The sequence below is a fragment of the Helicoverpa zea genome, chromosome 31 (assembly GCF_022581195.2).
Source record: "Helicoverpa zea isolate HzStark_Cry1AcR chromosome 31, ilHelZeax1.1, whole genome shotgun sequence".
NCBI classification, from domain to species: domain Eukaryota; kingdom Metazoa; phylum Arthropoda; class Insecta; order Lepidoptera; family Noctuidae; genus Helicoverpa; species Helicoverpa zea.
Window position 1 is genome coordinate 13365704 of NC_061482.1, and position 109762 is coordinate 13475465.

At 35.2% G+C, this 109762-nt stretch overlaps 1 protein-coding gene across 1 annotated transcript; it reads left to right on the top strand.

Annotated features, from left to right (window-relative positions):
- Positions 1 to 393: 393 nt before the first annotated feature.
- LOC124645089 (protein apterous) lies at positions 394 to 42310 on the top strand. The gene is made up of 5 exons (XM_047184831.1): positions 394 to 488; positions 10114 to 10287; positions 10400 to 10656; positions 26771 to 26973; positions 41407 to 42310. Exons 1-5 carry the CDS (start codon positions 442 to 444, stop codon positions 41611 to 41613), a joined length of 888 nt encoding a protein of 295 aa, XP_047040787.1. The 5' UTR covers positions 394 to 441; the 3' UTR covers positions 41614 to 42310.
- Positions 42311 to 109762: the final 67452 nt, after the last annotated feature.

Below are 109762 nucleotides of genomic sequence, written 5' to 3' on the forward strand. Positions count from 1 at the left end.
TGATAAAACTAGAGCTCCGTTTCATTTAATTTCATGTTGCACATTAAATAAGATCCCGGATGACAAAGCTCACCATTGTCCACATGTCTATAACGCTGAAATATTTTTACAATATCCAATCCAGGAATAAATAAAATTGATTCATAAATACAATATTTATTATTCGCATATACTAGAACTACCTGTGGAAGTTTGGCTATGAGTGATAGACACCAGTCTTGTCCCGACGCTCCTGCAGCGCGGTCCTCTGCACGGAGCGCTCTCTGCATATATTCGCATCATGTTTCATAAATAACTTTAACTTGTGAATGGTCACAACTTGTCAAAATGACTGACTTTTGTGAAATTGAGGTATCCGATATTTTCAAACCGGACTCTTCGAAGAGTCCCAACTTTTCAGGAACTGTTTCCGAGCCGCTCAAACTTTCGGAACTAAGTTTGATGGATTTGGAAAATTGGAATCCCAATGGAGACCAAGAACCAGAGGAGTAAGTAAATGCTAAACCGAATGTAAGCTGAAAAAAAAATTGCTGCTCGCGTTAACTGCCTCGCTTTGGAGCCATTTTTCGCATTTCTTTTTCTATTGATTTTATCGTCGAGCGAATTGCCGTGTCATATTCGTTTGGCGTAGCATATTATTCACAAATAAAGCTTGCCGCGGTCCATTGTTGTTGACGGCGTGAAGAATCGGCTCGTTTCTAGCCTGCCGAGCACCGGCCGAGTGCCGATAAAGGGTTTCGGATACCAAATATTTAATGTGATGCTTGTTAGGCTAACTCGGCGACCGAAACGGGAGGTATTGTATTGTGGTCTCATATACTTTTTGTACAAGTATTTTGTGAGTTCTAAAGGTGGCGGACAAGTAATTCTGGATCGTAAGCTTTTGTTTCACCGTAAACATACACAATACAAATGAAAATTGTTACGCGATAAGCGATAAAAAAGTGCTTTTTGTAAGGGGTTACATGAGAACTACAGATTTTGGTTTTACGATACTACACTTGTATTTTGTTTTATTAATAATATTGCTATTTTTACTCGCCTTAATCGTTGTTAATCCTTCTTAGGAATTTCCTATGAAATGTGTAGTTGGAAAAATGTCTAGAAAAAACTCTGAAAGCTGCTTTATAAAATTAATGAGGTTATAAATACACTAAGATTCTGCGACTTTTTCAGCAAAATTAAAAATACGCGAATGGAACCAATCAATCATAATGTATTGGTTCTTGTCGGTCGCGGGAAGTAGGCGTCGAGTGGGCTTTTGAGAGCTTTTCAATAGGTACATAGACGTTGGATGACATCAAATAATATATTTTTTTTGGGAACTAAATATGATTGGGATAAAATTAGGATATTTGAATGGCTTCTTAGTTGCGCTATTTTAAAGCATCGTTTAATAATAATTACTATTTATGGGTTTTTCTTTTTTGCTTTCACATTACGACGCGACGTAGAGAAGTTTAATGAGCATATTACTTTTTTTTTCATTCTTTATCGAATTGTTACTATAGTATCAGGGATAAAGATATTGAATTTCAGAATTAGGTCAAAGATTAAACATTGAATATTTTTGCTGACCATTGAACGATGATGTTTTTTTTCATGGCTATGTTCATTGTCCACTGTGCATTCTAAACGTTGTTATCATTTATTTTTACATGGTACAGTATTGTTGAGCTTGTTTTGTTAGAGAGGATTATGTTTGCTTATTAGAGATACAGTAATTATAGATAGAAAGCAAATATTAATAATAGATTACAAAACCTTACAACTTGCGACATCTTCTTTTTTATGGTGTTAATACTAATTTAAAGGATTGCTCACACTTATACCTAGATAATTACTATAAAATCTATAAGTGGAATAGTATTATCGATGGATATTAATATTTTATTTTAAAGTATATGATATTTTATTTTTATTTTATTTTATTTATTAAATATTTACTAATAAAAGGAATAAATCGGAATTCATAAGATTGATTCCCAGAAATAATTTGAAAATATATCCAATGAGCCTCTGGGTGTAAATTAACAATAATTGAGTATAATTATATTTTATGTCTCCATATTTTTATTTACAATTCATATAATTATTTTAATTACTACAATAAATAATAATTATAGTTTATTTTAATTTCGCACTTGACATTTTTTTATTCATATTACTTAGCAACAACTGGACCATTTTGAAGCTTCTTTTACACCCACGAAATAAATAATCAAATATTTTTCCATTAATGTGGGCTACATAGTTAGCAAACAAAAAAAATCAAACAAATATATACTTTAAATCATTCACATACGGTTACAAAATTGCATGACGGCGTTTCCCGGATTGAAATTGGTCCTAGAGGCTTCTGCTGAAATGAATGACCAGTATTTATTTTTTAGTGATTTTAATTAAAAGTAGGTTTGTGAAATAAAAACGAGTATTATTTTTGCACCGCTATAATCCCACTCTATACAATTTAAACCCTAATACTTTCATATAATTTCAAAATAAACTAACATTCAGTATTAGTTGTAAAAATAAAATTTAAAAAATATCAATTTCAAACAGATACAAATGTTTTACATGACATGTGTGCTGTTGTTTATTTATATAGTTTAAACCATCGAAATTGAAGCTAACTGTCATTAGCACAAAAAACCGAGATTCAAATTCATGACGTCACTACGTACAAGAAGTGCGAAGTTGTATGTAGTCTAAAAGCGTGTTCACACTAGCGGATTTTTGTAGCGCGTAGTAAAACATACCTAGTGCGGAAAAATCTGTCATGTGGTTTTGTATCGGTAGTCAATTGTTTATTATATTGTCGTAGATACCAAAGATACCAAATGGAAAGATACACATGATACCAAATGCATTAAAAATATCGAAAAATAGCGAATCTTTTTATTGCGATATTTTTCAAGAACTTTGCATCTAGGGATTTTGTTCATTACCGCATACCGAAGTTATGAATTTTACGAATATTTAATTTGAATTTGCGTTCTCACTTCAAATATACGCGGGTTTTAATTGAGCACCTCATATCGAAAAGGTTTCATATTGAAAATGATGATTTATTTATATTTAAATTCGACGTACGTAAGCTTACATAAATGCTATTGTAAGTGCGTAAACCATCGATACTCGACTGTGTCTTTATTGCTATTGATATGATTTTCAATGAGCTATTATCCTTATTATGGTAGTATTTGTCTCTTCAATCGACATACATTTCTCCAAAAGAATAGTATAAATATCTTGCCCAATTAACTATAATTAGTTCATCAGAAATGATAACTGTTTCTGATACGTACAACGAAAACAATTCCTTTTAAAAATTGCACCGTCACATCGCAAGTGATACATGTAAAATACAATTTGTCTCTTAATTAGAGCACCGGACACTCAATTACCCATATCCAACGCAAAAAGGTAGGTCATTGTATTTTCTGCATTGGTATGCCATGGAGACATCAGTTCACCAGCTCTATAGTTCATTATTGTTCCATTGAAATCAAAGTTACAAAGGTACACAAAAATTCAGCTCGATCGGATGCCAGTACGTCCAAAATGAATAGCCAATTTATGAAGCCGGTAGACACGAGCCAAGCAAATTAAATAAAACCTCGGAAAGGGGTGAGAGTGAAGTGACGTGTCTGCGGTTTGGGTTTACCGAATAGATGAGCTGATTCTAGCGATCTTGCTTTGTTTAGCGAGGCGAATACACTGTAAGCAAATACAGACACTAAGTAATTTGCTTAAGTTAGCTAATTTACAAGCTAACAAGGCTACAATTTACGGAACTGGGCGATGGTACGATAACCGTTACGGTGACGGCGCCGCACCGTGTTACTATGAATTACTTGCATTTAGTCAATTTGACCGGTAATCTTGCACTTGGGTATATCTAAGTACGAGATTTAGTTTTGCAAAGAATAACATTTTTTTTTGATGAAATAGGAAAATTGCCCGACTACCCCAGCGTGCTGAGTGATTTGATTGCCGGAGGGAACAAATTTCCTGCAGTAGGGAAATGTTACGCTTTTATTAGCTTTCTATAACAGGGGACATAGTTTGTTTTTAACAGTAAGTGAAACGGAATTAATGTGTTCTATCAAATTCTGCACAATGTACATTAACCTAATCAAAGACTAACAAAATGTTAGTCAAGGATTTAATTAGCAATTAGGCTGTTGACATAAAGACAATTGGCATTGATATGCTGAAGCCATGCTAATTAATTATTCTAGCAAACAATAACCGTAATATGTACTTATTAGCGAACAATTGACCCAACGTCTTTTATTGCGGGTCTCTTCCATGGCGAATAATATTATGAACTAGCTTCTGCCAGTTGTTTCACCCGCATCCCGTGGGAACCTCTGCACGAACCCGGATAAAAAGTAGCCTATAGCCTTCCTCGATAAATGGGCTATCTAACACTGAAAGAATTGTTCAAATCGGACCAGTAGTTCCTGAGATTAGCGCGTTCAAACAAACAAACTCTTTAGCTTTATAATATTAGTATAGATTAATAAGAATCCAATAAAGATGCATGCATCCTTATTTTTGCGGAAGAAAAGCTCGGAGTTTTCTTTTATTTTTACTTAGTTTTCTCTTTGTTTGATTTTCTATGGCGTAGCCGTGTTTTGTCCATTGCCATAGAATTTTATAGATTCACATAATTTAATGGACTTTAGAAGATAATCTTGGACTTAAAATTAAAATAAATAATGCGGTGTACCTATTATTTCATATTGAAGTTGGGTTTTTACACTTTTTCACCGCTTTTGAAGCCAGTGGCTTTTATGGGTTTTCGGTAAGATTTATTACTGAGCCCTTTTATATCAAATGGTACGTTTTGGCGAGAGCAAACATTGCCCAGTGGACAAATACTGCGTGGCTTTAGGGTACAGTCATCGGTTTTTACTTTTGTATTTTTATTTTTTTCGTGTATGGAAGCGGTTATTGCGTTTAGTGTAAACAGTAGACGGTTTCGCACGGTAATCAATCGTTTTTTGTGTCATATTCCGTAGAGTGTGGTTTGCAAGCTTCCTAGCAATATTTACAAATGCAAAGAGACAGGCTTGATCATTCACAAGCGCTTCAAATTTATTTCCATAACGCACGCACTCGGCACATCAATCTTTTTCGCATGTTGTGCGAGAAGTAGTATCGAGACAAAGGTATCGATACCTGGAATGGTCTCACCGAAATATCGATTTAGGTGTCGTGAGAACTTCGAAAAAATATTTTAACATCTTCTGTATTTTGGGTACATATTATGTATTTGTTATCGTAATATTTACCTATGGATTTTTGTTAATAATTGCGATTTGAGTAAATAGCGACCCACATTTATTGGCATATGATGTATGCATTGCATTTGTAGACGTGTATCAAATAAGGGTTGCCTGAGTTAGATTGCAGAGGAAATATCGACATGTTTTTCGCATCCCTAGTACTAGCTGCCTGTATTACTTACGTTTTTCCTCTACTAGTATTGCGGCTGCATCGCTCGATGATTCTGAAACTTATGATCCAGTATAACTCACTATGAAAAGACTGCTATTTATGAGTGGCAACTGTTTTTTTTAAATCACTTGTGAACAAGCATGTACAGTTGTAAATTACTTTTATTCTTGAAGTGTTGAAGTACCGCTGTCTTTTAGTAATATTTAGTGAGGCTTACTCATCAGAAATAATCGTTACCCGGTCCTAAATGATTTGAATCCGATAGATACGATGAAATAAAATATCTTGAGCTGTATTGTTGATATTTTTATTTTAGTTTCAGAATTTTTAACAATTGTGAGCACTGTGCAGTGTCAATACCGGGTTATAACTGAAGCTTTAAAAATTGGTGGACAATGTCACATTTCGATTTTCATTTTAATATTTTCTTGTTTATAATAATTCGTTCTTTTATTTTGGTTTAAAGATTTTTGTTTTTAATACAGGTCTATAGTGCAGGTCTTTAAACAATGGTTTCGCATCTCGGGACGCAAGGGCCGAGGTTCGTAGGACCTGTGTGGTCAAGATACGATCGTTCGTGACTAACACCCACGAACCTTCGATAACTTCATTTCAATGCTGAGCAGGGTATGGTCCTAGTTGGGGCGAACATCTTAACACCTAGAATCTATATGACATTGACATGTCACCTTTTGAAAACGAGACGATGGGAAAAAATTGAATGTTGAATGTCGTTTAGCAATACTGGTTGGTGGTTTTACTTTTTTGAAGAAGGTATGTCAAACGGAATTGATTTAAAAAAAAATCTAAGTGTATCATAAATTAAATACGGCTAACCTTTTTGATTGAAAACACATCAGTGAAGATTGCAGAAAAGGGCAATTTATTACAAGCATATTACAAGTAGGTGCAGCTTTTCGTTCGATGTCTGGCTTAATTTTCCCACATCCATTAAAAAAACACATTAACTACATTTCGCTTGCTAATAAATTAACGTTTAAGTAACCATGATAGTCCAGTCAAAGTCCTTTGTTCTCCAGTTTTTACACTGATAAACTAAAAAGGAATGCTTCGCCATAATTATAATTCAACAACAGTTAGATTCCTGTCCGCTATCATAGCATACCTACATTCTGCTTAGACGTGGTTTCAAGGTATTTGCACAAAAGAATGTTGTGAACTAAGAATTAAAATTATCGGGCTTCATGCTTTTAGTTTGCGGGAAATTCCGTGCGTATATACCTACCGTATTTTTAATTATTATAGGTATAGCAAAACTGCCTTCGTTCCAATAATTGAATCTGTCCATTTGACAAAAGTCTCATTTCTAACACAAATATAATAAAACAAAACGCCTGTAAGAGTATTTAAACAATGCACGGAAATACGCAAAAAATATTTTTGAACAGAAATTCTAGTACAAACCAATAACATTTCATTCGTGAAATTGAACGGGCGCTAAAATAGTTCTAAAATCTAAATTGTTTAAATAAAAATAAATAAAAAACGCCCATAGAGAACTTTGTTCATTCAACTAAACTGCGATTCAATAAATTCGAACATTTATTTTATTTGATTTTCAATTTTTTTTTACAATAAATTGGTTGAATGCTTTTTATTCAGTTCTCATATCTTGATACAATCGACTCATCGTACTTTTTTAAATTATTTTCGTAATGTAAAAAAACAGTTTGCAAATGAAAATAATATACCATAACCACTGGGCTATTATTTACTTTCAAATAAAATGAAGATTTATAACTGGAACGTATAATATTAACTTACCACGTTTTTCAAGTGAAATATGAATGTAATATGATAGATAGTGTGTAATAGCATTTGTATTGAAAATCATTAAAGCCTTTGAACCCTTAACATGATTTCAATACAGTAAGTAAGTACTATTGTAAAACATCCTACTAAGCAGGTACTTAACTGAAACAGCATGATTCGCACACACGTATCTATTTATGAGAAAATAATATTTTTCACGATGCGGTACTTCTTCTGCGATACTTTAGATATAAGTCATACTTCAATTAGTGAAAACATTATCAGCCTTACTTATAAAAATCAACTAATCATCTTCTAAGCATTGTTTTAGCTAATTACTACTTAAAGCCTTAAGTAGAGATTAAATTTTTTATACCTATAAACTTTGCTAAAGCATGTCTTAAGTAATGAACAGATGATGACATAAAAAACATACTAATTTCTCAGCACTACCTGAATGTTGGTAGCTTAAAAAATATTTGTCATCAAAACGTTGTGTAATGGTAACAATGGCATCCGTAAAATATAAAATTAAAAAGTTGAGCTGCCCATAAACCGGAAATGAAAAATCTGCTGGTAAAGATCCAGCCATTTTGCTAATTAGCGGGTTAAACAAGGGTGTGAGGCTACTTAATTTGACAGCTCATCTAAGACAATGCTATGCAGGTGATTTAGTTAAGCCACGTTTATAAGTAAGATTTTTTTTAAACACCCCTTAAGTATAACTTATTATTTAATTCACTTTTATAAGTAAGACTGTAAGTTTTCAAAGAAATAGCAATAATACGAGTGCTCTTGACTGCAGTAAAATATATTAAATAAGTGCTTTTGTTGGAGCTATTGTTTCAAGACGAATGCATTGAAACTGAAATAATGAGCTGTAAGAAATATGAAAAATCTTTTATTGAAATATCTAATTGGATACATGAACTGTAGGAAGGGATTGATTCAAGTGCAGTTGAAGGAGTATGTGTTGGTAGGTGCTATTGATTCCAAAGGCATGTACAGAACTAGCCATTAAAAAGGTCATTAACAGAGATTTCTGGCGATAGTCAGTTAAGTATCTAAAAAATTCTAACGTTCTCGCGGCATTTCCTTAACGTCTTATTTAAAGCAGCTAAGAGTACGATCTAGATAGGGAAGGGACCACACGGGGATGTCTCACTCGGGAGGAGAACTCGCTATCTCGGATCTTGAGACCGGCGGATGCATTTAATTATCATTTTAAAACCAAAGGCCTCGCCCGGTCAGCACAGAATGACATTTATTTTTGGACACTGAACTGAGATAAAATGTTTTTTACGTTTGGACGAATATCGGTTAGTTTTGAAATGACCCGCTTCTACAATATTGAAACATATTCCATTTAAAGCAAATAAACCAGTCTTTACCAAAACCAATATACCAGAACCAAACAGGGCGAATTGTATAATATTACATACACAATAATTTCGGCATCATAGAATTAACTTCGGTAACGGTAAACTTTTCTGGTTTGTGGTTTACCAAATACAGGTGTAGCTTCACCAAATTTTCCCGATTCTTAACGAAAAATGTATTAATTGGGGTTTGGATACCTTTTAATTTATGGGTTTAACGGTAGCGAGTTTAGAGAGCTTGGCATGTAGTTGTTAAGCTAGTTAGAGTTTATCGAATTATTGGCGGATTATCCTGTTTTTGTTGAATGAGCGTGGGCAAACGTAGAGCCTCATCCAGTCAGGAAAACGCTGAACATAGAAGAAGTTAGACTCATCGAGCTGCATTCATCAAGGGTGTGAATGTTGGAAGTTTGGTGCAACATACAACTCAGTAAGCTGATGGTAATGATGGACAAATGCAGACAGGCGAACGCAGCGTAGGTCAGCACTAACGAGGTGGTCAGACGATCCGGCAAAGGTCGTGGGTAGCTTGGGCGCTCGTGAAACATTGAAGTTCAAACTTAGTTCGACCGCTAACCAATACTTAGTAGTTTAGTAATAATTCCTTAATTTAATAAATGATTAATTTTTCTCAGTTTATTACGCAAACACATGCATATTGATGTCATTTGACGCAATAACCAATTGCTTGATTAATACGTTTTCCCTCTAATTTTGCACGTACTTGCAAATAATTGTGTGGTTAGGTAAAAGGTATTATATTATTATATTAGGTTTTAACCTGACTTTGAATGCTGGAAAAATATAAATATTAAATGTTTGGGGTAATACCCGACTTTATCAATACTACCTTTCAGCAGTAGAATTGCAAATGGTTTTATAAAAATAATTTGATCATTAGGTTTCGGTAAATCCAATTCATCTCGATGTTATTATTCCTTTGTTGAATTTATATATTGCATTAATATTCACTCGTAATTATTCTTATTTTAGAGTATAGTCATATTTTATTTATTTCTCTAAGTAGAAAAAACTATTTTTCTTTACTTCATAAAGTTTTTTTAAACATGACTAGTGACTTTATCCTAACCGCCGCTCATACAAACGACCCTGGACAGACAATGAGCGTTCGTGGTAAAAAGCTATAAAAATTTAATATTTAATTAGCACTCTGATAACAACAATTAATTGCTGGCTTGTGATTTGACACGAGTTTGTATTACTTTATAATTATAATACCTTTAAGTTTTATTTTATCAAAAAATAGTTTCTTCATCGTCGGTGGTGTATTCAGAGTCTCATATAAAGCTTTGATTCAGGTGTATTCATATCGAGCTTTAGTGAAGTCTACTCAATAGACTAATTCAATATCATGTAACCGCAAAACTGTTAACTATTTGAAGCGAAATTCCACCATATTAACAAAAGCTCAGCGACAACTAAAATTGAGCTTTATAGAGCCTAGCCTAAAGTTGATTTTCTCTTGTTGCAGGTTATATGGATCGAAACGCTGCGCTCGCTGCAATACGCCAATCTCGGCTTCCGAGCTGGTGATGCGAGCTCGGGACCTGGTGTTCCATGTGCACTGCTTCTCATGTGCTCTGTGTAGCACGCCCCTGAATAAGGGGGATACTTTCGGCATCAGAGACTCGGCAGTATACTGCAGGTTGGTATGAAACTTCACCTCATAGTCAGTTTTCGTATTGAGAGAATTTCAGTAAGAATTACTGCTGCAATAATTTCAATAGACAGATACTAAAAGCTATTTCTCTTCACAGGCTGCATTATGAAACTATGCCGGAGTACGGTCCGCACATGGCTGTGCCGGGACCCCCGCAAATGTGCCCTGTGCCGTACGCGGGCCCTGCTCCCGGGCCACACTATCCCCCATACCCCTCCCCGGAGTTCGCTCGGGTAGACAATGATGTTCCTAAAGGGCCGTTCTTCAACGGCTCCGCAGCGCCCCCACCTCGACAGAAAGGACGCCCGCGAAAAAAGAAGCCAAAAGACCAAGAGATCATGGCTGCCAACCTTGGTGAGTTCCAAAACAATGCGCCAAGCGAATTCAAACAGCGAACTTATAAACATTGAATAATTTTGAATCGTCATCGCATGTTGCCATCGTGTCGGCTTTACACCGAACATCGGCCCTCGTTTCGCCGACAAAACGCTAACAATTTTATTAACACATTAAAGTCAAAACCGCACTTACCATCGCCAGATTATTGGAGCGACTTCCCGTGTGTTTGTTTTTTTTTAATTTATTTTTCTCGTGATACAAGAACCTGTCTTTATCTGGCCAGTTCGGTCGAGCGACGGGAACTGTTACTTAAATTTGAAATTAGTACGATGCGTGCACGCCGAGAGAGCGCATAAAGAAACATTAACTTTACGGTAATACTTCATAATACAGGGAATAATCGTTACGGTTATTATGTTTACGTGCAGAAGATAGGGAAACGGATGCTTTTTTATTTGCACTGATAACGTTGCTTAGTTTGAGATGCATATTTAAAATTCCATAATATCTTGTTTCATCAATAATATCCGGGTAAATTACTACACTTGATACCGCCTTTAATCCAAAATATTTTCGGTAAATACGATCAAAAACTTCTTAGTCTAATGACCTACAAAATATTCAGATTCTCTTCACACTACGGCTCTTCAATAGAGTAGTTGGAACCGATTATAATTATGAAGTACTTCAAACAGTAACCGTAAGACTTTTTGCTTTCATTACGAACGTACTTGCAGTTATTAATTATAGGCCATAAAAATTACCTATTTATACGCCTGACTGGCTTCTATGTGGTAATATCATCGTTACGAACTATTTGATATGCGGCGTACGCAAGCCTGCGGTAGTCTTTGATTAAAGAAATCAAGACAACTTAATAAGTCATTGTATTGGATATTATTATGTTGTTTGTAATAAGAAATACTGCTTTTCATGAGTTGATTAAGTTAGTAAATAAATCTTTTTCCGTTGTGAGAGAACATACAATTATTATTGTTAATAGAAATATTTATAGATAGCTTTTTATCCATTATATTACTTGCTAAACATTTTAATTATGAAACTTGTTAGTATTAGAGTAATTGAATAAGACTTTAACAGAAGTGCTAATTTAGTAAACTTAATCGTCTGTTAAGATTAATTACACTTAACTATCATTATTATTAAAAGTTTATTAAATGCGCTAAGAAATTAACTACAAACACGCTCTGATAATTTTTATTCAATAAAGTATTCAATGTCATAGTTAATTATAAAATATATTAAAAGTAGTTTTTTAATAAATTAAATTATCTATCTAAAGTGATCATACTTTGTCATGATATAAAAAATATTACACAGGCTATCAAAAAGGTGCAATACGTAAAACAAATGAAGTCCGTCACTAAAAATAAAAAACAAATAAAAAACTTTTTACAAAAAAATAAAACCGACTCCCAAAAACACTGAAAAGCAAAAAAAAACTATTCTTAGGTGCATCGGCCTAGAAGTCGGAGTCTAATGGATGTAACTAAGTTTATAACGCCATCGACTTCTAGGCCGATGCACCTAAGAATAGTTTTTTTTTGCTTTTCAGTGTTTTTGGGAGTCGGTTTTATTTTTTTGTAAAAAGTTTTTTATTTTTAGCTTTTCAGTGACAAGCATAGTTGTCACTATCCGCATGTCATATCCGCAGTGGAAAGTTCTCATCAATACGAACAATATAAGCCCAAGCACGAGGTAGTTTACATATTCAATTGTCGAGTTCCCTCGACCTTCGCTGGTCTCCATCATCAGGTCAGCTTCAAACCTTCACTGTTGCAAAGGTCTCGTCAATACGAACAAAATAAGCCCAAACACGAGGTAGTTTTTTACACATTCATTGTTCAAGTTCCCTCGACCTTCTCTGGTCTTCATCATCAGGTCAGCTCCAAGCCTTCACCATTGCATAGTGTTATCAGACATGCGCCTTAGTGTCAAGTTTTTACCCTACGTATGCCTACGATTTTCGAAAGTTGCCCTCGATTTCTCAGGGTTTCCATCATCAGATCCTGACCTGGTGACTATGGGACCACCTGGGAGGTAAACCCTATCAAACAAAAAAAAAATTTTGCAAATCGGTCGAAGCGTCTCTGAGTAATCGGTGAACATACATAAAAAATAAAAAAAAAAAAAAAAAAAAAAAAAAGATCCCGACGAATTGAGAACCTCCTCCTTTTTGGGAAGTCGGTTAAAAACAAGCGAAACCGTACTCGTGGAAATGTATGCCAATTTCGTTTGTTGGTGTTCTAAAATCTCGCCTAATGGTCTAAAATAGCTTCGGGACCCGTTTCTCACGTGCGTTAGCGCAGTTTGCGTGTTCACTCTTCATCATACTCTCGCCATTTCAATGAACTCGGCCCTCAGGATCCGCGAGTACCGTCTTCCAGAAATTCAAGGAGTTTTAAGTATAAGGAGTTTGCTAAGTCGGGAATCGTGGTTTGGGATTAGATCTGTGGTAGTGCTTAGTGAGATGTCTTGATGGGAATTAGTAAATTGATTTCGGTCCTAAGATGCACGGGAGTTACGAACTTTAGTTTAATCTATTAAACAGATACAAAATTATAGGTTGTTTTTACGGTAATTTTAATTATTTTGATGGATTATCTTCTACTGAATAGTGAGCTTAAATAAATAAGACGCGTAAACAAAACAAAAGACCGCATCTTATAGAAAGGTTTAACAACCCACATAATTTACGATCACAGTACATTCAACTTTCAGAATCCTTGCGTCATTCACACATTTTGACGTAATACGCATCAACCTGATGATTTACATATACAACCTTTATGATGCTTTTTGCGAACATCTTGCAAAAAGTAGACTAGATATAGTACGAAGGTTTTTTTCTCACAGTTTGTCGGAAAAAGAGGTGGGTTAGCGTGATTTTACGGTGTTAACCTCGAACGGGTAACTTGATTTTATAACCTGGTCACAAGCATTGTCATGTAGAAGAAAGCAGAAGTTTTTCGGTGTATTGTTACCTTTGAGTGATGTGGGAAATTCGGTGCGCTTACATTATTATTTATAATTTAATTTCCTCTTATTAAAGTGGTGGGTGTAAGTTATAGTTATTTGTGTTATGATTTAATGTTGATGGCTATGTTACTGGTTATTTATAGCTAGGTTTTAACAATTACCGATTACAAGGTTGTCTGTTTCTTATTAAAAGAATGTCTTTGATGCATGACAGAAAAAAGTAAGCAACATTTTTATTAAAAATTCACTTGTTAAGTTATTAAAACTCATCCAAAAATTACCTTAAAAATATAAAATACATATGGCACCGATAATTGGCAATCTTGGAGATAAAATTCAAGATCACTTTTCAACTTCTCGTCTGCCTTCAATGAGTCTACTGTTGAAAAATTAAACTTGGTAACTCGGCAGGGCAATTATATTTTTTACTGAAATATATCTGTCATAGAGGGGTGCCACCCTACGTAACGGTACACCGAAATTCGAGGTTCGATTCCCGGTTTATGTACACACATTAATCTTGGTGTCGGATGGGGGTGGGCACGTAATTTTTTGTTATGAATTTGTCGCTTATTATTATGTTAATATAGTGGTGGCGTATTGTTACAATTATGTAGAGGGGCTTTCATATAAAAGATTTATTTCATGGTATTTGAACTTTGATAGTTTCATTGTTTGTTCATGTGTAAAAGATTAGCTACTGTAGAACATACACATTTATCATAAAAATTTTGCTATTTATTTAGAGCTTCTGTTAATAATTATGATTTGTCTATTAGTTTAACTGCCATAAAGACGTTATAATGTTCGTGAATTAAACTGATTAACGTAGGTGAAGCATAAGAAGTGAAATATAATGTCAAATGAGTATCGCGGCAATTTGTTCAAAAGACCTTATTATTCTGTCATTATACTTGATGCCATTTAATTAGCAATGAAAACAAGCGAGTGTACGTCGGCGTACGCACACTGACTACTCTTATTATCCCCTTCAGGCTACACAAAAGACACATCAAATGAAGCTAACATCATTAATAACATAATCCAATGTAATATTTATAAGACAAACCCATCTAAAGTATAACAGTAACAATGGATTACTAGACTTGAAACTGTAAACATTCCCGTTTTAAAAACAAGCTCTACTATAAACAATTCTGTAGCTGGGTCGTAATTGGCTCATGACCTACATATAAGAAAATAATTGGCAGCTACTATAATTCATTGCCTTTTAAAATATCATTGAACATGTGCAAAATACCGATGTAGCATCGTACCCGAACCGCATCGCTCGAAAAAAGTCGCCTCAAAAAAGGCCGCACGATCCCGACTTTTAATATACGTTTTTTAGTTTTCTCTTCACGTATATGGTTCACAATTTGCCTAATAGGAGCTGGCCGGCACCTGTCCGTTCTAGATTAAGCGATTACCGCTTACAATGCTGCCGTACGGAGACACCAATAAATTATATGACACTGTATTGGATATTTTAAATACTCATAGTCCAACTTTAGTAAAGCCTCTTTTTGCTGCGTCCGGCCATTTTCCACAGTCGGTGGAGTTTTTGCGACCAGTTTTGAAGTAGTCGGGCGGCCGTATCAATTATATGGGAACGTGGGTTTGCGTAAGATGGTGAAAGGCGGAGTCGGCGAGCGGTGCTGCTACTCCTCACATGGGCGGATTACTCAAAATTACTGGCAGGAATGTTTCGACATGGTTCGCCTTTGAGGCCAGATAAGGAACAATGAAAATTGTGGCGTATTGCAACGTGACATCAATAATCTTTTTACGGCATACATACCTACCTACCTACATATAGGTACTCCCCTCTTGGGATTTATCCTATATTTTCTGCACAATACTTTGATGTTTATTCAATATAATATTCTTGCATAATATGTATAATAATTACGGTATAAAATGAGTATGTTTCAAATAAACGGAGAGCTTTTTTCAGATAAAGCCAGCCTGCAGTGTGTTATCTTCCGTTCGAAAAAGTATCAGTTACTTACAATTTTATTTCATTTTAATATTTTGTTTCATGAAAATTGTGTTTCTTACAATTCGATTGCCGTAAAAAATACTGGGTGCGGTAAAACAGAAAACACTTTAAAATATACCAAAGAATATTTTTTAAATATTTTCTCTCATTTATTGCTATAGAGTATTTATGTGTTTTTCATGTGTATTTTTCCTTAGATATGAAAATCGATATCTAGCGAAACTTAATTGCAAAGGTACAAATCCAGAAGCTCGCCAAAGACAGTTAGTACCACCAAATAAGGTGACAAAAACAAATGACGGTCCATACCCCACCATTCATAGTTCTAAATTCAACAATAAACCAATTAAAAGTTCCATCGTTATTCCGAAAACTTAAGACGTTTTCTATAAACAATTCTTACACATTATCGTTTGATCGCCGTAGCTTCTCGGCGGAGGCGAGTGTTATCGGATCGTGGTGAAGGCGCCCAGAGTGAACGAGAATAGGGACGTAGACTCGCTTCGTACGCAGTGATGGCTTAGAATGTTGGAACTTGGAATGTTGGTGTATTGGGTATAATATTGGTAACAGTCCTGTGGTATATTGGTCATATAATATTTTATGTTTGGATTGAGAACTCTGGGTTTTGTACCATTGACCACTTTTTCTTGGCCGTTAAGGCATTAATTAAACTCGATGAGCTACAAGACTTCGAATAGATGATTACTGACGTTGCAATCTTTAATTTATTCCTACTAAAAAGTACTGATGTCACAACCATATCGTAGGTTTGTTTACCATCTAAAATGCTCGACAATTTTATGAAATGTTTAAATAATAAAGTGATAGATCAGCATAAGAGCGAAGGAGGCGACTAAACGCGACACACCCACGCGAACATATGCTATCAATGATCTATGTGCCGAACACCCGCAAGAAACTAACATGAATAACTTTGTAGCATTCGTTTCTTAAGCTACGTACTCACTAGGTGCACCAATGTACGTAGTGGCAAATTTTTAAGGCGCCAGCGAAGCCAATACCGCGGATTGGAGTCAGTAAGCATGTGGACTGTAGCTACTGATCTATCGCTCGCTGCTCCCAATATTGTGTTGTTTTGCTTAATAGAGATAGGAATTTAATATTATTTGTATGGAGCTAATGTAAAACTTATATCTCTAGTACGAGGAACAATGGATAGATAGCATATTGGAAACGGCTTTTAGTGACAATGCTTTGTTTGTAGATACGCAATTTGAACAATTGAGTTCTTGTAGACACTTACTTAGTTACGTTTCTACAGTGGGTAGCTTTGACCTATCTGGTAACAAATTTTACGGAAAAATGACACAAAAATGCAGTAGAAAATATTCTCTGAAAACAGGAATCTTTGTACTCACATAAGAAAATGATAGAGGAATATTGTAGAGGAAAATTCTAGAAAAGCAATCAGTTTTTCGGTTACAGTACAATTTTCAGTTCTTTGAATACGGTCTTTGAATAACTTAATCTCAAAAATAACTGGAAGAATTGGGCATAAAGGTCAAACCTGTATACTAGGTATATGTAGGTGTACTTCTATTGAAGATGTCTTTCAAAGTCAAAGTCAAAGGCTCTTATGAAACGTCACACTATTTACACGGTTCCAAAAACACAGCATACAAAGGAATAATTCTTATCATTTTAAATCAGCCTCGTCATTGGCTACTATATATCCTATTTACTATATAATATATCGGTAAATATATCTAATTCAAAGATGAATCTTTAAAAAACAAAATAAAGCATGGAACCGCTGGCTCTCATTCCCTGAGAAACTTCCACTTAGCAGTCGGGACTGCTATTGTATTGAAATGATTCACCCTTTTAGCCTTTCAATTCGTAACATGAACTGGTTTAATATATACCAAACCAGTTTAAGTATCATATGCTTTATGTATTTCTATAGATATGCTAGTTATATAGAAATAATGTTAGTAGCAAATATAGATGATATATAATACATTTTCTGTGAAATTGATAGAACTGCATTACTACATATTTATTACACACAATAATTTTGCTGAGAGTGTGTGAAACTGTAAACAGTGCTGTAATAATTCTACCGATTTGTACTGTTAGAAAACATGCGTGTAAAGTCTTTCTGCGCAACCTGTACTGCGCAGTCCAATGTATTTAGGAATTTCCTTTTGAAATAATGTACGTGCAGTTTTCCCAGCTAACTGACTCACGTACTGTTTTTAACAGTACGTACCAAATCTAAATTATTTTGTAATAAGCTCTCTTTTTAACAATGTATCAAAAACAAGGCCCCTGCACCGATAGTATCCAAAAATTCAGGTCTTTCAGCAACCAAAAGACGGCTTCCCAAAAACAGATAAATATAAAGCAATTTATTTAACAGCCCACCAAAAACGGACTTCGTAGATAAATATGTCATATAATTACGGTTACCTTCCCTAAATATCTTCGAGAGTAGTGATAATAAATAAAGCGTTAACTGCGACTGTTAAAAAAAGACGTTTCCTACTTCAGTAACGGGAGCGAAGTAATAGGGACCCATCTGCTTGGTTTCCTGCGGTGTTACCTTTTAGAGATCCTTTGGAGTTTGGTAACGTTGAAAAGAACGGGTAACGTTAGTAACAGGTTTCGATATGTTGGTTGTTGAGGTTTGACAGTTGTTGTGGAGAAAGATTGATTTCATTTTTTAATTTCATGCTCAACTATAATTCAGTGAGTCCATTTCATACAGGAAGAAAATTCGCATTTCTAAATATAGCGCTTCGTCTTTTGTTTAGCAAGAAGTCTTATTCTTTTTTTAACTACGGAACCTCTACATTCGAATCGAACTCGTATGTGTTTCTCACCCAACCGCGGCTCAGCCCAAAAGGTGGGTAATGTTTTTTAGTCTTTTGTCTTAACTTTTCTACCGAGTGCACCGTGTTATACCGCCATAAATTTTGTATAGCGTCCCTTCCGTGATTTATTTCCCGCCAAAATATGTGACATTTCTTATTTTTTTCTTTTAAGTATCGGACATTTCGAGTAGCGTCCACGATCAGTGATAGGGTGGGCGCGTTCCTGTACCGCCGGTAGTTGCTTCGGGAAACTTTTTACATTTTTTATTATTCGAAACAAAACGGATTTTGGTGGTGTCTCTTTTTTTTTAATCGTGACCGAAGACAGCCTCGTATCGTCTGTTTGGTCGATTTCCATTTTAGAAAAGGAAAAGTTGATCGCTGATTGTTATGGCTCCTGTAGATATTGGCTGTGTTTATGTACCTATCTGTATACAATGCCGGATTTGTTGTTTTGTGTCGGTTGGAGAAAAGATTTGTTTTACCGTTTTGTGCATTGTCTTTTGCAATCATTGGGTAGTAGTCACCTCTAATTATTGTTTCAAAATTATTACTTTAAAATCACAAACAAAGATTTGAAAAGGTTTTATAGTTTAGTTGAACGTAACTCTGTAAAATAGTATTATTTTATAATAACAAATAGAAAATTGAACACTGCAAGGTATGAGTTGTAATGTAAAAAATATAAAATTCATAAAAAAATATATGTTGTGGCTGTTCTTGAAAGGATACAATAAAACATATTTTTATCGCACATTTGAACAAATTATAATAGGGCTTTTTTTTTTTTTTAACGACGTAAAAAATCATCAAATGACCCCTCCCGCTGTGGGTTAGCAGCGGTGAGGGAGTGTCAGACTCTTACTGACTAAAAGCCGTCGTGTTCCGTCGTAGGCCTTCTTATGTGCTAGGGCCGCGGTACCTCTTTCGAACAACCCGCAGCCCCGGCAGGCCTTGGCCCTGCTGGGCCCCCAGCGGGTGGGGTTGCTGACATCTCTTTGAGGAGCGCGTGGAACAAAAACGCCGCCTAAAGCCTCGACGAGGACCCGGCGGTGCCCTTCCCACGCAGGGCACTCCTGGACTGTGTGGTCCACCGTGTCCTCGGGGCTATCCGCACAGTGGTGACACCCGGGCGCCTCCTCACGACCGATTCGATGCAGATACCTCCCGAAACAACCGTGTCCGGTGAGGACCTGCGTCATGCGGTACGTGAGGGCGCCGTGACTCCTCCCGAGCCACTCCTCAAAGAGGGGACTTACCGCCACTATGGTGGCGTGCCCATAGGGCTGGTGTATGTTTTGTATCCTGAGACCTAGGTGCAATATTGTGCTTAGTTGGAGGAATTGTGAGGTAGTAACAATCCAAATATCCAATTAAGATTACCTATTGTAGTTCTGAAAACTACAAGTTCGAGTTAGTTGCGTTTCAGATTTTCGGTATAAAGTGAGAGCTTTTTATTATATTATTGTAATAAAACGTTGGAACGGCTATTGTATTTTAACAATTCGCAGTTGTGCGGCACGGGAATGGATATATTATAATAAATATCATGTTTCAACGCCAACCTGACATGTTGCTAGCCTTCTGTCCTACGAAATTCCCATTAAACTATGTTTTTCTTTCAACTCCAGATCAGCATGAATCCAATTTTATTGTTCAAAAGCGGATTTATATCGTTGAAACATTATAATGTTTTATAACAATTTATATTTACATTCGGAACGTACGAAGTTTTATTTTAAACTTCACGCTAATATTGTGTTTAAGCCGTTCACCTATTTCAATTTCTTGGATGGATGCAACGGCCATGTTAAATGTGCAAACTGCAAAATATTATAATTCGGTTTTAACCGATTATAATCGGTTAGAACGATTTATTTATATTTGTTTACGATAATCGATCGAGGTAAATATAAATAAATTTGTTATTTGATTTAACGCGTATTGTGGGTAAAGTTTATGAATATTCAACTTTTGTTTATCTTAATGGGTGTATGGCTTCGGTACATAGCTGTTCATGTCAAACATACTTCGCTGTTCATTGATTGTTTTACTGGAAATGGCAATTGCGGGAATGGAAGTCTTAGAGCAGTGGACATTGCAGCAAAAATATTCACGGTTTAGAATCCTCTCTACAATTAACTATTACATACTAGGTACAGTATTTATTGTTGTTGTAGTTGTCATAAATACAGTAACCAGTAAAAACTACTATCAAAACCAAATAAAAAATTGAAATTGTAAGAATGAATTGAATGCTCGGAGCCTCGCCGCTACCTCAGCCGACGTAAGTGAAGAGAGGCTAAAACCTTTCATCTTGGAGTATACGTCACTGGCCTAATGTGATATCCGTGTACATTTTGTACCACCGCTATCTCTCTCGGGACATCTGTATTGGTGGCAAGACCAACATTATTGAATCAGTAATTTATTGCCGGGACAAGGGGACGAATTAAGAAATTTTCGGTATAAAACTAAGATGTTAGGACTCTTTTTGTTTGCTTTACAGATTAATGGGAGTTATTAAGGTTTTTTGGACATTTCTATTATGGGAAAATTTTATATGTCTTCGTTGCTAAAACCGCAAACTTTATGGGTGGGATTTTTTTTGTTGTAGAGGAGAATGAAATTGCAATTTGTAATCGCAGTTATCAATCACAGAGATTATTAACAGTGTTGTAAACTAAACAGTTGAAACCTTAAACATAAACAATGAATATTATCTTCTGGAAGCGTATAAAATGTTCACACGTGTGCGTAATCACCAGCTCAAATCGTATATAATATTATTCATAAAATATTTTTAGCATCTAACTGTGAATAATTTTAACTGCAAATGTGAAATAGAATACACCTACTACATCTTACACGTGCCTTGAAACTCATTCACTAATTATTATTCTGAAGTAAAAAAATGTGAACGGTTAAATTTTATTGAAAGCCAAATAATCGCAGAAACGCAATTCTTGAAATATTTTATTTCGCGGCGTAACTCATAAAACGGTCAGTTAATAGCACCTCCATAATTTAATAATCTATCTTTTATTTATATAAAAATACACATAAATCAGAAGTTTAAGTACATTTGTTATAGTTTCATTCATAAGGATTGCGTAATTTTTTTGCCGTGTAAAAAAACACCGTGCATATTTTTTTGTTTTATCACGTCGCGGTCACTCACTTATTTTTTCCTCTATTTTCATTTTATTAAAACAATTTTATTTGTTAATTTATGCCAACATATAAAAATACATTCGTGGATACATTAAAAGCAATGTGCTCATAAAATTTTTGTTTAACCCGTAGGGTGCCATGTTCTATAGTGAAGCGATGATTTTTTGTCGATGAAATTTTATTAGTACGCTGTATAAAACTTTACGATAAAATTAAGTCATAAAATAATTGATGATTTACAAAGTAGCCATTCTTTTGTATCGTTCGCTAATTAGTTTTATGCGTGCTTTTTTCATTTGTTTTACAAGTTAAACAACCCATTTCACTTTTTGTTTTTTTTTTGCCTACTTCTCATGTGAATTATTAAAAGTCACTCTTCCGAAAAAAAAAAAACTGTTGGCGCAGATTTGGCTAGTCCAGTGTTTCAGTGGTAACAAAAACGATATAATACAAAATTAATTTATCAAAAGAAATGAAAAACAAACAACAACACAAAATTTCTAAACCACTCTCCTCACTAACTCATAAACATTTTAATATTTCGTCGTGGTATCAATGTACGTTTGATATCTATCGTTTCAATATAACTCCAACGTTTTAAGTACTAATAACATGAGGCTTGCTCTGTTGCATGATATAGTGTCTCCGGTAGCACCCCCCGTGGCCATGTTATGCGATACGACACATAATGCCGACGAATTTAATAATTTTACATTTTTAATCGTGTCGACGACTCGAAAAAATCTTTAAGTGAGCAAGATTCCTATCTCCGTATAGACTTTCTCGATGTATGCCCGACTTGGTAAAGTTTCGGGGTTTGTTATGCAAGATTTTTTAGTCAGTTACGTTTGTTAGTATTTGGCAAAACGTTTACCTGTGACAGGATGTCATCAGGTTGAGAATGTACGCGTGCTGATACTTATCTCTAGTTTGTTAAAGTTGTTCCTTTCTATTTATTTTTCATAAAAAATCTGACGAAATATTAGACTTTTGGCAATGTGTTGAAAATGTTTATAAAAGTATAAAATGATTTGTTTAAAGATTCTCCCACAAATTCAGAATACCGGTACTAAACAAACTTGAAAAAAAAAACAATAAAGATGAATTACTTTTATAGTCCACTGCTTAATATGCGACTTGATAATTACTGAGTAGAATTAATAAAACAATGATTCTGTCATAAAGAAACATACCTATTACCATTATTACGGCGGTCAACCACTTCGGCGTTTCGTTTTTGCTATTACAAAAAAAATGTGGCCACCGGACGAAGTGTTATCGTTAAGGAAATCTCATTTTTTTTCTTTTCGGCCTTAAAAACATGAATGGTACGTACGATTTATGATATCACAATTCTTTTTATAACACACCCGGTGTTTTTTTTCTTAGTTTTTTTTTCGGACCACGCGTTATCTTCACAATTTTGTGTCTCAATCTATTAATAACGTCTTCTTTTAAGACGCGACGTTTTGTGTCGATGTTTATCGATAGTTGACGTGTCAGATGGTACATCACTAGATTCGTTTTGTGATTGGTCAGATTTATGTGTCGAGATCGTTATTGTTTTAATTCGTGCGTGAATTTGTGTTTTCGCTACAGTTATTGCAGTGGTAGTGAATTATAAGAAATATAGTTCTTTTATTATTTTGGGGTTCTAATCGAGCATTTTGTGTACAATTAGTTATTTTTAAAACAAGAAGTGCTCGAGTTATGAGTGGTGGGTGAAAAACCCATCATTATTTACACAATTGTAAACCCGATACGTTGTTGTTCATGTTCGAGCTTGACACGCCACTCTATGGCTTTGAAAGACGCCGACTACATGGCGCGAGGAAAAAATCTGTTTACTTTAGAAATAGGAGAAGTTGTACCGGAGGGTTAATGTCAATGGCATAACGCCCACATTAAGAATCAGCTTTGTCTAGATATCTACGTCACATTACTTCGGTCGAGAAAGCTCGCTTTATTTATCTCATCCCGACGTCTAAGATGCTACGTATAGATTTTTGTTCTTAAATTATAATGCCGTTTCCCTAACATCTGAAGACGTAAAAAAATCGCATGTCTCACTTTCTGTTTGCGGAGACCGTATCATCAACTTGGAGCACGAACGCCTCAGGCAGCATCGTGCCAACCAGCGTACTTTGACCCCCCCTGCTTCCCTTACTAACCTATTTTATTGGTAAAGGGGGGTGTTGACATAGTTTTTAAGGGGTCTTATTGTATTGGTGGCAGTTATCAGTAGTTGCGAAGTAAATCATGTCGAACAAACACAGGACGGGCGTCAACGCTGCGCATCGCACGATCAGTGTGAATTGTGTGTTTTTATGTTCGCGCTTCTTACGCGCTACGGGCCTGGCAGAATTTTAAATTACCAATAATTTCAATACTGCTATGGGAAAGAAATAAAATTTTCTAGGCGGTCCTTGTTATTTTATTCGAAATCTTATTTCAAGGGTCTCATCATTCCTTTTCTCTCCTAATGAAATTAAATATATTTAATTATCATAACGGAGACATCTTGACATTAGGTATTTTTAACCCAGCAATAACAGTTTTGATGCTAAAGAAACAAACATTCTCCACAGTGCGTTCGAAAACGCGGTTCGTTTTACGTATCGGTTGCGGCCATTATATCGCGCCAACGCAACGGGCCTCCGCATAATTACTTACACGCTAATTGTTCGGACTTCGGAACGCACACTTGCGACTAAAAAACAAATAAATTGTCAATTTTGAATGTGGAATAGGCACTAAAGCTCGAATCTTATTCGTTATTTGAATGTAAATGGCGGTTGGTAGCCATGTTTCCTCGAACGGTTTCTTTACCGGTGATTACTGTCAGAGGGTTGTCATGTGGAATATTATATTTCAATCATTGAAACGCTTTTTTTAAATTTCAGTATGTTAATGTAGGTACGTGATATTTAAAAAATATTCCAAAAGAAAAAGTAGGCAGAAGGCTGAATTAATTAAAACATTATTTTAAGTAATTATTCGTATGATTTAAAATAGTTCTTGTAGTGTATTACCTCAATTCTCTTCAACGAATCAAAATCGTTCAACACGACTCAAGCATCTAAAATAGTTTAGCTAGACGATAAAAGCTTGTCACAGGATGTCATAAAAATAATAAGCAATTCTTTTAAGAGTGTTGGTCTATTATGAGATCGCCTCCACTATCCGCTAAACCAGATTCACTGCAAACATCATTACGCAATTGTTCTAGTGTTTGCCACATTCTTGACTAATTGCCACTTGTCACTTCAGTATCAAACATCACGAAATAAATGCGTATCAATCAACGATGCTGAAATTCCCGCACTAGTGTAACTCGCACTTCGATTAGGATTATCGAATCAACCTGCCTTGTTAGTTCCCAAATTATTCAGTATCAATCGCGGCGATTTCCCGAACGATTCGCCAAAATGCTGCTTCGATTATTCGAAAATTGCGACATTCATAATAGTCCCGCTAATACTGGTTTGCAGCCGCTGTCCGATACCCTTAACCGCAAATCTCAAAGCGTTTCTGTAAACATCGCAGTAAGTTTCGGTTTATTTATTAGCAGCATTTATCGGTCGTTAAAACGAAGTCGCGGCACCGTGCCGGCTCCGTCACGGGGACGTCATGGTTCGTATTGTAACGGAAAACAATGCGGCGTGCGTGTTACGATCGATTTATGACCGTAGGCCTGCCATGCGTGCGGATTTTGTGCGGACCCGTTTCCAAGCTGGACTCGAAGGACTGCGCGAATTCCAATTCCAAATTTGAAACGTCGGAGTTTCCGAATTCAACGAAATTTAGATATTCTTTGATGCTATGTAAAAGTCCAATTAAAGATAGAATATTTTCTAGACTACACGTTCCATATTTCACAGTAAGTCAATTTTGACTACTGATCAAATAGATATTCGCAGATACAAATTCAAAACAAACATTCCAGCAGTAATTAAACGTACGCGTACTCGTTTGATATCCAATCAAAAATAAAAATGGAGCAAATCTCACTAAAAATTAAGCCTGAATGAAAAGGCTCAAAGGGATTTTTGGAACGAGTAGGACGAGATTTATTTCAGTTTTCTGGAAATTGAGATGGCGATCGTCCGGGCTTCGCGCACAGCGTGGTAGACTAGCGAACGATATGCTAATGATTGGCGATTCTTTGCTTTTTACGTCCACTGTTTGATTTTCGCCGCTGCCAGCACAACTCGGAATGTTTTCAACGGCACATTTTGTTCTATTTTCCCATTCTCTCCCATTAGCCAGATTATTACCTGCACTTTTAAGTAGTCATTGTATTTCTATGGTCGTATTTCAAAACTCTAATATAATTACGTCAGTTGCGGTAGCCAGTTAATTTGTCGGTGGCGGTGATACGTTATATTTAATTACGCTCCCATATTGGGTCAGAAATTAACTGTTCAAAATAAGGAAAAAGTTTATCAATTCCTAAAGGAATATTCGGGTCTTGCTCTATTAATAACTAGGTATACTTATAAATTCTTCAAACACACAGGAATATAGGACTTTACAATAGTTGTTATTCAACGTTTTTATAAGACCGGATTCCGTGAATAACGCGTAAACAATCGTAAAATAAGCCTATGAAAATGTAAACATTTTATATATATTTTACATACAATTATCTTTATAGCCGTTTACGACCGTAATACAGACAATAACAATTAACATAATTAAATATAAACATGTAAATATTGGCATTATCATGCAATGTGCAGATATAAAACAAATTACGATAATTTGGTAAATTGATAGTCGTCAATCGGGTTTTTCTGCTATACTTAAGTAGATGCAATTTTGTGCGAATTGTGCGATGCGAATGTGACTTTAATGTTGTTGATAATTGTTTGTTGTATAAAACTGTTGTGATTAGCTACGAACTGTTAATGCTAATAATTTTGACGTACTAACATTATCCTGGTTCGGTTAACGGTCTTTTTCAAATGTTTGTAAGTGTCATATCCAATTAAGCAAAAAAGATTCCCCATTATTTTTTTACTTCTCAATTATATTTTAAAATCTCCCCCCACCAAATAATGGAAGTACAAAAAGCCAGCATTGAGCAGTGTAACTGTCGTTGCCCAATCAGATCTGAACCCTGAGTATCTGGAGATGGGGTTCCGCGGCGGAGCTGGACTGGGCTCCTCGTCGCGCACCAAGCGCATGCGAACCAGCTTCAAGCATCACCAGCTGCGCACCATGAAGTCCTACTTCGCAATCAACCACAACCCTGACGCCAAGGATCTGAAGCAACTCAGCCAGAAGACTGGACTCCCTAAAAGGGTGCTTCAGGTAATATGACGTTTTTATTCTGGTCTTGTTTTGCGTGGACGACTGTACCTTTTGATTATGATGTACCCAGTGCAATGTGTAGGTCCTAGGATACGAGTTAAACTAAAGGTGTGTATTGGATTTCTTTATGCCTTTTGAGACATTTGAGTTGACAGATAATATTGAGCTTTTTGTAAAATAGAACAAACAATCTAGTTAATTAAAACAAACAATTAGAGACACGTATTTTTGTGAAAACGCACGATGTAAAAACTAAATCGAAGATAAAAATGATTCATTAATTCTTTTTTTCTAAAAAGAATTCAGCGTTGGACGTGAAGCCGATAGTATCGAATAATATACTATCGATTTTACGTTCGATACATAACAAATCGAGAGGTGTTATTTCACGCGTAGGAAGCCGCCTCATTAGCATACTGATCAAGACGTTAGGAATATGCTTGACTATGATAATTACAACCAATATTACTGATAAGATACGTGCCTTGGAATTTTTAATTATTGCCTTAGTGACCTCGGGAGAAGCTTTCTCAAAAACTATGCAAATGAATGCCGTGAACGTATCGACGTACGTAATCTTTATTTAAAATTCCTTTAATAACATTAATATCACTCAAACCACCGCAAAATGGGCTTCTGTGTTTAAATTAAATCAATTATAACTATAATTATTTAAATAAGGTGCAGACATAAAAAAGCTTTTATGAATTTTATTATTATCAATCAATGTAGGTCCGTACGCAATGTTAAGTTGTCATTAGTCTCAAATGTTAAGCTTTAATGATTCGTTTATTAAAATTAACTACTTAAACTACACTAAAACCAACGGACGAGACCTATAGGCGTGAATAACATTACGATTTTGGGATTAATCAACATATTTTAATGAAATTATACTTCGCTATGTATGGTAGAGCGTTATAAAAGTCGTTGATTTCAAAATGCATTTATGAGCCGAAATGTCTTTGGGAAATATTCAAAAAACTCCATTTAGACCTCGTTAAAGCCATCGACGGAGTGAAAAAGTAATTTTCAAAAGTTTAATTGACACACAAAAATGATGTTATCTCGGTAAAGCGTCAGATGGCCGGGGCGAGGAATATGTGAAGGTGCTAGTATGTGAGTTACAATGCAGTGACTAAACCAGAACTCAAGTGTGTCAAACGCATAAAATAAGTCTTAAACAAACCGGTAGTTGAAAGCTAATGCGAATTTAATGTAGCCCCGATACCGCGTCGCTTTGCACACTATCGACTTTATCAACATTTTGCATTGCGAATGTTTTATAAAGTACAATTTTATTTATTCGTTTTTATCGTCCGCTTTTTTATCATCACTCGTTTTGACGGCTGACGAGTGGTATAACCGAGTTGTTTTAATTTATAAAATGATAAAGTTGCAGGAACGTTTCTCAAATTTAAAATAAGTCACTACTCGTATTTTCTAATCTACATGTTTTATTTTTCAGTTGAAGGCAAGGTAATGTTATCAAAAGTTTTTTTGCTCCCTATCGTTTCCCGACAGGAGGTTGTAAGGTAAGTAGAGGAAAAATCTTTCGGTATATGATGGCCGTGATTTACCACATGACGAGATGTCAACATGATTGGTTTCACAGAAATTGCGTGTTGCAAGCTTAAAATTGCACTTCTCGTAATGGTAATTGTGGCGTTATTATTGACCGCCATAATCAGTGCTGGCAGGTAACTGAGGAATTTTGTGAAATCGAACTTCAAACTTGTGTACGAAAGTGAAAGGTAAAGAGATGTCGATAAAATTATCAAAAGCGTAATTTCGATTTTTGAACAGATTCTGATAAGTTTTTCGTCAGATTTAGTATTGATATATTAATAATCATAATACATTTTTATAAAAGTAAATTATTAGAAGTTATAAAAAAATAAACAGCCTGTATTGTTTCCACTGAATTTCTTCAATGTATATCAACGGTTTGCTTGATACAAAATAATTACCGTTGCTAAGAGAGTGGAGTGGAGTTGCCATTCTGATAAAAGCTGCAAACATTGAGTGCATGAATGAGATAGGTAGAGCAAAATAAATACAAGGAGCCAATATTTATTTGAGCTGTCGCGAGAAAAATACGCGCAGTATGTAGTAGGGACAGTTTAACTTGGGTGTTCACGAATGAGGAAAGATGCAAGTTTCTTTATTCATATGGTGCAAGGTACACGCTAACTGTGGAGCCTGCCGCCTTCTTTGAACTTAGATTATAAGTAGAAACGCACACATCGGCGCGTCTTCGCATTTAACACACTATATTGTATTTAATTTGTTTACTAAATGCGGCACTTTAATGTAGGGCTCGGCAAAGCGCTACCCTTTGTTCTTGAAATTACTCGAAAAATTTCTTGAGTAACACGTGCGCTTGTGACGTCATAGGCTAACAATTGAACATCAAATTCGGTTCGTATGTGTTTGTAGAAATATTGTTTGGTTTCCTTGGCATTTGTTGTGAAGCTCGGTACTCCAAAATTTACTATTCAGACACACAGAGTGGTTATCATTCACAGATTCTGAAAATACTTTCACTCGTGCGAAACGACATTGTTTGAAATGGCCGAGGGCTATTTTTCCATTCCGAAAAGTTACACGGAAAAACGGCAGCCTAGTCATTTTTATCAGAATCGTTTATTTGTATTCGACTATTTATTTTTGTACACAAATAGATAGTAGATGTGAAACGGTAAAAAAGTATTAAGCATAGCGATTTGGAGTGCATAGCATTTTTTCGAAAAAAAAAAAAGAATCTGTTATTCACCAGACGGATCTTGAAAACATAATGAATTTTATTGTATACATTTTAGTAGCTATATACATAAGCCTAGCTCTAGCTTTTGCAACCAGATACCTTGCTGATACAATCCTTCTTTGTTCTATTCAGAGAAATTTTTGCCCAATATTCGGCACGGAGTACCGAAGTTGGCCGACTGTTTTCCAAATAAGACATGGGAACAGTTCGGTTCAAATTCGGACGGTAGGCAAAGCTAAGACAAACATTTGTTTGGACAAACAATTTTGGGGGCACGTGGGTGCTTCGTGCTAATAGGTGTATGAACAGGCCCGTGTCAAGCGTTGTAGATTTCCCAAATTCTGTCGATATTCCTCTGGCTTTAAGGCAGAGACAAATATGGGCTTATGGTTGGTAGATACGTGGTTCTCTCTATCAAGGTTCAGAGGACATAAATCTATATTTACTTACCTGCGAAGCGTAAAATATGGTAAAAAATCTATTTGATCTAGACAAAAAGACAATAGAATAAAATACTTGTACGGAACTAATAATTTCCCAAAAATATGGTGGGGAAAATTTGAAGATTAAAAAAATCTACGAGACATGCTGTACCAATGCATGTCTCGTAGATTTTTTTAATCTATACTAATATTATAAAGAGGAAAACTTTGTTTGTTTGTTTGTTTGTTTGGTTGTAATGAATAGGCTCAAAAAATACTGGACAGTTTTTAAAAATTCTTTAACTATTCGAAAGCTACATTATCCACGAGTAACATAGGCTATATTTTATCCCGGTACGGGCAGTAGTTACCACGGGACGCGGGTAAAACCGCGGGAAAACAGCTAGTAATAAATATATTGCTGCGTTCCAAGTTTATGATTATTAAAAATGTACCTAGTAACGAGATATTTTAACAGAAGCTTTTAGTGTCTTTTCTTCTTTTCGGGAAATAAAATGAAAATCATTTTATTCGGCAAAATACTGCACGTATTTAATGATTTTTCTTTAAATGATTTCAGTCCGTTCTGTATTAAAAATAAAAATCATTGGCTTGGAATAAAAAGTAAATACTGGCTAAGCGCGAGTTGGTATCGCGCACGAATGGTTCCGTACAAAAACTAACACGTGTAGAATTGTATACTTATTATGTCATTTAATATTTCTAATGTCTGATCATTACGCATTATGAAATAAAGCCGGTGAAAGTCGTGGTGGCCTAGTGGGTAAAGGACCAACCTCTACAGTATGAGGGCGCGGGTTCGATCCCAGGTCAGGCAAGTACCAATGCAACTTTTCTAAGTTTGTATGTACTTTCTAAGTATATCTTAGACACCATTGACTGTGTTTCGGATGGCACGTTAAACTGTAGGTCCCGGCTGTCATTGAACATCCTTGGCAGTCGTTACGAGTAGTCAGAAGCCAGTAAGTCTGACACCAGTCTAACCAAAGGGGTATCGGGTTGCCCGGGTAACTGGGTTGAGGAGGTCAGATAGGCAGTCGCTTCTTGTAAAGCACTGGTACTCAGCTGAATCCGGTTAGACTGGAAGCCGACCCCAACATGATTGGGAAAGGGCTCGGAGGATGATGGAGGATGATGAAAGTCGAACAGTGAAGTCTTAGTGATAGGGCCCCATTTTAACCTTTGGACACGGAACCCTAAAAGGCACTCAATAAACTTAGACCTGGTTACTTTTTCGAGGAATTGCGTACGATATTGCTTTCTGTACCGATACAGAAAAAAATTAAATAAGTCGCACATTGTTCACTATTTATAAAAATTAACATTTATTTTATATTCGGAAAAAAATAATTTGCTTATCGGAAAAATGTAAAATGTTTTTTTAATAAAAGGAAAGCTACGAAAATATTATTCCGTAACGTTTATTTAAAAATATTATTTTGTTTTTTCCTGAATTAACTAAAGGATTATTATGAATTAATTCTCATGAAATAGATTAGGCTTAACATCAAGTAGCTTAAGGTCTTGCAAGCCCTTTTTCCATTCGTTTTTTTACTAAAAGACAACATTCGTAATTATATAATTATGTACGAATCTAATAACCTGATTATTATAATTAATTAAACACATAAAGTTCACTAATTCAGATCTGTTACATAAGCTGACTGACAGCTAAGTCTATTTAGTGAGTGCCTACAAGAGTGACAGCTAAGTAAGAGTATAATTAGTACCTTTATTGGCAGGCGTCTGTTGATTAGCCATATTATCCAATAATCTGCCAAAGTACGCTTTGTTAACAATATCGTATTTGGCATTTGGGATTTATACATTACTAGCCATTTTCCCGCGGTTTTACCCGCGTCCCGAGGTAACTACTGCCCGTACCGGGATAAAATATAGCCTATGTTACTCGTGGATAATGTAGCTTTCGAATGGTGAAAGAATTTTTAAAAACGGTCCAGTAGTTTTTGAGCCTATTCATTACAACCAAACAAACAAACAAAGTTTTCCTCTTTACAATATTAGTATAGATTGTAGCTTGTGTTATAATTTAGAAGTTACTGGAAGGTTATAATTTGATGGGAGCAATCTCCATCTTTGTCCAACCAGATTTGATATATAAATCAGTATTTACATATATATATATATATATAATAATATAAATCAATATTTTTATATACCTACTTCATTCTTTAAGTTTCAAAGAAAAACACGCCTACTAGGCGTTGTACATTGTGTTTTATTTACGTAACGATATTTTAAGCCATTTCTTCGTAACTTTTGTTGGAACCTTCATAAAAATTGTAAGCTCTCCCAAATGTTTTGTTACGCCAACGCTTTAGCAGCCTGTCTTTATCGTAGCCAACTCGATTCCGATATCAGCAGCATAAATACACCCAGTCAACCAATTATGCGAGGCCCCCCTACCCCTCGAATATTGATCGAGATTTTTTCCGGCAAAAACCTTTCGACTCGTCGCCATATTGCGGAGATAATATCTTATTCGTTTTTGCGCCTCGTCGCACTTTTGGCTGAACGACGCGACGCTGCGGACAAACGTTTTGTTTTACCCTTTTAAATCTCGATATTATCACTTTTAGATCTGTTTTGTTTTTATATAGCAGTTGAATCCGAGGTTGCGGTTTTCAATTGTTCTCTTTGCACACAAATACGCTTCACAGTAAACCCGCACCCACACACCTCGTTGAAAACTCCAAAAGAATTTAATTTGAAAACTCGTTTCGAAATTTATAATTAACCGTTTAATTTACTAGGCTAGGTCGTATACGTTTTATTATACCGCCATATCGAGAGGCTTTTTCACTCACTTGTTCAATTGACGTACCCCAAAGGTCTTTACAACTCAATTCAATCACAAGAAACGGCATCAAAGAATTATAGGCACCAATAAACCCATAAAAACCGCTGTCGATGCCGCAATACCGCAGCATAAAAAGCTAAGCATTTTCAGCTATCCCTAAATAAAACACGACACGAGGGGCTGAAACCAAAAGATTTATGTCTCTCACCTTTCAAGTTATTTACGAGAATTACGAGACTAATTGCTTTTGATCACAATTTTGAACCTTATTCAGATATAGATAAGAGTGTAGTGCAATTAAAGTTTGCAAAGAGCTCAAAGGCTGGCATTTGAGTCCACCTTTGGAGGAGAGATGCAGCGTATTGGAGGGCTGGTCCTCATTTTTTCCGCTTTCTATGTTCGTGTGACGTTTGCCGCGTGGCTGCTGCACTTGAGGCCTCAGCCCATGGCGTGTTAAATGGACTCTTTGAAATGGTCTCTATGAATGCCGTCGGTTTTGTACCTACACTTCACGTAGACAGCACTGGTAGCTGCAATGAGTGGGTACATTTATGTGAAGATTGATCGTGCTTAGAGGCTGAAAATATGTCAACCAGTTCACATAAGCTTACATAGGTACCTACTAATACATTTTAAAAAGGGTAGTATTTAAACGCAAATCAAATAATATCCTTTTTCTATGCAATAAAATTCCAAATTCCCATCAAAATTACTGATTGCACAGCAAAATATTCAACTCAAAATATCGCTAAACACACTACAATTTATTTTCGCAGCGTACAGCGATTTTTCCTAAAGCAAAAGCTTTTTCATCAATGCACAGCTAACAATCTTAATGCACATTATACATGTTAATTCTTTTTCTTTTAAATATAGCTTCTATTTTTATATTATTTACAGCAGTTTTTCTGAATAAAACAGCATTTTATTAGTCACAGTCATCTTATTATTTATTAATTACCACATAATAAGATCAGCAAAAAAATATAAAATTAAATACAAAATTGTAATTTATTGAATTATTAATAAGCGTCCACGCTTCCTTTTTTGCCCAATAGGCACATTTTTACCTTCTGAAGGTGGCGCCACGTACTTGAGTCGGATCGAAAGTCCGATGATATGCTTGCACATATAAATAGTTCTTAAAAAAAATAGGGCAGGTGCATTTTTAGTCATTGTCTTCCTTTTGGCATACATTTCATATAAGTAGTCATTAAAAGGCAGAACTATCATACTTCAGAATGTTTATAGTCAGAATCATCTTTTGGCATAGTTTTGGAATTTTTATTTTCCTGTAAGAAGCGTGCAAACAAGCCTGAAGCATGCAAGCAGGCATACAGCATGTAAGCATGCATGCAGCATGTAAGCAGGCATGCAACATGGAAGTAAGCATGCAACATGCAGCAAACATGGCTTCTGTCACGGCTCCGGCGCTGCGGGGCTCCGGCGGTCCCATGCGAGCTTATCGTCGCAGATGGTTTTTCCGCTCACCACCGCAGCTTCGGCTTACTGGCCGGCCCGGCCAGCCTCAGCCGCGTCGGCGAGCGTTAAAACTACCTGCGCCTCAGCTCGCAGGCCGCCTCGCCCCTCCGCGCCTACGCGGTTTTGAATTGCACTCTAGGGGTAGGGCAAACAAGACTACGTGGAGTCGGTTTTGCAGCGATTTGTTTTCGTTACTAGCTTCAATTTTTCAGTTAATTTGTTCTGCTTTTAGAAATAATGCAATGTGACAGGATTTTTTGTTATAATAATCATTAAATTTGCCGAGCATGGCTTCTTGAAAATTAAGACAAATATGATGAACAGGTTTTGTTGTACTTACTGGTTAATATGCGACTGGGATAGTTATTTTGCTATGAAATATGTAAAATTTGCTGTGCAGTCAGTATTTTATGCTTGTATGTAGTATTTTTGTACAAGAATAAATTTAACTGTATTGCATTATAAGGAAAAAAGTAATGTCATATTGATGTATAATTTCGAATTATCTGCAGTTTGAGTTTTGTTAAACATTTAGTTTATTTGTAGTGAAGTAAGTTATTTGATGTAAAAAAGAATATAAATGATGAGTATTTATTGATAGGCGATTATTTATTTGATATGCAATTTATAATATCCCTTTTAAAAAGGTGGCTTCCATGTGTACTTGTTGATATACACAATTAGTTCATTATTTACTCCAACTTATTTATATTAGCGCTAAAGTTTGTTTAATACAAAATGAAACTGAAATGACTAACAAACGTGACACTGAAATTAAAGCTGAAATTATTTCAGTACTCCATGAATACAATATAAAAAATCCATTTTAAATGGGCATTCACAACAGGTGCTGTTCATGCCGCCGCCTAATTGCCTCGGGCGCCCCCATAATATATAGACGCCGTGTCACCCGAACCGCGTGCGTTGGCGCATTTAGAACAAACCACGCCATATATCTCTCCTTGCGTCCGCAATTACGTGATTTGTCACTCCACTCTCTTTTTTTCTTCTTTCATTCTGAAAAATGAGTTGAGTTCAACTGTTCAAGTAGCTCAGACGTAATTAGTCGACTGAAAAAGTGCCTTTCCCTGTTCACTTTATTGTGCGATCAATTCACATAGCTACCGTGTTTAATCGACTATTAAATTTATCTCATTCGATTAATTAGTCGATTCCCAATAATGTGTTATTGGTTATTTTTTTGTTTTAACGGGATTTGTGCGCAGCTGTGCTGCGGGTTGCCCAGTGTTCTGAAGTTTTTATGAATTTTATCATTCCGTTTTACCCACCAGCCAGATTAAGTGAAATAAGTGTGGATTGTTTACTTTTCTCTTAGTTTTTTATTGTAAATAATCTAATTTTTAATCACCGCAACATTTAATAGGTAATTTTTTTATAAGAATTGAACACACTATATTTTGTGGTTTTTAAACCACGAAACACATGTTATATTTATCATCCACTGAAAAAAACTTCTATGAAAAGCAAAACATCTAGTGATGTATAGCGTTGCTTTCCGATCTCACAAAAATTAATTACGCATTTCTATTTTTAAAACGTTTTCATGCCATGATTTCGAACACTATAAAGATGCTTCTTAACGGCACACAAATATCTCGACCCAAAGGCGATGGCTCACAACCCTCGCAATTAGTATCGGATGGTCACACCTTGACGTTCGACCGCGTATAATTTTACTTTCTAAGTACATTTTGTGACAATAATAAGCAAATTCCCGCATTCAACTCTAAACTTTATTACACTGGATTAAAGTTAAAAATTCCTCACACAAATAAGATCAAATCAAACAGTCTAGTAATTAGTACAGGCGCGCTCAGCGACGCTCCGTTGGGCAGATAATTTCCGCTGTGCGTTCAAAAGACGTCCATTTGTCATTTGGTCGCGCGAAGTCTCACAGAGCGGACGTGCTTCTCCCTACTTAATTTATTCAAATATTATTTATTTAAGGAAAACGGGACTATTAATCACATTTCTACAGTTTTTATTTACATACGCGGAACGCTGTTCTCTTTGATCGCCCAGACATTTATTAGAGGTCCTTATGCGGTATTTTATTTACATTTTAAATTGGGTGTGAATTATCAAATAATTATATTGCTTGTGTAATTAGACCGAATGATGTTTGATTTTCTACGGTTAATTTGTTATTAATACTAATTTGTTTGCAAACATTAATTTAAAAATTCCACTAATTTGTGTGTTCATTTTGTTGGTGTTTAATGAGTTCTCTTTCCACGCGGGCTTTCATGTGAAATTAACACCTTTTAATGGTTTTTAAATATTTGTTACACCGAAGTGGTATTTGCGTCGGTATCAGGCGCTTGTTAACTTCATTCACGGCTGGACTACTCATCGGTTCATTAATTAAATTCAACGTTTATTAGACATTCAAATGTTTTGCCTGTCGTTTTACTTGTGTTAGGTAAAACTTTGTGTGCAACGTTTAAAAGTTTTACACTTCGTATCTGGCAAAGTTATGAAACTTGATGTAGCAGTCTTCAATTGAGGAATCCGACTGTCGTTTGTTAGTTTTGGATATGTGTCAAGAAAAGAAAAAGAAGAAAAAGAAGGCTTAGGTTTGAACAGAAATCTTTGCAAAAACTTGCCGATATTTCCGTCAACTTTAAACGAAAATAGCAACAGTTACTTAGGTACCTATAGTTATTTTTACAACCAGTTTGTCAGCAGCTGGTGTATTACAGTTAGCCATTAAAATTGTCATGAGTGTTCTACCACTATTATTGTGAGTTCAGTATTCGTGACATCTGGCTTCAGACAATATATTAAACGCATTAATATTACAACATCTTTTGTTATTGCGTGTGATAAAATGACTTAATTTGCGTCTGCCATTCAGTTACCTGTAGTCCAAGCATGAAATGCTAGTAATCAGTCATTTTCGCACATTAAGTTTGGGTTCAGACGGGGCAATTTTTGATATAGGTAATTATGTCTGACGTATGCAATATTTTTGTCTTTCAAGACTTAAAGTGCCAAATTAGGTTTTCTTTCTACTGAAATAATCTGTTCCCAGCTAAATGTGAATTTAAATAACTTAATACCTAACTATTGTGTGACAACTTTGAGTTGAAACTTAGGTATAGGTAAACACCAAAAATCTTAGCCAGACTGTCAACATTCAACACAAAAAAATCACTAACCTATGCATCCAAAAACCCGTACAAAAACAACACCGATTCCATCTACATAACTCGATTCACAAACACCAATTCACAATTCATTGTGCATCGAACCGTCGAGGTGTCGCGTCGTATGAACCCGAGCTTAATTCGCTCAATTTTGTCTCATTTGTTCTAGCGGGTGCGAGGGGCAATTTGCAACCGTTGGTGTCATTGCGCATTGGTTAGCGTAATGGGCCGTGACGCGAAATGAGACGTCAAAACACCAATAGGAGGGGAGCTTATTACAGTGGCATCTGTTCCATTGTAGTTGATGTGATAAAAAGAACGGCGTAAATTGACCACGGTTTTTTTTGCAGTGTAAAAAAGGGGTAATCATCTATCTATGGGAATTGATGTCGTACTAGAAAGTGTGTATCAATTCTGAAGATAATCAATTCAGATAAAAGGAATTGCTGAACCATTAAGAGACACTGTTCTCTATATCTTTATTTCCCAACTAAGTACAAAATAGGAGCCCGAGTGGTTCCTTGAACGGACCACCGCGTAGTCGATCAATGAAACCTGCCATCATATTTCAAACCTCTTGCAACAGTACTCTTATCTGTCCCCATCGACTTCCAAACAATCCAAGGCATTCAACACGTTGCTATATTATTTAACATCTCGTCACAGAATCTGTAGCGCGTTCACAAATGGACTTGCCTTACAAACGGGAGTTATAAATACTGCTCAAGATCATTCCTTCAATGTCTGTCTTTAGCTACTGTTCAGACGGCAGATCGTATCTGAATGACAAATAGTGCTACCGTTGTACCCCTCAGCTTCTAGTTACGATGTGTTAGTAAGCTCTTACTACTCTAGATATTGAGTAACATGTAAATAAACAAAAATATGGTTTGTATTTCGCTGTTTGCACAAGAGGATTTATTAAAACGTAGAGTTTTTAAAGTTAATCAATGTTTGGCTTAATAAATAACAGTAAATATTTCACAGCATTGCAATTTATTTTAGCCCAAGGTGTAATTGCCAACATTCGTAATTGAGCACACCAACTAAATATCAGCGGTAGCAAAAATTCATTAAATAAAATACACATTGAAAACATGTTTGCATTCTCGTAAATATAAAAGTAACAATCTCGTATATTTCACGCAAAATACAGCTCAATCTCGCACTTGACATCAATATATCTCAAAAATCTGACAATTCAATTTTTCATTAAACATATATCATTCAGTCATTTCAAAAACGAAATATATACGTGCATAAATAAAAAAAATATATCGTTAGCACTCGACCGCTGAAAAATCACTCGCATGAAAATTTTCAATTGTCTTAAATTGTGTGGCGGTGAAGCATATTGAGTCGTATGTTTTGGTTGGTAAAAGTTATTTTTGGTTGGCGGTTGTGCGTGACGGTATAACTAATGATGTGTCCGAGGTAGTGCTTATTTATTCGAAATGTGAGCGAGAATAGCGTGTCGTGTTTTTGGCCTTTGCTTCGAGTACCTACGTACGTGATATACATTGTTACTACGTTTCAACTAGTCATAAGTCAGTTATCTCCTCCTTTTATCAATGTTTAATATTTGTTATGCATTTAAATTTCATTTTTTCAAGCATCTCTCATCTTTCTTGTATGAAGATTTTTTATTTCCTCGTTAAATGTGACATTCTAATGTTTGAAGAATTAGATATTGCTTTCAGTGCAGTACTCTCTATTTAAAATAACCAACCACCTACCTATTTATTTGATTATGAAGTGGCCAGTGTTGAGAGCTATCAAAAAAGATTCTTCCTTCTTCATTCATAAAATGCTGTCAAGCATCTACCCAAGACAGCTAAAGGGTAAAGTGCTTAGCTCCAATTGCTTCAGCGATGCATTTCGTACCAAAAACTCTGATAAAGATAAAACAAAAGAGAATTTAAAAAATCATTGCAAAAAATTTTTTTTATAAAGATTTTCAGAGCAAGCTCAATAACAAATCGCTACTAATAGAGTAACCAGTTACTCTGAACAGATGGTTATGTCAATGTTAGCAGTACATTGTCATAGTGTAGCATATTGTTTCGGGACCACCTAGATAGTTTTATCTTCTCGTGACAACGCGTAGTCATCAATCGTCTATGGCTTTCCAGACATTCTTTGAACTAGTGTTGTATATCGGATAAATCGTGCAAGCATATCGATAAATTTACGTGTGTTAAAAATCATTCGTATTTTTGACAGTTATTTTATTTTAAAATGAGAAATAGGTTCAGCAGGAAATGTTTTATAGTTATAGCGCTATTGTCGAAAGATGATTAAATCATTATTTATGATGTCAATAAATTGCATTTCTAAAGTTAGAAGCTCATGCCTAGCGTCTTTGCCAACTGGCAAGTGCTTTTAATTTATGAAGTCAAATTGATTTGCAAATGAGAACTATAAATTTTAAACAGTCGATTAATTTCAATGGTTTATGTTTTAAAATAGTTAATTATTTTATATTAACAGTTGCACAATCAATTACTATTTTTTTATGAATATGTAGTTGTCCAGATGTTTAAATTAAATAAAAATATCTACTTTGGATCAAATTACTCTAAGTACTCGGAAAATTACGACATTATTCGTAAAAAAATAATAAAAATCAACTTGAACGAAGTTATCGATAGTAATATTTACACATCACTATTCCAGAGGCGGACACGCGGGCGGACCGAACGATTAGTCACAAACAACGACGTGAAAAACTATTAATACCTACAACGAAAAAATAGCTACTGAAATCATTTCGTTTAAATGAAACAATTAATCCGTATTCATGACGAAAATGCTTCCATCTGCTCTTGCTTTTAAGAAATGTTTAAATAAAAACCTTTTTATTTCAATATCTATTTGATATTGGTTTCAATGTTTAAATGGAAATTGTGCAAATTGACTGAGAAATCTTTTAATTCAAAACAATACCTAAATCAATGACACATGCCGATTACAGGTAATACTGGCTACCATTATATTTAAGACCAGTCGGTACGCATCACAAGAAAACAAGAAGTTCGACGAAGAAACATTATTTCTCCGCGGACGCAACTATAGTTAGCATGTACTTATAGCGGAGATATGTATATATGATATGTACCTACTTACGAAGTTATTGAACTTTTCGCTTTTTCCGCACAATCGCCAGCCGAATGCGACTTCAGGGCCAAGAAAGAAACGGGCATCTAAATTTGGCGTAAGGCAACATCGGCCGCCATGACGCGGGGGGCGGGGCCACGGAGCGGCCGCGCGTGATTGGTTGCGCGATTCGCGCGCTCTTGCGCCGTCCGCATTGAATCTTTAGCGCGAACGTTATACAAGTACGGATAAAGTCGGTCAAATAGTCTAGGTTAATAACTAAGACCGACATAACTAACAATTCGGTAGCTTTGTTACAGTGAGTACATTTGGCGCATGTAACAACGGCTCGGAATGTTGCGCTTGCGACGGTCACGCACCGGCCAGTCAGCTCGCTAATTATACAGATAAAATCTGTACTTCGGAACGCTCAACGGCGGGCAAGAACGCAATCACGTGCCATATAATCGAGCCAGTCAGGAATTCAGCTTCCACGTGCAATGCGGTCGGGCGGAAGCCAGGACCTCCAGAAAATTTGGAACCTGATTTGGGTTTTTTCTTTACGATATTTTATTTTACGAAGCTTTGCGGTCGCTTGCGTCAGTTGTGGTATATACCTATGCACACACCAACAGTTTTATTTATTGTTCGCAGGTATGGTTCCAGAACGCTCGAGCGAAGTGGCGACGAATGGTGACCAAGCAGGAGAACAAGATGTCGGACAAGTGTTCGCCGGACGCGTCCCTGGAGATGGACATGTATCACGGGCCCATGGGCTCGATCCAGTCGCTGCCGCCGCACAGCCCGCCCTACAGCGTGATGGGCGGCCCGCCGAGCCCCAACTCGATGGATTGCCCCTAGCCTTTATTGCGCGCTTTATGAGCGCCATAAACTTTGTTACGAGTGGTGCGCCAAGCCGCTCTCTGCGGTGGCGTTTGCCAACAACGTCGTTCTCCGTCGCCGGAGAAACCTTTTAATCAATCATTTTCTAGACAGAATTTTAATCAACAAAATAATTTACAATCTTCAAATAATTCAGATCAACAAACTCCCCTTCAGCGAAACCGTTTTAAGGGGCATACAGATCATCAGCCTGAAGCAATGCAACGATTTTTTACGGAACCTCAGCAGCGGCCTAACCTATGCGAACGAGGACGTTTGGTACAAGGCTCTCCACGTGAACAACCTAATCACAATCAATCTTTACAGCAGGGCTTTAATGGACAGTCATTTAATAGGTTCCAAAACTCTCATTTTAATCATATCCCAGAACATAGGCATTGGCAAGACATTCAGCAGCGTCACCATATGCAATCTTCTAGATTGCCTTTCCGTGATCCTCATATTCAACAAACAAACGCGGCATGTTCCGAGCAACCACAAGCACTTAAGTTGAATACGCATACTTCTGGTACCTTTAATTTTGATCCATCATTTTGGGATCCTAGTCCATCCCCCGATCAGACCCGTAGGGTGAACTCTCAAAGTTCTTTGCACGCGCAAGGTTCTCAAAATATCTTAAACAGTCAGTCTTGTCGACCTTCGTTAAACCAATCTTCCCAAAGGACATTGTTCAATTTTGGCCTAAGAACCGATGTGAATATAAATTATACTATAATTTTTATTTATTTTTATATTGTTTGAAACATATTTTAGTATTCCACGGACACTTCAAATAAAAAAATTCCAAATAAAAAGTAGGGTCACAATTATTGATGCCTTATAAAATGTTTCCGTCGGCCAGTGCTGCCAGTTTCGGAAGTTTTCGGGATTTCGGTAAATACGGATCGAATTGAGAACCTCCTTTCCGAAGTCGGTTATTAAAATTAGTTGCTAACACTTTATTCATTTAAATACCTAAACTGACTAGCTAGAAAAAAACTAGTATTTGTATAATGTTTTAAGATGGTTTTGAGCGAAATCGCGAATTTCTAGCTTGGCACTCGAGTAGGATTATAGTTTTCGTAATTGGCAACACTGGTGTACTTCAGTCAGTTTGCTAGAAGTCAGTTTGATAGCTTTGCGACTATCGTTTCTTTTGTGATTTTCTATGCGTTTCATGGTTTTATTCTAACAACTTTGGCTTGATTACGGACTCCGATTAGATTGCGTACTTGGTAGACTCGGCTTTGTGTGAAGAACTGGATTTTACTAGCATTTTCGGATATTGCTCTGTCTGTGATCGAATTTAGTTATATTATAATTACAACAATGGATGCAGAATATAGTATATTGTATAAATTGTGGATCTGCTGGAGGTTCTTTGGTATTAGAAAACGAAGATATACTTCGTTGCATACAACAATGGACCGTTCCCCGTATGGTAAGTGGTCTACGAAAGTGTTTTTCTAATTTTGATAAGAATGTTACTACCTACTTATGTTTTCATAAGCACACAATTTCTCGGTTTTCAAATCAATTTCCACAATTGCAAGTTACCTGATATTTACTAATGTTTTTTGTATTTATTATTACAGGTTGAAGCTCATGACCTTATATGTACGACGTGTTGGTCTCAAGCAGTCGAGCATAATAAGATGCAATGCACTGTTGGACGCAATTGTGTACTTTGTAAGAAGCTCCTACCATCAGGCATACTGTTGCAATTGTATCTTTGGGCGTAGAACAGTGGGCTGTTGTGCCCACATAATGACTATTATCTGGTATTTAAGCTGGGCGAGATACCAAAACTCAATTGAACCCCCTGCTCAGTTCTTAGATAATATATTATTGAGAAATATTGATGATTAAAAACCTTTAATTGAATATAAATATTGTTTTTATTGCACATCCTGAAAACCTCTTTCATTGTTATTGGTAAACCTTACTTTAACTGTTAAATTATTTTGTGTGGTAATGACATTTTTAGTATGGTCTGTACCTTCTTGGTAATAGACCGCGGGTTCGATTCCCGCCTTATGGCATGTAGATAGCTAGGTAACTGTCTAATATAAAAGTAGTATCAATCATTTAAATAAATAATTCTCTATCGTAATAATATCGATATTTTATGAATTGTGGTGAATGGAAATCTTCCATTTTGGATACGTTTTATCACAAATCCAAAGTGGATTCACTATATATTAAGAAACGTAACGTTGAAAGCAAAAGCGTTTAGGTAGTTGTTTTTCATAAAAATTCTAAGCATTTATGAAAACTAGTCACACGCCCCGTCTTCGCACGGTGGCAATATAAAACCTTGGTGTTAACCTTCCTCTTGACCTACTCTATCTATTAAAAAAAAATAAAAAAAAATCGCACCCAAATCCATCGCGTAGTTTTAAAGATCTAAAGCATTCATAGGGACAGACAGAAAATGCAACTTTATAAAATGATCATTGTCAAAGAATTATCTTAAACTTGACTATTTACTATCTCTTTTCCTAGTATCTAGTAGAGTAGTCTTTTCCTAGATCTAGAAGAGAACATATAGAGCTGTACATAGTATTGTTGATATTTTGTATAGTGTAGTTTGATAACACTACTCTGATATTTCACGCAAGCTTGGTTATTTTTTATTTATAACCTCAAAATATTAACTTTTTTCGTAATTATTTTAGTTTCCTGAAGTGTCCGTTCGTGAAAACTTATTTCATAGGATTCCATATAATTTTAAGAGTTTATAGAAGTCACTTTCCATTCAAACGGTTCTTAGGCAGAACATGTATGGAGCCGGAACAATGTCCTTTCTGCCAATCATCATGAGTTTCGACCCCCTTTGAACGGTTATAATTTTCCATCGCCTCTCAACAGTCAAGCTTCCCTACAGTCCGGGCCTCGGCCGACGATCAGAAACCCTAATGATGAATTTATGTCTCAACGATCTGTTTATGAACCAGCTCCCGAAACCCTCACTTATAGGCAAGCCCTATTATAAGCTGGGTAAAGCTAATTATTCCAAAGTATTTTACTTACTTTTCAAGAGCTTTTTACGTGGAGGTAACAAAAGTTTTAAGGGGAAAAATCTTTATAAAGTCGCCAACCGCTGTTGGTGAACTATAACCAACATTAATTGCCAAAATAAAATGATTGATTAATTTAATGACTTTCATTATAAACAATACAAGTGAAGTATGTTATGTACAAAAGCAAGGCAAAGTTAAAAGGACTAATTTACTGAGAGCAAAAGAATGTCAGCCGACAGCATTGATTCTGATATTCTGATTTGTGACAGACTAAAGGATTGTGTTGGAAAGTGGACTTTATAGAACTTTCATTGTACTCGTGATTACATTTATCTATTTAAGTGGTTGTGAAGTCAATTGTTCTGTATATGATATTGAATGAACTCAGCAATTTTTGAATCTCCAAAAATATTAAATGTTTACGTCAACGTAGGATAAACGCAACCGGTATATTGCTTGTCCCATAACAAAGTAAGAAAAAGTCATTCCAGTAAATGTATAAATACACGAAAATTTTAAATAAAATTTACCTGTTTCTCTGTGTGTTTGGATATCGGAGACAATATCCAAAATCAAGATATATAATACATAGATAAGTACGTAAATAGGTGAAGATTCTCAGATACTCGCATTTACTAAGTATCTTCGTTTTGAACATTAACATAATAATTGTTGTAAACACCTCGAAGTAAAAGATCCATACAATAAATTCGGATAAAGTTACAAAAAAAATCTGTTGAAAAAAAATGCTATCTTAAATTGTATGTCTAGTTTACATTGTGAATGTACATACTTATAAATTATTGACTATATAAATGTGAAATGTAAATACGTTAAAACATCAATAATAGTCCATATATTACCGTGTAACTGTTAACGATTTACCTTCTCAATGTAAGTAGCGTCGGAGGTCAAACTTGTTTTGTGACTTGCATATTGTAGACCCGTGTTTATCAATAACCCAATTATAAAATTGTCGTTTAAAATTGGACGTAGTTATGCAGAAACGTTCCAACCCACTGTACGCGTAAATGCTTATATCTCAAATTAAACTTGAATTTGAGATATAAGCATTTACGCGTTTCAGTTGTATTCTTTTTTTATTCTAACTAGTAAAGGTACTAGAGGTTTTATTGTTGAATTATATTGAGTTTAGATAACCATATGCTAAATTTTAGGCTGTTCAATCACAATAACTCGATTTCGGGTGACTTGTGGGTTGGAACGTTTCTGCATAACTACGTCCAATTGTTGTAAAAATAAATAAGTGGTATAGAATATAAGTCGTTCGAAAACTAACTTGTATGTCACTTACGATTGTTAGTCTTCTGTTATCTTAAAAAAAAAAAACTATGATATTCAGCAATTCGGTTCCTTGAACCAAGAGGAGAAAGTTTCGTTTAATAATATATTTACTATTTATTTATTGACAATTGATATTTAATTTAGTTTAAGAAGTAGTCTGTAGTTAGGGACGTAAAATGAATGTGAAATTTTTCCATAGATGTAATAATTATTACCTAGGCTAGTATAGTCATAAAGAAAATGATTTGCCGGCGAGATATTATTTGAACTCTTCATTAATTTGCAGTTAAACAATTTGTTTCTAAAATACAATATTGTTATTCCTACTGTCTTTTAAGTAGTTCTAAGCATTACCTAAGTAATATTCCGGCTAAGTAAATGCACTGTTAGTTCCTTTTGTATAGATTTAAAGTACATTATAATAAAATAATCCACATAATATATAAATGTAGTAGCTGACACGATATTTATCGTTCTTGATTAAAAGTAGCAACAATCATAATGTTAATATTTAATTAAATCAGTAACTTAACAAGAATTCGACTGCATTTGGCATCAACGGTTTTATTTTCGCAAAAAAACCTGTGACTAAAAGTTATAAAGATCTGTTAAATAAAAAATATTTCAGATGTGATTTTTTTATTTAATTTCTGTACTTTTCCCCTTTCACTGTAAAATCTAAAAATACACACACTATCATGACAAAAAAAAAAAACTATGCAAATCTTTTCAGACCTTTCACTCATTCTAGTAGCTATACATAATATTTCACGAAGACATTCCATGAATTTCAGTTTTACAAAAACTTACACATTTTAGAACATAAAGCAGTCTGACATCATGATCACATTCCCTAGCCTATCCAATACTGTAGATATCTCTCCAATACTGTCTTCAAAGGAAATACTCAAGAAATCATACACACTAGAAATACTCTATTTTTTGTGGAGCTCATTACTCAACTTATATCGGCGCGACAGACATTCGAGCCAATCAATGGAATAACTGAAAAATATCTTCACAATTATAAGTTACTAGCTTCCACCCGCAGCTTCGCCCGAGTGATGTGTTGATAAAAAGTAGACAATGTGTTAATCCAGGTTATCACTTATCTACATACTAAATTTCAACCAAATCGGTTCAGCCGTTTTTGCGTGACAGACTAACAAACATACATCCATACATTCTCATAAACGTTCACATTTATAATATAATATTATGTAGTAGGATAATCTACCCTAGAGTTGCCAGTCGTTCTACGTATGGTTGTCACAAAGAATCGCCCAGAAGCTTCCTTAAGAGTAACTGGCTGTCAGAGAGGCGCGCGCGCTGCCTTGAGTTATGCTGTTTTAATTAAAACAATAAATAAACCGCAGCTGGGCGGTTGGGTGGTCCCTTCGGATGCCTCTTTTAAAAATTCCAACTTTTATCAGTACGGAGAATATCTTTTTACACGTAAAACTGTTTCCTTATATATGGGGACGGCTGAATGACCGAGCTTCGTTTGCGTTTAAAAGGTCTTTATTGCTGAGCCAGTATATTAATCAATAAGTCCGACTGTCAGCTCTGTGGCAGTGCCGCTGTTACAGTTCAGGCTTCTGTGTTAATTAAGTAGTATATTTTATTTAAAACAAACGGGCTAACTTCTAGTAACTGGTCACCGCTGTCTTTTGACACCTGTTGTATGCTCGAGTAATGAAGATAACGCCATCACTTAAGATATAAACTGATAGATAGAGAGGTATAGCTCATGTGTTTTACATGTAATTGTGTTATCCTAAAAATAAATATGGTAATATCAATCTTCTCTGAACTCCATCTGAAAAATATTTCGCAAAAAATCATGTTACGAGCTTCGCAAGGTGGTAGAGAGCTGAAAATCCAGAACCCTGTTGCCTACGTAAGTAGAATGTGGCTTTAACTAGACCATTCAAGAATAAAAAAAGAAAAGATATCGCAACGTCACACGTCACATAGGTAAGTATATATTGTTCAGATTTTTTTCTGTGTGTCCTATTGCAATGAGAGCACTGTGCTAATAGTCAGTTTTTGCGTTCTCATTAGAAGTATCATCCAAATGAAAACTTCTTCCAATTAGAAAAGGGAAACCGGCGCAACACAATCGTCAAATACATTTTCCCTTCTGAAATTAGCAATTTGACCCCTCGTGCGTAGTATTTAGTTAGTGCATTTGGACTACGTAACGTGACTTATACCATACAAAAAAAAAAGTTACAATGACGTACCTCTGAACAGCAATCCAAACGTAATTCGTGAGCTGATTGCATGCTATCATTACACAATTGGCAAATAGAAGATTGCTTACATCGTATTATAAATTATCATCAGCTAATCTAACGAATCATGACTGCTACACGTATTACAATAAAGATCTACATACACATCTATTTGTTAAAACGGGTGTTCAAAATCGGTAGCTTGTTCAAACAAAGGGTCGCACTGTGAATACGTGTTTGTTGATACAACATTAATAGTGTTTGCACTAAAGATTGACTTTTAGTTGAACATGGATTAAGTGCAGTTTGGACCCATATCTCGAAGTACACCTGCTACTTTATGCAAATGTGTACATGCATAAAATTAAGCTTCTCATTCTTGATGGGGTATAACAATTAGTTCCAACGTTTTAGAACTATCTGCGATCACGATTGGCATATAAACAGCTGTTGGGAATTGCATTCCAATTTCAGAGGTATGTAGAGTAATCTGGAATGTTGTTTTTGCATAGAATGTCAGCAGCTCGACATCGTTGAATTTAATGGAGCGACCAGGAGCGACTTTGTAATTTATGGGCAAGTATTTTTATTTAATCGATGATTGCTATCGTATGTCTGAAATAAAGCCTTGTAAGGATATTATAAATAGGTCTCATCTTCGCAATAACCAGCAAAGAATGATCAAAATAAGTTAAACCAACCAAAGGCAACAAGCCGATAGCCATTCGATATATTCACGTACAACTATTATACCTTCGTATAGCAAGATGTGACTCCATGATGATTTCTACAGGAGCCTGCGCTGCAAAAACTGGTCCTGCTGTCTGCGACTTCCATTCAAGGGGGACAGAGACACCACCATACGCATTTCAACAAATACGATAAGGACGAAAATAGAACCGCATAACGGGATTCGTTTTCGGGTTCTCGGCATTGTTTTTGAGTTCTGAGAAAAGCAACTGGTCTTATACATAAGTATATAATGTATCAAAAGTACATAGGTGAGTGCACTGGAAAAGTTTCTTACCACCGGTAGTTTCAGAATTTTTAACGAATGCGTACTCCAAAAAGGATGCGGCGTTTTCGAGGTTAAAAAGTGCATAAAAACTTTACTTTGAACGTAGGAATGAACACGTAAATGCATAGCGGAGTGTTTGCTTTGAAACGGTAGTGGTATAAACCAAAAATATTCCTGAAGCACTTTGATAAAGTCACGATATTTTTTTCATATAGTTTGTAACAGCAAATATCATATGTGACGATCGTTAGGTTTATTGCTTCTTTGATATACGTATACATCGGAAACCAATAGTTTCGGGGGTTTACACATGACATACGAAGAGGCAACAGCATTTTTTCAACAAAAGTCATAATCACAGTTTGATGGGAACTTCAGCGCCATCATGAAAGATATAATAAGGCTCCATTGATATATCATAGCCAAGGGAGATTAGTGATGAACACAGCTGATGCATGGCGTAATGTGTAATGCATGGCGTAAACGCCCTTATGATTTCCAAACCACAAACGGGAGTTCCTACACGATGATTAAGTAACTAGGATCGAGATTTTGGACACCATTGACTAAAGGAAAACATGATGAGTAATGACACCTTCGATGACTATCCTTAAGATTTTGCATAGGTAACTCATTTACGAGAAGGAGATACCAATTGGAAATTCCAGGCCTGGAATTCCAGTCAAACCTTGAAATGACACGAACTTGTATAAAATCTGTGTTCTTCATGAAATAACATTTTCAGGTCCACATAGGGCTGCCATCTGGAATTTCGCAAAACCCGGACAAACATTAAAAAAACCCGGACATTTGGCGTAAATTGCATTTTTTCCCCGAACGAGTACGATTTATTTTAAACAAAATAGTACCTAATTTGTAATCCATTTACTATTAACATATACTTAAATTCAATAATGTGCTTCCTTACATGAAAAGTGTCCGGGTTTTCCCCGGACACTTCTTGAAACCCCGCCCGGACGGCCCCCGGACGGCCTCCAAACGAGGACAAATCCGGGGAAACCCGGACGGATGGCAGCCCTAGGTCCACACATTTATCTGAAACTGCATGCACGGAGGTACAGACATAAAAATGGCATGAAAAAAACTGTACGACTTAAAAATAAAAGTGAAATATTTAACAAAACAATGTATGGAGCGATAACAATACATGATACAAATGTTCACAATTACTTTGTTAATGGTGACAGGTTTTTAACATTTTATCAAAGGCAATGAACTGAAGGGATAATAACTGCGTGCGTGGTGAAAAACATAAAAAATATACCGCGAAATATGAATACCAGTGATATGGTGTGATCATCCCCTGGTTCCTAGTACCCAGTGAGTACCTAACAATACATTATTTTATTTCATAGCTTGTTTCTAGTAAGGCAGCTTAGCGACGCGTCTTCGGCTGATGGTAATGAAAATCAAAACCGAAATTCAATCATATTTGAGGTTTATTAACAACAAACTGTAGTTCATAAAGATTGAATTATGTAATATATAGCAATGATACTCCATAAACGCTATAATGAATAATGTACAAATATAACAATGATATCGCTATAATTGTTCATAAGCCCCTTGTTAAAAAGAAGGTCCAGTATCATCATTTACAGAGTTCAACAACAGATTAACGATTAACGGTTTTCTATAACCCATCTCTCTACTCATTATCTCCATATAAGCAAATTATGAAACATATCAATCTTTAACCGTAAAACAAAGGAGAGTTAGGTTATAGAGGAAGAAATCCATATTCACCCAAACAAACTCTTCAGCTGTACAACAGTATAGATAACCTTAATTATTATTATTAAAAATAAGCGACACATTTAAATACAAACACACTAATCCTGTAAGAAAGACGCTGTGGCCTCATTTAGACAGTTTTTGTGACTCTCAATAAATCATGAGCGCGGGTAATGTGGCGTGCAATTTTAAGTTTTCGGGTGTCACACATTTGGTACAGTCATGTTCAACGTGTGTAAGAAACTTTATGATGTTTAATGTCTTTTTTGTTTGTAATATTCGTCTTGGATAGATGTTAAGCTCATACTTTTGATTGTGACTTAGATTTTATGCATGATATGAGTATGAGTAGTAAGACAAATGTTATCGTGCCGTTTAATATGTTAAAATGATTTGATGTTAGAGAACTTCAACGAAATATTAATAACCTAGTACATTATGTTTAAAATTTTAATTACATTAAACAATTTATTAAGTAAGTATGTTTAATGGAGATCATACATCAATTGGATTACACTGTCATATCACAGGATACTATATAAGTACCATAAATATGTAATACGATATTAAACGAGCAGTATTAATATTTCTGATTTAATATTTAAATTATAATTATTAATAAAAAAATCTAAAAATGCTCAAGAGATTCAATAGGGAAATAACGACATCCAATTTGTTTAACTATGCCAATTTAAGAAAAACTTTTTGAACGAGTCTTCTGAGACGACCCCAAGAATTAAAAAGATGGGTATTAAAAACGGGAGCATTATATGAATCTAGGTTAAGAAATGTGATCGTCATTTTCAGATATTTTTATGTTTGAGAATTATTTGGATCTTAAAGTAATGGCCATTAGTAAGGTAATATCTGTACTTGGTGGGTCGCTTATAGTCATTTAGTTATCCGATCTTAGCTTCAAGTTTACCCGTAGGTTGAGATACAGTGAGAGTCCGAGCTTCAAGTTTTTTAATAGATGTTATACTTACACTTATAGGAACATAGGTGATTGCAATTTGTAAAATACAAGTTGAATTTTAGATTTTGATTCTGATGGCAGATGTGCCAATGGGTAACTAATTGTGAGCATGAGTGTGAGCAACTTCCACATATTAACTTCATCGTTAACTTTACAAAACTTTTTTAGTCATTAAAATATTATTAAACGTTCATCACACATACAACTTTATCTTGTAAAAATTATAATTAATATTTCGTTAGTAACTATGTGTATCTCAAACACACCACACCTTCTGCAGCAGTCGGTAAAAGACCTCCGGCTCAGCCACACCGCAAGCTAGTTTTTGCGTCCGTCTCGGTCCATTTGGGCCCGGAAGGGAAGTCAGATGTTACCATTAGGTACGACCTATTTTCTGCACCACGTTTTTGTTGCAGGCGCCTTCGCTTAAGCTTCGAACTACGCCCTGTCGACGGTTGCTTTGATCACATGAAAAAAAGATAACCTTATTTCGTGAATATAATTTTATATTAACGAGAAACCAATTAACTTGTTTACAATGTTGGGCGACTTTAAGCTTGAGTACTTAATGAAATATTCATTGAAAAATTGCTCAAAGAAAATTAAGATAATCATCTTTTAGTACAAGCTTAACGGTCGATTAGTTTTATTATAATCAGAAAAAAACGTTTAATAATGTTACAAGGTATTAAAAACTACCCTTGGAAAAGGGTGCTGTAGACGCTAAAGTATTTCTTTAAAGAATGTGTCTTTCCTTAAAATACACGAAAATCACTCACGATCGTCAATTTAGATTAGCTCCATTGTTTCATCACAGATATGACATCTGAAATATTACAGGCCAAAACGTAGCTCAGAAAAACAAATGACGTTGCAAAATGATCTTTATTTACATGAAATAAAGATCAACGATGTTGAATGTAACGGTAAATGATATGTCATTATTGATTGTTTTCCGATTCATTGAGGAGTGAGGTAGATGGCGCTGTGTGACAAAAAATATGAATGCTCATTGGGTCGACGACGATCGTTATCTAATAAGTGTTAGGAAATGTCTCGACAGAATATGATTACATTTCTTTTTCGGGAACTGTCATCGTTTGTAGTTCCTCTGTCAGTTTAAAGTGGGCGGTAGAATTTTGTACAACGTGACATTTTTAGACACAGTATTTTCTCAAATAGAAGCCTACTTTAAGTAGATAGGTAAGGTACGGGAAGTATAGTCATTGAGCTCATCCTGTACTCCTACGCAATGGTACATTTTTTTAAAAGTAGGATGAAAATGGAGAGACTTGATTAGCTGTAGGTGTTCTCTGTCCAAGTTTTTAAGAAATAAATAATATGCCTTTTCTACTGTAATAGATGAACAAAGCTATTCTAAAGCATTATTTTAAAATAAAATCACACGAACTGAACGCAAAGTTTACTTGACACCCTGAGGTCTCTATTGAAATAATTAAACAATGACGGATCTGAAGTAAACGTTCATGTTTAAAGTTATATTTTTCCCAAATACCCACAATGTTGAAACAATGTCGCAACAGATTTATTTATTGGAAACATCGATAAAATCTTAAAATCATAATATTTTGGATCGGGGCTGGCTGGTGACAGAGCGTCGCGCGCGCAATGAATCATACATAATTGATCGTCCAACGAGATCGCTCCAATGACGTTGTCATCTCGAACACGGCTTTTTGTCACTTTCGTGTTACTTTTTTCTTTTTTTTTGTGGTGACCATTTCGTCGCTCCATTCGGTCCGATAAATGGATGGTGTGGTGATAATTCCTGTGTTCCTTTTGTTGGACTTAAATGTTTTTGGAATGATTGTACAAAATTGTACATGAGTAAATATTTTTGCATGTAAGTCTGAATACTTTTTCTGTTCGTACATCATCATCTCTCGAGCCTTTTCCCAACCATGTTGGGGTCGGCTTCCAGACTAACCGGATGCAGCTGAGTAACAGTATTTTACAAAGAGCGACTGCCTATCTGACCTCCTCAACTCAGTTACCCGGGCCACCAAATACCTTGGTAAGACTGGTGTCAGTCTGACTGGCTTCTGACGACCCGTACCGACTGCTAAGGATGTTACATGTAATGTATGACTGTACAAAACAGTCATACAAAAAAACAACATTCGACTTCTCTTACTACCACTTCAGAACTGATACTTACTCTCACATTACAAAAAGTCCCACATATACCTACCTACTTAATGATGTCATCTCCCCCATCCCCCGTTTTCCCTAACTCAGCGTGAAAGTTGCGAGTAGGTACATATAAATGGATGGGAAACTGACGTCAGTCGATGGTGCGAGCCAGTTGTACGGGTGTTATAGTAACTTATCGATGGGGCCTCGTAAACACGTTACCCCACACTGTAACGTTGCTAGGTTTCAATGGATCTGGGGCGCAATTTGGGAATATACGGCTCTATAATTGGGGCGTTTTCGCCGACGGCGAATCCTCGAACCTTTTATATTTCGAATGGGCTTATAAAAGCTCTTTCGAAACGTCGAGTTAGGTGCACAGTTCCAAATATGGGTCGCATCAACAAAAATGGGCAAAAAACTTCATAAGATACGATAAGTCGAACCTAAGGTCTAGCCAATTTTAGTGTGATATTTTAGCGTTTACTGAATTGTTAGAAATTAATATAGCTAGAGTCAATCCTTGTAAGTTCCTAGACACAAATCTTTCTAACTCCATGACTGTTGGTCTATAGGTCACGAGCGACATTTGATTCTGATCTCTCTCTGTCCTCTGTGATCTGTGTTTGTGACAGATTGCTATCCCACCAGACTATGACAGTAAGGAAATAGAGATTGCCCCTGTGTCCACGCAAATACTATAACAATGACATCGAAGGCAAAAAAAAGATTTTTAATACCACAATAGTCAATACCGAATTTCATTAAAATTGCAAAATAACTCCGGGAACGTTACACTCAATCCTCCCGTATATTTCAATTCAACATCCACCGCAAGACGTATCACAGCACTCCACTCCACAATGGCATTTATCACGATGGCTCTAAAGCTCATTTTCTAATATCATTAAAGACAATGGTTTTGCCATGCCACGTGGCTCGGCCTAGTGCCCTCTCCCGCCCCATTGTTAGGGTCAAAAAACAAACCTAAACCCACGTATCGCCCTTTTTAGGGGTCCGCAGTGGTATAAAAAACTTTTTGTAGTTTCGCCGAGTTCTTTTGTATCTTTTGTTATAAATTGGTCGGCGGGATGTGAAGGTTCAAAGAGGCTATTTTTAGTGTCCAATATTTAGGATGCAGATTTGAAGTAATAGGAAAAAATTTAGAAGCTAAATTTTTAGATTTTACATAGACATAAAAACGACCTCTAATCTTAATAATAGCACTTCTTAGCAGCTAACAATGCAAATGAAATACTATAAGATATATTTTGAAGTACCTTTATTAATTCATTTTTCACCCCCGTACTACGGGTCCCTATATAATGAACAGACGGACACCCGCTTTACCGGTTACGTTAGAACAAAGGGCACCGTTCTTGGGAAATGGTTTTTCGAAAGTATTGTTTGGGTATTCATTGTGTATTTTTCCCGTGGCACGAATCATAGTTCATTGTTCAATAGTTTAGGCTGAGAGGCGTCACTTATGAAAAAATTGCGAATATTTTTTTTAAATTGTCTTTAAAAATCAGGACTTTCTGACAAAAAGGTTCATGGTCATTTGTGTTCATAAATTATAAGCAAATATTACATCTCTTGGTACCTATATCCTGCTGTGACTGAACCTCTTCCTCATATTGAGGAAGTCAGTTAGGCAGTCGCTCATTTTTAAACACTGGTACTCTGCATGCGGTTTAGCTGGAAGCCGACTCCAACATAGTTGGGAAAAGGCTAGGCCAATGATGACATCTTTTGTTAAAACAATGAAATATCTCGGCACTCAATTGTATACAATGTCGATATGACTTAAGTTGGTCGAAGTACCACTTACAGGCAAAAATAAATACTTTATTGTACTGTAATTAATTCTGTTTACAGGATGAAAGTAGATTGTTTTTCCTAGAAATTATGCGAGAGCTCTGTTCTTGTGAATAGTTTTACAAGAGGCGTTCGTATGTCGGTGCCTGTGGTTTCCATAGTATTTTTTATACTTTATTACTGATGTTATTTCGTACTATACGATGGAAGTAAAATTGCATTAATTCAGCAAATAAAAAAAACGGGAAGGATTAATATTAATAATTAATTATTCAATTAATTAATATGAATGTATTTAGTCAATGAACTTCCAAACGCGTCCGATATACTGTTTCTTAATCCGTATGTTATTTGTTTTTCAGTTATTTTCAGGAGCAAATACAATGCATTATTCAGGACTATAATCACTTCACAATAGTTGCACTAATATAGAAAAAAAGTTGCGTTTGTAGGTGAGGGGTCAAGATATGTAAAAAAATGTTCAGCTAGTTTGCTAAGTACTTCATAAAAAACGATTATATCTCCTATTTCATTTCAAAATGACACTTTACTATCGTCAAACGTCGTACTTTTTTACTCGAAATCATTCATGTCGACACGACAATTGTACCTTCTTCGTTCGTGCATAGCCGACTGCCTGGAGCCAATTTATATCAATTAATAATTATCAATAAATGAGTATGGAATGACACCTGCACCCATGCTAGTGAACTAAATAAGATTATCCTTATAAATGGGGTTCTATCGCAGGTGGTTCCATCCCTCTGTATAGCTATTGTTCAAAAATTCGCTACCGAGTTACTTTCATATTTTTTTGTTACTCTCTGTCTATTAATTTATAAGTACTTAATTGATTATTGTGTAAAGGATTAAGGAAGGATCATAATTTTTGTAGTATATTTTTTTATATAATCCTTGTTTAGGTAATTGATGGTTCTGAGAATTGATTAAGAGGCAAGTTGTAAATAAGCCGGTGATTTTTTGTTGTTTTATTTTGATTTTAATAATTCTCATTGTACTCTACAAGTTTACTGTAGGTAATAATTTTGGATAGCTTTTGGGCTTATTAATACAAAAAATATCATAAGTAAGTAATTTGATTTCAGTGTAACTATATCGGGTGTGTCGTTCACAATCACATTAAATCATATCGCATATACTTTATGATATTCTATGGCGAATTGTAAAAAAAATAACCTAATCCATTCAATGGTTTAACCACAGGAGTCATTTTTCGTTTTTATAATTTACAACATCATGTGTAAAGCAGAGATAAAGTTAGGAGTATCGTATGTTTTGATCAGTTGACAGCTGTCAGTTTTCAAGGGAGAATTTCAGTTGTTTGTAGTGAATGACTTTTATATGGTGTTCTAATTTTTGCACATTTTTATTCCATTTACTTTGTTTGAAAAAAACATTTTTTTATTTTTATGTATTTTTCTTTTATCTTTGTGTTAATCGACATATATTATCCAGTATATTAACGCATTTCATTTAATGTGATTATGAACGACACACCCGATATAACCCTACCACATAGCATCTAAATCGCATTAGTTATGCAATCGTGCATTCCAGACAGACTATCGCATGCCTACCAAATTTCAATAAACCAAAAAGGCATTATTATTACGCTCCATAAACAAAACCGCACCAGCAGATTAAAAGATTATACATACAAACCGCGGCACAACACTCGTACAAAACAAACAAACTCGTGTAAATATCAAAAAGTTCGAATAAAAATCCGTTCGAATAAACTCGAACAAATCAGGTATGAGCAAATACGGTTGAGGGTTTGGCACGCGGCGGTCACGTGACCCTAAGTCCTCACAGAGCAGGGAATCCGACAGCCTTTGCTAATGACCGTGGCCTCGTCTCCTGTATCACCCCATGGGGCCCATAATGTACTCGAAAAATGAAGTGAAAACTTTTTGGGTTCGAATAGAAAAGAGTTCGCATAAAATCGCGTGTAATCTTTGCTATTGAAGCATTGAAGGGTTGAGTTCTCTGTTTGAATTTTTATTAGATTTAATAGAAACCACAATTTCGATTATTTTATTTATTGCCCTGAGTACTCGTAGGTATCTTAAAAAATAATATATAAAGTAGGTACCTATTATAAAAAAAAAATACAATATGCAATTTCAAACGATGAAACATTACAATAGTTGAAATTATACTGTGTTTTCTTTCGAAGAATAATGATTTCTTTGCAGAGGTTTTATTTGTGCAGACTGAATAATAAAAAACAATCATGAAAGAAAATTCTTGACTGTGTACTAAGCAAATAATATACACACCCTGCGTATCAACAATAGGCGTATCTACTTATGTCGAAAATCAAATTCTTTGCTTCGAAAAATTATAACAAGATTTCCTTTTTAATTTTCAGATATTTATAGAAAGTACTTTTGTAAAATAAGTATACGTGATAATATGAATGATCAATTATCTAAATAGGTCCCTTCAACAGCAATTACGAAAATTACGTAAATAGGCATTTCAGATTTGCGAGAGGCACACGCGAGTGCATTCCAAAAAAAAATCTTACACGGGCACTGCGAAAATAGTTTCACTACCTATAACTATTATAGTCTTGATATATGAAATTAACCTGTTTTTACTGCATTCTCATATTTTGGAAAAGTAAACGACATCTATCTTCGTTATTTTTGTTTATTTAATATCTACAGCGTAAGAACGTTAAAAAACTTACTGAAATTCTGATAAAGGAAAATTCTCTGAAGATTTGTTCACGTTGAAGAATTAGAATAGGTATATGGTAAGTACCTAGTTTTATAAGAAATACTTGAGAAGGAAAATAAACTTAAGTAAAAAGTTCGCATTTCCCGCTCCGCTTACATTGAGACGTGGAAAAAAGTGAACAATACTCGCCATTTTGTTATGCTAGCGAGAAGATCAAGTTAGACTGGTACCTGCGAATTATGTAATAAAAACCAATATAAGATGAACCCGCTTTTCTTATTCGTTGTATCTTTACACTAAATATTTTTGTTGTATATTTAGTTGGAATGTAAGTCTGGTTTATTCTTGGATATTATGTAGAAATAGCGATGCTTTTATATATTATTATTGTTAAATAACGTAATATTATATAGGTATTTTGAAGCCAATCTCGGTATTGAAACTTAAATACCTACAAAATGGTTAATTCATGAAGGGCCGCCCACAATATTCCAAATTGCAAACCAATAACAGATTTCTACCAGCTTAACTAAACAAACATTTACCAAACCCGCCATCACAAACGATGACCATTAACACCACTATTAACCTCTAAAACCTTTAAATAGCATGTTTATGTTGATCGAATCACATATCACTCGGGATCGACTAATCCCTCGCGATCCGATTACTCGACTAAAAAAGGAAAAAAAACTGAAACCACTATAATAGACGCGTGGCGGAAACAATAATGTTAGGCGAATGGTTGGTAATGAAGACGGGAGCGTGGCGAGCGCGTGCGAGCCCGCCGCGGCCCGTAATGAGAGCACGCGGCCCTTGTTCCGCCGATGCTGTGCGTGCAAATTCCAAATTCGAAATTGAAAAAAAAAACAACATAGAAAAAAAATGTTTTGTTATCCGATAGGTTTGAGTGCAAAGAGGAATAATAGCGCGCTCAATTACGGGAGGAAAGCGGTGTGAACGAATTTTGAGCGCTTTGATCCGTATCTGTAGTGGATGGTGGCTAAATAATTTGCTGTGTAACTTGTTTTACACTAGCCCGCGATCGGGGAAGAATAAATACACTGTATTTACTTACTATCGCGATAGTACCTACATACAATCGTTTGAAACAAGTAGTCCTGTTTTATTATCTTCTATTGACGCTTTCCGTTATTGTTTTATTATGTCCTTTAATTCTGTATCTTTAGTTTCGTAAGGAAAATATTTCATGGCTTAATAACAGACTAATAACTTAATTAATTGATGAATTGTGGCACCAATCGTAAAAATGTACTTGTTCACATGCAGTGGTATCCCGCGGAGAAGTAATTATTTCCTAATAAAGATATAATAATATTAAGCACTTAATTAAAAAAATGAAGAAACAAAATTATCAATTTCTTACGCACCATACATTCAAATACTTAACCCTATCACCACACAAGTGATAAATACGCGTCCTCGTGAAAGTCGATTCTTGATTCTGATCCGATTCTCAGTCGATTAATCAAAACTCGGTCACCTGCGCTGTCCTCGCTTTAGTCGTGTTCTGTCAAAACTCTTAATCCAAAGGTTTAGGGTATGTGATCGATTGTCATTTGCCCTGTGAATTTGTGACGGCGTGGCCACGAAACGAACGATTTCAATTTTATTATAAACTAGCTTCCGCCAGCGGCTTCGCCCGCGTGGTGTGTTGATAAAAAGTAGCCTATGTGTTAATCCAGGGTATTACCTATCTACATACCAAATTTCAATCAAATCGGTCCAGTCGTTTTTGCGTGATTGAATAACAAACATACATCCATACATTCTCACAAACTTTCACATTTATAATATAAGTAGGATTAATTTTTGTTAGTCCTTTTTCTTGTCACAATAAAACTCTTTCCTCCTCTTGGAATTGTAGAAAAAGATTTCGCGTGTTCTAGTATTTTATTAAAATTCTCACTTATAATACCACAAGAGCTTCAAAATTATCGGGTATTTTCCGATAGGTTCGTTGCAAACAAATGAAGGAGTCAAGTTTTTCAGGTTAAAAAATAACGAGCGCGAAGCGCGAGTGATTTTTCCCGTTCAGTGAATACCCGATAATTATGAAGCTCGTGTGGTATTCGGGAGATTATTTTTCCGTCCCAAATGTCGGCCACAACCTGTCAGTTTGACGTAGCAACGACCAGAGAAAATATTCAAAAAATTTTCAGTATAATACCATGTAGGTTGTACCACGTGACGTCGAATGGTGCAATTCTATTGGTCGATATTTGGGTCGGAAAAATAATCTATTTTATTCCATGTTATTCTTTACTTGCGTGCTTGTCGTTTTGCAAAAAAGTTTTTAATTACTCGCCAACTTTCTTCAGAGCGTCAAAACACGATTTTATGTAACTTGAAAAAGTTTCAATCGATAAAATTGTTTTCTCATTAAAATTAAATCAGCAATAACGAAAGATAAAAAACATTTGCTTATTGCTTTCTTATCGTAGATCTGATATTTTCAATATATTTTTATAAAAAGATAACATAGAGAAAATGTATTAAAATTATTGAATTCCGTGTCGAATAAAGAAATAAAAACGAATTGTATTCTTACTGTATACAATTCCTAATATAAAAAATATGTAGTTACCCAGATAGTTTATTGAACGCAACACAATTTTGAGAAAAAAATCTATATTATTTTGAAAATACCTTTCTTAATATCTAAAGAGTTAACGCGTGTCTCAATAACTTGATAAAAATAATCACTTGCATATAAAATTCAGTTGAACTAAACTTACGGTAAGTTTAACTTCGTGGCCTCATACGCAAGGTGCTCTCTTTTTGTAAACCTTTTTTCGTATTAGATACAAGTGAACATTTTGTTCGTCAGCGCTGCGTTATCAGCACCTTAGCATCGCCGAAGGGTTGGGCACCTCTGATATTCGGCCACTCGTGACGATAAAAATATGGTGTGGAAAGATAAAATATTTCCGCTTCATTCTCTTTTGAATTTTGTAATGAAATGAATTGAGTTTTTAATAATTAGAGTCGTTGATACTTGTGTACCTAATGTAAATAAGTAGAGTGACTTTTTTTTAAATAGAGTTACTGATTTTTGAGTAATGAAAAAGTTGAGTTTTCTCTCTTTCAGCATTGTCAGAGTACTATTGAACTGCTCTCACCGGATTAATTATAGGATAATCGAGAAAGTTAGAAAACTTAAATAATTTTCAAGGGATAGAGCATGACAAGATCACAGTTACAGATTATAGATATACCTATGTCAACTTCAACTTTCTTAAATCTCCCATCTAGCTTTTAAAAAATACATAATTATACATTTTTGAGCTAAACCAGCCTGGTTGCTTACTGTTTAATGTCTTTTACATTGGAGGTTTCTCCGAGGTGAAAAATCGAGCGAAATCATCCGATTTGTATGAAAAGTCAAGCGGAAAGTCCGCGAATGTCCGAAAGGCTGTTAGACCACAAGATAAAACTGTTACCTTCTTCTATATGCTTACTCATTCTTCAGTGTATAGGATAATAGTTAGGTGGGGCGACGTTTTTTAGTCGACATCATTTCTGAAAGCTTAATCGGTGGGCCTATATGTGTATTAAAAATGATGTCACGAACGCAGAAACCTGCAATTAATTTACATAATCATAGAATAATAGAGCCACAGGTGTTTCTATTTATCAGTAAACTTAGTTACCCAAATTATCGGATACTGATTTTAATGAGCGTTAAATTAATTAATGCTATGGTATTAGTAATTGATATTATGCTGACCTAGTGTTTGTGTGTTGTGTCTATAAATTAGCTTTAATTGGTATAAATGATAATGTAATTGTGTTCCTGGTTAGATATGTGGTGCAAGTATTAGATGGCTAATTATTGATATATGAGATTAGCTGTGTCAATGCCTCCGGCTATAATTTCTGTTAACTTATTAAATGGTTATGGGTATTAACTCATAATAATATGTAGTTAATTTTGGTTCTGTTGTACATAGGTAAGGGGGTGAGCTTTACTAGTGTGTGTAAATGTATATGCATATTGTCTGTGTATTCGCGATCTATTGAACGTTTAATAATTGCGGTTGGTACTTATAAGCCAGAGCTCAGCATTTAGTCAGACCTAGGTGTTAAGGTAGAAGGACCAATCATCAAATCAAGTATTTTATAAGATCGCTCTTTCACGTTTCTATGAATATGTCATCAGCTACTTTGCCTACGTGCCTCAAAGAAGTTCCAGGCAAACGAAGCGCCGTAAATTATTTATTGAAAAAAAAAATGCAAATCTGTGAAAACTGAAAAGAAAAACTTTAGAAATCCAAAACGTGCGCCTTATTAGAATAAAAATAAAACATGTTCAGCAATAATCCTGTAAATTTAGTGAGCAGTGATGCGTACCAGTCTTTAACTTAAGACTTATTAACGACCCTACAAAGCAAGGACATCGAAGTACCTATTTTCAGATCCCGAAAATTTTTATTCCGAAAATTCCTTAATAGCCTCTTAACTGAAAACTGCCTAAACGTCTTCAAACTTTTACTTTTTCATACTTTGTTCAAAAAACATCGAGTATGCGTACAAAATATTTTTTTATGTTTTTCAATTCAAAGCTCCTTTGAATGCATTTGGATCAGAAAATCTTATTGAAAAGTAATCCGACGTATAAGTTTAAAACTAAGTCCAGGATACAGGAGGCAGACAGACGCAGTGGCTATCATCCGTCCAGGGAGATTATAGTACAGTGGACAAAACAAACATACTTTATGTATGGAAAACTCTTCTACTAAAACAAATGAAGTTCACCTATGGGATACCCCTGTACTTTATTTAGCGTCAGTTTTTTTGTTTAAGATCAAGTGATTCTGAAGTCTGACTTTGGAGTGGAAAGAGAAATTTTGTATCATCATGAATAATATGTAATTAAAAATAATAGAATTTTCTAAACATTACAAAATTAAAACCATTGTGTTTGACTGGATATAATTGAGACTTATACTGTGCCCGACAGGGTCCATAATTGTGGCATAAATATATGTATACCAACAATTGTAAACATTTTAATGCATACCATTAAAGAATTGAGACCTTCTATAAAGTTGTTGGTTGCGTTTTCAGCATTACTGTAACAGTGAAGGGGAAAGATTCCATAAATACGTACTTAATTAGCTGCTTAGAAACCGACTGATACACTAGCTCTCTAGCTACATATCGGTCACATATACAACTTCAATTCTCCAACCCTTTTATATATTCATAAAGCAATCTCTTGCCAACGGTACTTGGAATGTAGAACGTAATAAGATTTTTATTTTCTTTTGCTGCTTAGCTGGTATCTTGTTAGTATAAGAAGTTAGCGACCGCCTCTACGTGAGAGGTCACTTTACATAAATTTCCTTCCACTGTACTTGCGAGAGGTCTTTTGTAACTCTACAACGTTGAAAAAACCGGCCATGTATGAGTCGTATTCATGTACGAAGGGTTCCGAACAAAATGGTTCATATAAAATGGAAAAAAAATACATTTCTTGTACAGGAGCCCCCTGAAATATTTATTGCAGGTATTCTAGTAGTCAGTACCTATTAGTTTTTATAGCGGCTAGAAAGATATATAATTTGACAAAAAAACAACAGTCTAGCATGGTTTATGAGATTCTGTCACCGAAATATGTCAGATGGACGGACAGCGAAATCTTAGTAGCAGGGTCCCGTCTTACATTTTGTACGGAACCCTAAAAAGAAGGCTTGCACTTAACATCCATAGTGGAGTTTATATCTCTAGGTGTATTTTTGCTTATTTTATTTTAATAGTGCTCTGAAAGCGCTCGAGTTCTCGATAGTTCTTGAGCGTACTATGCCTGACTCAAGTTAGTACTTATGTATTTAGGTATTAACTTATATATTTTTTTATACTGAAAAAAAAAAACGGGATATTTTATAATAATTTATTTAAAAGCTGTTCTATATAATAAAGGACTTATTCAAAAAGATGTTTGATATACCAAATAAAGTAATTAGTATAATGTGTTAATTTCATATAATAATTATTACCTATTATATTATAGCTTAGAAATTAGCTATTTGTGACGTCATCAATATTACTTAACCCACAGGAGACGCTGAGGGTGAATTATAATTAGTATCCAACTTGTCAATAGTATTACCTATCTCATAATTTCCGACCCTCACCAATCCCATTTGGATTATACACGAATAAAACAAAAGATTTTCAATTTTTCGTAAAATTGCATTGATCACGAGAATCTTCATATCTCTGAGGTGAGCTCAATATAAACAATATTATGCAATAAAACTTACCTACACATTAAGAATCGCTTATTACCATAATGTAGGTAAACTTTATATGTACCTATAACTAACACAAGGGGACCAAAAGAATACGACAAATATCCGTGAATTTACTATTATAATGATTCTCATAATCCACAAAGTTTATAGAATAAATAGTGATATCTAAACAAACAAACAAGCGAGTAATAATGCCGACACTAGTAGCGTGTAATTGATAATATTTCATTATATTTGCTCACCAACCCCTGTTGATAACACCCCACATATTATTTGCTTTTTTATACCTATAGCTACCGATTTGAAGGTGGATCAAGCTATGAGCGGTAAGCGGGTTAATAATAGTGACGTATGAATCAAATACCGAGTATCGAGTAGTGTACTTAGTAGAAATAATGTCAGGAATCGCAGAAATTCAAGTATAAATATAGCATTTTACGTAGATGTCAGTTGATCATTTGTTTCTGCAAGAATATCAGATATTTTTATTTTTCTGATCATTTACTCTTTTCACAATGTAATTAAATCTTAAAGAGAGCACAGTTTTCATTTTTATGTAAAAAAAAATTGTGTTTGAGTTTACCTAAAATTATTCCATGTTTAACTGTAGAAATAAAAAATAAAAAAAAAATATTTCGATATATCGGTCGTCTTGTCGCGAAATCGCTCATCGCTTATGGCGTGGAACTCTCAAATAAACAGATTTTTTATTTGCAAGTGTTTTTAGTGACGTTAAAATATTAAAAAGAAGGGTTTGTTGTTTGTCTATTGTTAACTGTAGTACTATTTGAGTTTTTTTGTTGTTTCAAAACAATAAACTGTAATTATGACGGATGGCCTGTTAACGTCTATTGGTTTTAGGGTCAGTACAATGCACCGGTATAGTCAAGTACCTTAGTCGTACCGGTTATGTTAAAACCAATACAGACAAAGTTTTAGCTTACCCACTTACTGCAGACTAAACAGTCGGCTGAAATATGGCGCAGTGGTTTGAAAAATGTTTTTTTTTTTAAATTATGAATTTAATCAAAGCTTTTACCGGTCAAATATTTGATCGTTGTTATGTGCGTCTCCAACTCATGTCTGTAGGTACTAATCAAGAGCCCGATCCTGCAGTGCACTACTCTTAATCACAGTTTAAATATATCCATATCTTTACCGTGTCTTAATGAAAGAAGGTTGGAAAAATCGATGTACGGATAACTTCTTATCACTATCCAAATATCGTCGCATAAGAAAACAAAAGTTAACTTCGTGTTACAAAATGTTTTTTTTTTTTTAATTAAATAGTAATTTATGCAGAATACTGAGATCAAAATATACAAGTATAAAATTCACTTGAATTTAATTTAAGTTTCTACGGATACACCAAAAAATCATTAAACCAAAAACGGCTTAATAAATCAATTAAAACCTTAAACTTGGTCACTGAATCTCGACTAGTAATTAACAATGATTTTATCAGAGCATTCCCCTTTTCACCCTTCAATAATTGGCGAGGGGTAGCGAGGGATGATGAGAGACATATGTCCGACCAGCCAACCGTTTGGTGCATCATTATTGCAAATCAGACGGAAAGTATTTTCGGGACGATATTTTATAGTAGTGTTTTATTTTTGTTTTTTGTTTTTGTTTGTCTGCTGCCTGTTGTTTTGTAGTGGAATTATGATATTATCTTCTGTGTAGCCTTTTCCTATATATGGTGGAGTCGGTTTCTAGCGTAGCCACGTGCAGCAGAGTGACATTAAAAATAAAAATAAATAAATAACTTTGTTTTAAAGGTAAAATGTCACTCGGGATCTTAGAGACAGACATGGGTCTTTTTTATTCCGATTACCTAGTTCTCTTGGAGTGCTTGCCAAACCGCAGAAAACAGCTCGTAAATTTAATCGGAAATAAGGTAATAATAATTGTTTTCATCTAAGGATTTTATAAAAATAAAATAATATGGTTTGTATAACAATAAAACAAAAACAACAAACCCCAAAAAATCTCAAGTTACATACAACTCAATTGAAAACAACATCCAAAAATGACAATAACACATTAAGGCGGGTGACACACGAGGCAATTTGGCGGTAATGAAGTCATTGGGACACTCACTACGAGTCGTTCCATCCGTTGAATGTAACCCTTGCTTTAATTTTATGGCTTTCGGCAAGCGATATGATAATCATCGTGATTATAATTTACTTGGGCTAGGGTACTAACCGCCAATGGGCTGCACATTACAAAAATGATACGCTACTTATTTTGTTTTTTTTCTACTGATTTTTATTTTTAGGGTTACTCTACACAGTAAGCAGGTAATATTAAATCGATATACAGCATTTTGTGCAACTGGAATTTTGACAGTAATAATTTTATTTATGTAAGATTTAAGTTTAAATGTAATTTTACATGGTTCCTTGAAAAATATTTCAGGAATTAATATTTTTAATTCGACTCCAAATATGCTAATTTTGGAGGATTATTTACATAGTTAAACTTCCTGGTATTTTATATGGTACACAATACAAGCACTAAAGAAGCAACAAAATATAAAATTAACAATGACTTGCCTTTGTATTCAGAGAAACAATTTATTGACATATATTTAAACTTAACGTCAAATTAAATTAAGCATTAATAAGTGTAAATGCAGAGGCATGTTTCATTAAAAGCACACAACATTTCATTGTATAAATTGTTCTGCCGTGTTCGCCAAATTATTTATTTAAATGGGGTCTATATTTTCGTTGTCATTTTACATTGCAATTATAACAATGAATAGTAATAATTAAATATTCAATACTATGATTTTGTGAACCATTTAATATTGGAAATATTATTATTGAAGTCCTGCGGAACCCGTCCTGTGTCGAGAAAGTCACGATTAACCTCATCAATTTAGGTTTGAGCCTCTGATGTTATTTAATTTTATGAGTAGTTTCCGCTGTTCGACATCGTTAACGCTGACTTTGATTGTCTTGTTCGTTTACTGAAAAGCATCGAAAATATAATCAACTGGAGACGTCTTTCCACGCCTCCCCTTCTTTTCATACTCCTTTTCATACTCGTCTGTATTGCTCATGACGTGTGCATCAAGTTAACGCTTATAATATTTGTTTATGTCCTTGCTTAGCGATGTGATTAAAAATACAAGAGTTCAAGGCCAAGTGAAATCATTTTACCATTTAGGCCAGAACAAACACTTATGGTCATCAAAAATATAAATAAGTTTGTTTCCAGTTGCCCATTCCAAGAGTAGCTTCCTATGGAAAATAACGAACAAGAAACTCCATGGTTACACTTTTGTTAAATAGTGGATGTCACAGTTTAATAGTATTTATTGATACCTACATATTAACAATTATTAATTGTGGCATTGTCTCGCCGCCGCCTGCTTATAAACTGGCAGACGCTACTTTACTTCGCTGGCTACTTTTATCTCCCAGATTTGTGCTCATGGCAGTTCCAGTTGTTTGAATGCTATAAGCTGCAAGTTATCCTTGTGTGTATTTGTATAGTGTTGTAATAACTACGATTAAGTTATTAGCAAATGCAATTTGTTGCATTGACAATGCCTGGGGTTTTGATTGGCTGTTTTTTATGACGAGATAATTTTGATGTTGTAGTTTATAAGTTAGAAATGCTCTTTTTAGTTAAGTTTTCCCCTTAATCTATTATCCTAATTAGATTCGGTTTTGTGTTATAAAAAGTTGTTAATATACGACTTCACTATACGTAGGTATTTGATTTTGAATATGTAAAAAAATTGACAGTTTAAAATTCCTTTAGTTTATCCCCGATAAATATTAAAATATATTCCATAGTAAAATTTCGTATTACTTTAAATAAACTTTTGTTTAATTATTGAATTTAAACAAGCTCTTTTGCTAAAATCATATATTTGCGGTTACCATTCGAAGTTGCATTTTCACAGTCTGATGAAAATTAATTACTTAATTAAATATATCTTCCGTTAATTCAGTATTGAGTTAATCATATATACTTGTATTTATGTTTACACTTTAAGCTTATCAACTCGTGGATCGGGTGTTAAAATAGTTCAGATTCGTAGAAAAGGGAAGAGATATTATATTGTTGTTAGCGAAATAACAGTAGGTAATACTTAATACTAGGGTTATTGGCATTACCTATCATGATTATGCAAGTTACAGTGTATGCAAGATCATTATTCAGATTAATTTTATAAACCCTCTAACTAATATAAATCAAAGTAAAATTTGCTAATCCCACACTACAACTCGACAATATTACACAATTCACTGAAACATCTCAATTAATACAAAAATACAAATCACGTTCACATTTTAGTGAACATTAAATTTTCCGCCGAAATGAATGCATCCGTCCAATTATCCGAACGTTTCATGGATGTCAACGTTTACAGGGGTCTCACGATGTTAATCCGGGAATCAAGTACTGCTTGACTACGGACGGGGCGAGGACGTATCGAGGATGGGGCGATCACCCCACAGCAAAAACTCGCACCTGTTACCCTTTCGATCTCTAACTTCCCGATACTAGTACAACACACAAAAGTAGCAACATTTGCATATGATAAGCAACGAATGTTTTGTAAAATAAAATGTGTGTTGTATCTTAATTTTTGATCAGAAAGAAAAAGAGAGGCGAGGGTGCGTGACGCTCAGTTTTTTGTATTGTTGTTACAGTTAAAAGCGGTGATAACTTTGAAGTTGAACGTTTTGTGTAGAAATGCTGTCGTGATGTTCAAGCGACAGGTGTGCTAATTATGTTACCTATTCCTTATCTGTATCTTTTACTGATAAATAGACTGTCGACTGTATTTATTTTTTGAAATATTTATTTTTAAGTTTTTTTTTGCTACGTTTGTCAGTTCGGCATTACTTTGAAGAGATCGATGACAAATTATGTGTTTTATCCTATATAAGTTTATTCTATGGCATCAGCTTGAAAAAATGTGTGAACAATAATACCACCCTAATTATAAGTGCCAATCTAAAATTCAAGGACCTGTATTGAACCATTCCAAAATTAGGCGACAGGTAGTCAATTAATTGCACAATTTCATCGTAAACTTTATTAATAACAAATGCAGTGCAAAATAAAACACATATATTCTGCATTCTGATTTTACGCCTTCTAAAAAAATATTTGATTTTGCCATTTTGAATAAAACTAGCTCTAGCTAAAACATTCAATACAATAGAACAAAATATTCCATTGTAATTTTAAATAATAACCGTATTTTACGATATACCTACTTATTGAAGCAAATTAGTTTCAGTCCTATATTATACGGACAAAGGACACTCAAATTTGTACCAAATTACGTTCGCAGAACTTATTACTACACATGCAATGTCATTTAAAGTCATCGTGGTCGCGTCGCCAAGTCCGAGCTTCCGTTCATGAAGGGCCATCATCAACACGTATGTTATATATGTACGTACCTATAAATAAATATAATAGGCATATAGAAATATGTATGTAATATATTTTTTTTTTGTTTACAGGCTTCCATCAGGGTTGCAAGGCCGTTCAAAAGTGTTGTAACCTGTGAACGCAGTGGCGAATTGAAAAATGTTGTATTTCACACACACTTCTTCGATAGGGGTAGGTTTTATACTTTGATGGAAAGAGTATTTGCAATATGAGACAAAAAACTGAAAATCTATAGTACCTATGAATTTGTACGTACATAACTGCTACCGCTTTTTTTCTCTGTTCCTCAAAAATCTGTTCGGTTTAACCCACCTATATCAGTCCCATTGTCATCTTCGAACTATAGGCAGAATACATATATGTTGCGAGCGAGCAAGGATTTTAACAAATTGTGTAAAGAGTACTCTTTTGACCCATTCAATGCCAAGAGTGCTGTCGTTGTAGGTAACTAAATCACGATTTTTTCAAAATTTAACTTTGTAGTATGTAACTATAATTTTAATACCTCATAGACCAGCTGATTACCTAGCCTTAAGCGTTTTATTCCATTATTATCCGTGAAAACATATAATTGGCTTTCTGTTTCTTTATACATGTCTACAACATTGTTTTGTATAGCCGTTGGTTTTCCAATAAATAAATAAATAATTTGCTTTTTCTTCTTTTCTGTTCAATTAGTTAAATTAAATAAGTGTAGGTGATATTCGGCAATACAGAATAATGGAGAAATATAGGGGTGAAGTACGGGTAAGTGAAGCAAAGTGGAGTTAAAAAATTTACCAACACAACCTCATGCAAGATATTCGGCGAAAAGGAAGTAGTCCATTAAAGAAAGTTATTGCCTACTTTTGTCACAGTAGATATATCAATTCACCTTTACAATCCACCATTGCGGCCTTTGCAAATGCCTGACTATACCTATTCCAGGTTAGAATTTCTGCAATTTAATACTAGAAATGCGATGGTTATCTGTAACTAGAGCAGAACTATCTAACCACCTAGTTAGACTAAACCAAGTCTAACTAAGAGCCCTAGCGTACTGTTAAACTTTTAGTCAGCCGATAGTTGATCGGACTCATTAATCAGTAAGGTATGGGGATGCAAAAAAGGTGGTACGCTCATTAGAACGGATAGGCATCAGACTGACTGAAAAGTTTGATTGGATTCACAAATTTCTTTAAGATATAGTATGTATAGTCGACCATTACATTTATGTCCATAGTAGTGGTTCCCCGTGATTTCATTAGCGTCCTGAGAGAATTGTACCTCCCGGAGACTACTCTCCTAGGAGAGCATTAACATGAATTTTGCTGAGTATTTTCTGGGCTATTTTTTCACCAGACTGAAAAATATACAACAATAAAATCAGAATATGAGCCACAAAGAAAAATGGGGGTAATTTTATATTGTATACTTACTTTGTATACTGTCTTACTTTTAATAATGTGTACTAGGTGAACGATATCATTGAGTATTGTAAGAGCTTCATTTGTCAAACAATATGCAACATTAACAACAATGCAATTTCATCGTGATCTGGTTATTGATACCGCGATGTGATTGACATTGTGAAACAATTTGATTATTCTAGTTTGCGCTGGAATCTGTGCAGTAATTTGATCTGAATTCTCATTAGTTATGGTAATAATTGCTGTTTAGTTATTGCATTGCGTTAATTGTTTAATGTTATGTAACGTCTTCTGCGTCTATGGTTCGGATATATACATGTAGAATATAGGTGTTTTTTGAACTGGTTTATGACACAATAATAAAACTTATTTTTCATAGAAAGTTTTGTAAAATTGTACTTACCTAAAGCGCTAATATTTTCGCTAATGTGGGTTTAGAGAGTATTTGTGAGAGCTCTTAGAACAATAATTCGCTTATTGCCATTAACCAAACCCAAATCAAAACTCCTTAATTTTAAAGACAGTTTTAAGATTCAATTGATTAAAAGACATTTTCCCACAATTGGACAAAAGCCGCTACATCGAACAAACAAACACATCGCAATAAAGACGTCTACGTTCGGTTGCGGGTTCTTTTAGAAAAAAAAACCTCTTGAGTGTCATTCTGTCAGAAAGTACCGAATTCGGTCGTCATGTGAGTGAGGTTTCGAGTGCTGTCTGCCACCTGTCGATGACGTCACGACTGACAACCCCACCTCGCACTCGGGTGCTTATTCTGAAAAATTAATTGATGTTGAAGGTGTATTTTATTTTATTAATTATATGTTTCACACTGTATTTTCACATATCTTTGCACCTACCAATGCTTTCTCTCCGCCATCGAACTTTATGTAAAAGAAGCATTAAATAAATAAATAAAATATCTTTAACCGTTTTGGCTTAAGTTTTGTGAAGGATTGTAGTTCGACTTTCTCCAGCGCAATGAGGCTGAGGGACCTGGATCAAAAGCATATATAAGGTGCTTTAATATTACCTGCCCGGACTTGAATGGGGGGTAGTATTGCGTTTATAGATTACAATAGTGGAGAAATTTCGTTCCCCGGAATAGTCAATTCGATTTGAGACATTAAACAAGTTAAATTAACATTGCCTCTACTCTGCATAACGTGGTTCACAAATTACGCGCGAAGTGTCGCTTCGTCAATGAAAACAACTGCTATCTCTTTCTATTTGTTCTGCACGAGTGGCAACGCGCAACTCCACTGGATGGTTTTAAACTAATAAATTAAGTCAAATTTACACGTATTTTTTTTTTGTATGAAAAATAATATGTCAAATAATCAATTATTTATCTTTACTATTGCAATCTATAAACGCAATACTACCCCCCATTCAAGTCCTGGCAGGTAATATTAAAGCACCCTATATATGTAGTTTACACTCAGACGTAATAATTTTATTTTAAGAAAAATAATAAGAATAGAATATTTATGATTTCTGTAATCAGTATTTTTGACTTTATTAAAAAAGTTTTTTTCATAAATTATCGACAGCAACACACGACCGAATCGTGTGCGTTTGAACTTTTACCCGTCATTAGAATAGTCGCCTAAACATGCATCGTCACTACCCAGCCTACAATCATACGGTCCTCGAAATAATTCTATTCGTTCATAATTTGTAGTTGAGAAAAAACTTCTGAACAATATAATTATGTTACAAAATGATCAGTTCAGTGTAGCCTAGAAACGCGAGTCATCGTTCGGAACAAACAGACCTAAGATATTATTACGCCTTGTGTTTTACTGGGAGGATTGTAATTACGAAGGGACGAGAATTCAGTTTCTTTTTAATGTATTAAATTAGGCTTCTGGTTTTGGACGTTTTTTTACGTAATAGTTTAAATATTAGTGGCCCAGTTATGATTTCCTTGGCATCTGTGCTCGTGATCAGAGTAAATGAGCGTACCTACATAAAGGTTTATAGTCTTTGGACACGTATAATCGTCCTCGAGCAAACGTTAGAGACAGTAAAATTCAAAATTAATAATAAGGTTAAAATGTGGCTTGTACCTATGTAGGTAGTTATGAAAGTATCAAACAGTTTTTAGACAAATTGATTCATATGTGTCATGAGATGATACGGTGTGCAATATTGCTTTATAGCTACTTTTTCTTCTTATATACATATTTATTTATTTTAATTTTTTTATTTTTTATTTATATTCATATTTATTTTTTATATACATAAATCTATTATCGTAAAATCCGCTATTCGTACACATAAAAACTCATAATATGTTTTTCTCCATAACTCCTGTGTTTATTTATTCATGGTTTCTTATTTTACGTTTTTATTTTCGCCACCGCTGTGCCGTCCCCAAAGGAATGTTTTGCCTCAGCAAAATAACGTACGGCGTGTTTGAAAATTAATTTATGCTTGTACAATTAATTAAGGTGAAGACTTTTAATGTTATTAGCTTTAGTTTATTTTTGCAGTACCTATAGGGACAATTCTTTTATGGTATTAAGTATTGTGTTGATATCATGCTTTTATTCTTAACTGTAGGCAGGAACTTTGTCGGGCAGGAAAGAAGAAGATCATGCTCATTTATGCCGCAATTCATTTTAATTTCTCTTATTGAAGAATAGGGTTAGATATTCACTTAATAAGAATGATTTAATTTTCATTAATATTTCAAACTCTGTTAAAGAGAAATCGGCCACCTCAAAAATTTTCTTCGTGTTTTTCGACAACAATTTAAGCGTAACTAAATCACAAACTATAGGCACCAGATCGTTCTAATCAATTATAAATTCGTTACCGACCAACAATATAAAAATAATGTTACATATTATACGCTGAAACCGATTTCTTCGCCGTATTTAATATGGTTACCGTGACTTACCGTGGTTTGCTGTGCGCAGGCGGCGGCCCCGGTGAGGCGTGGTTAATTTGTCTCGCATTCTGTTTACAATTACGCCCCATGTACTGTTTAAGAAATAAAATAAGAATACAATACAATATAATAAAAAAATATGTAATGTTGCAGTAGAAAACCGTTCCAAGTCGTTTGCGGGGGTTTACACTTACAAGATTTTCCCGTAGTAAGTAACAGGATATTACTTAAAATTCAAAATATCCTATTTAGGACAATTGTTTTATTTAGAGGACAGACTAAATAAATCAATAAAAAAATTTCAATAATACATAACAAACATAAAAAAAGTCTAATATTCGCTTTGTAAATTAATTAGCAGCGGTACAAAATTACAACTGCCATTACTCCATTTGTATTATGGATCATCATTTCCATGAATTGAGAGACGCAGACGATGTGCTGTACTTAAGACATACTCGAGGCTCCAAAATTGAATTACTGAATGCGCTAATGCACTTAACTAAGTAGTCTAGACGTGAGACCGCAGAATTAATCGTTTGGTTAAATCTTAAGCAGGTAGATTTAACATTTAAGATCCTACAATTGTGTAATGACATCTTAATACGTTAAAATTTTGCGAATATCCGTGGTATTAATTTACTGCGTACTTTATGAAACATTTTATACCGAAAGGAAAAGCTTACTGCTTTATGACATAATATGAGGCTCAATTTCAATAGTGTTTTCAGATAAATTGGTCGACGTTTTACGCGTTCAGGTAGAATACTATTCATATTTTGGTAAAGGAATGGCCCATTCAACGTGGCAATACAGACAGCCTTTTGAAAACTTTCATCCTTTGACAGCAATGCAGGTGACAATTTTAACTCGCATATTCAGAGCATGGTGAAAATAATTTTAGTGTAAAAAATATAGAGGTATTGGTCCCAAGAACATAAGTATTAAATGAAGTATTGCAGAAGATTTTTTACTATCATCTCCTAATAAGTTTCTTCTTCTTCCTGTCCTATTCCCAAGTTATTTTGGGCCGGCGCAATAAGTTTCCGCTTCCATTCCTCTCTAACAATCGTCTATGGTGGATAGTGTACCGAACTAACAAAAAGGAAATAACACATTGCTAGTTTGCTTGCAATTGCTTGTTTCAAGTTGAAGTTGCAGTACCAGTTCATACCTGCAAACACGATACGTTTATAAACTCGCAAACATATTCAGCATCTAAAACTAAGAGTAGGCAAAACTAATGTTAATTCGTAGCTCCGAGTTTGGGTTTAAGTTATTCATAAACATGCTTATTGTTAATTTACTTGAATGCATTGATGCAGTACCTGGTAGAACTTCTACTTGTTTCAACATCGGCAAAAATGGAAACATGGCTTTAAGCATGGAACTCTAGCATTGAAGTCTAGTCAGCGAAGTGGTATTGTATCAGACTCACGTATGAATTTCTGTAGCAATCAAATGCTCGTAGTTGCAGTTTCGTTAGTGGTTCTATAGACAAAAGACTGAGTCTGAGTGACAAGCTCTCGGCTAGATTGTTAGGTAGAACATATCACTTCTTAATTGGACATATGATACAGGTAACATATGTATAATGTCATACCAAAACAACGCTGTGCCTCAGAAAGTAATAGATGCATTCTAAAAGTAATTGGCCTTTCTTCTTGTACCTACAGTCCCAGCTATCATTAAATATCTTTAGCTGTCGTTACAGATAGACGAGCCCGAAAATCTGACCAAAGGTTGTCCGGGACACTGGATTGTGGAAGCTAGATGGGCGGTCACCCCATGTGAATCAACGGTATTCGGCTGACGGCCTGACTTCAACACCGTTTGAGAGAAGGCATCAAAAAACAACACGAAATCAGAAGGCGAAAATTCTAGCAACAATCATCTTACCACGTCATGTTACCAAAGGCGTATCCGGTTAGACTAGAAGCCGACCAACAAGAAAAGACCATAACGAATTCAAATAAAGGCAGGGGTCATGTACCTACTAAAATTGATCATTCAATCACCTAAGACTAAATAGATAGAATTCTTGCTTCATACAGAGGTGAGGAACGTAAAGTTGCGCATCACGGTCCTATTGTTGATGGGTCAGCACAATAGGTGCCGCGGTGTTAGACTACTAGTGTTACAGGAACAAAGATTTGTTTGAGGTGCTCAGAATGGCCAGTGATTGCTCCTTGTTCAGTCTCTAACAATTATTTTGGAGTTGGTCTAAGTTACGAGTTCGAAGAGTGGTATTTTTTGGGATACGGTGTATCCGGGTTAGGTATGTAGGTATCCTTTATGCAAATAATAAGTGCAAGACAGTCTTTCTAAAAATTATCCCCCATTTTTACCTGATATTAAGAGTGAAGACAACTGCAAAATATATTTTTTGGAAGGTGGAATCTTTGAAAACATTTTTTTTTTAATCTATCGATTAATTAGATAAAGCGGGACTTCATGGAAAAATAAGCTGATTTACGGTATTTTTATAGCACTACTAAAGCGTACTTTCTTAATTCTTCAAAATTATAATTTGACTAGATCTCATTAATTGCGTCGCCCGAAGCTGTGAGATACAAATCCGTTTGAATATCACAAATGAAGACGCGTCCGCGCCACAATGCGTAGACGTTTGCTCATTTATCAAATGATGGCAGAATGTGACGGCCAAGGCTCCAAGATTATGTAAATATGGATAGGGATATGTTTAAATTTATACAAACTGCCCAGGGGTAAAGTTGATTATCCGTGTACAAATATGTACTCAAATATCGAATTAGTACGAAATTAACCCTGTCAAAGTTAGGATGAGCAAGCCTGACGATGTTAATTTGTCCTTTGCATGACATTAGTCGTTTACCAAAGGTAAAATACAAAATATTACTACTCAGCGACCTTTTGACTGTACCCGATTTTCGAGGGAACTGTTTCCGTAGCCTCACAAACATGTCAGTTTCACGCTCAAGTCTACCTGTGTACCAAGAAGGTTCAGATGTTTTGACGGGAAAGCCCGACGAACAGTCATTCTACCCTAGTGTTTATCATATTTTTATATGTATAGGGGATTTCTGTTCCAGCCTCCACGTATCCAAGCCACCGTCAATGATTCAGCAATATAGTAGCGATTGAAATGTTACCGCTTACCACTTTACCGAGCCCCTTGTCATCGCTCATGATGCATCAAAATCCGCCGTCTAACTACCAAATCTCATAATGAAGGTCAATTCTATTGTTTCTTTACCTTTACACATTCAATAGGAACTGTACCTACGTACGTGTCGTGTGTTTGTGTTTATTGTTTTTTTGAAATTCGAATTTGGAATGTTTGTTTTGAATTTTGGTATGTTGTGTTCGAATTAGAGCTTTGATTGGTCGATTCTTGTTTGTTTTAAAGTTAGCTTTAATTATTTTATTCCTGGCTTCGTCAGAGTTCACAGACTTTTGACTAGATCAATGGGGCCCACCAGAGGTAAAGTCTGCTGGGGCTGCGGGATTGTTCCTAAGAGTTAACGCGGCCCTGGTAGGTGCATAAAGAGTTTAAGCATTAACGACTAACGTAGGTTTTAGTCAGTATGAGTCTGACACTCCTTCACGCTGCACCCACAGCGGAATTGGTCGTTTGATGATTTCCCAAAAAAAAACTTTCTCTGAATGTTATTAATATACTTTCATATTGCTGGAATTTTATTGAAATCTGATTAAGCGTTTAACACTGACACAGTTTCACTTGCGAAAATAAAATGGCTTACGTACACAATAATCCTACGATGTATTAATGAAATGAATAGGAATATAAATGATTTCAGTTAATTCATGAGTATTCGTAGAATAAATTCTTATTGGTTAATCCAATCTTATTAAGGAATTAAGCTCCTATACAGCTTCGAAGTGCTGGATGGTACTCGTATTAATCAGTTAATTACCACGTAGTAGTATGGATATAAATTAACTGGCTGTTTCTGTTTTATTTATAACTAGCTTCTGCCCGCGACTTCGTACGCGGATCCTGTCCCTTATACTAGCGACTACGGGGTCAGCAAAATAAAAAGTCTGAATCATCTGATATTGAATTTTAAGGGCCCGTTGACTTGAAAACAACGGAATACGCATAGCCATTAGAAACGTTCCATTTATTTATTTTTGTACTTCAACGGCAAAAGCACAGCAGACTAAACAAAACGCTGAGAACTGAACCGCAATAGACGTGACCATAGGGATAAAAGTAGTGATTCTAATTAGTCCACATTTAAGTTGTGTGTGGCAAAAATATTACACGTATATAATATTGTACGTAAAAAAACATTAAATGTGAGATTACAAAGTCGTGATGACTTAGTGGAAGTCGTAGTGGTTTATTGGGTAGAGAACCAATCTGTCAAGTATGAGCGTGCGTCTTTGATTCCAGGTCTGGCAAGTACCTGCCAATAGTGCCAATGCAACTTTTCTCTCTTGAGATAATAACGACAATAATAATGAGATATAAGCACCGCAGGACATCTGAGGCTGATGACGGGGTGTAGCGACCCCGCGGGGCATATATACTGAGTTCTCCAGGGAGAGTATACTGTCCCTCATCTCCGGCCGGTCGGAGTGAACCATGACGGGGGTAGGTCTCACGACTCTGGCTTGGCTTGACCGTCCAGAGTGGAGTCGGTAGAGCAGGGTTAGTAGCCCTGCTCGGAGGATAGGTGCCTCGTGGTAAATGACAGGGAGCGGGTAATCTGCGTTTTAAATCCGCCGAGGTATCCTCACACTTCAGCCGCTTATGTCCCTGTTGCCCTCTTGTTGCTATTCAGTGACTGATTCCCGGGGGCCCAGTAAGTGAGCTGGCGAGTCTCCACCTGCCATTTTTACATGTATCTAATACATTGTCATCGGCAGGTGCCATAGTTCCCGTAGTTTCCCCATTCCTAGTCCATTAGCATCCCATCACAATAGCCCAAGTAGTATTCATCCACAGTTTGCAATGGTATAGCACAGAACCGGGGATTGTCTTTTTTTTTAACGACGTCCACCGGGGATTGTCCTTGGGTTCATTTCTATAGTGTATAAAGGGATAATCGTCGGTTTTGTGTCACCATTTCATTAAAGTTGTCTCAAAAGGGCTTCAGCGTGTTGGCTTCGGCCTCTCGTTTGCCTCCCGAAAATTCAGAACTCTGTAGTCCCGAGGTCTGGAAGAGACATGCAAAATAATAATGAGATATATATAACGCAACTAATTCGGAGAGTGGGGGCTCGTGACGCCACGTCTAGGTATGTAAAATTTGTACTAAGCAGTGACTTAACACAAAATTCAAGCGTGTTATATCTTCGTTATTATTTGTTTGTGAGAAGGAGAAAAGAAAAAATACGTGTCCATTATTTTAGGGTTATCTAAAAGACGGACTAATTACTTTCTTTGATTCACCATACCTATTTCATAACATTCATTTCTATACATTTCAAGTGTAGTATTGCTCTTGAAGTTCCACATCAGGTGTTCCAGATCTTCGATGTTTATATGTCAATAGAGAGTGCTTATCAGATTGAACCACTTTTGCTAAAACGTTATATCTTCATATGCTTCATATAGTCTAGCAGGGCTCCTGGAGTTCCACATCAGGTGTTTTAGATCTTCAATTTGTATAAGTCAATAGAAAGTGCTTATCAAATTGAACAACTTTTGCTAAAACGTCATACCTGTATATGGTACAGAAAAGCTGGGCTCTTGGAGTTCCACATCAGGTGTTCCAGATCTTCAAATTTATTATCTCAGCTGAAAATACTCATCAAATGAAACAATTTTTGCCATGGCACCATTTTTGTATCTCTTATAGTTTTGTTGGTCTGTTGGTGTTCTGCGTCAGGTCTTCAAGTTTCGAAGATAAATTATAGCCTATATGTTGACCAGGCTTAATACTGATACAACAAAGAAAAAATTATTGAAATCCGTTCAGTAGTTCGGAAGATTAGCGTGTACAAACAAACAGACATACAGACATACAGACATACAGACAGATTTTTTTTTTGGATTTGTGCTCCATTACTGTTTCTAAACCCGGGTGGGGTTTATTTTTTTTATATAAAAAAAAAAATTATTATTTTTTTAATATATTCAATGTACAGACATAGTTTTTTTACAGATTTATTATATGTATAGATGTATTGCTAAAAATATTTATACGCCGTGATTGAAAACTGTGGAAAACATACAACTGGAATGGTTTTACGCGTAGTTTAAAATTATAGTTTCTTTCTATGTATTTTTTTATGATTGGTCTAGTAAAATTTTAAAATTAAACTTATTAAAATTCATAATATTTTGTTTAAATAAAATTGAGTTCCAGAGCTCTGAAAAGCTAGCTAAATATGTATAAACCCAACTTGTGAAATAAATAAATCAAATTACAATCGACCTACTTGGTAACCACCCCAATTATTTACAAGAAAAAAAAACAGATATTTAATTTGATAATTTTGTACCATTAGCGGCAACACCGGCGCATACGTCACTTCCCGTGTCATGGCCGACTACAGATTCGTTGATAATCATTATTGATGATTGCGACTGTATAGATACTTTGGTTTTTGTTGCAACAGTTTAGAGTCTTGGGCTAAGTCATGGGCGGGAGCGATTTACTTACAAAAAAAAAACAAAACTATCAAATAATTATAGTTTATACCATTTATTATGTTTAGCGTTGTTGTAACGTACATTTTTCTTCTTTTCACGTAGTGCGAAAAATGCTTATTTTTTCTTGGCAAAAATGCAAGCCACGCAACATGAACACAGAATGATGTCAGTTTTCTGTACAAAAGGCCGGTTCTCTGTTGTGTATTCAATGAAAAAAAAAAAAACATTTTTTTAAATATAAAAAATATAGTCTCGTTATATTATAATTATCTTAAGTGGTATTCATAGAAAACTACAATGGTCAAATATTTTTTTTTAAATCAATTCAATTTTTTATTAAAATTACCTACATTTAAGTAAATCTTTCAACACTTGCACCACGCCCGCGTATCAAAAAGATAGTGCTAACTCACCGCGGTTTGACGATCATACTGACTTCGGTCAGACATTCCTTCATACAATAAAACTTAACGTGTTGCTTGATTGACCGATTCACGTATGCATGACGACTAACATTTGAAGACAGGTAGCTCTGGCCTGCTTTTTGTGAACTCTTTCAATTTAGACTTTTGTCTAGACATCTTGTTAGACTTGTGTGGGAGCTTAGTTTCGGGTTTTTACTAACTAGTGTGTAGGAATTAGACGTCATGTATTGAAAATTATGCGGCAGTTAAAACTATAAATGATGCCAAAAAAGCTAAAATTACTGGAAATTAAATTACTAACATTAATTTCTTCATGAAAATTAAACTTAAAATGATCTCTGCATTTAAATGAACTGACGTCAGTATGCAGTACGAATAATTATTGTAAGCTAGGTACTTATAAATTGCCAGGATTAAAAGGCACTTAATGTTTTCCATTCTACAATCAGCACACTTAACGTATTCTCGCTAAATACCTTACATTTGTCTGAATTTTCATCTCGCAAATTCGCTTATAGTGCTTCTTTTTAATGCAATAATAAGTGGCCAATTAGTGACCTGTAAAACACAGAGACAGCTTAATTATGAGTATTATGAGTATTAAAGCTCGCATCGTAAATGCAACAAGAGAATAATGAAAAGCACGATATCATTATTTTATTGTTTCATGTTTTGAAGAGCTCTCGACCCTGTTTGCTGAAGAATTTAAAATCTGTATACAGAGAACTGCACAAAAGTTACAATGTATCTTGTTTGTGTACGTTCATGCTAACTTAACGCTTGTTTTTATGGAAAAATCTCGTCAGCTTTTACTCTTATTACAAAAATATTAAAATTTAAAGTCATTTTCCTCCAGCCCTTATCCCAATTTTATTTTGGGTCGGCGCAGCATGCTTTCTCCTTCCATGTTCTTCTATCTGCCGTCATCTAACACGTAACATTCTTTATCAAAACTTTAGATACTGAGTATTTACATATTATTATGTATTTAAAGTTTTGCGCTTGTGACCGTGACCGCCAATTGTGAGATGATCGCCATTTTCACGACATGTGCATTACAGTTCTTAAGCATTTTCTAGTTTAGTTTAAAACCTTTACCCAAGTACTAAATCTTCATCCTTGCAAGTCCACAAACTATTCGGAATAGTTGTTACTCAAAGGATGTGCAGTGTTTTTGTGTGGTGCGCATGAGTGGCGTTCGGCGGCGCCTCGTGCGTCGTGTCCGATTACAAAGGACGACCCGAACACGCTACTAAGTGTCGTCTCCAAGTGATTATTACGTGAGATTAGGCAATCTTGTGGGCGACAATTGATATGTTTTGTGTTTTGAAATTTTCTGGAATTTTATTGATGTTCATGCCTTGAAAAAATTAATAGTGTGAAAGGGAGTTTGTTTTATTTATTTTATAATACTTAGTCAATTGTTTTAGTGTATTTAATGGTATTTGCCTTATATTGAAATGTCGGTAATTTTTTTTTCATTATTTATCTGATAGTTGAAGATTAAGGCGATTCAAGTTGTCTTATGTTTCGTATCATGTTGCAGAGCTAGAAGCTAGTTGAAGTTTTTGAGATGATTAAGTACCCTGTGTATGTTATGAGTAAGATAGGTTTTATAATGCACCTATGATACAAGAACACTTAACAATTTTGATGCAGACATAACACAGCCTTAGCACGCATTAACACAGCCTTAGCACGCATTGAGTGAATGTGGGTTTCTCAGTGTAACAGTACCTACGTCCTTCATTTCTTATTATTGATATAATATTATAAACAAGTAAAAATAACGAAGGGAACATTATAATATTTTTATATCGTATCGAATGATTATTCCATTCATCGCTTTCTACTTGAGAATGCTTTTATTGTTTCTCATTTTTCAAATTTTATGGTGCATAACAACGTCGTTACATTGATTTATAATATAACTTTATTGTTTTAGCCATTATTGTTAATATAGTAAAACTAGCTTTTGCCCGCGACTTCGTTCGCGTAGAATAGTGACTTCCGGCAGATTTTGGTTTTACCAATAGATGGCGCAATATGTCCGGTTTTATTATTATTATTTTTTTTTTAATAAAAGCTATCCTATGTCCTTTTTCAAGTTCCAAACTATGTCCATACCAAATTTAAGACAAATCGGTTCAGTAGTTTAGGCGTGAAGAAAAGACAGACTGACATACAGAATGACAGACAGACAGTTCCTTTCGCATTTATAATATTAGTTAGGATAAATTGGCTTCGAGTCCTAAGTGACTTTTCTTAGTAGAGGACAGGGTGACATATCGTTGTAGTCTGCCATCCAAAACTGGGTGTTATATGTCATAATTTATGATATGTTCGCATTCTGAATGAAAAAACGTACACCATTAAGCGCCTAAACGGTAAACTGAGGATTTAGTTACTTTCCGAAGAAGCATTTAATGCCAACATAAAAGCGAGCTTTGAAAATCGTAGTCATTGAATTTTGAACCCTATATGTATCAGCATAAGGTGTATGTAAATTATGAGTTTGGGTCGAATAAAGTTTGTCAGTCTATAATTCATTAGTTTCTCTGAGGGTCGCTCTCGGTATTTTTTTGAGGCACAATTTTGATTGATTGCGATAGGAAGTCAGCGGGTTCGGTTCAGTTTGAGGCAGTATAATGGTTATAATAAAATGTTTGTATTACCGACCACGAACAAGATGTGAATGATTCCAATATTCTTATGTTTATTTTCATGATGTTTGTTTGGAATTAATTTTTAATATTTGTTTTATAGAATAAATATAGAACGCGATACGTTTAATCACAGCAAACTTTTTTCGATATTTTTTTTTACATCAATTTATGAATACAAACAGTATTTTATAAATATAAAATATATCGAAGACAGTTTCCAGGAAGGAATCCAAACATTTCATAATAAACTTTATATGAAAAAAAGAAACCGACTAGGGTTATTTTTTCTTGTTAGTGTTTTTTTAAAGGAAGTCTCAATTTGCTTATGTGTTATATTCACTTTTCGGTGGTTACTGCAGTAACATTGATGCATTATTTTTATAAATAAGAATAAAGGAAGCCTAAATAGAATTCCTCCCTTGAGGAGTTTTCCTAAACTTTATGTAGCTTCTTCTAGGAGCTTACCCTCATGTGTGAAACTCGGTGTGAAGATCTGATCAATACCTAAGAATAAAACAATATCAACGTTGCCGTTGAAGAGTTACTAACGACTCTCTGTCGTCTCCATCATCAGCTCATCAAGCATTTATAGAATTTGTTTTGTCTTCTAACATAGGTAATATATATAATTTTTTTTAACTTTTCAAATTGATTTAGGTGTCTTCGAGAAAACAGTGATTGTACAAAAAAGCAGTCGAATTGTCAATCTTCTCCTTTTTGGAAGTCAGTTGAAAATAGTCTTTGATAAAAACGCTGTGCCAGCCAATTAAATATACGATATGATGATTTTACTAAATATTTTGTTATTTCAAAAAACCTTGCAATATGAATTAATAAAAATCAGTAAATAAAATATGAAACAAAATTGTTAATTTACGATTCCAAGAAATCGGGATCACGATAGTGGAAATAAAAATATAACAGAATAAAAAAAAATATAGGTATTCTGGAATTAGTTATCTTTGTTACAGCTATGTTTAATCAATTTTACCAGATTGTTAACAATTTTTTCCTGGATCACCTTGGTAAATTAATTATTTGTTAATTTCATGAATATTTTATTTCAGTTTAAAAGTAATCAAACATTCTCACACCAGGTATAAAAAACACGTGAACACAGTATAGTGTATTATTTGATGCCAATATTGAAAGACTTCAGTTTTTCAGTGGTCAAGGCCAGTATTGTTTTAATTATTTTAACATTTTTATAGTAGATGTAGGTCATTTTATTTCGGCAGATTCCATACACAATTCTGGCGCAAATATGTTGGCATTCAACGCCATTCAGAACACTAATACTTACGAGTGCCTAACCTAATCCTAAATATTTATATGACAAATTAATAAAGTTTTGTATTTCCGTATTTATGTAAATATAACGACAGAATTTATTATTATGATAACTGAACGATATGCCTCGTTCATTAGTAGCGATCACAGATTACACGGAACCATGGATCCGTATGTAGTTTAGTCAGCCTCGTGTAAACAGGCTCGCATTCTCAGCGCTGACAATAATTCTAGAACCAGATATAACATGAATCTTGTTAGAATCGATGCGCCTAGGAGAAACGCGACATAAATATACATAATTTATACGACTGTGTATATTTATGCACGAGTATCTTCCAACGTTTATTTCACTGTTCGACGGGAGAGCATTTATGTTTCGAATCAATCGCAGTTGAGCTTATTTTGCGTTTGCAAGTTGATGTCATCGGTGACGTAACATCAGATCTTACGAAAATCCATTTTTTACACACTTAGATTTTTTAAATTTACTGTGATTGGGGGATTTTTCTACGTATTTATCCTTCTTATACTTCACAACCGTTGATAAATAATTACAAGATACACGCGAAAAACTACATTTCTTGGCAGCCGTGTAATAAAAAATGCGGAACTTTAATTACATGACGATAATGAAAGAATATATCGTAGAAACTCAAATCTTAACTGAATAAACTACGAGGAATTATGGACTACCACAGCGAGTAAGTGAATAGTTCAAAATAAAACTCTCACAAACCCATTCATTCAGAAATCCTCACAGGTTATTAAAAACTTTACCCCACGTATTTAACAGCTGACATCGATTCTCTTAATACAAATAACAGTACCAGGCGATCATAAACTAGAGTTGGTCATAAGTCATAACTCACGGTGCCTTAAGGCGCGTCACCTCGGGGCAGAGAGTCATATGTGGGAGATATTACCTGTCACTTATTGTTGTTTCAATATACGTGTACTAGGATCACATAAAGCTATTTGTGGTCCATCTATCACTTTCCGAGTTTAACTTTGACAAAGAATAGAAAGGTATTTCGTATCCGCAAATGTTTGTAATGAGATAAGTAGGTATAGATAGTTCAACTCAGATTTGCGCGCGGCCCTATGTGTGCGTCGGCTTGTAAATATACAACTTTCATTCGTGTGACAGTGACGTCGTCCGAGCATGACGTGTTCTTATCGCTTTTTGTTATGGGTACAGTCGTTTACGAAAATGTCTAGTTCTTCACGGATAAATTTTTAAGGAGTCAGGTAGCGTTTCAAAAAATGAAACAACATTCAAAGCTTTTTATTATTACATTTTACAGTTTTTCATTATTTTCTCATAAGTTTTTTCAAATTGACGTTGACAGTATCTAAGAAATAAATGAGGTGAAATATCTAAGATGAATTAAATACTCCTTACATATTTTCTAGATCTCAGGGTACGCGGACAATAAATAAAAGTGTGGACTAAGAATGTAAAAAGACGTATAATCTAGTATAATAATGTAAACAAAATGTGTGGGGAATTTTAAAAAATAATATTGCTTCGCATAATGTCGACCAAAATAAGACGGAAATAATGAAACTCATAAATGAACGTTTAAGTCATATTGATGAAGGGATGTTGGGTAATACTTGTCGACATGTACAAAAGAAAAAAGAAAAATACTATAGACATTTTGACATGGAGTCAAAATTTATAATTTACCTCGGTGAGAGTAGCGAATCCGAAAATTCATCATTTGATTTTTCAAGTAGCGATTCAGAATCATTATAAATAAATAAACATTAAATTACGTAATAACTGTTTTTCTTTAAACAGCCGTAACCCCTAAATAACTGTATTTGTACCCGACTGTACCTCTTGTCACGCACACAAAGTCACTGTGTATGTACAAGGGTTACCCACACATAAGGCCGCGCGCAAGACTGAGTTGAACTTACTATACTAGATGTTTCCCGCTGTTTTGCACGTGTCTTTAAAATTAATTACTGGAATAAAACTAGCCTTAATTACTCCCTGTTTCATCAAGTTTAGGCTAGCGAAAGTACCGACAAAAGCAGTCCGCAGATATTTCAGAGATTAGCCGGATTAAGATAGGAATTATTTTCTTTTTCATCTTAATAACACCTGAATGTTGTTGTGCTTACGATTAACTAAAGCTTATCCTCTTATCCACCTTATTTAAAAAAAATACAATACAAGGGCTATTAAACAATGTAGTTTTACATTAAAATACACGAATGATGTCTGATTTTGATTACCAAGGCCAAACCGCACTAACACTATCTGACGATATAACAAAACATTTAGCTTCAATTTTAAGCTCAACAATTATAATTTACTGTTAGTACTTTCATTAAAACCTTTACTTTATGTTTATTACTAGCTTCATCCCGAGGGAACTACTTCTCGCATATGGATAAAACCTTGCCTAGGTACGTTACTCTGATATACCAGCTATAATAGTTACAGAGAAGGATTGAGATCACCACACTTGCTCAATGCGGGTTGGTGATTTCAGACTTTTTAGTCCAGGTTTCTTCAAGATGTTTTCCTTCACCTTTTTATCAGCTATCGGTGTGTACGAAGCTTACTAACTAAACTTACCAGCCATAAGCTATATCAAAATCCTTTCAAATGATTCATCTTTTTTCAGTCGAAGAATAAATTTCTCATACCTGTCCTGAACCATAAAGACCTTTTAAAACATTTGTGTTTCGAATCGATCTCAACATAAACAATTAGCAGATGAAGAAATGCGCAGTTTTTAATTACACCCCAGATAATAAAATTCCATTATTTTTATACGCCTGGTAATTTTTTTCGGCGCCTGTGCATAAGTCAAACATTTCTTCAATCCAATTTTGACAAGGTAGTAAAATTTTAACAGTTAATTATTATAGATTAAAACTGAGATGAACAGGTACCTGCACTCAGCTATAAACTCTAAATCGTTTACAGTGGTTTTTGGTTCAGTAATTATTATAATTATGAATTTACGATTTTTTGAATGCAATTCGAAACGTCGAGACTCAGTAGTCGATTTTGAGTTCAAGAAGCAGGCTGATTTATCATCATCATCATCATCTCAGCCATAGGACGTCCACTGCTGAACATAGGCCTCCCCTTTAGATCTCCACAGATACCTGTTGGGAGCGACCTGCATCCAGCCGATTTGCAGGCTGATTGTTTAGCTCCAAAATTATTTTAATAAGCAATTGAATATTAACCTAGAAAACCTAGGCTACTCACGGAATAATAAAGTATAAACCATGTACGGTACTAATAATTTTGTTTTTAAACAAATTGTAAAAAAAAAATCTCCATAAAATATCACCTACCGCGTTTACTATTTAATTAAATCCGAACGGCTCCCACAACCTTTGCACTACTCTTATTAGTAGTACAAAATTATCTTAGCTTCCATTGTCCACAAAGAAAGCACCCCGTGCGCACACACCGCAATAAAATCTTTCTCAACGTTAAGCGAATATTTCCTTATTTGCATTTCGAAATGGAATCGACCCACAGTTTATTTAGCCGATATAATTAAACAATCAACGTTTAACACTGCCGTTGTCTCGTAAATCATAAATTATATCTCCAGTTAATATGAAATTGGGTTAAGCTTACACCGTAGCGAATGCTTTGGTGTGGAAGAATCGCGCGCGCAGCGAATGCGTGCTCGTAAAGCTGCTCATGATTATTAAAAAATCGCGCATACTACAAACTTTTAGTTGGTTGATAGTTAGTTTGGGCTCGTTAATCAGTATGAAGATGAATGTAAGTAACTACACGTAACAACGATCAGGTATTTTTCCGGTATCAGACCGACTAAAAATTTAAGATGAATACACGATATCCTAAAAAAACCGACCACCAGGACAACAGTCGGCCGACTCTTTAGTCTGATCTATTAAAGTTCTTGGTTTTTGTATTCAAACGATTGAAAGCCTAGGTGATATTTATGACGTTTTTAATTATTGAATTGAAAACACTTAAATGTAAACAAAATTAATTATTGTTTTTGCTTTTTTTTTGTGTAGAGGCATTCATTATTAGTTCATAGAGCGTGGGTTTGATTCCAGGTCAGGCAATGAGGGAAACAATGAAACTTTTCTAAGTTTGAAGCACTTTCTAAATATAACTTGGACACCAATAACAGTGTTACGGAAGCACGATAAACCCTGGCTATCGTTTGAACATCTTTAACAGTCGTTACGAGTTGTCAGAAGCTAGTAAATCTGACAACTAGTCTTACCTGGGGGTATTGGGTGGCCCGGGTAACTGGGTTGAGGGGGTCAGATAGGCAGTCGCTCCTTGTAAAACACTGATACTCAGTTGCATCTTTTGAGACTGGAAGCCGATCCCAACATAGTTGGGAAAAGGCTAGGCAGCTAAGATTCATTGTAAGTTCCTTTATTAAGTAGTCAGGTTTCTTAGTTTATGTTCTTTGTGGTGTAATACGCAGCCTCCGAGAGCTAATAAGACATTTCAAACGAGAATTTCTAATTTTCTCTGTGCGTTCAATAGGCCGTAAAACTGGGCAACGCAATATTTCCGGCAATTACCTAATTACTATTATTAGTGCGCCTACGGAATTCCTGGGATTAGTCATTTTACGTATTGACTGATTTACATGTAACTTGTGGAAAAGTTTTGAGCAAAAAGCTTTAGCGGTTCTTATTGCTGTTAACACTTGGAACTGTTTAGAATACCACCATAAATAAAAAGATGTGCAGGCCTGTTCATGCCATGCTACACATATACTTAGACATAGACTTTTTACTTTTGCATTTCAAAAACTACAAAAAATAAACTACTTATCCACATTCAAGTACGTATCCAGCTAAACAAAAAATATTTTAGCAGTTTGTCGAAGTAATTTTTAATACAAGAAACGTGCCGTGAATAGGAGCTCTTACTCAGATATCAATTTATAAGATACACTTAAAAAGTTATATACCTACCTTGCTTAGCAAAGTTACATTGGTAAGGCCTCTAAGCTAAAATACGCACACACTACCGCGTTGACCGTCTCTACTCGCTTTCCCTGGAATCAAACACACTCAAGCTATAGCTTTTCCCACAAAGCTACCACGGACTATGCAGGTATTAATGTTTACATGTGCTAAGTCAATAGTTAGTCGAGGAGACTGTTACAGCTTTTCCTATTTTATAGTGAATATAGTGAACATTTTCCGAGAATCGCAAAAGAGCGCCAATTTTCCAGCCGTAGTTTTTTACTGTGTCCAATATTCGTACGAGCTTGTCTAGTTTGACTGTAAAATAATATTTAGGGTAACAAAATATTTGTCAAATCTAGTGTAATGTAGGTTTGACGTGTCATTTTGCTAGATAATGATGTGTTTCATAAAATCAGTGCAATGATAGACTTTTTAATTGGACATTTTATATGTAGTTAATGTTTGATGATTTTATAGGCTTTCACTCAGGGTTTTCCCCGCATCATTCAAGGAGAGACTTCTCATGCCAGGAAAAAGCCTAGCGTAAACGTTATTTCTGATGTATAACTTACCTATATTACTGCAGAGTTTGATGTAGGAGCTAGGAACATCAAAATTTACAAACGTTTCTTAATTTAATTGCAATGACTACAAAACTAAAGAACAACTTCAGAATCACGAGCTTAACAAAACATTACTATCACACAATCTACACCACTAGCGTGATCCTCATACATAAACCTGAACAATTACGTCAAAACCCACCATATAGGTACTACTATACACTACTTAACAAATCTATACATATAATAATAAAAAAATAAATCAAATTCAAATAAAAACGGCCAGCATAGCAGTAAAGCAATTAAAAAGCAAACAATCAGAGTTTACAACACCGGGTCGTCCCGTACCTAACCGACAATAAAACTGAGGACTTCGGACAGAAAAAAGAGAAAAAAAGAGAACCTATAATTGTTCAGTCGTAAAACGTTGGGTCCTCGTGATGGTAAAACTCCAGGCAAATGGTATTGAGCACCATTTTTACTAGCATAAAAAGCCTGGTCAAGTAGCTCGACTGCTTAGATTAAATCTAGAGAGTCGGGATTTTTAAAATTAAGAATTTTGTAAGGTAAATCAGTATTAAGGCTATATGCCTAATATCTTTTTAGAAAACAAAATACCTAAAGAAAAAAGAAAACGACTTCGATAAAGCTCATTCCGAATACAAAAAAATATGAGGTGTTACCTATCTTCCCAATTAATTAATCAAGGTATTAAAAATCACACACAGATCGTAAACCTACCGCAGTTCACAAACCGAATCTCTCTATTGAAGCAGAGACATCGAACAAATCGCTCCAATCAACGAGACAGCCAAAACATCGAAAGCCGTCAACAACTCATATATTTGTCATCGATTCCAAAACCCATTTGTGCATTGTTAACATGCACTCGTATAATTTATCGCCCAATGTCCAACTCTCGGGGCATAAATACTAAAAACAAAACACTACCGACATCGAAAAAAATGATTAACATTGAAAATGAAGTGTTAATTGTGTAGAAACATTGAAAAATGATCAACATATGTTATATAAATAACAATAAATAAAGTTTCGAAATACAGTTTAAATAATAATAAGTGCAAGACTGAGGTTCCAATAAAAAAACAACGTGTTATTAATTTCGTGGTTGTAGAGGTGTGAGTTCGTGGCACAGAGGCGTCTGTGGAGATGCCTCAATTTTGATTTATTACCATTCTTTAATTTTTTACATTGATTTTAAATATATTTCCGAAAATTAATATGGAACATTCAATTCAATATACATCGTCAAACAGAAATGATGTATCAGTTATTAGAAGGTATTCAGAATATGTGTTAAAAGGCTATTGTTTTCAAACAATATTAACACTGCGACAGTAGCTGAATGCGAAATAGAGAGAATTTGCTAAATTGTCGTCCAAAATGATATGCAATTAATTTGGAAATAGGACAGTTATCATTTTACATTCGGGGTTTACAGAATTTGTAATCGAAATCTTACAAATTAGGTATTACATTTTCATCATAACACTTAATTTATGAATTTAAAAATGTCAAATATCACTTGGAATGCCATTAAAAACTACGTGAGCGATCCATTGAGATTAATCATTGGAATTAATAAAATACTCGTTCTTAGCATACAATTGACCTTCAATTGAAAATTAAAAGACATTCAATGGTTTGAATTAACTTTTGATATTTGTTTTACTATATTTAATATTTTCCTGCACATTGGGAACAAAACGATACAGAAATGTTATGTGAACATTAATCAAATATGTACAATGCTTTTAATCAGATCAATTTGTTTGTTATACCAAATATATCTACGTATCAAATTACAAAACAATGTATGAATCATAAAATATTTTTGAACAACATATGAGCAATTAATGAAGCTCATTTTGGTAAATTGATACGTATCATAATTTTGACTTATTTTATACGCAAATGTATTGAATCAAGAATTAATTACAATAAGCTTTGATTCATATTTAAGCTAAATTGAATTTTAGTTTTAGTGTAAATACATATGTATGTAATTATGAATACTTACATATTTTATATTTTCTTGTTGTAAAAGCTTTTTATATTTTTGTTTTAAACAAAATAATAATCAAAAGGCCTAAAAAAATAATTGTTCAATTTACTCAAACAAATATTTAAACAAAAAATGAAAACATTTTTCAAAAACAAAAAATAAAGTAATCTCTAAAGATTTCTCTGCGCAAGCTTCAATTCCGAAGCAGAGTTTGACTTACGACTCAGGTCTAAATAACTGCCGGCCACTCATTACATTCCGAGTCGCTATTTGCATAACTATTGGAATCGAACCTGGGACCCAACGGTGTGTGTTTAGCCTGATGTATGAGCTGTGGACGTTAAACGCGTTCGCTGTTTCATTGGAGTCTTTTTTTTTTCGTTGCAAAATCATATCTGTTGTTTTCTTAATATTGAACTTTATTGGGGTTCTTATTTAATACAAAAAAAAAAAACTAAACACACTTTTAAACAAAAAAGTATTAGTATTATATTCTCGGAAAAACACATAAAACAACTCGGAAGACCTAAGTAAGCAACTAACAAAAACAACCTCACAAAATAGGTCTATATAAACAAACAACAAATTATCTTGTATGTATAATTCCTTTGAACAACGGCCCACGCAAATCGCGATCGAAAATATCATCCATTAAAAATATAGCGTACCGAAATAAACTGCCCTTATCGAATGTAGAACACTAGGTCAAGTTAAGTATGACAATCGATACTCAGGTTAAAACAAATGAAGGGACGATTCAATCGAGTAAAATCGGATAAATCGCATTAATTAATCGCAGACGTGGGACAAAGGGATTGTGCATTGCTCAAAACAATGGCATTTGTAGTCCTTTTGTTTATCGGTTTCTATTGACTGTATTAATAAAGCGTATTTATGGACTTTGCGATTATATAAATATAGAAAGTTGTGATTATTCTGGTCACCTGTGTAAGTAAAAATGTTCATAATGAAAAAAAAAAACTTAATTTATCTACACTTAGCGCTTAGCGTAGTGTAAAGATTAAGTAATCTTTACACTACGCTAATATACGCTAAGCTACGCTAATTAATTTGAGCAATCATGACAATTTAAGTAAATTGTCATGATTGCTCAAATTAATTTCTAAATCTGTATGTTAGAAACAATGCAATATTGAATTAAAAGGGTGTGTCCTGCAAGGGTAAATCGCAGTAAACGCAGATGTGAAGCGACAGGATATACGCCGCGCTATACCTCGCGATGGTACGTAGGCCATCTTAAAATAAATCGTCAATTTGTTGTTTTCGCGTCACAGCGCGCCGCTTCGCGATCGCTTCCGAGTCGCTTACACAGGGCATAATAACTATTAAGGTAATCTGTGGTAATACCCTAATACTATAGGGTATCTGATCGAATCGCTTCGAATTTCGAATACCTATCGAATAGAATTTCGGCTAATACTCGTACCAAGTACACATTATTACCATACACTCATGCAATTAATGTGTAGCTATTAGAGCTCTATAAAGCAGCATCACAATTCAATTCAAATGAAATTGAAATTGATACATATTTTCTCAATAATTATTGTTTGAAATCCCATCGTATTTCACCTGTATTGCATTTCAGACTCAAATACAGCCCAACATTAGTATTTAATTTTTACACCACGCGAGTCATAAATAAATATTAGCTGTATTTTGCATTTCAGGGACTCGTTTTCATTTTCTTGTTTAACTTGAAAAGGGTTAAAAAGCATAAGTAAATACAGGTTTTATATTTCTGAAAAGAGTGCAACCTTAGGGTGCGTCCACATCTGGCGAATGCGCCGCGAATGCGCAGCACGCGAGCCGATCGCGAGCTGTCCGCGAGCTGCGCGCGTGCAGTCACTGCAATAGATCGGTGCGCCTCTTTAGCGCAACTCACGCAAGGCTCGTATAGAGCGCGCGAGCGGCGCGCGATCTGCGCGCAATCAGTTCTCGCCCTTACAGTTCCGTATATTGGCTCAGTACTATCGAAGATGGCAGACGACGCGCGCCGCCTGCGCGCCGCTCGCGTGCGGCGCTTAGGTCGCGCGCGAGCTGCGCGCGGGCGGCGCAGAAGCGGCGCACGAACAAAAATGCACGCGCGCAGCTCGCGGACAGCTCGCGATCGGCTCGCGTGCTGCGCATTCGCCAGATGTGGACGCACCCTTTCACGCGATGGGACATTACATTTTATTTGTACTTTGTAGTAGAATTTTCTAAATGGTTTTTATGAAATAAGCGAGAATATGAAAGATTAGAATGCGGCAAATTCGTAAAAGTGTGATCATTTATTAATTTTGGTTTGGATTATTTGAAAGTGGTATTTGTAACGATTGAAGTAAAAGGCACGCGAAAGTATGCTTTTCTTCTGTTCTCCTACGATGTTGATAGGAACAAGCATATCTAACTTTCGCTTTTATAATATTATGATTTATGGATAACTTGGCGGCTTTTCATAAGCTTATCTTTTTCGAAATTACATAAAAATCAGGATTTACTGTCCTATTATCATAATATATACTTAGATATTCTATTTTTAATTTACCATGCAATTACTATAATTATTTTGAACAGTAGCAAGTTATTTCGGCACTATTATTACACTGTGTCCTAATTTCGGTGACAAAAAATGCTACAGACAATTATTAAAGGTGGTGTTTTTGCAAAATTGACCAAAAAAGTACGCGTCATTGTTATTTTTGGGATTGTCCGCTCGTTTTATTTTAAGTATAGCCCTAACATAACACTTTGGAGATGTTGAAGGAATAGGGTTCCGTGTGAATTTTGAAATTATCAAATATTGATCGAGTTGTTTGCAGTTTGCATATTCAGTACCTACGTAAGTTTTGGCAATACGTATTTTTGAGGAATTTATGAACTTATGTATTTAAATGTATATTGAAATAATTAAAATATTAAACGTTGTCTGAGTTGATTTTATCAGTTAATGTTGATATTATAATAGAAGGGCGATACAAAAACTGGCTCAGATTGGCTGGATTATTAGATACCTTTTTATTGTCTGTCGGTGCACTTCAGGAACAGGAACTCTATCATATCTTCTATCTATATCTTCCCATGGATGCCAGCTGCAAAGAAGTCTGTATGTTCAGAACCATGTCCACCGAGCAATTTTTTTCCACGCGCTACCGTAAAACTAAGACTCAAACTATACCGCTCACACTCTTATAAAAAATAAACATTTATAACACACTCGAACCTCTATTATTCTGAGTAGCAGAAAAAATATAACACCCCAATAGTCCAATAAAAGTAGGATTTATTTGATCTTTATTTCAGATATTAATAGTCAAAGTTTCTTGGAAGGTTGGCCCTCTGTTCTCACGGAATACTGACTTGTAACCGTTTGATTGAGTTAACAGTAATAAATAGTTGATTACAGGGCAGGCGCCGTCGTCGTAAATGTATATAGTGTGGTTTATTATTCACGTAAATATTGTGCTCGTCGTTTTGGGTGGACGTTTTTTGATTTCGCTCATTCCGTTGTATGACCTGCGACGTCGAACGAAGATTTTTATGATAATACAATTACATTTTTTGTGTCTTACAAGTATGAATACTGGAGGCATGTAGGTACCTTGTAGAATGCATTGGGTGGGTCTGAATGAATGCATGTAGTATGTGTCATATAATGTAATGAAGATTCTTCTTGAGGGCTCGTCGCCAATCAGTTTTTGCTGAGCACAAAGGCACTCGCAGTTACAGAAACCATTTAGCAGTACACAAGTGCGTCGCTCGAACAATTCACATTAAATTATATGACACTACGTTGCAATTTAAAATCGTTCTGAAGTACTTTGATATACTGATAGCCAATTATAGTTTCAATTTAGGTATAAAACATTGGAATAAACGTCGTTTGCGATGCTATCGGAATATTGTTGTAGAAGTTAATAGCACCTGAGTATTGCTGATCATTATTATTTTCTTATTCAAATAGCAATTCAAACTGACGACAGCATTGTAAGATAAAGAGTAGAGTTTAGCTATTGGTGTAAATTAAATGAATTTAAGATGAAGTAACTAAATTCTTTACGAGCCTAATTCACGAGGAATTATAGGACAGTTCCAATATACAGCTCAATCACACCTACCATTGATTGATAGATTGAACACTTTAAATTCTTTATTAACACTAACTATATTAATTTCTACGTCCGCTCCAATCTCGGTGCTAAAACACTTATGAAACTGTAAAATCAGGTGTTTTAGGTCATAAACGAGTTAAAAGCTACAACAATATTACGAAATTAATCGATAATAATGATTTAACGAGCACTCACTTAACAGTTTACGAGTAGATAAGCTTAATTATTTTGTACTAGGTTTAATGAAACACTAGTTATTTCCCGATATTTCACTTGTTATTGCGGGAACTGTTTCGTGCACTTGGATAAAAGCTTTCTATCATCCCTGACCTATCTTTATGTCAAATTGCTCAATTGGATTAAGCATTTATTGTGATAGAAAAAATATTGGGCTCATGTGATTTCATCGATTGCACCTTAGTTCTTCGGAAACAAAGTTAAATAACCTCACGTTCTAGCAATAAGAGAGGCATCCCGAAATTTCCACGGAGTTTCTCGCTCGTTCTTCTCTATAGGAAGATAGACTTTTGGAAAAGGCAACTAGTATTTACATATTATATTTTTGACTTCATAAGTGCCTGCAAAGGTCTGAATAAAATAATATGATTTGACTTCCATCGCGTTACGTTTTCCTTCACCTTAACAAAAAGCTCTTCATCAATTCACCACTACACAGCATCTTTATCACATTGAACCATTTAACTCCATACACACGTACCTACTCTAATTGTAAAACATGTAAACTTGCGACCAGTGGCGGATTTACCAATAGGCCAAGTAGGCCAGTGCCTAGAGCGGCAGATTTAGAGGGGCGGCAAATTTTGCGAATTTTTTTACAGTTTTTTTTTTATAATTATACGAGTACACAATCCATATATAAATAAACGATTAATAAACTCACTGTAATATATGCTTAGGTTTATGTGATCATGAATTTTAAAATATTCCAATAGCGTTTCAATAAAAATAAATTGAAAAATCCGCTCGCTTCGCTCGCGGTTTCTTCATCTTTTCTGGTTTATTCTGCGCTCTTTGAGTCCAATCTAACAAAAAGTTAAAGCACCGAAGTAGCAAAAACATCTGACGCTCTACGCTGACGATTTCTAAGCTGTTCAGGAGGTGGAGGACTTTTGTGTCCCAAATAATTTCGCTTTTGTGTCCTCAAAACTCAACAAATTAAATATTAAAATTCCTCCAAAACAGGAAATATGGTCTATAGTGCAAGCTTACTCACCAACAGAGCAGTCATCTACTTTAGAAATCGATGCATTTTACTCAACTCTCAACATCGCCCTAAAAAAGTACACATACGAACACTGCATAGTAATGGGAGATTTCAATGCTCAGATTGGAAGTCCACGAAATGGAGAAGATATTGTACTTGGCCCTTACATCAGAGGGAAAAGAACAAGGAGCGGACAAAAACTAATAGAAATGGCGATGGAAAATAACATGAGGATAATGAACAGCCTATTCAAGAAAAGAACTTCAAAAAGATGGACTTGGGAATCGCCAGGCGGCAGTTTCAAAAACGAAATTGATTACATCTTAACAAATAGACCAAAATTAATTGACGACTGCGGCACCATTTATCTAAATTTTAATAGCGACCACCGAGTCCTCAGAGCACGTCTGAGCAGGTCAATGGGCACTATTAAAAGTCGACCCTTCAAAGTCAGAAGACCAACACCAAATAACAAACAAATGTTAAACACCATCAAAGACAAACTGAAATTAGTGACAGAATCATCTCAATCATCTTTGAGGGTATAAATACTCAGCAGAAGTACAACATACTACATGAAATATTGACATTGAGACCAGAACCTGATACTAAATATAATACGAAGGATAAGAAAAACTTGTCAGAGAAAGTAATTACACTCCTAGAAGCAAGATCAAAACTGTTAAATACTACAAAGAAAACAAAAATTATCAGAAACAAAATAAGCGAAATAAGTAAAGGAATCAAAAACCAAATAAGAAAAGACAGAGAACGCACTAGGCGTGAAACTTTTGAAAAATACGTAAGCAAAACCGGAGGTATTAAAAAGCTCTAAAAACTTTAAAAGAAAAGAAAAACTGGATACCCAATATGAAAGACCGACTTTCGAAAACGAAAACAAAAAGATATGATATACTGTCAATAGCAACTACATTCTACGAAAACCTTTACTCCAGCAAGAACCAAATAGTAAACACCGACTTAAATAACACCGACGCGGTTCCACCTATACTAATAGAAGAAATATACAAGGCAATAGAAACACAGAAGAAGGATAAAGCTCCCGGCCCTGATAATATCAGCAACGAATTACTTACAGATTGTAAAAACGAGCTAGTACCACTACTTAAACACATTTTCAACGACATATTGCACACCGAGGAAATTCCTGCACAGTGGACTACATCAACAATAATCCTACTCTATAAAAAGGGGGACAAAGGAGAAATTAACAACTACAGACCAATAAGCCTAATGTCGAACATTACAAATTTTTTGCAAAAATTGTCCTAAGGCGAATAACCAAAACTCTTGATGAAAACCAGCCCAAGGAACAGGCTGGCTTCCGGTCAGGCTATTCAACATTGGACCATATACTAACGGTAAGACAACTTTTTGAAAAAGCCAAAGAGTTTAAAGTGCTCTTCTACTGTTGCTTCATCGATTTCAACAAGGCATTTGACTCAATAGAACACAACAGTATCTGGCAATGTCTGAAGAAACAAGGAGTCGACCAGAAATACATTAGGATTTTAAAAAAAGCATATACACTAACAGTACAGCAAGAATAAAACTAGAGAAACAAGGGAAACAAATAAACATAAACAGAGGCGTACGCCAGGGAGATCCACTGTCTCCTAAATTATTCACAGCTGTACTGGAAGATATCTTTCGGAGACTGGAATGGGACCACTACGGACTTAACATAAATGGCGAAAATCTTACACACTTGAGGTTCGCTGATGACATAATAATACTGGCAAGGAGCAAAGACCAACTACAATACATGATCACTGATCTGGATAGAGAAAGCCGCAAGGTAGGTCTGACGATGAACACTTCAAAAACCAAAGCTATGACAAACGCATTGGAAGACAATATTCTTTTAAACGGCGAACCTGTAGAGTTTGTAAAAGAATACACTTACTTGGGCCAACAAATCTCGGTCACTGATATAATGACAAAAGAAATCGACACAAGGATTGGAAATGCATGGAAACGCTACTGGGGGTTTAAGGAAATAATGAAGAATACAGAAATCAAAACGTACGTGAAAACAAAACTGTATAACACTTGTATACTCCCAGTCTTGACATATGGCTGCGAGACATGGGCTCTCACCAAAGCGCAATATAAGAAACTTGAAACGTGTCAGACGGCAATGCAAAGAAGCATGCTAAATATAAGAAAATCTGATAGAATAAGAAACACCACTATCCGAAGGCGCATGAAAATTGAGAATGTCACAACTAGAATAAGGAAACTAAAGTGGAAATGGTCCGGCCACATAGTCAGAGGCAATGACAAGTGGAACAAAAACATAATATCTTGGTACCCTAGGGACAAGAAAAGAAATCGAGGAAGACAGTACCGAAGATGGGATGACGAAATTAAAAGCATAGCAGGGAATATATGGACTAGAAGAGCCCAATACAGAGCAGAGTGGAAGGAAATGGAGGAGGCCTTTGCCAAAGTTGGGCAAACAGACCAGGTCGTTGGTGTCATCAACTCGTCAGAGTTGTTAGATTAAGATTGTATACTGTAAACAAGGTCTGAATAAAGGCTATTTTTATTTTTATTTTATTTTATTTAATATATGCTTAGGTTTATGTGATCATGAATTTTAAAATATTCCAATAGCGTTTCAATAAAAATAAATTGAAAAATCCACTCGCTTCGCTCGCGGTTTCTTCATCTTTTCTGGTTTATTCTGCGCTCTTTGAGTCCAATCTAACAAAAAGTTAAAGCACCGAAGTAGCAAAAACAACTGACGCTCTACGCTGACGATTTCTAAGCTAGATTTTAAGTGGAGGACTTTTGTGTCCCAAATAATTTCGCTTTTGTGTCCTCAAAACTCAAAAAATTTGGCGCTCGCTACGCTCGCGACTTTTTTACTTTAGGCCGGTTTTATAAACTCGTTTTGGTACTTTACTGTTCTAAATCTTAAAAATTTTGCGCTCGCTGCGCTCGCGGCTTTTTTACTTGACACTGGTTTCTATAAAACTAGTTAGCGCTTTATAACTTTGCAGTGGTATGACTCCGGTTTCTTTATGTTAAACCTAGCAAAAAGCACCATGAATGATTTCTACACAATGTTTAAGTACTTCAATTACAATTTTAGTCCGTGATTATATTGTGTCGTTTTTTTGGGGGGGTGCCACCCGATGGGTGCGCCTCTGATATAGTACCTACCCGAACGAATGAACCGATTTTAATTTAGTATTGTTTTGTATTACAGGTGTTTTACGGGCGAGTTTCATGAAAATCAATTGAGCCGTTTAAAAGTTACAGAGGTTTTACGCTTTAAAGTCGCTGTCAGATAAACTTGTTAGGTCAACATTAAACTCTTCGGTACATAGCGGGTTGCAAAAATAATCTAGTAACTGACAGAAAACAATCATTAGGGGCGGCAAAAATTGAATGGCCTACTAGCGGCAAATTTGTAAATCCGCCACTGCTTGCGACCAAACAAATTGGGCGCACCACAATCCCGTCATTGTTCAATCGACCTTCATTTTAACACCTCAAATGGCTAGCCAGGTCCCAACCACCTGTGTTTTATACAAAAGAGCTTATTGTTACATTTTGTTTTATATTTAGTTAGTATGAAGATGATAATGCAGTGCTAATTAAGGGGTGTTGAAACTGACGGAAGACGTCATGAATAGTCGAAGAGTTGGCTGTTTGTAAGCTGGTTTTTGTGGTTGTAATGAAGGGCAAGGTGAAACATCTGGATGGATAGTATTTACTTATTTTGAAGCTGTGTCGTTCTATCGGATCAAGCACAATATCTAAGCCTATATTCATAGCCTCATCCCAATTTTTGCTATTGGTCGGAGCAGCAGTTTGTCTAAAGTGATATCTTTCAATAGATAAATTAAAATTAAAGCGAAAAAAAAAAATTATAAAAAATTAAATAACCAAAGCTTTTAAGGTGAGTAAAAATACATAGAAAAAATTAAACAAAACTGTAAACTTTGGTAACAAATATAATGCCCATTTTTTTCTATTATTTCTTATTGTCACGTATCTACACTCTAACTTGATACACAAACCCCAATGACTCAAGGCCCAAAATAACGCAGTATGGTCGCTGTCTGGAATCGAACCCGGCGCGCTCTTTGATCCGTCGCCCCTTTGTAACCCTACCCGGCACTGTAACCTCTCCACACCTGAGATTATTAACGGCCGATGACTGACTGGGGTTACTGAAATAACAGTGTGCAGTCATCAATCATGAGGTACCAGGGAAGCAGAAGGCTAAAGGATGTTTAGCGCAATTATGATGTTAGCTTTGTACTGAATGTAGCGGCGAGGGAGTTCTTGGCCTCCAATTGACCAGAAGGGAATACCTTATGATTAGCTTGTGAATGAAATCCGTGTGACCAAAATGTTCTACGAAAGACTAGTCCCAACATACATATGTTACTTGATAGAATGAATACTTACTGCTACCTTCTGCTATAACTTTGAATGATTTTAATTTATTACCGCTCCATTGTAAAAATACTACGATCATCAAAGAAGACCAGGTCGTAACAAAAGAACGTCATTATATGCTACAAAAAAGACACGTGTAAATACATTTTATTACTTATTTATTTATATAAAACATTCGCTGGTCAAACTCGAACCCGACTCGTTTTGGTTTCTCTTGGTATAGACAGCCTCCTTAAGGCTCCACTTCAGGGCACAAGCCTAAACATGGATTTTTGAGCGGTGGGTAGCTCTCCATCCTTCCTACTCCTAAAGACGGCGGGCCCTTGTCGGCCTCGAGCGTAGTTCCACGCGCTTCTCGAAGAGAGTCAGCAAACAACCCAGCGCATCCCCTTAGAGCCGAAGACCTGGTATTCAAAGGGCTCCAGAAGGACCCTGGTGGGTTTTAGTCAGTAAGAGTCTGACACGCTGCACCCATAGCGAGTCTTATTCAGTCATCATGTTTAGTATAAAATTTCTGAAATAGATTCAAAGTTTCATAGATCTATACCTACTTGCAAATCGCAAAAGCTCAGAACCCTTTGGAAAGGAATCCTAAAAAGGAATTAGTAAACATACACTTAGGAACCCTTATATCTCACATAATTTCCTTACAGTACATACTTACAGTTTTCCTGGTACATTATTTTTATGCTACCAATAATCGTTGAGTATTATTTACTGTATTTATGGTACAACGTATTAATGTATTATTAACTCGAGCTCAATCAATTAATTAATAAATGAATAGGTAGCATTCTATAGTTTCATTGGTCCATTTGACATTAAGCTACTGAACAGTATTATTATCGTATAATACATATGAAGCCTTTAATGGATCAGACAATTGTTCAAATTAACATCCAATAGAATTCTTAATTTACACTCAATTCATAGCAGTATAAGGTAAAAACTTAATAATATTATCATAATTATTTATTAATACATTGTATCGTCATATTAATTGAACGATTTCAATAGTACTCGTGGTTGCTTCATACCTTATAAAGACGAGGTGATTTTTTAATATAATTTTATATAGAAACCCAATCATAGGGCTGAATGCTCGAAGGTGACTGAATTAAAATACTAGTAGATGACTAAATTAACAGCCTCTATAATAATTAATAGCACCTGCCGTATTTATCTCCTTTAGTGTTGCTACGCTTGGTTGGGGAAATTCCTGTAAAAGGTTGTGAATGAATTTTTCTTGAATAATGGAACACTAAGAATACCGCACAAAATACATACCTATTAGCTAGCTTTCATAAAATAATTCAAAGTCCTCGTAATAGAAAACTCATTAATACTGCTGCCAAACCAATCTCAAAGTTTATTCATTTATTAATTCTGCTAGAGAAAGCCGGTTTCTCATACATACTACGAACTAATATCACATATCAATAAGGTTTCTTAAATAAATCAAATGTAGTGAAAGTAACAAGTTATATCTAAGTTTTCATAACTCCTCTTAATTCCTGTTCATAAGACAATTACCACTTCAAACTCTATAATACCGACCCAGCGGGTAATTTTTTCCATGTAGCAACACCGCGTATAAGTAGTACCATTCCTGTCCCATCCCGACCGGTCGTTTTTGCGCTCCTATATAAGGCTCGGCCCACAATTGATATTAATTTCATGAGATGCTATTGAGGTAAAAAAACTCGCCCCATGTACGATGGTAGTCTGCTTTTTGCTGTACATAATGGCACCAAGTAATGGTGACTTCCGCGACGGGAGCGGTTGATTGGGCACTGTCTAAAGAAGATAGGCTATTTGTACCGAGTTTTTCGTGCTCCCTGCCTAGAAAGATCCATATATTCATTCTGGAGTTTAAAAACTGGTATTTGTTGTGTTGGCAAGGGAATTTTCTAGAACGGTGGGAATTTTTCATAGTTTCGTGTAGACAGCATCCGTTGATGAAGAGTTTTTTGAAATTCCAAAAATGTTTGCAGCCAGCGCAATTTCCTGCGTTTGTGCCACGAATACATGAACTTAAAGGGTGAATCAATCTCAGTCTCATAAAGTTGATGTATAGGTATTGCAGTATCAATCATCGTCGTCTCAATTGTAAAGAAGAAATTGATAATTTTACTCACAATTTCTACGTACTTCAATAAAACAAATAGGCGTGAAGTTAGTGTGGCTGTCACGGGTTGATTTGCCGCGTAAAATTAGCAACCGCGACCGGTCGCTGGCGTTCACACCAATCGCCTTTAATTGGTATTGGGATTACAAATAATAGCAATTATTTTAGTGTTACAGTATGTCTTAGTGAATGTTTCGATATTGTTTATTATTTTATCCTAAATGCTTGTGCAGCAGCTTGGTTTAGTGTTGATTAACAATAGGTTTGTCTCAATTGTAACTTAATTACTAAGCAAGCAAACTGTGTAGATTGGTATTAGAATATATAAAAATCTATACTAATATTATAAAGCTGAAGAGTTTGTTTGTTTTAAAGCGCTAATCTCAGGAACTACTGGTCCGATTTGAAAAATTCTTTCAGTGTTAGATAGCCCATTTATCGACTAGGCTTTTTATCCGGGTTCGTGCAGAGGTTTCCACGGGATGCGGGTGATACCGCTGGCAGAAGCTAGTTAGAAATAAAGATGTTTAAAATTATATAGCTACGTACGTCTTTCACGGCAGCAAACGGTAAAAATGCTAACGATTTTCATCGTAAGTAATATTATACATAATATGTGACAAATACAAAGATCTACAATATCTGCTTACCTCGCAAGAAAACAAGGATAATGATACAACAAACTTTGTACAGAATCTGTTTACAATATTATTAAGATCATATTTTAAACCTTACGCCTTTGAATTAGGGAACAGAATTGACGGCGTCCGTCAACAGAAATATAATTGTCACTGCATAATGAGATGAAAGCTATGGCGACTATTTTAGGATGAGTGCGACATACGGGAAGGTTGCGTTACCAACTTTTGTTTACTTTCTTTTCCAGTAAATTAATATACGTTCTGAACTTGGGAATGGTTTTCATACAGGTACCACATATTTTAATGAAAAAGTATGATGCGAGTACGTGCGCTCATATGATGATTTATCCATAAAACACAAATCATTGTAATCCATTTTTAAAGCCTCGTCATCAATCTATCAATCTACAAGTTCCTTAAATGTCGTTCTTTCAGTGAAGCAAGTACTATACAAACTTTTATCAAAGTTAAAAGCTAAAAATCTACCGATACGAGAAGCTGCTCTCAACAGCAGTGTGTATCATTTCTAATTATTATAAATCTGTCGTCGCCAATGCGAGAGGACACTGTGTAGTCTTTTTTCATCCAGCGAGTAATTTCACACGGACAAGTGTTAGGGATGTTAATTAAATGCTTCGATTTTATTATTGTGCGTGTGTGTTTTTTATTTGTGAGCACAGTGTTCATGCTGGCCATATCCATATTGTGATTTAAAGTGTTTGGGAACGCCGAATGTCGTCTTTGGGAGTTATTGTTTGTAAGTTTTTTATGAATCGTTTCTGAATTGTGTGTTTGTCGTTTTTAATGTTTCTTTGTTCGCCTTTGGAATCTGTTTTGTATTAGGTCATTTTTTTAAAGTCTTTATTAGGTAAGTGTGGCCGCAAATACAACCAAGAAGTCATGTTTGAGTACAGGTAACTTGTTTCTCGTGATTTTATCCGCGTTCTACGATAAATTACAGCTTTTGCACTTTCAATAAAATTGATAGAATTTTTTGTGACTTCAATGGGTAACAAACGTTGACATAAACTTACATTTATAACTTACTCGTAGGCAGAATTTATTTGTGGATATTAATTTCTGTGCTTTACATTAAAAACAGTATTTTTTTGCTTCAATATTTTTTATAACTTTACAGAGAAAATTAAATACAGAAAAGCACCAACAACTCAAAAGCAAGGCAGGCTGGCGAGCGTGAGGTCGTGAGGTCGATCTCCACCTGTTGCTTCATTTATACAAACTCTGACCTGTATCAGCATATTTACTTGATTACAGAGAGTAATTTGTGCGTTATTACTACTTTCAAAATGGACAGGCGTGATTTCGACTTGCCCGTCGTCTAAGTACGGATCATTATGAATGAATATTGCAAGAATCGAATTTATTGCAGTATGAATATTGAGCTTTTCTTACTTTTCTAACTAGAATATTCGATTTTTTCAATCCGTCCGTTAAATGTAACCTCTATATTTTGACAGGAGTGTACTAATTCTACGAAAATAGACTCTACATCAGAGCGAAGGTTTCAGCTAGACTTTATCCTTTGATGCCATATTTCACAATTAGGTATTGTTTTTATAATAATAATATAACATAATTTTTCATTTCTAGCTAAGCCCTTGGCGAAGTCTGTTAGCTCCTATATAACATTCGTTACGGAACCTCTTTCTTCACAGTACAAGTCTGGCAACTTACAAAAGCCATTATAAACACATCATAATCTAAAAACAAAACACTATCGAAACAAGAGAATTAGTTCCACATCTTTAAAAATCGAAGCGGGAGTGCAATGTTAATTGGACTGGGGTGCTAGGCGGACGACATCGGACGTTCGTTGCGCGACGCTGAGCTTCGAAGCCCTTGATTACTGCAAAGAGTGGCGAGACGAGTTGCGGTTCTGTTTTGTGGATAGTTGGGCTGTGCCTCTGTGAGGGTGTTGGGTGGGCACAGGGTAATGTATCTAAGTTATAATGCATAGGTACTACTTTTAGTTATTTAGGCTAAAACCGCAAACAGGTGGTACTTATAAAGCTTACGTAAGTATCGAATAATTTGACATGAGTAAATCGATTTCAATATTAATATTGTAGGTACTAGCTGTTAATTACGGAATAGATGCAGTTTTTTTAACAACAATGTCAATTAGGTGACAGTCCCATATGGCCCTATGCTAAAAAATTTTTGTGTCTAGTTTTTTGTTAAACTTTTTGGGTGTTTCTATAACGCTGAATCTAAAACTAAAACGTCTTGAAACTGTAACCATTTTCACCATTTCTGTTCTGCCGCTTCTGCCTTCCATAATCTATGGGGCTCCCATCATTCGTCTGCAAGCGGTCATTAGTCGCAGCTAAGTGGTAAGCGCGCCACGTGCCATGTATTGCGTACGTCACCGTACCATGGTATTTTTACCCCATAACACTGGAACAAGGAAAGGTCACCAGTTCACGTATATTATGGGCGTTACATGTATGGTGTTTATATGATGTGTGATGATTGAAGTAAAGTGTGGATGCGAATGTGTAATTGGCAACTTTTTGGTTAGACTGGAACAATTGAGTTGGGGAGATTTTATCTAGGTTGATCACTATGCGTAAGAAATGTATAGGTCCGTCAGTAAACGATGTAAATTAGTTAGCTGCTAGTTTTTCCGTAATAAATATGAATCACGCTTAAAAATGCTTATTGTTTCTATAGATATGACTCTCGTATACTCGTTGCTAATTATTAACTCATGGCTAAGTAATAGTAATCAGTCTTATCAAAGCGTCCTAGGCTTGAAGACGTCAGATAAGCAAATGCCATCTAGCTGACATAGGTTTTAGCTGTATTTGGTTTGGCCTGAAACTGCATTAAGCGGGCAAGGCCACGTTTTCAGGACCTACACTGAAGCGGACCCCGACATAGTTGGATAAAGGCATCATCAGATGACAAAGAAGTATGCATGAATCATCCATTGTTGTAAGCCGCGTCTTCAAAGAATTGAGAAAAAAAATTGATCAGTGTTCCTTTTCCCGTACCTAATGACTCAACACAGGGAAATGTCGATATATGTATGTGTTTTCGGTTAATCCCCTGAAACAAGGCTGTATCAATAGCTATACAAATCCCTACATGGAAACAAAAGAATTACGATTTGGGAAAAATTTTGACGAAACTTATGAGAAAAGCATATAACTTCGGAATAACATACCTGATATACTTAAGGTCATTCTTATCTGACTATTCGAAGTAGTTGCTTTTGAAAAACGAGCAAAACTGTGAGGAACATCAAGTAAAACACTAATGACCAATATTAAAGCATAAATAAAACAGTATTAACTTAGAATTATAATCAGCCAACTCTACATGTCGCTTACAATTCTCATTAAAGTGTTGTATACACAATAATTAATACGTTTGCCCTTCAGTGGGTGTCAAAGTTTATCGGGATACATTTTTTTTGTGTTAGTATCAACGGAAGCTACTGATATGTTATCGTTTCTAGTGATGGCGGTGTTCTTTGTGTTTGTAGTGTAGTTTTTGCCGCGGGTTTGTTTCAGTTTTCAATACTGATTGGAGAGTGTAGTAGACAATGTTAGTACTAGGTTTCAAAGCTATCAATGTAGGTATAAAGTGTAAAAAAACACTTGTACATGCATGTGTGTTTCAATTAAGAGTTTGGTTAACTGAAGTGTTACCGTTCACATTATAACTGCTTCATTTTCATGGAAAATAGATGACTTGAACGAAATATTTACCAACAATTTTAAATGAAAAGTGTAACTTCTAACTCTGACTGTGTTGCGAAGCTGCAAAGTAAAAGTGTACAGAGAAAATCGTCGGAAACTTTTGCATAATTTGTCTTGTTTGCTTTAAGTTTAAGATTATTGTGAAAACTGCATTATTTTCATTAAGTATGTCATCGCTTTAGTAGAGCGTAGCTAATACTGTTCTAAAAAATATTAGTCAATATTTAAACATAGTGGCAAGAAGTCTTACTGTCTGAAAGGTCTGAATGTTTGATCTTAGTATTAAATGGCTTCAGAT

Bases quoted from the DNA above. Each gene is read 5' to 3' on its own strand.
- LOC124645089 (XM_047184831.1), top strand. From the start codon at position 442: ATGGATTTGGAAAATTGGAATCCCAATGGAGACCAAGAACCAGAGGA. The intron at 10,288-10,399 runs GTTGGTATGAAA...TTCTCTTCACAG, and splicing joins GACTCGGCAGTATACTGCAG to GCTGCATTATGAAACTATGC. The intron at 26,974-41,406 runs GTAATATGACGT...TATTGTTCGCAG, and splicing joins TCCCTAAAAGGGTGCTTCAG to GTATGGTTCCAGAACGCTCG.